The sequence below is a fragment of the Lepidochelys kempii genome, chromosome 9 (genome assembly GCF_965140285.1).
Source record: "Lepidochelys kempii isolate rLepKem1 chromosome 9, rLepKem1.hap1, whole genome shotgun sequence".
Taxonomy (NCBI): domain Eukaryota; kingdom Metazoa; phylum Chordata; order Testudines; family Cheloniidae; genus Lepidochelys; species Lepidochelys kempii.
In genome coordinates this window covers 23,225,255-23,369,433 of record NC_136388.1, presented here as the reverse complement: position 1 = coordinate 23,369,433, position 144,179 = coordinate 23,225,255, and the positions used below count along the sequence as shown (strand labels likewise).

The following is a 144,179-nucleotide window of genomic DNA, read 5'->3' as shown; positions in this document are numbered from 1 at the left end:
TACAATGGTTTCCCTTTTTAACTATTTGCTGCCTGTCAGAAACATTCAACAAATGAACAAGGATCAATTATTATTTCAGATTCACAAGAGCTTAGGCAGCTAAGATTGTCCTGAGACTCTGGGTTTCTACATAAGTTTCAACCACTCCCCATCTTTCTCATGCCAGAAGCCTACCACAGCATGTATCTGATATAATGGTTTCTGCCCCAGGGACAGGACAATTGGATCACTGCAAACCAATTCCAAAAAACCATTTGTCTCACCTGGGCAATACCTTTAAAGGGAATTTCCACAGACTGAATCCTGGCACTGATTACACAGTTGTTAACTATAAAGAAATCCAAGCCCATTATTAGCTCATCTATTTCAGTCACCCAGACTTATTGCTCAAGTTCCAAACGGCCAATCTTCAAACCCAGTTTTTGAATGGGTGCCCTTACCCCAATGAATGTCTCAATTTCAGTCCAATTAGGTGGTTCAGTTTGGATACCTAATTCCCTAGACTTTTTTAGCATGTCTGGTTTAATAACTTATATTTGAACCAGTCTCAATCACTGCTGTGCATTTTATAGATCCTATTACATGCTCAATAGCCAAGCTCCCATTGTTCTTCAGCTGCCCAGATCAATACAAAACGGTGGAGCTGCTCTTTGTGATTCTACCAAGTTTTGACCCTTCAGCTTTGTGCTCTCCATTTTCCCAAACTGGAAGACTGCCTTTCACAAGACACTTGTGGCAGTCTGTCTTGGCCTACCTTATATTTATAACAATCCTTTCTTCTGTGGCCAATTTTGTCACATTACTAGCATTTAACTAAACTGTTTCCTTTAATTTTTGCATTATTGCAGCTTTGCCTTCTTTTCCAAACTGAATTTATCAGTTTTTTTAATCATTCAATAATGTCATGGATGAAGTCAGAATCCCCTCTTTCATCAGACACAGAGCTCTACTTACAGGGCTCTTGGAGATCAGCTTAATTGCTTCCTCTTCTGGTGCACTGCTGCAAGGAAAGATTCAAGTTCTGTGGAAAATTCCATAGCCTCTTAGAGTGCCTTTTGCCTCCTTTTACTGATCTTGATCTGCAAGTTCAAGTCCAGCTTAGCATCTATAAATTGATCCCTCACCAACTTATCCTGGAAGGCCTCGTTGGTGTCTCGGTATGCCAGGAACACAAGCCTCCACAGGTCCTCTGCCAGTTGAGGTGGGGGTTCATATTTTCCTCTCCTAGCTCTCAGCTGTGCCCTGGCCAGCTCAGATTGATAGGTAGCTCCAAACTACATGTCAAAGGCTTGTACCAGGTCTGGATAACTTATTTTCTTTTCTGGGTGTGAGTTCTGCAGCAGCATCAGAGCTGCGCCACCGAAATTGGCTGCCCCTTTCTGTCTTTCTTCCTAGCCATTCGAATTACAATGTTGAATTGAGCCAAATAAGCCTCACAGGGAGTTTTCCCCTCAAAGATAGCAGGCTTTTGCATCATCTGAGCTGGGACAGCCTGACCTCTCCCCTCTGCGCCTCTATGGATTACAAACAGGGTAAAAAACTGTTGTAAATATCCAGTCTCACCCAAGTCCTCTAATTGGTCACTTCCACATCCAGACGGTTGCCTTCTACTGTGGTCTGTGATCCTTTAAGTTCCTTCTGGAGTTGAAATTTCAGCTCCTTAAGTCCTTGCAGCTCATCTTTCTTAGCAAGTTCCAAACTGGTCAAAGCCTGCTTGGTCTCCACTATTTCATGGAAAAACTTCTGTTTTGTGGCAGTCAGGTTGCTGGTTACCTCATCAAGCTATTTTACCATTCCAGCCTCACTGCATGGCAGTTGGTTTCCAGTTTGTCCAGGCACTTTGTCATTTCTGTTCCAAAAGGGATCTTATCTCAACCTACAAATCATCTCTGAGCTTTTTCTGGGAAATCTCCAGCTCTTGTTTTGGGTCCTGTGTTAATTCCTTTTGCAAAATCTCCAGCTCCAGTTTTAGGTCTCATTTTAATTCCTGCTGGCCATTTCTGATTTCTGCAAGTAATTCCATTATACATTCCTGTGACCCAGGGAGTCCCTCAGTGCTCACTAGTAGAGGGCACACCATACCACAACTTACATCAGACCTGACACACTTATTGCCCCAACACACTGTTGTCATAATCTGTATCTAAAAGGTGTCATGTCAGTTTTGAGGAAACTTGGGACTGGAAGGGCTTTTGGTGTCACTCTGCAAGGAGTAACTAGGTTGGTGGAATCCAGGGTGAGGCCCCTATGCTGTATATTGCTGGGGTCAGAGCTCCAGGTCAAACCTGCACAGCACAGACGCACCCAGGGTTAGTAGACAGGTGGTGCCAGAACCTGGGTGGACCCCCAAAGCATCACAGTTCCATCTTGGTTCAACAGGAATACCAGCTCACAATCCCTCTCCTGGATCCTACTGCTGACACCAGTGTTGCCCCTTTTTGATCTGAGTAGTTAGTTAAGTTCAGTGCTCTGGGGGTGTTCCAGCTGGAAATAAAAATTGATGGAGTCTGGTCTTTTCTTTAATGCAGTCTTATTTAAAATGATGTACTAGGTCCTGCTTCTCTGAACAGAAGAGAAACTAAGAACAAAAGAAGCAGTTTCTTAACTTATAGACTGAAGCCTCTTTACCCAACACCAAACCCAAAAGTGCTCTCTTTAGTGTTTCCAGGGTCACACACTGTGCTCAATGGCTACTGCTTGGCTTTCTTGCTTTTTGTCTCTGCTTCACTTTCTGTTCTGTGTCTGCTTTCAGTTTGTGTGTTCTGTTTTCTCTCTCACACACACACCCCTGGTCCCAATACACAGTGGAATCCCCAGCTCACAGAGTACTGCTAGCTTCTGGGCAGAATCTATTAGTCCTTGTTTACGGTGTGGCCCCTTAAGTGTCTCTTACAAATATCCTGAATGAAGGGTGTGTTCACACATCAGTTTGAATGACTTTTTGAATGACAACCCATAACCAGGTTTCACCCAGATCATAACAAATCACTTCCCTGATCTACTCTTGCCCCACCTCCCAAATATTCAGGCATGCAAAGATGCCGGGAGCCCTTCCAAAGCTGTGTTCCAGATCCTTGGGACTGGATGTTTGGTGTTCAGAGGAGCTCAGATGGGAAGAACATAAAGATGGCTGATCCTGAGGCTGCAAATCAGCTCCCAAGAAACAAATTGCTGCTCTAAATTATGCCAGCTGACATTATCCACCAGGGACCATTCCAGCAGCTGCAGAAGTACACTCCAGTCATGCCATCTTTTCCCTAGCAACAGCCCCTACACTGTGAAGCTAACTGTGCAGCCTAATTCCCACATACCAGTTAAGCTGGATCAAAGTTTGCTTTGCACCACAAAAGTTAATGGTATCACAAAAGCTGTCATTTTTTGAACAGTAGTTTAAATTCATCACTTCCAGAGACCTCCGTGACATCTTCCACTTCAGCACTGGGGCAGCTGGGCTGGAGCGTTAAGCCAGCGGGGCCCTGTAGCTCTCGGCTGCTGCAGGTGGCGAGCCCCCCATAACTCCCAGCCTCCAGCCCCAGAGCTCTGCAGCGGGGGGCCCCCTGCAGCTTCCAGCTGCCGCAGGCAGTGGGGAGACCCCACAGCTCCCAGCTGCCACAGGGGGCAACCTCAGTACTCTCAGCCTCCACGGGCACCTGTGGACCCCAGAGACACAGCAGCAATGGGTGCTGGACACCCCTCCCCCCCATTTTGTCACAATTATTTTTAGTCGAAGTCAGAAACTGGTCAAGGGCGTCCGTGAATTTTTCTTTATTGCCCATGACCTGCCCATGACTTTTACTAAAAATAATCGTGACAAAAACTTAGCCTTATTTACTGTTTCATTGGTACCAATATGTTCTGTTCCTAAATACTGATTTTTCTCTTACAAGATCTTTGCATTAGTATGTAGGGAATATTTAGAATCTGAGAGACAATCTTAGTAATGAAAAGTACATCACAAAATAATGGATCGAGATTTTAGAATCCCAGAGGACCCAAAAGCCTTATAGCAGCCTACAGAACTCACAGTACTTGTAGCATGCAACCAATCGCTAAACCCTACCACTGAAACACTGTGTTCTCCCCCTCTCACCAGATAATGACAGTTCAGAATCCTTTTCTATGGAAAGAAAACTTGTATGGATGAACACATATAATTTTAAAAAAACAACAAATAATTTTATTACCTTTACCATATATTCACTAATCAGTTCCAAGTAGCAAAGAAACATTGAAGTCAAAGGCAGTTGAGGACACAAACAGATACTACCAATTTAGGAACAGATCCTGGACCCACCCTTCATACATATACAATGGACTGATGAATAAAGAACCTATGGTCAAGGATTTCACAACCCTGGCTAGCTGAGTGTACACATATCCTGTTGTGCAAGTTGTTACCAAGTAGATTTATTTGTATTTAGCTACAGAAAACCAGTACTCTAGTGCAGTGCTTGCCAAGTCTCCCATTCTGAGACTCAATGATTTGTCAGTGTTTGCCTCTGATTGCCCAATGGCGTGAATCTTCACTGTCCACTTGTTACATTTTTAGATACCTTCATCCTTTCTCCCATGCTGCCCCACAGACTTGGAAGGTGCTCTTGGTAAATATCCTCAAAGCCACCTCATTATCCACCTTCAAATTCCTTAAAACTTTGGCATGATGCCTACATAAAACTTGACAACAGTTTGACTACTAGTGTGCAAGAGACTAGCCTGTCATGAGGACCAATATCATCTCATTGTTCCTGCTACTCCCACCATCTGTCTGTTTCCATCCGTAATGTCTTGTTTTACTTTGACCAGTGATACTCAGACCTCAGTGGTTCAGGAGCCAAATAGCAATCAACATTACCCAAAAAAGCCACAGTAGTATGAATTGTTTTATTTATTATATATGTATATTATTCTCTCAGTAAAATGAATGACCAAGTATTATTATTTTATCAACTACAATTGGTTAATAACATAGTAAAAGCACCGAGTGGTTAACAATTTAGATTGGTTAATAATTAAATCACACAGTGTTTTAATATCAGGTGCTACAAAGAGCCGCAGGAGACACATTAAAGAGCCACTGTCTGAGTATCACTGTTGTAGACTGGTTTCAGAGTAGTAGCCGTGTTAGTCTGTATCAGCAAAAATAATGAGGAGTCCTTGTGGCACCTTAGAGACTAACAAATTTATCTGAGCGTAAGCTTTTGTGGGTTAGAACCCACTTGATCAGATGCATGGAGTGAAAATACAGGAGCAGGTATAAATACATGAAAGGATGGGGGTTGCTTTACCAAGTGTGAGGTAGGTCTAATGAGATAAATCAATTAACAGCAGGATACCAAGGGAGGAAAAATAACTTTTGAAGTGGTAAGAGAGTGGCCCATTACAGACAGTGGACAAGAAAGTGTGAGTAACAGTAGGGAGAAATTAGTATTGGGGAAATTAAGTTTAGGTTTTGTAATGACCCAACCACTCCCAGTCTCTATTCAGGCCTAATCTGATGGTTTGCAAATTAATTCCAGTTCGCAGCTTCACGTTGGAGTCTGTTTTTGAAGTTTTTTTGTTGAAGAATTGCCACTTTTAGGTCTGTTACTGAGTGACCAGAGAGATTGAAGTGTTCTCCTACTGGTTTTTGAATGTTATGATTCCTGATGTCAAATTTGTGTCCATTTATTCTTTTGCATAGAGACTGTCCAGTTTGGCCAATGTACATCGCAGAAGGGCATTGCTGGCACATGATGGCATATATCACATTGGCAGATGTGCAGTTGAATGAGCCCTTGATGGGGTGGCTGATGTGGTTAAGTCCTATGATGGTGTCCCTTGAATAGATATGAGGACAGAGTTGGCAACGGGCTTTGTAGCAGGGTTTGGTTCCTGGATTGGTATTTTTGTTGTGTGGTGTGTGGTTGCTGGTGAGTATTTGCTTCAGGTTGGGGAGCTGTCCGTAAGTGAGGACTGGCCTGTCTCCCAAGGTCTGTGAGAGTGAGAGATTGTCCTTCAGGATAGGTTGTAGATCCTTGATGAAGTGCTGGAGAGATTTTAGTTGGGGGCTGAAGGTGACGGCTAGTGGCATTCTGTTACTTTCTTTGTTGGGCCTGTCTTGTAGTAGGTTACTTCTGGGTACCCTTCTGGCTCTGTCAATCTGTTTCTTAACTTCACCGGGTGGGTATTTCAGTTTTAAGAATGCTTGACAGAGATCCTGTAGGTGCTTGTCTCTGTCTGAAGGATCGAAGCAAATGTGATTGTATCTTAGAGCTTGGCTGTAGACAGTGGATCGTGTGATGTGGTCTGGATGAAAGCTGGAGGCATGTCGTTAAGTAGATCAGTCAGTAGGTTTCCAGTATAGGGTGGTGTTTATGTGACCATCGCTTATTAGCACTGTAGTGTGTAGGAAGTGGACCTCTTGTGTCGACTGGTCCAGGCTGAGGTTGATGGTTGGGTAGAAATCGTTGAAATCATGGTGGAGTTCCTCAAGGGCCTCCTTCCCATGGGTCCAGATGATGAAGATGTCATCAATGTAGCGCAAGTAGAGTAGGGGTGTAAGGGGACGAGAGCTGAGGAAGCGTTGTTCTAAGTTAGCCATAAAAATGTTGGCATACTGAGGGGCCATGTAGGTACCCATAGTAGTCCCATTGACTTGAACGTATAAATTGTCCCCAAATCTGAAATAGTTGTGGGTGAGGACAAAGTCACAAAGTTCAGCCACCAGGTTTGCCATGATGGTATCGGCGATGCTATTCCTGATGGCTTGTAGTCCATTTTTGTGTGGAATGTTGGTGTAGAGGGCTTCTACATTCATAGTGGCCAGGATGGTGTTTTCTGGAAGATCACCAAAGGATTGTAGTTTCCTCAGGAAGTCAGTGGTGTCTCGAAGATAGCTGGGAGTGCTGGTAGCCTAGGGCCTGAGGAGAGAATCTACACAGCCAGACAATCCTGCTGTCAGAGTGCCAATGCCTGAGACGACGGGGCGTCCGGATTCCCAGGTTTATGGATTTTAGGTAGCAGATAGAATACCCCTGGTCAGGGCTCCAGGGGTGTGTCAGTGTAAATTTGTTCCTGTTCCATCTGCTCAAGAAACTCCCTAAAGAAGCACAGGAACAAATCTATACTGACTTGTATTTAGACTGTAAGCCTTGGGGGCCAGAGACAGTCTTTTTGGTCTGTGTTTCAAAGGGCCTAACACTCAGGGATCCTGGTCTATGACTAAGGCTCCTAGGGCTAAAGTAAAACAAATAATGAATAATTTGAAAGTGGAAAGAAGGGAAATTGTTCCCATCTCCACTTCCTACACAAATTCTGTTCCTTGTCTCTAAATAGACTATTGCTTCCTAGCTACAGAATATATTTTTCCAAGTCTCTGCTATTTTTCATTGTCTTACAGTGCACTGTTTGCTTTGGCCCCTTGCCCCTGGACTTTTCTTTGGCCCATGGCACTGGGGACCCTGTATAATAGTGCTATGGGGATAGCACTCCATTTTGGGTGCTGGAAACCCCACATGCTGTAGCCCTAGACTTCCTATATTCCATAGGCCTGTGCTTCCACCCAAGAGGCCCAAGGCGGCCATATGGTTATTTAGTGCCCCTGCACCATAGTTTTCTCTGGAGCTGCTCTCTGAGGTAATCGTCCCTCAGGCCCCCCTACTTCATGGTTTTCCATCCCTATGCTCTGGTCCCCCTAATATGTTGGTGCTGAGTGTCTAAGTACTCATGCTGCAACCTACTTTATTGTGCTGCTGTGTCAGTCCTGTGCCTTGTCCTTGGGGCTCCCCTCCCCCCTGTCATGGTGCCCTGCCCGGTCCCCCCGTCCATAGGGGCTCCCCTCCTGCTGTCATGGTGCTGTCCGCCCCCGTAACCTGCTGCCCTTGAGGCTCCAGCCGAGCCAGAAGCTTCTGGACCTGGCCAGCAGCCCAAGCCCAGGCCTTGTGTTGAAAGCGGTTGCCAGGGCAGCAGCCCCACCACGACACCCTCCCACTCCGTTCCCCCACCCTATTGGGAGGCAGCCAAGGCCCGTGGCAGCCAATGGGACGTGAGCGGCTCCTCACATGAGCTTGCTGGGCGGCGAGGAGCCGACGGGCTCGCCGCCTGCGCTGGGGCTGCAGCTGCCGTGCCACGGCGAGTCGGGAGGGAGGCGGAGGAGCGGAGTCGCAGCCATGTTTGGCGCCGGCGGGCTGAGGGACCTCTTCGAGGAAGACCCCTTCTTCCGGTGAGTGGCCGGCGGGGCGAGGCACCTGGCGGGGGTCTGGGGAGGGCGGCGGCGGCAGCGGCAGCGACCGCGACCCCTGCGCGTGGACAGCTTCCACCCGCCCGAGGCTCGGGGGGGCTGCACCGGCCGGCCGGCCTGATGTGTGCGGCTCTCTCTGCCTTGCCTGGCTCATCCTCCGCCCGGAGCCGGCTCCTCAGCTTCGTCTCCTCGGTCTCCTGCCCGGCGTTTGCGCTTCAGCCCTTGCCGGGCAGGTAGGTAAGGTGGCTGTGAGCGTGATGCGCGCCGGGGAGACGTGGAGGGGAGGGGCCCGAATCGGAACCGGGATCTTCGGCCCCCTGAAATACTAGCCAGAAAAACTGTAGAAAGCAGAAAGATGGTGAAGGCGCCTGGCTGTGAGTGTCCTGCTCCGCTCCTTTCAGCTGGGGAGGAAACCTAACAGAGCCGCTTGGGGAAGACTTTGGGTCAGGGACTTAGGCTGCCGCTCTGCCCATTGCTCGCAGTGGCGGGAGTGGGCTGGCTTTTTTTATCCTCGTGTTCTCGAGATCTGCCGGTGGCGGGTGGTCAGGCCAGTACATGCGAACCGTATGAAGCATTGGCGTTCACAGTTGCATAACTGTCGTCCAGATGGCAGAGCGTGAGCTGTAGCTCACGAAAGCTTATGCTCAAATAAATTGGTTAGTCTCTAAGGTGCCACAAGTACTCCTTTTCTTATTGCGAATACAGACTAACGCGGCTGTTACTCTGAAACCTGTCTTTGTGGCTGTGTTTAATGGCTTTACCTTTGTGTGTGTTAGATATAGATAGATTTCTTGGTTTACAGTATGTTCCAGTAAGCACTGGGTTAATACATCTCTTATTTTAATCTCGAGGAGATGACAGGTAAGGAAACATGAAGTGATTTCCAGAACCATCATACTGGTGCTCTTCTTCTCGTCTCCCTGTTTCTCCCACTTTCCCCACTCGAGGCTACCCTACAAAGAATTCAATGTTGCGTGATGGGTATTATCACATCCTAGTTGGTGAACGGTCATATCAGAGGCAACTGCCAGTCATCATACTCTCACACTGTTGCACAATTCATTTGTATATTGTAGTCTTATCGGCTAAAATGCCCATATCTTATATTTTAAAAAAAGATTTAATCCATATTTTTATGATTTCTTAACTGCAGAAAATGTGGGTTGCCTGATGCTTCAGTTGATCCAATGCAGAGGTGGGCAAACTTTTTGGCCTGAGGGCCACATCGGGGCTCTGAAATTGTATGGAGAGCTGGGTAGGGAAAGCTGTGCCTCCCCAAACAGCCTGGCCACAGCCCCCTATCCTCCCACTTCCTGTCCCCTAACTGCCCCCCTCAGAATTCCCGACCCATCCAACCCTCCTACTCTTTGTCCCCTGACCGCCCCCTCCAGGACCCCCCTGCCCCTAACTGCCCCCCCCCAGGACCTCACTCCCTATCCAACCCCCCCTGTTACCTGTCCCCTGACTGCCCCCCCCGAACCTCCACCCCATCCAACTGCTCCCTGTCCCCTGACTGCCCTGCCCCCCTCCGAACTCCCAGCCCCTTATCCAACCCCACCATTCCTCACCCCCTTACCATGCCGCTCAGAGCAGCATGTTTGGCAGCCATGCTGCCACGTTGCCCGGCAGGAGCTCACAGCCACGTGCTGGCATGGTGAGCTGAGGCTGCAGGGAAGGGGGGACAGCAGGGAAGGGGCCGGGGGCTAGCCTCCCTGGCTGGGAGCTCAAGAGCCAGGCCGGTTGTGGCCTGTGGGCCGTAGTTTGCCCACCTCTGATCCAATGGGACTGTAAAGACAACATGCTACAAAAAGTGGTTTATGATTATACAACTTAAATATTATGCAGAGTCCTAATAGACTGTGCAGAGCACAGGTATTATGAAAAATCTACTAGATTTTTTTCTTATGTACTCTACCTAAAAAAACTTTTTAGTTAAGGAGCACAGTCTGAGAAGATTGTGCATCAATAAGAGCATAAGAATGGCCATACTGGGTCAGACCAGTGGTCCATCTAGCCCAGTAACCTGTCTTCTGACAGTGGCTGGTGCCAGATGCTTCAGAGGTAGTGAACAGAACTGGGCAATTTCATCAGGTGAACCCTCCCCTGTTCTAGCAGTGAGAGGTTAGGGACACTCAAAGCATTGGGTTGTATCCCTGATCATCTTGGCTAATACCCATTGATGGACCTATCCTCCATGAACTTATCTGATTCTTTTTTGAACCCATTTGTACTTTTAGCTTCCACAGCATCCTCTGGTAACGAGTTCCACAAGTTGACTGTGCGTTGCGTGAAGAAGTTCTCCTTTTGTTTATTTTAAACCTGCTCCCTATTAATTTAATTGGGTGAGCCTTGATTTGTGTATTAAGTGGAGGGGTAAATAACACTTCCTTATACGCTTTCTCCCCACCATTCATGATTTTTATAGATCTCTAGCATAGCTCCCTTTAGTTATTATCTCTTTTCCAAGATGAATAGTCCCAGTCTTTTTAATTTCGTCTCATATGGGAACTGTTCCATACCCCCAATCATTTTTGTTGCCCTTTTCTGTATTTTTTCCAATTCTGTTATATCTTTTTTGAAATGGGGTGACCCAGAACTGCACACAGTATTCAAGGTATATAAAATACCGTGCATTTTATATAGTGGCGTTATGATATTTTCTGTCTTACTCCCTTTCCTAATGGTTCCAAACTATCTGTTAACTTTTTTGGCTGCTTCTGAACATTGAGCAGAGGATTTCAGAGAACTATCCACAATGACTTTTAAATTTTGTCTGTATAGTTGGGAGTATGTCTTCCAATGTGCATTACTTTGCATTTATCAAGATTGAATTTCCTCTGCCTTTTTCTTGCCCAGTCACCTAGTTTTGTGAGATCCCTTTGTAATTCTTTGCTGTCTGCTTTGGACTCAACTAAAGCAAAAACACTTGCCAAAACAATCCAAATCACATCACTCCATGTAATTTCTCCCATTCCCTTCTTCCCCCACTCCTTTTATGTCTCTAATCTAGATTATAAATTCTAAACTCTATAGAATAGGTATGTATTCTTACAAGTCTAAAGCACACACCCATCAATGGTGCTGTAGAATAATATCTGAAAGAAGAACTTGGCCCTACATCATCACCAATTAGGAACAGAATATTCATTATTACATTTATTGACACTTGTAAGGATTCAGTTATCAATAAATATCTTTAGTAAAGCTGGTCAGGATGATTTTTTTTTTTTTTGGTCTGAAACTGACTGTTCACAAGAAATGGTTGACCTTGATCTAATTCTCAGTTTGTCTAAATTTTTTCTTCAAGAATTCTTCAGTGTCCATGTCCCATTTTGATATTTCTGAGATGAAAATGTCTGGGTTTTTTGTTCCAAACAAATTTTTATTTTGCAATTTAAACTAGTAAAATGGAAAGGATCAAAAATCAAAACATTTTGAAAATGTTAAAACATTTCAATTGTCCCAACTAAATTATTTATTTAAATCCCCCCCCCTCCCCCCCATTGTCAATTCACAAACATTTTTGAGATTGTTTTTTTATCTGGGTTCAGGGCAGGAAATTTTTTCAAAATCTCTAAAAATGTCCCAGGATGGGACCACCATTTTCCACCCCGCTCTAATAATGTCTTTATAACGTGATTCCATACTGGGAATTGCTGAGTGAAAGAAAAGGAAATACATAGAAACATAGACTATCAGGGTTGGAAGGGACCTCAGGAGGTCATCTAGTCCAACCGCCTGCTCAAAGCAGCACCAATACCTAATTTTTGCCCCATCCCTAAATGGCCCCCTCAGGGATTGAACTCACAACCCTGGGTTTAGCAGGCCAATGCTCAAACCACTGAGCTATCACTCACCGCATGAACTTTATGAATCAGAACAACTACTAGCCTCTATATACTCCCCCCACAACTCCCCCTTAAAAAGGCCTCCCATACAGAAAAAAATCCAAATATTGCTGCTACTTTTGAGGCTTCCAGTAGCAAGTTCATGCTGCCCCAGTACTTGTTAAGGTTACTCTTTGCCCTTGTGTGTGTTTTTTTTTTTTTTCTGTAAGATTTTTTTTTCCAGTTACACATGACACTACAGGCTATATTTTGAATGTCCATCATATCAGCTGTCTCAGTTTTCTGCTTCAATGCTTGCCTACTACATGGAAGTACCTTTACTTCAAAAGTAAGCAGTCAAGGCAGGAACCTTTAACATCTCTAGATTTCCCCATCATTAGGGCCCTAGGAAATTCATGTCCATTTTGGTCAATTTCACCGTCAAAGGATTTTAAAAATCGTAAATTTCATGGTTTCAGATATTTAAATCTGAACTGTCAGTGTGTTGTAATCATGAGGGTCCCGACCCAAAAGAATCATGCATGGTGGGGTCGCAAGGCTATTTTAGGGGGGTGGGTGCCACAATATTGTCACCCTTACTTCTGTACCGCTGCTGACTGCGGCATTGCCTTCACAGCTGGGCACCTTGCCAGCAGTTGTCACTCTCTGGCCACCCAGCTCTGAAAGCAGCAGCACAGAGGTAAGGGTGACATGGTATGGTATTGTCACCCTTCTGCGCTGCTGCTGGCAGCGGTGCAGAAGTAAGGTTAGCAATAGTATACCATGCCGCCCTCACTTCTCTGCTGCTGCTGCTGATGGCGCTGGCTTCAGAGCTGGGCTCCCAGCCAGCAGCTGATCTCGGCTGCCCAGCTCTGAAGCCAGCACCGCCACCGCCACCAGCACACAAGTGTGAGTGGGAGTAGAATACAACAGCCAGATTTCATGGGGGAGATCAGATTTCATGGTCTATGACATGTTTTTCATGGCCGTGAATTTGGTAGGGTCTTACCCATCATGCTAGAAAGGGTGTTTATTTTAGACATTGGGCAAGCCATGCTTTTGCTAAAAAATGAAGATGCCTATGCGAATTGGAACTTATACTATAGGTTGAATATGCAAGTATACTATAACCAAAGAGCCACTGGTGCTCACATATCGTGTACATAAAACAGGAGTTGGTTGGCTGAAGGGCTGACATACCAGGTTGAAACCAGTCAAAACAAGCATTATTTCTAAGAGGTAATATCTAAACTCAGAGAACACAGTTTAGCATTCTATTTATGTTTCTCCTGAGTTGCAGAGACAGGGTTGCACAATTTTAACATGAGGAGACAGCCAGTGTTACATTTGGCAAATGTATCTGCAGCAGGAGTTCAGAGAAACTAGAGTGGATTAGAGCAAAGAAGAAATAGAGCAACCACCATCCATTCTTCCAAAAAGACAAGAAGCTATAACCAGTGTAGCTATTTCTCTTCAGTACGTATCACTATGAAATTGCCTCATGGGTGATCTGTGCAAGATGAAATGACATAACAGTGCTAACAATACCTTGAGGGAAGTGTTTATTGCACAGAAGAGGTTCTTATGGGAAGGACTATTCAAGGACTAACATGGTTTACAACAATTTTGGCTGAGTACATAGTTCATTGGACAAAACTGGCTGTGAACAAAACCGAACCAAAACAAAATTAAACCCTGTACTGCATTAATAAATGCTGTTCAACATATTAATAAATGATCTGGAAAAAGGGGTGAACAGTAAGATGGCAAAGTTTGCAGACCATACTAAATTACTCAAGTTAGTTAATTCTGAAGTAGACCGGGAAGAGTTACAAAGGGATCTCACAAAACTGGGTGATTAGGCAAAAAAATGGCAGACGAAATTCAATCTTGATAAATGCAAAGTAACGCACATTGGAAAACATAATCCCAACTATACAGACAAATTAATGGGATTTAAATTAGCTATTACCACATAAGATGGATCTTGGAGTCATTTTGGATAGTTCTCTGAGAACATCTGGTCACATTGCTGCAGCAGTATTAAAAAAAAACAAAAACAAACAAAACCTAAGTTAGCAACCATTAGGAAAGGGATAGATAATAAGACAGAAAATATCACAATGCCACTATATAAATCCATGGCTTGCCACGCCTTGAATACTATGTGCAGTTCTGGTTGCTCCATCTGAAAAAAATAAATATAGAATTGGAAAAAGTACAGAGAAGGGCAACAAAAATGATGAGGGGCATGGCACAGCTTCCATATGAAGAGAGATTAAAAAGACTGGGACTATTCATCTTAAAAAAGAGATGACTAAATGGGGGATGCTAGCATAGAATATGCTACCATAAAATCATGAATGGTGTGGAGAAAGTGAATATAAGTGTTATTTACCCTTTCACATAACACATGAAACCAGGGTCAACCAATGAAATTAATAGGCAGCAGGTTTAAAACAAACCTAAGGAAGTGCTTCACAAAATGCACAGTCAGCTTGTGGAACTTGATGCCAGGGGATATTGTGAAGGCCAAAAGTGTAACCCGTTTCAAAAAAGAATTAGATTAGCCATTGATGGACCTGTCCTCCATGAACTTTTACCCAAGATGGTCAGGGATGCAACCCAATGCTCTGGGTGTCCTAAACTCTGGCTGCTAGAATCTGGGACTGGAAGACAGGGGATGGATCACTTGATAAATTGCCCTGTTCTGTTCACTCTCTCTGAAGCATTTGTCATTGTCCACTGACAGGATACTGGGCTAGATGGACCATTGATCTAGCCCACTATGGCCGTTCCTATGTTGCATATGCACACCTGAGAGCATGCTCTGGGCCTTATCTCAAGAAGAATATTCTTACCTGTGGAGTTAACTTTCTGTAGTCCTCAGGCTTTCATACATTTATACTTGATTGGTACCATTGACCTCTAGAAATGGTCATACGATACTGTGGCAACTAGATGTACACGGTTTTACAGGAACCACAAAATTTCCCCTAACAAGGATTCCCACATGAAAGCCACAATTGCTGGTAATTGTCCCATTTAGAAACTTTTCATTTATATATAAAAGGAATGGAAAGATGAAAAATATAAAGTCTAGTTTATCGTAGGTCACGTGTTTAAAGGATAGTGGAAACACCCCTGTACTTTCAACTGTCGGCATTCCTCCTTTTTTCTTAGTGTGGCTCCAGTGCTGCTCTAGTGGCTGGGGGATTGTTTGAAAGGGAAAAAAAACTTTACTGTGTGTGTGTATGAGAGAGAGAGAGAGAGAGAGATACTGACTGCTGGAACAGTTCTTGCAGAGCTGTTTTACATACAGCTACGGGGATCAGCTTACTTCTTCAGCCAATGACTAGATTCACTGCCAAATTAGTATAATAAAGGCTTCCACTGCCTAACAAGGAGAGATTTTTGACTGATGAATTGTAAATAGTGTCTTGGTTAAGAGTAATATAAATGTCTCTATCTCTAGAGAACTGGCCCTGGGAAGCACTAGCTGATCTTGATCAAAATGCTTCCAGGATCTAGCTGAATTTCCTTCTGAATAGCTTAGGCAAGTGCAGAAGCTAGATCTCTTCTGTTGTTTTTAACTTGTCAATGTGTTATATCACTCCAGCTGTTATCTTCAGTGTGACTTTCTGCTGCTTCTGACTTCTCATTCCAAATCAGAACTAATGTAATTTTATTTTACAATAGTGAATTAATTAAATAATTTAATTCCAAGTATGATCTTCCAGGGTGGATTTGATTTAAATCACTAGTCAGGAAGACTTGATTTAATCATGAATTTCTACATTAAAGTGCATTCTTGTTGGTTGTTATAACCTTAATACATATTCTTCACAACTCAGATAGATGTAGGTTTCATTTTTAGAAGGTACACACTACATTTTTAAAGTGATTTATTTTGGAAACTTTTCAGATTAATTTTACAGTTATATCAGAAAATGAATGATTGTTTGGTTATTTCATTTACTAACGGTAATTGAAGCAGATATTTATGAAGTCACTGGAAGGTGAACTATCTCTAGTTCAACAGGTTAATCATTTATATTTGGAGGATTTTCTTGCCATGCTGTATTAGGAGGAGAACGTCACCAGACAGATATTTAAATTGTTTTATATAACTAAAACAACAGCGTTATGTATTCTGGATTTTTTTCTTCAACAGCAAACATGTAATACTTTAACAAAACAACCATATGAATTTTTGAATTTAGTTAAACATTCAAGTTTTTTTTAAAACAGGTGTGTTTTTGTTAAAATTGTTTTTAACTAACTAAAGTAGTTAAATGAAATATTTTAAAAAAAGAATTAAATGGACTATGTCAGCCAGGTCAACATGAGAAACTTAAAATATTGGCTTCTGCAGCTAACTCAGTTGTCTTCACTTTAATTTTCCTGTTTGTTCATAATCTGGAAAAGAAAAACAAGCTTTCCTGCTTTTTCAGGTCCCAAACGATTTCTCAATTTGGAATGAATTAGTCCAAAGGAAGAAAATATTCTTTCTATGCCAGCTGAAGAAGCTACTACTGTTAAAAGTGAGATTATCACTTCAACAGTCTCTGAATCCAAGTGCTTAAGTGACTTCCACCAGTTCACTGGTGTGACTTTCTTTAAAACATCATCCGCAGACATATATTTCTTGAATGGTTCACCCTTAGCTCTGAAGTTTATTATAGTTGGCATTATAGAGGGATGATTGCTGGATGTCCATGTCATAGCCACCTGCTCTTCAGCAGTTAAGGTTTGACCCTGGTACCGAGTATTGAGGATATTTGCAAGAAAATGAGCTGGAGATAGTGCTTGTCCCATTTGTTTTTTTAATGTTTGTAGTTTAACTCTGTCATTGCATATTTCTCTTTTTAAGATCTTATTCAGTTCCCTCCAAATTTCAACAGTGTCAGCAATAAAACAGCTATTTCCCTGCATTTTGTTCAAGGCTACAGAAATAGGCTTCAGGGTACTCAGCATGTGTTCAACATTTCTCTTAAACCGAATGTTGAGAACTTTAGCTGTGACAGTGCCATCTATTTTGTTCACAAACAGTGATCAGATTAGGCCACTTCTTGATATAGTGCTCAAAACAGTCCACTACTGAGTTCCATCTCAAGTCTTGTGGGAGAGTTAGCTTGGTTCCTCCCACTTTTTTCAGAGCAGCTGCTGCAAAGCAGTTGTTACGGAAGTATTTTGCAATTTCAACAACATTAGCCTTTATTTCTGGAACACTGAAGTCTTTGGCTAGGAGGTGAATCAAATGAGCATTGCAACCGTATGTTATTAGCTTGGGACTCTTCTAAATAATTTTTTCTCATCCTTGATAAATTTGCAGCATTGTCTGTGACCAAGCTGCATACTAGACATTTGAATTTTTTTTCACAGTTTGTTATAGCTTTTACTGCTACTACTTGTAAGTATTCTGCTGTGTGTGCATTTCCTAATGTTTCTATAATGTTTCTGCAATTGTTTCTGTAAGAAAGACATTCCCTTCTTCTGTTGTCACACAAGTACATGCAACAGGATCATTGACATTGTTCCACCCATCAAGACTCAGGTTAACAATTTCCCCCTCTAGACTTTTTGCACACTGCTCAATTTCTCTTTCATACCCTTTATCCAGCAATTTGCCTGCGACATCTGCTCTGTTGTGTGGACTGTATCCTGGTCTTAATGACTGAACCATGTTCATGAAGTGTGGGTTCTCAATCGTACGGAAAGGAGAGTTTGTGCATAAACAAACCAGGCAATTTTTTCATCAATTACCTCTTTTTGTAATTTGCTGGTTCTCATCACAAGCTTATCTATGGTTGTTTCCGGATGATGGAGATTTTTTTTCTTTTTGCTGCAAGTGATATACTGTGGCTATGTGACATACATGATGAGACTGAAACACTATCATTGGCAGATAACTCTAAAACTATAGGTTTCAAAGTGGTAGCCTTGTTAGTCTGTATCAGCAAAAATAATGAGGAGTCCTTGTGTCACCTTAGAGACTAACAAATATATTTGGGTATAAGCTTTCATGGGCTAGAACCCACTTCAGCAGATGCATGCAGTGGAAGATACAGTAGCAGGTATAAATACATGAAAGGATGGGGGTTGCTTTACCAAGTGTGAGGTCAGTCTAATGAGATAAATCAATTAACAGCAGGATACTACTGGAGGAAAAATAACTTTTGAAGTGGTAATGAGAGTGGCCCATTACAGACAGTTGACAAAAAGGTGTGAGTAACAGTAGGGAGAAATTAGTATTGGGGAAATTAGGTTTAGGTTTTGTAATGACCCAACCACTCCCAAAAACTCGTTTTTTCTAAAACTGTAGAAAATGATGGTGATCTTGAAGGTGGATAGTCTTCAGAATCCTATATGTTGAGGATGGATTCTCCTAAACAAAATAAGTCAATGCAGTTGTTTAATTATTATTACCATACTGCTCATTTAGTAGTACTCATTCCATTCACTGACACTCAGTACTACTTTAAAGGTGAAATTGTAAAAGGAGGATCTGCCCATTTCAGCTATTTATTTTTTATCACAACTGCATCTAAAATGATAGTACCATAGAGTAACAGCTACATTTTTTGCTCAAACATGAGAATTCAAGAATAGTCCAGATAGAAGACAGGCAGTCCTTAAGAAAGAAGTATGAAATCAAAAAGTTTACCAACCTGAAGATCCTGCATGTTCAGACCTGTTCCTTTCATCATCTTCAATGCAGCTTCCTCCTGCGAAAGAACACTTCTCATGATGTTGTTTCATTCGGGCAACCAGGCCTTGCATTTCTTTGTTGTACTGTTTGCATTTTGTGCGCATGCCTGTCTTACCCACAGGTAGAGGAACTTCATTAAAATATTCCCAAACTGGATCTCTTTTACAGCCTGCTGCCATTATAGGTTTTCCCATCTAGTGAGCGAATGGTACGGTAGATCTCAAATCAATGAAGGCTACACTCAGAAATCTTATACTTATAAGAAGCACACGGGATCTTTATAGGGAAGAAGGCAGCACGCCGCATTTATTGAGAATACAACAGTTAGCATATGCTTTTCAAACTCTCCCTCCCCTCCCCCACCCGCCAGTTGATGTTCATAGTTACCAGTCCAGAGTCTGGATCAATTTAGTGGCCAAACAGATTGGTCGCAGAGGGGAGCAGGGCACTGTTGGTCGCGATCTGATGCTCCTGCAGTGTGGCAAGACGAACCCAAAGTCCCATGGCAAAGCACCCTGTTCTTATATTCCTTTTTCTCTGTTGAAGTCTATAGATTTTACTCATTGATTGCTGTTAACATTCCAAAACACCTCTGAGAGGGTCATTCTGTCCTGATTTCGATTTAATCAGTTATCTTAAGGGGTGCCAGCCTTCACCTCAGGGTGGTCAATTTGCTCTTCCTCAGTCATGGATACATGTTGATGGTTCTTTGGCGTCAACAAATCTCAGTAAGTGTCTTCGCTTCTCCTTTCTTGACCATCTGCTTAACAATGGCCTTCACACCTTATCTTTTCCTGATGCATGCATTCCTCATTCACACAAGCAGTCTTTTACAGAGACTTTGAGAATACAAACAGTAGTATTTTATATCGAGCAAAAAGGCATTGCAAATTAAACCTTGCTAAGTTTTAGTCGATAACCAAAACAATTTACATTGAGACCCAGGCCTTCAACGTTCCTCTAATCTACTTAACATAGACACAATACAGAATCCTGTCTCTTACTAACTAAACCTCAAAACAAAGAACTAAAGAGGGCCCAATTTGTAATGCATATGGGAAAACAGAATCTCATAGTCCCAGAGGGTCATTCCTTTCTGCTATTCAAATGGGGTGGCTATCAGGATGAAATCAAATTATACATTAATTCTTATAGTGCAATTCTAAAATCCTGCCCCTGCAGAAAGACCTCAAGACTTCTAGAATATGCTGGTCAAACAGTTTCACTTTTGTTTCTGCTGCCCGTCCCTCCCATCTCACATTTGTCTCCAGACGTCTTCTCCTTGTCCGGATCTATTCAACCCCAACAATCTACTATTCATTGAACTTTCTGAAATTTTGCACTTTTAGAGAGAAGTAAGGGATTGACTCTGTGTACACAAATTTGCAGAGGGACAATAGGGTTGAGGTCTGTTATTTCTCACATCTATCTATATCTATATCTTGTTATATATATTTATTTTAAAACATTTTTGCTGTTAACAAGAATGTTATCTCTGGAGACACAAATCCACAGTTTGAGAACTGCAAAGCTAAGCATCTCTGATGCTGAGTCCCATTGGGTAGATAGAAAGATTAACCTAAGTAATCTATACTGAAGTCCCTAGAACCCCCAAAAATTGGGTCCCTAATCCATGAACTATTGGAACTCATTTACAAAATTTTTCTTAAACATTACATGAATATATTATCTCATACTACAGAATTAGAAATTATAATCTATCACATGATCTCTCGTCATGGATCTTAATTAAAACTATCTTCAGACAGGTTTTTTCCCTCAAAAAGCATTTTATCAAAAAAATCTGATTTAAATAAAAAATCCGATTTTTTTTTAATTTAAAAAAGAAATCATTTATTTTATCCACCCTGTGATCTTCTAAAGTAATAAAAATATGGTTATTCGGTTGAATACACATCTCAGAATAAAAATGTGTGAGAAATAAAGAGTAGCAATAATATTTTTGTTACCATTTTCTGAGAACATTGTTATTTTCAACTGAGAACGAGGAGCACTTGAATTTAGGAACTTCAGCCTTTGTCCTGCAAATACGTTGCCTGCATGTGTAAGCATCTCAGTGAAGTTACTCACAAGAGTAAAGTTACTTGCTTGCATAAGTGTTTGCAGTATCTGCCTTTTCATTTTTAAAATGATTTATGTTTTGTCTTGCTGTAGTGATTATGAATTATACCTGATTAATAGTTCAGACTACTGGAGCCTCTTCCGTTCACAGAACATACACAGTTCAGGCAGTAACAAGGGCTATCTTTCCTATCAACTACACCAGTTCCTGAATTGGAGGGCCTGCCTGTAGAAGTGAGACAACAGTTCGGTTCTCAGACCCACCGAATCTTTAGCTTCTCTACTGCAACTGTCACAAGGATTTTGTGATATGAACATTTGTCTGAGAGGTGAACTGACACCAATACAAAATCACTTCACGTTATCCCCTTAGCCATCAGATTGAAGAAACTTTTGGTTACTATTGATATGGGTGGAGTATGAACTGGTGCCTCAGATGAGAAAGGTTCTATATCCCATTACTGATCCTCTCAAAGTCTTAATTTGACCTTTACTGAGAATTTATCTACCGATTAGATCATAATGCAAATGTAATTACTGCACAATAGTGGAACAAATTTGCCTTGCTATCAGAGTTGTCAGTGCTTCCATTATAAATTTAGTTATAGAAGCTTATAACTTTTTTTAACATGTGAATGACAGAAGCTTGGTGTGCAAGATGCTTGAAAAAGAATTTTTTTTTCTTGAGAAAGTCAGTCAGTTTTGTAGTACAGGGGTACAAAACATGCAGGAACCTCATGCGCTTAATGGGCGTCAACTCTCCTTGCCATCACTTCATCTTCTTTCTCCCCTCCCACCCCCCAAATACCCACACTCAGACTTGAGCAACAAATGAGTTATAAATATTAAAGAATCAGCATCTTCTTTCCATGATGGGTTGTTAAACTTAAATGGGCTTCTCCATCTCTTACTGTCTGATAATGCCACTGACCAGACTGTACCACTGCAAATCTTGTATGTCCTGCTAGGACCAACAATGGGCTGGAGTCAAATTTAAAAAACAAAACCCAAAGCTAACTCTTTATCCCTGTAATTATGCTTTGAGTTGTGATCTTCAGAGATGTAACAGTAGTCAACTGAACATGTTGTGTCCCCCAAAACAAAGAGTTGTTAGCTTTCCATTTCTGTCTTGTTGGTTATTAGCAAACCTGGAAGTTTTGTAAGATTGTACCAGCAATTCCTGTTTAGCCACATCCCAAAACAAGATCCTGTGCATAAGTTACTGGACTGGGAGTTGGGAGATCTCTGTTTTATTTGTGGGTCTGCAACTGACTCATTGTGTGGCCTTTGACAAAACACTTAACATCTCTGTGTCTGCTTCCTAGACTGTAAAATGTGGGCGTAGGTACTATCTCACCTTTGTAAAGCACTTTGAGATCCTTAAATGAAAAGTGCTTTAAGTGCTATGTATGAAATATTTCAAAGTTTCTTAGAATGCATTGCTGTTATATGCACATGCTCTTGCAGAAATATTGGAGGAATGATGTTTAGAGTAAAAATGTTCAACAGTTCCCACAAGTTAAGGACCTCAGGTTTTTTCATGTTTCTTTGACTTGCTTCGTTTTAAGGACAGAGGTAAAACCTTTATCAATTGCCAAATACGAGTAGTTTTGGTTTTTAAAAACAAGCCTTTTGTTGTACCACATGTAACTACTGCATTTTTCATAACATGTTTTCTCCTGAAAGTTATACCCACACGGGATGGAATGGAATGCAACTTGCTAGACAAACTGTACTTTTAATTAAAGTAAAACTAATATAAGTCCTGTATGTTCTTGGGCTTGGCATATTGAGCATATTTCATTTGGTGCTTAATAGGGAATGAGACCTGTCCTTTGTGTGGGAAGGAGAGGATGGATAAAGCCTTCAGATAGTTTTGCTATGTGTTAAATTATTTAAGAAATGGTGTATGCATTTTGTATTTTGGTATCTAAATGTATTTAAAGTCTGTGGAGTAGGAGGAGGCTTTATGGAAGTGTATGTATGCAATTATAAATTGTGGTGGCACTCCTATGCTTTATGGTTTTGAGAACAGGGTTGTACAGGTGATAACTTGCTTGTGCTTATATTTCTCACACTGTGAGTAAGGCATTTATCCTGTGAATAACTGCCAAGACACTTGCTGCCTCAGAGTTGCTTACCATGTTTGGACTGAAGCTAAAACTAGGAATCATGTGGGTAGGGTAGGGACTGCTTTTGACAGTGGAAAAACTACTTCTAGACATGGAATTGCTTGTCTACACGGAAATGGATGTAAAGTATATGCATAGCTTAAAGAGACACTGTTTGGTTAAAAATCATGTTTTTAATAAACAAATGTCTTCACCCAATATTACAAATGTAACTTTAGATTTTAATATAAATCTTACGTAGTCAGTTTTAAAAATGAACAAATAAACAAAAAACTCCCATGCACTGTGGGGCCTAGTGAGATATATAGCTATGGGGGAAGGAGAAAAGTCAAGGGTGGCAACATGGCTATAAGCTTGGGATGTAGGAACAACATACCCTCATATCTCAATGTCTGTACTTTGACCCGTCAACCTTTTACCCCCAAACAGGAATATTATAGATTATGTATTCATTATGCCATCCAATCCTAAACCAAACTTCACACCCCTTGGTAATCTGTATGTTATTCCCTGATAACAAGTAACTTATATGCTTCAACTCTGTACCATTCACTTTTTTTAAATATCATCTTAATAAAATTTTTAATGGAGAGCGGTAAGGAAAGAAATTAGCCTTCAGTGAGTATGAGGAGATGATTGGATGTCGGAGATGACATGCCTATGCGGCTAGGAGGGTGTTTTGGGACTAATTCACATAGAGGTAGTTAACACCATGGGATGGGTTAAGGTTTCCTAGAGCCAAAAAGAGGGACTGAAGACAGAAGCCGAATGGACACACATGAAAAGGATGAGGGGAAGGATTAAGACGTATCCCTTTAATTAAGCTAAAAGGAGAGGTGTAGCTACCTTGCTCAGTGTAGTAGAGGAAGTTAGAAACTGGAGTGGAGGGGATCTGGAGGAGGTTAAAAGGAAGAGTTCACTGTTCTTAAGGAATGTGGAGATATAGATTTGGAGCGTATGGGGAAAAACAAGATCAGATTTAGAGAGGTAAGTAAGGGGTGGTGGGAAGAGAGAGGAGAGAAAATTCTTTCCAAGATGGAGAGGGGGATAAAAGGGCATATTTGGAGGGAAAGAGAGAAAAGTAGGGGTGAGCAGAGAGCTTACAATAAGGGAGAATGAGCCAGGAATGGATTTAGTGAATGGTATGGGCCTCAAAGGAGGTGGGGGGAAAAAACAAATGTAGGAGGGATGGAAACAATCAAAGGAGAGGCAAAGAACTAAGCCTAATACGAAGATAGGAGTATTCAAGTTTTAGAAATCAGGCTTTTGGTTAACATATGGAGCAACTGGGAGACAAAAGTGAATTGGGGTGATGCTCTTAATACTGAGAGGGAATTCCAGATGTAGCAGGTGAAAGGAAGGGGAAGTGAGGCAACATATATAAAGTTAATAGTATTAAAGCCTGGCAGGCAGAAAAGTTATGAGGTTGGGTTGAAGAGAAGATGGATTTGAAGCATGTGAGACATAAGTAAAGGTGATGAGGAAGAAAATGAAATATGGAGAGTTGAGAGCCAGAGGGGCTGATGATGGGGAGGATGAGGCAAAAGAGCTATGGGGAATAGAAGACAGAAATACATGGGAAATGAACAGCAGGGTGGAGGGAATAAGTGGAAATCTCTGCCTCCCTAAGGTTTATTACAATGGAGCTGTCCATTGAAAACAGTTTTTGCTATCAAGGTGATGAGGTGTCTGGAGACCAATGTGTGTCGTGGCTTTAAGTGGAGTTCTGGCTATTGCTAGTCAGGCCTGGCCTACTTCATAATAATTTTACATAGTTTGGAATTGGACATGTTAACTTTCTAAAAGAATATTCATGAGTTTTCTTTGTTTCTTTCTCCTCCTCCCCAGGGAGCCTTTTGCTGCACAGCATCAATACATGCGTCAAATGCTGAGAAGCTTTTCTGATCCTTTTGGACGAGATCCATTTCTCAGTATTACGGAGGGTGACGAAAGAGCTCGAGATCAAAGAGGACACCGTGATTCTCAGGTTGCTTTGAGAGGAAATCAGAGAGTAAGTCTTTTCATAATCTCAGGATTTTTTCCTTTACCAGTAATTAATTATTTCAGGTATCTGGCATAACACTTCGATTTTAGACTCTAACCTGGTCTAATGGATGGGACACTAGTCTGGAAATAGGAGATCAAAGTTAAATTCCTGGCCTTACGGTTAGCCTATGTGATGTTGGTCTAGTTACTTAATCTCTCTGAGCTTCCATTTCCCTATCCCTAAAATGGGGATAATGATACTTGCCTTCCTGTAGTAAAATGCTTTATGATCTCTGAATGAAAAGCACTATAGAAGAGTTTTACTTAACAGCTACAAGTGAGTTTTTATGTTAGAACTGGTCATGAAGTAAACACTTGTGCGTGGCTAATATTTAAATAGCAGGAAATAAAATTTTTCAATGGAAGAGTTTTCCCTAAACTTCTCTTTATTTTTACATATGAATTTCCTTTATTTCATAATGTTAAAGGAAAGATTTTTTTAAAGTGGGTATCTAAGTTATGCCTTTAATTTATAAACTCATCTCTTGGGCCTACGTAATTATACACACAAATGTAGTCAAGAATTTATGCATTTAATTACTAGGATCAGTATGAGGGTGCATAAATGTTGTTCCAGTTGAAAATCTGCCCCTAAATGTGTATGGCAGATTAAATCAGCAAAGTTGGATGATTCATGGCTAGCCACTATCAATGTACTTTAGCTGTCTGAAGCTACTGGCCTCCAAAGCCTCCACAAGCTATCTGCTCTTTGAAGTGGAGAGGCTGCAGTCTGTGGAAGAAGACCTATAATGCTGTGGGCCCTAAGTTTTTGGTTTTCCATTTAATTTACTTACTTACCAACATCAAATGATGTTGGCCTCAGAATAGTTGTGGGTCTTGCTTTCTCCATAATTAATTCAGTTATGTCTGAGCCTAAGTATTGTAATGGCTTGTCATTAACTTTGAATTTCCACCTTCATGGGTGTAAAACGCACTTGAAACCTAGACATCTAAAACTGTTGAAATAGTGTTAAGCCTTATACAATTTCTTTACTTTGAATTGATGCTTCATATTCTACATTCAGCCTGATTCTTAAATGTCTTGCCTCCAGTTATATGGCTGTAACAATTAAGGAGGATCAGGTGAATGATATGAAATCTAATAATCCTTGAGGCTCTCTGCAAAAGAGAAGAAAATTGGCAACAGTCTGTCTTATATAAAGTACACTTTCAACTGATGGGTTGTGCAGTGACAATTATGGCAATGTTTCTGTTTCTAAATCTAATCTGATTTCTTGGTTTAGAAAGGATATATGTTTTTAAATAACATGACAAATATATTTTATGTTCAAAGCATTTGGACTTTGTTTTAAGTTAGATATGAACCACTGGCATTTAGTTCAAGGATAACACAACTACAGGGGGTTGTGGAACTTTGCCAGAATCAGTCACTGTAATTCAATCTTATATATTTGGAGCTTAATAAACATAGCTGGAGCACAAGCTGTCACCTGCAGGTCAAAAGGGTAACTGCCAGATTCTTTCCCCTATGCTTATAAACTGAAAGTTAGTTTAAACTATAGATAGAGTTGGGGTCTGATTCTGCTTCCATTAAAGTCCATGGGAGGAGTAGGCTCTCGGGCTTCAGTTCAGCAAATGCTTAAATATGGGCTTGACCTTATTTTAAAAAAACAACAAACAAAAACACAGTGGGATTTCTCACTGTCTAATCTCAACAAATCTGGGGCACAGAGGAACATGAGTTGTGGTTGGGAGGAGCTTAGTGTTTGGGGACACTGAAGTAGTTTGAAAGAGCACCAAGAAAAATGCATCTGCCTGGTCTTGGTGCCTAAAGTCACGCCAATATCCTTTTTAAAATAAAAAAAAAAAATCCTTGTGGTTGCCCTAAAACAGTGGCCAAGTTACACAGAAAACTTAGAGCTGGATACTGTGACCTGATGGTGGTTCCTTAGATGTTGTATAGAGACATATCAGTGTCTTTATTACAGATTTAAATTACACACTTTGAGAAGAATTAATTTATTTAAAAGCTTCAAAACTTTGTTGTCTGATTTCATGCTGGTAAATTATCCAGTCATTAATGAAAGTATAATTCCTACTGTATTTAAGTAAATTATAGTGCCTAAGCTTCATTTTAAAAAGGAATAAAATGTATGTTGCAACAATCTGGGAGCAATTGCGTTTGTTGTTTTATGATTTTAACTGTTCTTCCAGGTTTGTTTGAACACTGTTTTCTAAACAGATCACAAAGCTTGTTTAACTTTATTTGGTGGGGGTGAGGGTGGTGGAAGAATACAGTGCATTAACACCTGCAGTAATACTCTGATTTCTTAAGTTGTCTTCAGTGTGTCTGATTCGAGCTGTATCTTTTCATATTTATGAATTTTTAATTTCTTTTAATAAACAGTTGGATTTTGGTTACCATAGCTATTAAGTAGAACTGGTTGAGAAAAGTTCCAAAAAATTCAAAATTGCTATAGAAAAAACTCCAAAGTACTGAATTTCTTTTTCCATTTTCCAACCTGCTCTACTATTGAGCAAGCCACCTTCATGAATTGTCTTCAGATTTGGCTCTCTATATGTCCAGTCATAGTGCAATAAGAGCTTTTTTATGGATTTAAACTATTAGGCAAATATTAAATGGTTTTACGTTTTTATTATAAAATTAAGGATATTTAATATATAATTGACCATGATCAAAAACTAAATTATTGTTTCGATATGAAAGGAAGTCGTGACAGTTACTTGTGCATTTTTCCCCAAAACTAGCCGTCAGCCTTAGCTGCAATGTATATGGCTCCATACAGTGTATAATATTCTGCAATCAGATATTATATTCCATTTTGAACTTGCATTGTTAGAAAGTGTTATACCCTTATGAGCTATGCACATGTATTTAGGTGGCGCGCTGTGTGTGTGTGTGTGTGTGTGTAAATTTAACATCTCATCCTTATTTCCTGGAAATTTAAATTTGTTTTCCAGCATTTGAACTGTTCTCTCAGACAGGGATATTCAAGACCAACTAGTCAGTTTTACAGGAACTGTATCTGATGGTGTTCATAGCTGCATCTATTTATGCATCTGTATAAGAATATATTTATGCACTGTGGATTTATTAGTCTTCAGACTGTTCTGAATGTGACGATAGATATACTTAGAACTTCTTTGCAATGACCTTTGAAACTGCTGACATGGTAGAGTAGATTTGGTTTATCCTGAGGGATATGAATATTTTAGAGAATATGTATATATTTCATTTTTAAGTCTACATTAATCTCTTGCATTACATAAAATGAGAGCTTATGAGTAGATCAGATGCATCACTTACTTCAATTTTTCTGCCGTAAAATTTATGCCAGCCTTTTGTAATTTAGTTATGTAAATTTGTATGTCAAGCAGACACAGACTTGTTGGTTTTAATTAACCTCTCTGTAACTGCCTCTACTACATAAGCAGAATTAAGAGTGTGTGGGGAAGCAAGGGACATTTGAAGTACACCTTATGTTTTAATTACCTTTGGTATAAAGGTTGCTATGATACACAGATGTTTCTTCTATTATATTTGTGTAAATATGATTTATTCAGCATGGCTGCAGTCATCTTTTTTTATTTGGAAATAATTGTACTCCTGTGTCTACAGAAAACTGCTTCGTGTTATGTTGTTTTATCATATTATAAATCACTGAGGTCCACTTAAATGACATTTTAAAAAAAATTTTACCAAAAACCTATTTCAGTTGCTGTATGTGAAAGTGCACTGGATTTCTCTTAAGCATGATGCATAACAGGTACAATAACTAAAAGGAACTGGTACTTTTCTTCCAGGCAGTGAGCTGCTCCCTCATGCCCTTTGGCAGTTTTGGTAGCCAACTCAGAAACAACATAGAACAACTCTAACAAATGGAGACGTTTTCCACAATGATTGTGCCTCTGACACAATTATTGCAGGGTGGGTGGAGAGTACAGTACAGAAGAAAATGGAATACTGAGTGCTTTGACAGGAACATGCACACTAGCTTGTGGTGTGGTTGGAAGTCGGCATTCTGATATAAGACGTTCAAATGATACACAAGCTCCTTGCTGCTCTGCAATTAAATAGTTGACGAGGAAATGTTTCCATAGCTATACCATGTTCCTGCTGATATCAATGATACTGGTTCTCCAAAACAAAAGTAGACAGATGTAGTGTCATTAGCTTCTTCATTGATGGTGAAAGAAAATAACACTGTCAAGAACCTTCTAAGCAATAATATCTCCTGTATATGTGAGTGAATGTGAAAGTCATGGCCACCATTAGACTTTCTGGATGAAAGAAGAGAGTAGAGAACTTGTGGGACCCAAAAACATTGATAACATCTCCTTTGACAAGGAAAATCTATCTCTCACTCTAAAGTGTGCACTAGTCTGATCTGCCTGTTGCACTCTTAATGAAACAGTCATGATTTTCAAATCAAATTCAAAAATGGAATTTTGGTGACAATGTATTTACTATATGTATAAGTGTTTAAATTGGCTTTGGGAATGGACATCCTTAAATTAAACTTACTCAGCCAGCATAATTGTATGTTTTGAAGTATATTTTAGGGAGCAGTATAGTAACAACCTGTAATTTCTTCCCTGTCAGGACAGAGATAGATGCTAAACTTAACTTAACCTGAACAAGCCTATGTCACTGGATTTTCTTCAGACCCTTGACAATAATTACACCATTTGCAAAGGCTCACTTTTCTCCTTCAGGCCGTCCCTTTTGATATGGACATGTTTTCTCATAAGGAGAGTTTGTGCCGCACTGGGATTAGCTGCTCACTTTATAGTTTTGCATTTTAATTCTGAGTCATTTGTCAGTGATGTGCAAAGATTTCCTTCCCATCCCTTCTCCAGGATGACCATGAAAATCATTTTTCCATAGTGCTTTCCTGAAACGATATGTTGTGAATTATGCAATTAACTTTTAAACTGTGAAGAAATGCTTACTTATGCAGTACGTATGAAACAACTAAAGCCTCCAGTAGTTCATTAGGTTAACCCAATGTGGTGCCTGCTAGTCAGAAAGGAGTCACTCATATACCTCCTGCTTCTCTTAGGTCCGCTGTCTGCTTTATCCAAAGGAGATATAATGCATTTGATGTGTAAATATAGGTCTTGTGACTGAGAATTACAAAAATTGGAGTCTACTCAAAGGTCTGTCAAGCAAATGTTTCTTGATATGTCTGTTTCTGATCAGAACGCCATTCCACGCCTCTTTCTGCCTAATGAAGTTTAGCCACGGGTAACAAATATTGGTATGTCATTAAAGAAATGTGATCTAGATGAAATTACTATAGAGTGGAAACACAACTGGTTGAAAGACCATATCCAAAGAATTATCAATGGTTAGCTGTCATACTGGGAGGAAGTATCTAGTGGAACCCTGTAGGGGTCTTTCCTGATCCACTACTGTTTAATGCTTTCATTAATTACTTGGATTATGAAGAGAATGGTTATAAAATTTGCAGATGACACCAAGATGGAAGGGATTGCAAGCACTTTGGAGGACAGGATTAGAATTCAAAATGACATTGACAAATTCATGAATTGGTCTGAAAACAAGATGAAATTTAAAAACGACAAGTTCAAAGTATTACATTTTGGAAAGGGAAAAATCAAATGCACAACAACCAAATGGGGAATAACTGACTAGGTGGCAGTTGAAAAGGATCGAAGTGGATCATAAATTGAATGCGAGTTAACAAAGTGACACAGCTGTGAAAAAGGCTAATATCACTCTGGGGTGTACTAACAGGAGTGACATATGTAAGACATCGGAAATAATTGTCCTTCTCTACTGAGCACTGGTGAGGCCTAGTTGAAGTTCTGGGCACCACCCCCTCAGAAAGATATGGACAAACTGAGTCTGGAGGAGAGTGACAAAAATGATAAAAAGGTTTAGAAAACTTGACCGATGGAGAGAGGATAAAATACTGGGCATGTTTAGTCTTTAAGAGAGGACTGAAGGGGGATCTGATAAGTCTTCAGATCTATTAAAGGCTGTTATAAAGAGGACAGTGGTCAGTTTTTCTCCTTGTCTACTGTTAGAAATAATGGGTTTAATCTGCAGGAACGGAGATTTAGGTGAGATATTAGAAAAGTTTTCATAACTATAAGTGTAGTTAAGCTTTGGAACAGTCTCCACAACCTCCTCTGAAAATCCGCATAATTGCTGGAAATTTTTAAAAGCAGGTTGGACAAACACCTGCCAGGGATGGTCTAGGTTTATATGGTCCAGCTCCAGCACAGGGGGCTGAACTTGGTGGCTTCTTGAGGTTCCTTCTAGTCTTATATTTCTATGATTCTATAAGGAATTAAATATATTTCCTGCATATTTTAAATGAGATTATGAATTTATTGTAAATTTCAGTTTGAAAATTGATCTGGTTTTGAAACCTCCTCCTCCCCCACCTCTTTGTTTTCTCATTGCCCTCTGTTTTCCTTTTGAAAAATAACTCAGTGTTTCATAATACACATAGATGAGATGACAGTCCACTACAGCTTGTTTTGGTTATGGATCTTGGTAAGTAAACAGGTCTATTCAAGGATTGATTTCATGTACTGCTAGATATAAAACAAAATAACTTTTTTTTTCCACTAGAATTGTTCTTGAATTAGTTATATAGAGTCTCGTTTTCAAACTTGGTTGCCTTAGTTTGTAGTGAAGGAAATGTCTTGGCTCAAAAAAATTTTGTGGATGTCTAAAGCTATTACATTTAGTAAATTATCCTATTGTGGATTTCAGATTTTCCTATATTAAAGAGCTATGATAGTATTAAAAATATACTGTTTGTTTTGTTTTATTGAAAATGCCTCTAGAGTATCTCATTCTGCCTTTCACTCCTTCTATGGCAGGGGTGGGCAAACTTTTTGGCATGAGGGCTACATCTGGGAATAGAAATTGTATGGCGGGCCATGAGTGTTCACAAAATTGGGGTTGTGGTCCGGGAGGGACGAGGGCTCTGGTTGGGCATGTGGGCTCTGGGGTGCAGCTGGAAATGAGGAGTTCAGGGTGCGGGAGGGGGCAGGGGTGCAGGAAGGGGTGCAAGCTCCAGCTGGGGGTGTGGGCTCTGGGTGGGGGTGGAGATGAGAGGTTTGGGGTGCAGGAGGATGCTCCAGGATGGGATCAAGGGGTTTGGAGGGCAGGAGGGGGATCAGGGTTGGGGCATGGGGACTGGCTCAGGGATGCAGGCTCAGAGAGGCGCTTACCTCAAGCGGCTCCCAGAAGCAGTGGCATGTCCCTTCTCCACCTCCCATGCGAAGGCACGGTCAGGGGTTCTGCACACTGCCCCATCTGCAGGCACCGCTTCTGCTGCTCCTATTGGAGCACCAGAGGGAGCCATTGGAGGACATAGGAGCTAGAGGGAGCCATGATGCAGCTTCCGGGAGTCACATGGAGCAGCCCCCTACCCTGCTCCGCTGCTGGAGTGCCAGAGTGGGGCCATGCTGCAGCTTCTGGGAGCCGCATGATGTGGCCCCCAACCTTGCACCCTGGCTAGCGCACCGAAGCAGGGAAAGCCCCAGACCCCACTCCCCAACAGGTCTGGCCCACGGGCCGTAGTTTTCCCACACCTGCTCTATGGAGTTCATAGCGCTACCTAATGAGACATTTGCTGAACAACTGCTTACAATGTCTGAAGAATTTCACTGATTACATTTGGAGTCCACTCTAAATCCTCATTCATGTCCTTTCCTGGCTGACTGCTTTATGTTCATGAATGCAACCAGTGAGATTTGCAGATTAGAGATGCTCTGTCTACTTTGGGGTTCTAAGGGATGGAGAGGCATATTGCATTTCTAGTTTGTTTGATTCTCTGGATTGATTCACCAGAATTGACAGTCAGTCACCAAAGAGAGGTTTAAAGGTACAGAGACCCCAAACAATAGTTTTCCCCTGTAGCTAATAATTTCTCTCCTCCAACAGAATTCAGATTTCAAGGATCCTTTCTTTGCAATGGACAGAACTATATCAAACATGAGAAACAGTATGTTAGAACTGCAAAGAAATTTTGTAAGTACATTTCGAAAATTCAGTCTTAAAAGTATTATTTATATTGAACAATGTGACGTTGCACTCTATATGATTTTATGAAAATATGCTAATGAGTGTGAATATACTGTAACTGGAATATGCTTCATGCAAAAGGCCTCTTATACGGTATCATTACAAATCTTATAATCTACTGAGTGTGTTCATCCTATTTGTATAAATGTATCACTCTTGTATCTATCTGAAACTAGAAAGATGAAATATAACCCTGAGGTGCTATTGTAATTATGCAAAGTGTGGGCCATTAATGGTGGTTTGGAATCTTGATGGCTCCCATCAACCAGGACTATTGACTATGGATGGCTCTGTTTGCTTGCAGGCCTTCCTGTGAGTCAGGCTGGGAGGAATGAGGGCTTGGAGTCTTACAGTGACATATGATCATGTCACCTGAACTGGAATCCATCTTTAACCTGGTGCCCTTCCGTTTAGAAGGGTGGGTGGGAACCCGGTGAGGGACAAAGGATTCCCGCCTTATGCAAAACACATATAAGGGGGAGGAACAGAACAAAGGGGGTGCAATCATGAGAAGTCCCCTAGCTACCATCTGAGCTGAAACAAGGGCTGTACCGGGGAAAGGATTGTGCCCAGACTAGGAAGGCGTCCATTCTGTGAAAGAAACTTATTGAAACATCTCTGAGAGTGAGATTTAATCTGTATCCAGTTTTCTTACTGTATTAGGCATAGCCTTGTGTGTTTTGTTTTGTTTGGTAATTTACTTTGTTCTGTCATTACTTGGAACCACTTAAACCCTACTCTTTGTATTTAATAAAATCACTTTTTACTTCTTATTAATTAACCCAGAGTATGCATTAATCCCGGGGAGGCGGCAAACAGCTGTGCATCTCTCTCTATCAGTGTTATAGAGGGTGAACAATTTATGAATTTATCCTGTATAAGCTTTATACAGGGTAAAATGATTTATTTGGGGTTTGGACCCCACTGGGAGCTGGGCATCTGAGTGCTAGAGACAGGAACACTTCTTAAGCTGTTTTCAGTTAAGCCCACAGCTTTTAGGGGACGTGGTTCAGACCTGGGTCTGGGTTTGCAGCAGGCTAGCATGTCTGGCTCAAACCAGGTAGGGCACTGAAGTCCCAAGCTGACCAGGGAAACAGGCTCAGGGCTAGTCTCAGCACATCAGCTGGCAGTCCCAAGGGGTTTCCTATGATCCAACCCGTCACAAACAGAATAATAGTGTTTAAAACAGTTATTCGGGAAGTCCTATAAAAAGCCATATTATGATTCCCTATGGAGTGCAGAGAGAAAATGTGGGGGTTTTTTTGTTTGTTTGTTTTTTGCCCAGAAAGTATTTGTTTTAATTCTTTATACTATCAGTTGTACTCCAGTTATGTCTATGTACTGGAGTAGAATGTGGTCAAATGTGTTTAATTTATTAAAGTGCTCTGGTAAAACAGTTTTGGCATTATCAGTACTGAAGACAATAGAACACACAAACATTTTGATACCTTTATCCTCCCAAATACATTACATGACCTTTTTATTGTTTAAGTGCAGACTGCGTGCTTTGTTCTGTATATGACACGCACACAAAGTCAGTTCCTTCCCTTCTGAAGTACCAGTCCTGCAATAAACTCTACAAAAGCACATCCCATTGAAGTCAGTAGGGCTATATGTGGGCAGAGGGGTCCCTTTGTGTGGATAGTCTGCATGCTCAGGGCTTAAAGCAAGATTCACTGGCAAATACAGAGGATATTGCAAACTCAGGCTCTTTTCCCCCTATTTTTTCCTGATATAATTCCTCAAAAGTAATATTGAGATGGAGAAGGTGTCTAATGTGGGATACTGTTCTTTCTTCTTAAGTTATCTGTCAGTTTTAATATTTTTATTAATTTGAAGTATATCAATTTCAGGATCATCTCTCACTCAATCCAGATGCACACTCATTCAGTTCTTCTTCTGTGATGACCTATTCCAAGATAGGTGATGAACCACCAAAGGTTTTCCAAGCTTCAGCTCAGACTCGCACAGCTCCAGGAGGTGTAAGTATTCTTGAGACATGGCTGAAGAGTGTTGTTAAATTGTCAGACTGTATATTAATGCAGACTCAAGTTCAGTCTCCTTTAAAATGCTTACTGGGGTAAATCGTTTCCATAATTTAGAAAGATATACACTCTATTACACCATTGCTATATCTTAGAGTAGATACTGTTTGAAAATACTCTTTAAGGCATTATATCCTGTGCTATCCCCCCTACTAAAGCTACTTTTATACCCATTTTCTCAAAAGCTGAATAGGTGAGTGATACAGCTACCAGTTCTGAATTTGCTGCTTTTTGAGCCAGTGTATAATGTTATATTCCTTTTGCCTATTGGGATATATTTACACCTAAATATTTGCAATCGTAAGATACTAAAAAAGTCTGCATTTATACACAATTTTACCTCAAATCACTTTATGTACCCATAATAGTGCAAAATAGCTACTTCGAATTATCTGTTGAGCCTAAGTACTTGACTTTTAAATGCTTACATAATGCTTCAGATGAAGATGCCCTCTCATTACCTTCGTTGCAGCTGTTGTGCATCTAATTCTGCTAAGAAATTCAAATTTAAATTTGAACCCTCGAGCAATGTTCATGAAAGATTATATGCAAGCAGTATGAGTCTGTTGAAAATATCCCACAGCCAATCATGTCAGAGCTCAAGCCAGCACTTAGTTATCAGAAAGGCTCTAATAATATACCTATGAACACAGTGATAAGCAGTGGACAAGAGGTTTCAGACCAGTCAACGTGACAGCCTCGTAATTAGTTGCCCTTTCATGTAGAGAATACCAACACATACTTATCTGTTCTGTTGTCAAGGAGAATGTTTAAGACTCTCTGCAGGGGTTATATTTAGGCTGGGCTCTGACAGATTTTGAAACAATTAATAATAACCTGCATGCATATTCTCTCCTTTAAAAACATTGGGTGGTAATATTATCTTTCCTGTCTGCTAATAGTGGGATGAGTATTGTTTGCTCGATACTTTGTGTGAGCTATCAGTCTTTCAGCCAGTGCAACAAAAATAGATTCAGTAGGAAGCATCTGTTTTTTTCATAAACTTCATTTTAAAGCAAATTTGTTTTGAGTTTAAAATAAAACTCTGAAAACTAATTTGGATAATCTGCTTTTTCAATTGAAGTAGCAATTACAATATAATTTCCCTTCTTTGAGCAGATCAGAGAGACTAGAAAAGCACTTAAAGATTCTGAAAGTGGGCTGGAAAAAATGGCTGTTGGTCATCACATTCATGATCGTGCCCATGTAATTAAAAAATCAAAGAACAACAAAACTGGTGATCGAGAACTGAATCAAGAATTTATCAACTTGGATGAATGTAAGTCTTGCAGCACACACCTGATTTTTTAGGAAGTGCTGATTTGTTGATCTGGCCCCTTCAGTGGGTGTCAAGTTGGACACCTAAAACGTGAGGATCCCAAAATCATCAGTCACTTTTGAAAATACTTTTCGGGGGTGGGGGGCAGGGTGGCGGCGGTGGTGTTTGGTCATACTTGCGGGTAATCTGAGTGGTAATGTTTTATGGTTTTGAATGGACATTAATATATTAAATTATATAAAAATTCCAGTTACAAAACTTTGTGTTTTAATGCAATTGCTTTGGTTCGGGATGTAGCAATTGTAGCTAAATACTCTCTCCTATGTTTTTATCGAGTTTAAACAAAAATGTTTGTAACTGTTTGCAGCTGAGGCCCACATATTTGATGAGGAATGGCAGAAGGAGATTATGAAGTTTGGAACATCTGGAGCTAGATGCAATTTAGAAGCTCCAAAACACAGAAGTAACCGTCATATAAGCAGGGAAGATGCATCAAGGAGGTAGAAATGATTTCTGTAATGGCTCTAATTGTGCTGATACGCTCATTTTCTTCTAAGAAAAAGGAAAGACTATGCCCTATTTCATTAATAAGAACTTCCTGTTAGGAACCTTGAGAAGAAATAATATACTTACTCTCTGCTTCAGAGATTATGTAGCTGAAGTGTAATTCAGAGTAGTATTTTGATATAACTAAAATTTGAGGAAATACTAGGTGTGGCTTTCAGAAGTTTTGACTATTTAACCTATTTGATTATATTTTGACTTGTAAATTTTACAATTTTATTTTTTTAGATAAGTATGTTTTTATCTCAAACAATGAGAGAGAGAGAGAGAGAACTGATCACATGCAAATTGGGTTCACTGCATTAAGGTTGAATCCTTAACTCTTTACTCAGAGGTGGATTGGTCTATCCCCCTGAGGAAAAGAGCAGGAGAAGGAAGAAAATTGCTGTATTCCTCTCCTGGCAGTATCTCCTGTGGTGAGATGCACAGGTTCAGGAGGAGACAAGGCAATCCAACCCCAGAGACCAGGGAATCTGTTGGGAGGAGCATGCCCCATATCTATGGATGCAGGTGTCTGTCCTGCATAGATTGTTTTCCCCATGCTGCTCTTTTGGTCTTTTCTTATCAGCATAGCTCTAGTAGGAGGTATGCTGCCTTTGTCAGCTGCTTGGTATTGACCATGGAGGTTATGCAGCAAGAGTTAATGTTGGCTCAAACTAATTTCTGGAGTGAGTAGGGAATACTGTGGTAAGAAGCACTAGTCCTAGCTACACCTTTTCCCAAACCGTGCAGAGTGCTTTCCATGTGTCACTTCTGCATAGTCCTAGAAGGGAAACACTGCCAAACTGCAGAGGTTGCATTTGCCCCTCCTGCAGTATTCCATGGGCAAGTTGTGCTTATGTAAACTGAGACAAATCCAGCCCTTGATTACTGCTCAGTTTTTAATCAGGCACAGCTCCCATTCACTTCAGTGAGTTCTGCCTACATGCCATTTTGCAGCTGTCTCTTATCAAATACATAGGTACACAATAAACTCAACAAAAAGCCGAGGCTGCTAAAGTTTCTCATTCACTGAAACATGTTAGTAGTTTTACCAGCAGAGGATGTTTCTAAGTTGTAAAATAGCTAAAATACATATAATAAAGGCTTACCTAAAAATAACTAGATAATCCATTATGTGTTTTGTAAATGGTGAACAATATGATGCATTAGCCAGGTTTTTTTTCCAAGTATCATACAATGGTTTTGATTGTGTTGTGTTTTTTTGTTTCAGGGAGAAACCCCACCCAAAACCACTGATTGCAGGATCCAGAAAACCCGAAGTTTCTGTGGAGAACCTCAATGTGAAAGGATCGCACGTCCCAATCAAAACCAGCAAAAGATAAATGGCTTGTATAATGATTTGGATGGGTTTTTTGTTTTGGTGGTGGTTTTTTTTTTCAGAGAAGATAATGGTGCTGGATCGTTATGTATAAGACCAATCCCTGGTTTTTAAGTATTAGTGGGCCTTGCTCGTCTAGTCATTTGACCGCTGATTGTTCTTGAAGACACCATCTCTTTGGCTACTCTATCTGGGTCTGAGCAGTAAAAGAAAATATTTACCACTGAAAAGCACTTTATTGGGTTATCACTTTCCTGTATACTGTAAACTACAATATTTTGCCTTCCAAGGCTTTTTTCCTACAATTATGCTAATCTCTCAAACTTTTCAGCAGGCTTGGTGGTGAAACTACATCTATTACCCATGCAATACAGCTTACACAGAAACTCAATTCACTTTTTGTAAAATTATTTTTTGTGGCTGAAGCAATACCGGTGTGGTTTTGGTGAAATTAGATTTAAAATTACACTTTAAAATTATTAAATAGCATGTAATTTACATGCTATTGTATAATCGCCAGATTCATGGTGATTGCCCTGATTTCAGAATGTTAACGGAGTCTAAAAATAAGTAGTCAAGTAACTTGTTTTTAAGTAAAATTTAAGTTTATCGACATTCTTATTTATCACTTTTGGATAGTTGATTTTCTGTACATAGTTCATTAATTTCAATGGCTTTATATTGTATCTCCTAAGTGGTTCTACATCCTTTGTGTGTTTCCACTGAAGGTGTGACCCATTATTTCTCACCATTGCAGATTCTCCATACTAGGGCTAGAGTTAAGTAGCATGATGGGTTTTCTATTTTCTGTGGCAATATACTGCAGTTCCCTTGTATGGACAATAGATATGACTGTTGGCATTCTTAACCAGATTGGTTTGGGAATCAAATTTGGTTCAACAGACTGTAAAAGTATATGAACTAAATGCTGAATAATTACACCATTCCCTCCGTAAATGATAGTTTTAAAAACATATGTGCAGGAAATGCTACTTGTGGTCATTCATATTCTTCTATCAGCTAAGTTTGTGGCTGTGTTGTATCATTTTGTGTCCTGATTTTTAATTTAAAGGAATCCAGGATCTGGTAAAGGTAAAAATCGTTGAGCTCCCTTGAAAATTTTACTATTTCAAAGTTCTTCTCTTGTTTGTACGTTTTGTTTTCTTTTTTAAAAGTTTCCTTGGCTTAAAATTATTAGGCGAAAACAGACTGAATGATTTATTGGGAAAAGTAAACATTTTAATGTATATTATCTGTGTCAAAGTTCATGCACCATTTTGTTACTTGGAAGGAATTGTAGATGATATATAAATATAAGCCTGAACAATGAATCTATTAGTATTTTTAAATTACAGCGTTTGACTTCTCATGGCCAAGATGTACACTTTTTTAATCATATCAACCTCCGAGGTGTCTTTAAAATATGTTTACTCTTAAACCATATTGATTTTTTTTCCCCTGCAGATCCCTAAATTATTTAATATTATTATTCTTACACATAACATGCCCTGTTTAATTGTATTTTTGGAATGGAAGACTCCGTTTTCTTCTCTCTGCTTGCTTAATGCAATAAGTTTTCTTCAAGTATTATAGTAAAATCCAGTGTCTATGGTTTAATGTTACTAAGACCAATATGTAGTTCATACATCTTACAGTCAGATCAGACTTATTTACAGATAATAGTTCTTAATCTGAAAATGTACTGTCCTTATTACTAACCAGTGTACAAATTTGAGGCCTGATCCTGCTTTCATTGAAGGTAATGGGGATCTTGCCACTGATTTCATTTAGAGCAAGATTAGGCTCTTAATGTATGTTTGTTTTGTCACCTAGATTCTCTAATAACAAGCAATGTAACCGAATGCTTGTACATTAGAATTGTAATGTAATATTAAAATTAAATCAGAAGGAAATCTTCTGTTTAGGAGATTCTGTAACTTCATAAAAAAATTTCTACATCTGTTACAGCCCTATACTTGACCTTTTCGTTTTACATCTTTTATGTGTGTACTTGAAGAAGAAACATTAGACACATACATAAAGTACTTCATTCTTTATTAAATAAGCAGATACTTTGATTGTAAAGAAGCAGTGGAGGACTAATACACATGGCTGAATTTGATGTAATGTTAAATAATAATCTAAAAGTTAATGCAGGAAAAGTTGTTTCTAAAGGTATAAAAATATAATTCTTTGGTTAATAAAGAGTTGTTTATTCTTTAACCTTAGTACCACAATGTGCATTGTGTTTGGTTTGGGCTGTTATAAATACTTTTTCATACAGCAATATTCTGGAGGGAAGTAAATATGCTGGCTGTTAAAAGAAAAACATGCAGCTAAAAAAATGCAACAAGGAAAAGATAGGGAAACTATTCTTAATATCTCTGTGCAATGACTAGAATGGATTTCAGACAGATGATTCTTTCAGTCGGTAGAGTACTCCTCTTTAGTATCGCTGACAAATGCGTGTCACCACAGAAAAGATTCAGATTCAAGCTGTCTAGTGTTACACAGTTCTTTGCCTAAGTAAAGGTAAGTGAAACATCTTCTGTATTCAGCTTAGTTTCTCACCTGGCTGGGTTTTGTTTTGTATTTTTCTTTCTGGCTTCACCAGGTTGTCTGGTTTCTAACCATCTTTTTTTATCATATAGATGCTTATGCATTAGCACAGAGACCATTAACTCTTTTTGCAGCAACCACTGAACGGCTTTCAAATGGTTGTAACATTTGGGCATTACTGACCTGAACTTGAATTTGTAGCCTCTATGTGAAAGGCAGGCTCCGTATTCTCGTATCAACAATCCCCTTATCTATACAATTCCCGAACCACAATTGCATTAGTGCCAAATGTAGTACTCGGCAGAGGCCAGGGATTCCATAAACATGGACATTGAATTACTGCCTTATCCTAGCCATGCAGGAATAAAGACGAGATATGAGGAGTATAGTTTTATTTAGATTGCAACTTCATTAGTTCATTTGGGAAATATCTGGCAATGAACTATACAGTGCAGGGCATTGTTTCCTCAAGTTTCCACCTCTTGGGAGGGCTGCCACCAGCCCTCCTCCTTTCCAACCTTGTTCTTTCCTGTTGCTGGGACCCCTCGCTCATAGATCATGATTCAAACACTTTGTATTGGGCTCTATATGTTACTGCAGTTCAATTTTGCAACTTTCATGAGGACTCTAAAAAAGAAAATGAGCAGATACCTTTGTGTGTATTTAAAATATACCAGCAAAAGTGCCAACTCTTCCACAAATTTTCCTGAGGGTGATTCCCTGTACTATTTTTCATTTTTTAAATATTCTCGGGGTAGAGACACTGAATGTGTCAGAAACTCTAATTCAGTTAATGTTGTCATGTGCAGAGAGGTGCTAGAATAAAATTACATATTCCAACAAGTTCTCGTGCCATAGGTCTTGTTTTCACTCCGTGTGAAAGCTGTTTGAGGAGGTCATCTCAAAGTTTCAAAGCCTCAGAAGATAAATTGAAGTCCACACCAAAATCCAGTTTGCCCCACTAGCAAAGGAAGTAATGCCTCTGATCATGAACACCCTGCTGGGTGATGAGAATTTCCTGACTAGTGCTAGGATTGAAAGAACACTTTGCTCAAGTATGTGGTATAAATTAACGTTTCATTGTGTAAAAAGTCTTTTGTCCATGACACGAGAATCTTTTGCTCTTAAACGTGTTCCTGAAGTGACTAACCAAAGCAATATTTTAAAATGTACAAACCTAGAGATGGAGTGATGCTGCAGGAATAGAGAGGAGCAGTGAGGCAGGAGAAAACACGTTTATTAGCTGAACACTAGCATTCAGAACGAAACCCTCCAAAAGACAGAGACTCACTTTGGGTGAACTATTTAGCCATATCGAGAAACTCTTGTTGGATATTTAAAAAGAAAAATTCCCTGGTGAAGTAACAAATTTAAAGAGCAACATCTGTCTGTAGTTAGTTCAACGTATAAATCTGATACCTATCCCATTCTTTGCATACTTTTAAATAATTCTGTGCTCTAGAAGGTAGGATGGTTGAAGACTATTCCTTTGAGTAGGAGTCCACTTAGGTATAAAGTGCTCTACATGAGGTTATGGTTCTCATCAGATGAGGTTACACACCCCATCCTAAATCCATCCTTGACTAGTGAAATCTACCCTGGCAGAGTAAAATATGACACACCGGAAATAAGTTTCACTAGGGAAATAACCTGTTCTTCTACCTGCCTGATGAAAGATTTATGGTTGAAGCTGCAATGGTTGGGATATGTAGGAATTCATTTTCCCTGTGTAGTGATTCCAGAGCCTGTGACAACCCATGGTATTCTGTTATTAAAACTCAATACTTTAGTGCCTAATTTTCACAGTGGCCTCAGTCTGGTGTCTGAGCTTTGGTGCCCAACATTCAATTTACGTGTATATTTGCATATACCATTAACCTAGGTAGACATCTGTGAGACTTGTGCATCTAAATTTGAATTTTACATCACATTGAATTTTGAGTCCTCAGATGTATTCGTGCAACTGAATGCTCAGGCCCTGATTTAGCAAAGCACTTAAGCATTAGCCAAGAAGCTTATTATTGGAAGGCCAAATTACACCTGCCCTACTTATAAAAGCAATCCAGTTGGAGTCAGTAGAACTTCTTGCAGGATTAAGATGACACCAAATTAGATCACAAATTCTAAAGATGCAATATACCTGTTTGACTAGATGAAGGTCCATATTATTTGTATTACAGTAGCACTTAGAGGTATCAACTGAGATCGAAAACCACATTATGCTAAGCATTGCACAAACACATGAGACAGTCCCTGCCCTGATGAGTTGACAAATAGAAAGACAAAGAGTGGGAGGGGAAATTTGCAAGAGAAGTGAAGTGACTTGTACAGTGTCACACAGCTGCTCTGCAAATTTTTCTCAAAATGTATCAGCACACTTGGTAGATGAAGTTCTGTTTCCTTAACAGTAATATAAACAAACTTAGTCAAATTCTGCCAGTTCAGCTCCATTGATTTGTGGGAATACAAGAGTATAATTAAGGGCAGAATTTTATGGCTTATTTAATTTCCATCAAGGTATTTTTGCTTCCTAGCTGTACATTAATGTGCACCTGACAATTAAGCAGTAAGTGCTCCAGTAATTCCTCTACCCTCCTTCCCCCCGCCAAACATATGTTAAACTTCAAGGACAATAAATCATGGAATTGACATCTATGGTAGAACAGCTGACGAAGGCTTCAATCAAAAAGGAATTTCCCAGACATGGATGCTGCTTGCAAGCTTTGTGTTGTATGTGCCATGGCATATACATTTTGTACGTATCTAAAATTACCAATCAATTTAGGAATGCCAAACATAGAAGTACAGTACAGAGAGGTGAGGCTACACAAATGTATGAATTATTTGGCTAAAGGCCAGAGTTGGTTCTTTTAATAACTCTGACCTCCAAACATACTAAAGAATTAAAAGTTGAACTAAAATAACTGGAGAATATGTATTCCTATCCAAAGAACCAAACAGGAATTTTCTGCATTCCTTTGGAAAAAGACTGTTCAACTTGCTGAAGTTCAAGTTGTGAGTAGAGTTGCTGTTATTACTAGAATGATCTAAGGTTGTTTGGAACGAACTGCATATGAAATAGTGATCCATTTTAGCAGACTTCCATGATGGTTGTAACGCTGATGACTCCAAAAAAAAAAAAAAAAAAAAAAAGGGAAAGTGCAATATGATAACGTTTTGCATTGGTGAATAGCAGTGAATTAAGGGATGGTACTTATAGGATAGCTATTGTGACAATGTTTTAACCAATTTAGGTCACTAGATGTTCAAATTGCAGTCTTATTGCATCAAACATGTCTGTCTGCCCGCCCCAGCGCAACATACTGCATTAGAAATGTTTATACATCTCTCCTTGCCATCATTAAGCCCTGCTCTGAAGTACCAAATTAAAGTTTTAAATCTTCCACTTCGGCACATATTTATGATTTGTGTTCAGGGTGTGATAACAGCTTATAAGAGGTGGCAGAATAAAGCAGAAGGTAATGCATGTGTTGTGCTTATGCACCAATACATAGTACAATCAAAAACTGTATAGCCGTGACAGCACAAGCATTCTGAATGTTTCTGCTTCTTTGCTGCCAAGAGGCCCCCACAATCGTGTCCCCTGATAAAATAATTATTAGAATTTAGCACAGTCTAGCTTTTAATTTTCCTCTGCCCTCTTTGAAAATGGTTTAATAATTTACACTGGGGCTTGGAAAATCAATTTACCATTGGCAAGTGGGGAACTTTTCTTGGTGAAGGAGGTTGCATAAAAAATAAATTACTGGAGAATGTATTTTTCATTTAGAAAAAATCATTTCCTATATTGTGAAGACAGCTATATGAATGTCAACTAGTTCAGAGCTGTCTTCCTGCTGCTAGTGCTCTAGTGCCCCTGCTGCTCAGTGTAAGCAGTGACACATAAATATGGAGCAGTGAAACTGACAAATATGTCAGTTTTACTTCTCCACTGCAAGACAAAGTTCTCAGAACCTCTTGAATTCCAAGGAAGGAGATGGGGATGCCTCCCACATCTACATGCTCCTCTCCCAGCCTAAGGAGGAGGTCTCAACTGACATTGGGAAACAAATAATGGAAAACAGGAGTGAGGGTTACAGGGTCAGAATCAGGGATCCAGCAGAGGACACTGAGCAGAGAACCCTGGATGCACCCACTGCTCCTCGAAGGAGTCCGGGAAGCCAGTGGATGCAGCCCAGAGGAACTTTTCCCGGATACCTGATCTGAGGGAGGACCAGAAATAGGCCCCACAGTTGCAGAGCACCTCTCTATCCAACATCCTCCTCCTGTGTGGCAAGTTCTGAGCAGCTGCAGAGGCAGACCTTGGAGTTACTAAAATAAAAGGTAAGCACTGGTGACATCTTTCCCTCCATCCATCCACAATCCCTTGCCCTCCTCTCTCCCTGCACAACAGCCAGGAGTCCAGAGAAGATGGGGAGAGGGGAGGGGAGAAATAGAATAATGGAGACTGAAATAGAATAATGGTGTGTTGCCTGATGTCCGCCATCTTTAGTAAAAATATTCTTGTGATTAAAAGACAACTAGCTGGCTGGAGACCTGGGATCTGCCCCTGGACTTTGTGTGGAACTCTGAGCAAGGCAATTCACTTCTCTGTAGCTCATTTTCCTCAATTGTAAAATGGGGCTAATACAACACTGCCTAGTTAATGGATATTTGTAGAGATTTTTTTGGAGATCCTCAGATGGAAGCCACTTGACAAGTGCAAAATATTATTTATTATATTATTATTTATGTATTTTTGTTTCTATGCAAATTTTTGTTTCAGTTCAAGAATACAAACCACTACCTTTAAAATGTACATTATTAGGGTTCAGCTTTTGTCTCATTGAACCAAAGAAGGTGGCAAATATGGCAAGGCATGCAGCCATATTTCAAGCCATATTTCAAGGTGAAATCCTGGTCCCACCAAAGTCAATGGGGCCAGGATTTCATGCCAAGAATATTAATTTGAATGGATGGGAGGCAGTTAATATGAAATTCCACTTGTATTAAAAATGACATTGTTTAAGTTGGTCTCTGGGCTGTTTTTCTTTTGAAAACACCATTGTGTGGTATCACTTACTACTTTTAATATCTGCCTGTGATGTTTTTGAGAGACGTGTATCTCAGAGAAACTACAGCAAAATAATGTCTTTTTATAAAGAATGAAGCTAGTGTTTCTCAGAGTGATGGAGATCCTGAAAACTGAGGAGGCTAAACTCTGGTATTTATCCAGGAACCAAGTACCTGGCTGGAGAAAAATGCTGGCTTTGCTGTACTGTTCCACCTGTTTCCCCCAACCCTGATTTGAAAGGCTAACCTTTGAACAGTGCCAGATTTTTTTTCAGATATTCTGCTCATCCAGTCCAGCAAAGATATCTAGAACTTGAAAAATATATTACTGAGCTTCCACAATCTCATACAGAATTTCTTCTCTGCCTTCTTCCCCTAAAGAATTACCCTCAAAACAAACACACACACACACACACACACACCCTTTCATTTAAAAACGGTACTTCTACACTAACTTCCCGGTCCGAGTACCATACTAGCTTAACTAAAAGTTGCCTCAGAGCTTCTAGTTGCTACAGTACTCATGTTTATGGTGTCAGTGGGGCCTACGCCTCTTTTTAGCACAGATTTTTGGATTTGTGGTGTACTTTGCAGTGTTGCCAATAGTCCACAAAGATCTACTGTGAGTTTGTTGGTGACGCTGGGCACTACTCTAGGTAACTCGGGAGGGTGGAAGACCACGAGTGTTGATGAAGCCTTCTTGCTCTAGGCCCAGGCAAACTGAAGCCCCTCTGCTCCTTGAACTTTCTGTGACCCTGCACAACTATGAGGAAGCTAGTACACAGATAGGTTTGCACACGGCTCACTAGCCAAGGCCAGCTTCTGCCTGGGAAACGTATAGATAAGGCAGAAATGTTTAGCAAAAACTAGTAACAAATAGACCCAAATAAGGCAAGGCTCGGGCAATGCTACTGAGGAAAAACACAACTGGCTGCTTTAGCTGATTGGCTACGGTATTGTACGGGGCAACAGGTAATTGGTTGTATAAGCTTGTGTAGTGAAATAGGCAAAGGTATAAATTGTATACTGTAATCTGCATTCAGGGCTGCAGGATTTGAGACAGCTCAGTCTCCCTGCGCCCTATTTGAAGCTTCAAATAAATCTCTCTGCTTCTCTACCCCGTTGTGGTCATTGGCGCGACGCACACTGGGCAACGAACCCAACTGTTGCTTGCCTCGGGCACTCTGTGCCAGCAACAAGTTTATACCTGCAAACCATTTTCTTCAAATCCTACAGAGCTACTTACATGGAAAAAGTTTTACTTATTCACATCAAGGCTGAATCTATCTTGGACATTTAGGTAAATTAACAAGAAACAACAAAAAAAGGATTTTTGTGTTGATTATTTTCATATCAAAATAACTACATGATAGCTGTATATGAAATGTAAAACAGGAAGATGAAAGTGAGACAGTGAAAAAGCTGAAATGGAGGAGTTCACTAGCTTTAGTGCTGTCTTCTGGTGAGAATTTTTTCAAGTGGATAATCTTCTTAACCTGTCAAGATTAAATACCCTAAAAAAAGAAAAAAAAACAAAACACATGAGCCTTCAGTAGGGGTGACGGTAACTTAAAGGACTTACTGGTACACTGGTGGCTGGGCTCCTGGGCAAGGTGTGGGGTGGGGAGGCTCTGGGCTCCCAGAAAGGGCAGGGCCTAGGGCAGGGTTGGGGCCAGACACCCCCAGCCAGCCCTTCAGCACTGCCCGGCCTGCTCCACCAGGGCTCTGGCGGTGATTTAAAGGGCCCAGGGCTCCAGCCACTGCCAGGAGCCTCGGGCCCTTTTAAATCAGCAGGTCCTGGGGCAGCTGCCCCTTTTGCCCCCACCCCCATCAGTGGGCCATGCCGGTATGGTGTTTAAAGTGCAGCCATGGCAGCGCTTTAATGTCGGCTGTGTACTGGCCCATACTCGCAGCCACTTTCTTACCAGTACGCTGTACTGGCTTACTTTCACCTATGACGTTCAGATGGCAAATTTAAATTTTATCCCCCTCTTTTTCCAGGTATAGTCCATTTATTAGGCCATGTCTACACTACGTACTTACGTCGATTTAAGTTACGTCCATGATCATAAGCTGCTGTAATTACATTGCTTGTGCATGTTCACACAACGCTCTTTATAGCAGGAGAGCAGATCCACAGTTGGTGCTCTAGCATTGTCAGAGAGAGCAGTGCACTGTGGATAGCTATGCTACTGTGAAATTGCCACCGTCTCTTGCTATGATCACAGTGCATCCTGGGGGCAGACTTATCCCCGCGATGCAGTTTTCTCGGTCCCATGATTCCAAGGGCTTCCGACTGCATTTCGTGCCATTTTTCGACTGCACCTTTAAACTTTGCCCGCCATCTCTGCTCACCAGTCTTGTGTTAAGCGTTATGAACACAACATAGCGGATCCTGCAGTATTTCATGAGCTGCAAATCTGAACAGAAATCTGTGGTGTCTGCCCTGCTGGGTGCCATGGAAAGAAACAAAGAGCAGCTGTCCACAGTGGACCATTGCTATCGGGCTCAGAAAACAAACACCGAGTGGTGGGACTGGATTGTGGCACAGGAATGGGATAATGAGCAGCGGCTGCAGAACTTTCATATGCGCAAAGCCACCTTCCTGGAACTCTGTGTGGTGCTCACATTCTCCCTCCGGTGCAAAGTCTCCAAAATGAGAGCTGCCCTAATAGTGGAAAAGCGCGCGGTGATCAGTGTGTGGAAGCTGGCAACTCCAGATTGCTACCAGTCGGTCACAAAAAAGCCTGGAGTTGCGAAGTCACCATGGGGGTTGCAGTGATGCAAGTGTGCAGGCATAGGCTCCGACTCTGTGGGTGCTCCAGGGCTGGAACACCCATGGGGGAAAACTGGTGGGTGCTCTTCACCCACCGGCAGCGCTCCACCCCCGCAGCCCCAGCTCACCTCCACTCGGCCTCCTCCTCTGAGCATGCCAAGTCCCTGCTTCTCCCCCTCGCTCCCAGTGCTTGCTGCTGCAGAACAGCTGTTTCATGGTGGCAAGCCCAGGGAGGAGGGGGAACACAGCGCGCTCTGGGAGGAGGCGGGGCCGGAGGGAAAATTTGGGGAAGGAGTCCAACGGGGGCAGGGAGGGGGCGGAGTTAGGGTGGGGACTTTGGGGAAGGGGTTGGAATGAGGGTGGGGGAAGGGCAGCAGGGGGCAGTACAGGGGTGGAGTCCAGGTGCGGCCCGGGGCGAGTACCTACCGGCACGGCAAAAAGTTGGCACCTATGATCCTATCCTTAGTACATCAGGGTCTGGCGAGCAGATGTTTGGTATATTTTTCAAGTCTTCTATAACATTTATAGCACGGTTCATCCCAAATGATCTAGGAAGCAGTGCTACTGAAATGCACCCACCTGTGGGTGGAGAATAACATGCATTGCAGTATTGCAGGAGGGGTATTCAGTAAGGTACTCTCAGGTATACATGTTTCTTAATCAGTGCAATAGACCTTAACTATCTACAAAGAACTGACATAGCTTTAATTTTTAAGATTTTGTCAGAAAGACACACAAGCCCCATTCTCCTCTCTTTCACGCACATTTATAGTGCATGGTATGGTATGATATTTTCCTACTTTAGAAAGACAGTAAGTGGAGTTTGTTGCAATTTGAAATTATGATTCCAGGGTGTCTTAAGTCTTCATACCTGGCTTATACCTTTAAGCCATTCCCTCCTGTTCATTTTTGGGACTGCATTCTTCCTTTTACTGAGAACTGCTCTGCCGCCACTGAATAGTCTTTAATATTCCAGAAAAGTCCTATTGATCTAACTATTTTTTGTACCATTCCACTTATATCACAAAGGGGCCAAACATGATACGGTTTCTAGGGGGTACTGTAATATAAATAAAATAACAAGTATAAACACTGGTTTCAGAGTAGCAGCCGTGTTAGTCTGTATCCGCAAAAAGAAAAGGAGGACTTGTGGCACCTTAGAGACTAACAAATTTATTTGAGCATAAGCTTTCGTGAGCTACAGCTCACTTCATCGGGTACATTCAGTGGAAAAATGAATGCATCCGATGAAGTGAGCTGTAGCTCACGAAAGCTTATGCTCAAATAAATTTGTTAGTCTCTAAGGTGCCCCAAGTACTTCTTTTCTTTTTAAGTATAAACACTCCATCTCATTATTGCTATGCCTAGATTTTGGGTTAAGACATTGTTTGCTGGATTAATCTCGATATTGCAATCACTGTGTCTGGGGGTCGGAAAGGACACTCTATTAAAAATATATTTTATACAAAGCACTTCATATACTACACACCTACAGTACCATTGAAACACAGCCCTGGCTAGTCTGGAAAGTGCTGGTGGACAGCAAAGGGAATTTTCTCAATGTGGTCCACTCTGTCAACTCGCATGATATTTGGTGTAGTTCTTAAGCTCCAGCTCCTGGAATCAAGTGATTATATGAGAATCACAACTTTCATTTTTAAAAATTATAAGTTTCTAACCTTCATGGTTGAGGAAAAGGAAGCTTGAAAAATGTGATTCACGGGCACCCTAAGGCTCAAAAGCCAGAAGGAAAATACACAGAAACCAACCTTTATTATTATTTTATTAATACTACTAATAATTAATATATATTTTATTATTTAAAAAATTGTGATTTTTAAGGCAGTTTCATCAGCATCGAATCCTTGGGGTTGGCAAGCCTGACGACACCTTTCCTTATGCTGCCACTGGGCTCTTCCCCGCCTCCTGCCTCAGCTTCCCCAGCTGTAAAAGGACGCTAAGGATACTGGTCTCTTTGTAAAGCTCCGCGCACTCCACCGATGGTGCGTCCCAGGAGAGTGCGAGGCACGCATGAATTATTATGACGGCTCCCGCCACTGGGAAGCGCCACGTGAAGCGGAAGGGCCTGGCTCCCACCTACACAGCCCCTCATCGCCGAACCCCGCCGCCTCCCGCCCTGCAGGTGGCGCTGTCAGGAGCCTGCCAAGTGCATGGCCGGGCAGGTCCCCTCAGTGCCCCGGAAGTGTTCCCAAGCCGGGCCGGAAGCGTTCACTAGCCGGGCCGGAAGCGTGCGGGCAACAGGACCTTGGCGGTCAGAGCCGGAGAGGGAGCGGTGCGCCGCGCCTTGTCTGAATGCGCCATGCTGCAGCTGCTGAGAGCCGGGCTGGTGCTGGGGCCCTGGCGGCGTCAGGGCTCGGCGCTGCTGTGGCAGCAGGTACTGGGTTAGGCCAGCAGCCTCGCTTGTTTCCGCGGGGCCAAGCTGGCCAGGGGGCCGGAGCCCCTCTGGGTGGGAGAGCAGCTCCCGGCCCGGGGAGTGTCGGCAAAGGGCCAGCTTCTGCCCAGCCGCGCGGGGCTGTTGCCGTCGCGCCGGGGGCGAGGGCTGTCCGGGCTGCGGGTGGTAGGAGATACCACGATCCCTCTGCCCCTAGGTGTAAATACATCCATACTGCCCTACACAGACCGTCTGACTCAAGTCTGCGTTTTGAGATGCATCCACATTGCAAACCGACAGGGCTTGGGCCTGAATCACAGTGGAACTCTGACTCAACCTCCTCCGCCCCTTACAGTCCTAAGACTCTGGTCCTAAGTGCTCAGTGACTTCAGTTAGACTGATGTGTGTGGATGGAAGGGGGGGGGTTAGGGCTCAAACCTGAGTCAGAGCCAAGCTTTAGCGTGCAATGTAGACAAACCTTAAACTTGTGGGCCTCTTGGCAAGAGTGTGGGATTAATCTTTGCGTATTGACCAAATTACATGCTAATGACTCTTTCAAAGATTTCAGTGCACTTTCTAAGCATCCACTAAAGTGGACAAGCTAAAAATCTTACCTTAAAAGCCAGATTCCTTACCTGTATTCTTAACACCATGTTATCTTATTTAAAACCCATCATCTCTTATTCTAATGCACTTTTCACTGCTAATGCTTTTTTTTTCATTTCTTGTAGTTTCGCAGGCTTAAGTAGTTTAGTCAGTGATCCTTTGTGGCTCTCGAGCACTAGAACAATCCTGCAATGATTGGGTTGCAAACACCATAGGATAATGTTTAAATCCAAACAAAGAATAAAAGCTTTTGTTGGAATAAAAATGTACTTAATATATATTTAAGTCTTTGTTCACAAAACTTCAATTTATGTCTGAAGTGATCTGAAAGTGTCCCTGTAGACCTTACATACATCCTGGTGAGGCAGGTAAATATTATCTCAATTTTATAGACATAAGAGTATGACTTGACTGATTTAAAGGCCATGCAGACTCAGTGATGGAGCTGGAAACAGAATTAAAGAATTTTGGCTTCTGTACCTCAGCTCTGATCACCAGACAAAGCTTCCTAATATCTTGATAATTACATTCTACCAACTCAGTATTCCCCTAGTCTCACTTGGATACCGAATGTTGCGGCTTCTCTTCTACTATAATACAATGTTACTATGCAATGCTTAACCCCGCTCTGCTTTAGTTGAGGGCTCTAAATTGAGGAACAGGTCCCTTCTTCCTGCAGTTGTGGTTTGTATTCCTTAGGGCTCTGTAAGTGCTGTTAATTGTATTCCTAGTCCCCTCTTGTTACTGACCTGCCTCTGCACAGAGTTGCTCTATGCTTATTCACCTTTGCCCAGATTTGCCCTCCGTATAGGTTTTGCCTCTCACCTGCAGGTTACTGGCATGGGACTTCATCTGTACAGAGATTACATTTTTTATTTAGGCCTCTTACCATTATTGTAATAGCGATGTCAGTAATGGTGGGAGCACTACCATGGCCACATTGTCATTGACTAGAAATTAAGAGGAGACGAATGGGAAAAAAAAAACTAAATGGAGGATAATATCTTAGAGCGTGGAAGATCAGACTGAGGGAAGTAGTAGGTAGACATGGAGAACAGCGTGTGGAATGAAGGGATAGAAAAGAAGGGAGACAGGGTGAGTCTATAAGTGTCCAAGTCCTCAGTTTCACACACACAACACTTTTAGGGATGAACTCACCAATAATGGCTATCTTGTCTGCTCATTTTCAGATGTTCCTGATCTCTCCTGTCGCCTTGTGACCTACTGTCTTTCTGCTGCTCCCTTTAGGCATAAAGGAAGTTTGCTTTCATACATTGTCCAAAAACCCCTTAAATCCACACTATGGCCCTCCTCAAAACAGGAGAGCTAGGAGGTGGCTTGACTGAATTAATAGCTGGTAAATGCAGGGAAAAATAAGACTGCTACTTCACACAATGTCTTTGAATGTGTACAGTATCTTCCCTGATATCCCAGAAAGCAAGAGGGTGCAGGGAGCAAGTTTATCTGAAACCTCATTGCAGCATCTCTCTGCTTGCCCAAAGGATGGCAGGCTAAGTGCAGGGTTGATTGAGCTTTGGGTTGGAGGTGGGGGTTCTGGAATATGCTTAAGGATGTTTGGGGAGCTCAGATTAACTGATTTATTTCCTATCACAATGAAACAGAGGAAAGAATCACTTTAATGGTCACAAGTTACCTTCCTTGAGGCATAAAGAAAAGGAGTACTTGTGGCACCTTAGAGACTAACAAATTTATTTGAGCATAAGCTTTATTTCGTGCTCAAATAAATTTGTTAGTCTCTAAGGTGCCACAAGTACTCCTTTTCTTTTTGCGAATACAGACTAACACGGCTGCTACTCTGAAACCTTCCTTGAGACATGTTTATGGTGAGCCATTGTTGTTCTGACATGGACAAAACTGGCTGAACTGCCTTCTGCTCTTGTTTTTCAGTTTCTCTTGAACAGCTGCAGACAGTGTTCTTCAGGAACCATTCCCAATGAAAAGATCCGCAATATTGGAATCTCTGCTCACATTGACTCTGGGAAAACGACATTAACAGAACGAGTCCTTTTTTACACTGGGAGGATAGCACAGATGCATGAGGTTTGTCTCTGCAATACTGGTATGACACTCATTTTGGTGGTGAGGGGATTTTGAACGTTACATGCAATGATTCAGCTATCGAGTTGTCTAGAATTGTTGAACCACAAAGAGCACTGAATGGAATAAGAAGGTTGTGCTTAAAGGCTTAGTGACCCTGTTTGAAGTACAAGCCAAATGGGGAATCCTAGAGACAGCTTTCTCATGGTGCTCTCTGACTCCCCCCTAAAGTCACACACATTTGCTGTCACATACACTCCCCACCCCCCCCCCCAACAAAAAACCCCAAGAGACCCACCACCAACATAAATGGAGAACTTCTCCATACAGTCAAAGGTGAACGCTCACTGGCTCCAGATATGTTGGCTTATCAGATTCATAGTGAAATAGAAATTGTTTGCAATGGCTTTTTGACCACCAGGTCTTCTTCAGGAATGATATGCAAAGGAAAGAGCAAAGCTAGTTAGGATTGTAGACTTGTGCCACTAACTCAGCTGAATTTTGTTGCCTGTGTGAAAGATGCTTAGTCTGTGTTTATTCAGGCAAAATTCTCATTCAAGCCAGTGGGAGATTTTCTTTAAGTAAATGCTTTACTTTTTGTGCTTAGGTAAAAGGTAAAGATGGAGTCGGGGCTGTCATGGATTCTATGGAGCTGGAACGACAGCGTGGTATCACAATTCAGTCTGCAGCAACATATACCTTGTGGAAGGACACCAACATCAACATCATAGATACACCAGGTAACGTGAACTCTGAGAACTTTGCAAGTGCTATCCTAACCAAAATATCTTGTGTCCAAAGAAGACATCGATTCTCCCCCACCACTGTGTTACCAATCTGATAACAGTAATGTAGCTGTTTATCTGAGCTGATCACACAAAGTGTTGCACTGCCCAATCCAACCACCCGTTCTCCCCTGCCTGCCCCCCACCGCCCCATCCAACCCCCCCCATCTTACTGACTGCACTCATTCAACCCCCCGTTCCCCGCCCTCTGACTGCCCCGACCCCTATCCACTCCCCTGCCCTCTATCCAACCCCCCCGCTCACCGCCCCCTTACTGCGCTGTGTGGAGCACCGGTGGTTGGCAGCGCTACAGCTGCACCGCCCAGCCGGAGCCAGCCATGCTCAGCACAGCTCAGCCACCGGGTCAGGCTGCGCTCTGCAGCTGCACTGCCCCAGGAGCTCGCCACCCAGAGTATTGTGCTGGCAGTGCGGCAAGGTGAGGCTGTGGGGGAGGGGGAACAGCAGGGGAGGGGCCCGGGGTTAGCCTCTCGGGCCAGGAGCTCAGGGGCCGGGTAGGAGGGTCCCACGGGCCAGAGTTTACCCACCTCTGTGCTAGGTGCTGTACACAGAACAAAAAGACAACCTCTGCCCCAACAGCTTACTATCTTAAGTGTTGGGCGAGAGTCAGCAGATACAGAGGGAGATGGGGAGCACAAGAAAACAGTGAGACACTATTAGTCATCACGATCAGCAGTGGTATCAGTGGTTTTCTGTTTTCATTATTGATATACAGTAGTCTGCTTCAAATCAGTTTTCCTTTCTGGCTTTTTTGCACTAGTATAATGATGTTGTGTTTTGAGTTGTAGTCACTGTACGGGGGTTTCTCTGTGATTAAAATCAAAATGCTGTCCAGTGGAATTCCTTTAAAAACAATTTCTCAGAAACACTTATTTTTTTTCAAAATCTAATTCTTGGACAGAATTTGACTTGACAGTGTCCCTTTCAGCAGAGCTAAAGATTTATTCATGTGGATACAGAAGAGAAAACAACCCAATAGAGCGTAATTCCTTGCTGCAACTTAAACCATCACAGAAAATTGTTTTTCTCATTCAGGGCATGTGGACTTCACAATTGAAGTGGAACGAGCATTAAGAGTTCTTGATGGAGCTATCCTGGTGCTCTGTGCTGTTGGAGGAGTCCAGTGCCAAACAATGACCGTGAATAGGCAAATGAAGCGTTACAATGTCCCATGTTTAACATTCATCAATAAACTGGACAGAATGGGCTCAAATCCAACCAGAGCTCTGCAACAATTGAGGTAACTAATGTGCTTAGCTTGTTTGCAGTGCAGTTCCAAACTGTTCATGTGATGATTCTTGATGTTCTGAGTAGATGTTAATGAGCTTAGCTTGTATGGTCTGAGATAACAATTCAGAGAATAATGCGTAGCTTCAGGTTACATCAGATGGTAGCAAGGTAACGGAAACAACTCTTCTTTAACGTCGCCATAAGGTGGTACCAAAATAACGCTCCCATTCATAAAACAGCTGTCAATGTCAGCTTAGGTTATGAAACTTCCATTTCCCAAAAAGAAGTCCGTTTCATGGCTAGTGAGTTAGGTCTGTGGCTCATTTGGACTCATTATGATAATGGAGATGTTTCTGGAGTTACGTATAAAGGTTTAATAATAAGATAGGAGTGCTGCAGTGCGTTGTTCCAGTATCCCAGGGAGGAGGAGTAGGGACCTAAATGTGGGGCAGGCGGTTGACTTTAGCCTTGTATCTCATGCAGGTACTACCTTCTTTTCCCCCATCCTCTTCCATGCTCCAAGTCTGTACATAGATTCATTCGTAGTAGAAGAACAAGCTGGCTCCAAAGTACTAACACACATGAGGGAGAAGTAACTTCCTGGATTAAAATTACTATTGAAAACAACTAACATGGGTGAAAGCAAACTTTGATCTGCTAGTGTTTCGATTTCACTAGGGCTCTGATGCTATGACATGAGCCAGTGAGGCTTTTCTCTTGAGTGAAGGAACGCTAGGTTATTGGTCCCGGGGACACTATTGAAGAACCCAGGTAAGACAGATGAGTTAAAATGCTGCCTTGTCTTGTACTGAGAACTGATTTGTATTTTTAAACTTTTCAGATCTAAGTTAAATCACAATGCAGCCTTTATGCAGATTCCCATTGGCCTGGAAGGAAACTTCAGGGGGCTTATTGATCTTCTTGAGCAAAGGGCCATATACTTTGATGGTGACTTTGGGTAAGTGGTTGAAGGCATTTCTTATTTGTTGAGGCTACTCCCTGTTTGGTGAATGCTGAAACTGAGTAGACAATTGTTCCTGTTCCCCACCCCCACCCCCCCAAAAAAAAGTAAAAAAAAATTATTTCTTGGTAGTGAGAGAGGTAGTTAGTGGCTTGCCTGGGAGGTACATGTTTGGTTGCTCAGCTTTGGTAGCTGCATCCCTTTGATGGCCACCTGAATGTGGTTGAGAAGGTAAAACAGCACTGTTCACTAAGAATATAGGGAATGCAATTTGATTGAGGAGCCCAAATCTTTGCAGTCTCTGTGGTTGTGGGCAAGGTGGGAAGACAACACAGCATTATATCACGTATCTGGCAGAAATCAGGAGCAAGATTTTTATTCTTGTGGCCATTGGTTAAGCTTGTTCGGTGAAATCCTGTCCCTGTTCAACACAGCAGCAAGACTCCGATTTACTTCAGTGCACCCGGATTTCACCCATTCTCTCTCATGAGGGTGGGGTAGATGGGCAAGGATCCCATTCTTCACTTCATATTGGCTGTGAATAAAAAGCATCCATCCATGACGTAATGGGGGATGAGGCCCCTAACTTTGTATCTTTATTTAAAACCTGTTGAGATGCCAGTAGGGCCAGTTTAGGGTGCAGTGGTAGCTGCCGGAAACTTGGTGCAGCATAAATCAAAGCGATCTGACATTACAGCTGTCTAGAAGACAACAATTCTGTTTTGTGGGAAGTTTTGAAAATAATTTTTGTACCCCATTGGAAACAAAACAAGACCTTTCAAATGTTTTCACAAAAAAAAAGTTGGTTGAAATGTCAGTTTTCAGACTAAAACCGTACCTTTTTGATTTGGGAAGAAAAGTGTGTGTCTGTGTGTGTCCGTGTGATTCAGAATAGAGCTTTTCATCCCAGACCACTCTGAATCAGGCAGAGCAATGGCTTGAACCACATCCCAGGCAAGTGCCCTAACCACCAGGCTGGAGAGCATGGCAGTCTCTCTCTCTCAACCTTCCCAGTCAAAACCAATATGTCTCTGCAAAATGTTTTGGCTTTGACAAAACAGGATATTTTGACAAAATTTCATGTAGTTGAAAATGTTTGGATTAGTTCTAGTGGCCAGGCTGGTTGCATCCAACCTAAAGAGTAGGAGATCTCCTGCTCTGAAACGAAGTCCAATAGTACCTGTTTGGCATGTGAGTCTTGGGATAAACTAAAGGTAAGGTGGAATTGAGGCTGATTGTTCTGCTGCACTGCAAAGCCCCAGCATGAGCTGTTGAAGTTCCTCTCTGCTGTGGTGTTGGAGATGCAACATTGGTAGACCTCAGGAAGTTTATTATTTGCCTACATGCCGAGACTGTTGAACTGACTCAGAATTTCATGGCCACTGTGGTGCCACATGATTGAAAGCTCCACTCACATGGCTGTTCACAAAACTTACCGCGTTTTCTTTGCCTTTGTAGCGAGACCATTAGATATGATGAAATCCCAGCTGAATTTAGAGCAGAGGCTACAGAAAAACGCCAGGAACTGATTGAATGTGTTGCTAACTCAGATGAACAACTTGGGGAGCTGTTTCTGGAAGAGAAGATCCCTACAGTTACTGATTTAAAGGTAAATGATAATTCTTGTGGAACATGTATTATTTATTAGCGGTGAGATTTTTTTCAAAGCCTCCTTAAGGGATTCAGGTGCCTAAATACCATTACAGTTGTTCTTTATATCACCCAAAGTGTGCCAAGTGCCACATATTGCAGGGCCACCGTTACCTTGTAAGTGTGCCTTTACCTAGAGGCACAGCCTCCCTTGGGAGAGAGGCACCTTCGCTCCCTATACCAGCTCAGATGGCTAACAAGGCTGCCAGATGTGTTGGTGGGTTTTGTAATGTGGACAGGGAACTGGACTGACACCGCCAAAAGGCCATGAGGTCTGGAATGGATTTGAACTTTTATGTGCCCTTCATAACTCTGATAGTCTGTATAAGTATGTCCACACTTCACACTAAATCCAGGTCTGTGGGACTCAGGCTTGTGGAGTCAGTGTTTCCAAGCCAATGCTTGAGTGTCCACACTGCATGGTAAACCTGGATTTCCAGTTGCTGGACCCAGATGTCTCAGCTGTGCTAACATGGCCATACTGCACTACACAGAGCTTGTGACTCAGGTCTTCTGATGTGACCTGCTTCCACACTGCATAATGACAGGGCTTGGACCTGAGTTACAGCAGGACTCCCGTTCTGACCCACCTTCTAGCTGGTTCCTAGGTCCTGAGTACTTCCTGACCTGCATCAAACTGATTTGTGTGTGGACAGAAGGGAGGTCTGGGCTCAAACGTGAGTCAGACCCTAGGTGTGGTGTTCCGTGAAAACATATTCTTTATGCCCTTCTGAATCCTTGAGCCATCTATTTAGTCACCCAGGTTCTTTAAGCATTAGTCTATCACTGTTACAGATGGCCATTCTGATATTGAGGCACAGAGATTGTGACTTGCTCAAAGTCACACAGCTATCCAGTAGCAGTCCTGAGGGAATTCTGCACCAAAAGATTCTGTGCCCAATATTTTAAAATTCTGCATATTTTAATTGTCAAAATAAGACAAACACAATAACAATATAATCACACCATTTTCAATTATTTGCTGACAAGTATTTTGAAATAAATTACCAAAATAATTGAAAATGGTATGATTATATTGTTGTTGTGTTTGTCTTATTTTGACAATTAAAATATGCAGAACTTTGCAGAATTTTAAATTCTTTAATTTTTTGGTGCAGAATTCCCTCAAGAATACCAGGGTTCCAGGTTTGAATGTATTTTCAGTATTCCAGGAAAGTGGCCAAAGCTGTGCCTGGATGGGATAAGTGGGCACTGTTTCACTGAATTGAACTCACTTAGGCTAGACTGAATTTGACTCAGACTTGATCATGGAAATCATAACTTTAAAACATAGCTTTAGATTTAAAAATGCCTTTGTCAGCATCTCTTTGACTCCCTTGGTATCAGAGTAATTTGGGATTGCCATTTTGTAATGCTTTCCTGTTCTATTCATGTTCTTATACTGCACTCATCACCATAGGAAGCAGCCCCCTATACCTGCTATTACTGGTGTATTACAGAGGCACAATAGTCACTCAAAGTTGGATGCATTGAGGGTTCCATTGTAAACTTTACTTGGATACTCTGGGCCCCTAACTTTTGAATTGAGTAAGTGATTTGTTCCTTTTATGTACGTAATGCGTATTAGGATTGAAAGAATATTGATTTTTGGCTCCATGGAACTTTATTGATGAATCTTGTTGTCCAGCAAGTGCTCTGGCTTCAGGAGCACTCAGAAAGTTTGTACCTCAAGATGCTATTAAAGCATGTGCCATGAAGGCAAAAGGCCTGATTTTTCGGAGGTGCTAAGTAGCTGTTGCTCCCACTGACTTCAGTGGGAATTCTGGGTGCTCTGTACATTTGAAAATCCGGTCCACTGTGCTTTATTTGATGAGATGTAAAGGAAGAAAAACTAACTGGCCCGCTCATAAAGCACCCCCTCTGCTGAGTGACTAAGACAGTCCTTAATAGTGGCCTTAGAGAACTGCAAAGCTCTTCCAGTCAGAGGAGGGAGTGTTGCAGTAGTCTGTGCGCTCTCTTCCTGTTGTGATTTGCTGTAAGAGATTCTAAGAGTTTGTTGTTGATAGTACCCAGTGGGATGTCTGGGAAGGCAGTCTGTTACAAAAGTAAATTTTGTCTATTCAGAGTGGCCTTGCTCTTATCACCTTTCCTGAAAGCAAATTAATTACAGTTATTTAATATTTTTTCAGTGACAGGCAGCCAAGTTCTTGTTTAACATATTTTTTCTTGGAAAACATGTTAGCTATCAATCCTGAAGGTCACAGTGTTAGTGGATGATCATTAAGGATCAAGTGCTTAAATAAATATCTGGTTCTCTGGCACCAAACATTATTTACAAGAAATGTTGTCTGATGTGCCCCAGCTCCTTAATGGAATGAAAATAATCTTCACAAAAAAAGAAATAAAATTACTTCTGTATCTCTAAAAAATTATTGCTGATGAGAATTGTATGGAGCCATACATTTCCCGTGTTTTATTAGGCTGCCAAAGTAGAAATAATAGGCATTAACATAACTAAATAGATTTCCAAAACACACACACTCGATGACTAGTTAAGCAGAAAAGATGACAATGGAATCTTGTATTTTTGTGCATAATTTTGTTAGATCTTCAAATATTTTTTTTAAAAAAGCATCCAGCAAGATTTTTTTCCAATTCAAGAACTGTTAAGTTTTTTTTCCAGTGTCCTCTTTATGAACCATCTTGCTATTTCAAAATATTCTTTCAATCAGGAGAGCTTAAAAATAAACTGCAAGGTGGATGGCTAAGAGTTTGTGCTAATGGAAAAGGCAAGTAAAATTATTAAACGTAGGGGCCAACAATCCTTTTTTGCAAGTAGTTTGAGTTTTAGCATATTTTATAAAAGTCCTGATTACATGGAAGTGCCATGTGTGTCTGTAATGCCTCATGCTTTGGCCTGACCTCAGGGCAAATTGACTCCAGCCCTTCATTTAAGAGAGCTTGAACCTCAAGCCTAAACTTCAGGTCTAAATTTTCAGAACTGACTCTTGATTTTGGGATGCCTTAATATGAGTACTCACTAATTTATTTAAATTGGGCAATCAAATCACTGGAGCCCAAAATGGCCTTCAGTGGTGGTGTGTAGGCTATAATTTGCTTTGGGGAAGGGGCGGGGCTTTAGGTAAGGGGTGGGGTTGATCCTGGGTTGCCCTTAAATTCAAAAAGTGATCTTGGGCGTAAAAAGGTTGGAGACCACTGTGCTACATACATCATTAATGCTATAACAATGCTTCCGGTCCAACCCTGTCCCTTTATGAATGATTATCATTTTTTGTTCTTGTTAACCGTTTGCTTGGCACCTTGCAAGGGATAAGTAAAGACACAATCCCTGCCCAGCAAAGCTGCCAATCTGAACTGCTACAGTGTTAAAGGCGACTACCTTTGGTTCTATGTATAATATTGGAATTGCTACAAAATATAAGTAATTCATAAATGTTTTTCTAGCTTGCAATCAGAAGAGCAACATTGAAAAAGTCCTTTACGCCTGTACTTGTGGGAAGTGCTTTGAAGAACAAAGGAGTACAACCCCTTCTGGATGCTGTTTTAGACTATCTCCCAAATCCATCTGAAGTCCAGAACTATGCTATTCTCAACCAGGAGTGAGTGCCAGAGGGAAGAGGGTGGGGAGGACAGATGTATTTTTATAAATATAAAGTGCTTATAGAATCAGGATTTCAAGCAGTTTCAAAACAAAGCCGGAAATTTTAACAAAATGCATGAATAATACAATTCATCAGTCATTTTAAAGAAAAACATTTATAGTAGTGTGGTGTAGTAGCCTTGCATGATCATTAAAAGATGACAGATCCCTCCATCAATGGGGCATTCTTTTCACTTGTAGTATAACATTGTTTTACTTCCTCTTAAATATTAAAACTGACAAATATTTAGTGATCTGGTCAGGTCTTATTTGTAAGGATAAATTTATATTGACATCTTAGGTTGTATCTAAACTAGGAAATAGGTCATATTTAAAAATGTCAGGGCATGTTTTAAAAAGTATTTGCTATTTCTTACTATAGTTATGACCTCATAGTTTAAAAACAAACAAAAAACAAAAACCCAGCCAAATCTTCAATGCTAGCATATATCCTTTTGTGTATAAATGGTGGTTTGAGTAATCTGTATATATGTGCATATTTTCAGACATCTCTTCATGTAGAAATAAATCTTAGAAGGATGATCAGGTTTCTCTTGCTGTATTTGAGTTGCTCAGATAATGCAGTGATAAGTACAATGTAAAACCTTTATACCTAGAAATTATACTAGTAAATGTTGTTTACCACCACCACACCCGAGCACCACACCCGAGCACCAGTATTTTTCATCTGACTCCTCCCCCTTTCCCTGTCATGACCTTCCTTCTGTGTTAGAAAGGTTAGATAAAGTTTCTTATGTGACCCATCAGTGTTACTTCTGAGCTTGTGAGAGCAGTTGCTACTGAGGGTTCTCTCTGCCCTTCTAGCATCCAGGTTGGAATGTTTTCTTTATAATACTTCCATTCCACAACTGTAAGACCAAACCCAGAGGCTCTGAGGTTAGAGCCCCTGAATTGAATAGTAGCATATGGTACAACAGCCAAGCTAACCCATTCTTGTACCCTTATTGGTACTGACAAGCTGAGTTTTTGACCAGCCAGCTGTAGTTGAGATAGTCATGCATTTTCCCTCTCTGTTCGGTTCTCATGAATACTCCCTATGTTGACATTTATAAGTATGCGTCTCTGCTGCATGTGCAGGAAGAGCATGACGTGGAGGGCGCACTTGGCCGCAAAGTCCATGTGGACTGTAAAAAAACACTGCAAAAAAAACACCCGCAGCAGTGAGTCTTAGAGCTCAGGTCTTGTACTCGTGCTATGGTACTAAAAACAGCCGTAAAGATGTTCCTGCTTGAGCTGGAGTTCAGGCTCGGAAATCCACAACCCACCTACCCCCATCCTATCAGACCCGAATGGGAGCATCTACATGGCTATTTCTAGCACCATAGTGCAAGCCTGGTCTGTAGACTCAGGCTCTGAGACTCTCTGCCACATTTGCTTTTGTTTTTTTCCAGTGTAAAGAGAAATGTTCTGCACTGTCTTTCTTACTAGGCCCTGGTCTACTGTAGAAAATTAGGTCAGTTTAACTACATCGGTCAGAGTGTGAAAAATTCACTTTCCTGAGTGGCGTAGTGAAGCTGACATAAGTCCCCATGTAGACTGCATGAGGTTAATGGAAGAATTCTTCCATCAACCTAGCTACGGCCTCTCAGGGAGGTGGATTACCTATGCCGACAGGAGAGTCCCTCCCATTGGTGTAGGAATTGTCTACACTAAAGCGCTACTGTGGCGCAGCTGTAGCATTTTAAATGAGGAAAGACCGTAGGTCTCCTTTCAGAGTAGAATTACACTTCAGTAATATTAACCAGTCTTCAAAATACCTGGAAGAGGCAGTAGTGTTATGAGGAGACTAGAACTTGGGAGGTTAAGCCAGTTTTGCCCAAGATCACAAAGGGAGTCACTGTTAGTTTGGATTTGTACTTGAGACTTTCTGGCTCCCAATACTGTGCCTGATGCACACCTCTCTCTAATGATACTTGCTTTTGGGATCAGGTGAAATCCTGGTCCCTTTGAAGTCAACAGGGGTTTTGCCATTGACTTTAAGGGGGCCAGGATTTCACTCTAGGATTTCTGTCCCTAGTGCTTTAAAAGTGCCATCTTCCATGTAGAATGAATTATATCTAATAAAGCATTGTGCTAGCCACTTCTTCCAGTGGAATTTTAGTGAGATGATGTGAATGCTGGTGATAAATATGTCAGTGCTATGGACCTCCACTTCTTCAGTGATGGCTGTAGTTTGTCTGAAGTTGTCTCCAGAGGGCCTGTCTCCAGAGGTGCACAGATTCTACTGGGAGGTGCTGAGCAGCACTTTGCAATTCCCAAACAAATTCAGTGGGAGTGTAGGGCACTCCAGCACCTAGCAGGATTGAGCACACATTCAGGAGAAGTTGCCATGTATTGTCTCATCACCTTAACCCCCCCCCCCTTTTTTTTTTTTAAGGGATTCTGAGGATAAAACCAAACTGCTGCTGAACTCCGTCAGAGATGACTCTGAGCCCTTTGTAGGTCTGGCTTTCAAACTGGAGGTGGGTTATTAATGTTTCTTTTTCATTTGAGAGGAATTTCTAGTTCAGCAAGAACAATTGAGGCACAGGGCATTTCCTGGGAGAACTGATGGATTAAGTAAGATTTATCTGCACTGGGCCATTAATGGCAGCTTGTCATTAATCCCCAGGAAATGTCCTAGGCAGGGATGGTTATTGGTTTTGTAAATGAAACATACTAGAGTTTTGTTTAAAAGTTTTCTGGTAAATATGTCTATTTGTCCATATGACACATTTGTTACGTGGCTGAGCTAAGGATTTCTAGCAGATGGATGGCTGGTACATTAGCCAGTTGACTTCAATTGTTTGAGTTTTTCATTTATCTTTTTCATGCTGCCAACATCTGATCCCAGCTGACTGACTTAGAGTGTTGAATACAGCTTCTGTTAATCACCTTAAAGACATACTGTACCCACATTCATTATTTGTGACCTGGGTAGAGAACAGAGCAAACAAAACCAAAGGGATCTGCCATAATGTATATAGCTCAAATCTCTCAAAAGGGGCCGAGGGATAAGAATTCTTCCATTCTGTACAAGGTAGATCTTTAATGCTGTTAATATTAGCACCCTGCGTAAGGCACCACATGTACTCTGGTTGGCTAGCAAAAGAATTTGACTCTAACATTCAGTATGCACTGAATTCTGGGGAAAGACTTTTAAACCAGGTTTTCATTTCATGAGCATAGCTTTGATCTCAAGATGAATTGCCAGGGAAAAGCATTAACAAATGGATGTAAGATGGGGTGAGATGGTGCAGGTATAATTAATCTTGCCTCAGAATTGGGGTGGTTTATGGACTAGATGACCTCTTGAGGTCCTCAGCCTTAAATTTGTGTGATTCTAATTGAGGGTGAAAACATGGATGGCCTCTAATATGTACTACTGTATCTTACCAGAACTGGTAGATCTTATGAGATAGAAGGCAAAAAATAAGAGACATGATCAGGAGGTAGGAATAAAGTGGCAATGAAGCTGATACACTAGGAGGAGAATAGCCAGGACATTGGTTGTTTCTTAGGACAGGCCAAGGAGGTGGTGATGGCCTCTCATTTTGTCCAGTTAGAAAATTTTTACTGTCTGGAAAAAGGGATAGTGGTGTATTGGTAAATGGCAGGTCCTGGTACATGGTGATGACCATGAATAGGATGCTGACAATAGCCCACGTGGTGATGCTGCTGCCCATTGAGTTAAGTTTTTCCACAGAAAAATGCACAAAACAATTGTTGTTTGTTCCAGATAGCTCTCGCTTCTCATTGCTTCTCATCTTAAGATGATTCTGGTTTATTGCAGTAACAATTTTGTAGCTTCAACAGAAGGCTTGAAAACCCCTAATCAGTTCTTTTAGTCCAGACAAACTCATTTAGCCCATTTCTTTGACTCCATTCTGTGCTGTCTTTCAACCTCCATTTTTATCCTTCCCCCTTTCTTCCATTTTGGCTCAGCAAGACTTCTTATCTTAACAATATCTTTGTTGTAACATATTTGTGGGGTCAGCAGCTATCCTGGCTCCCAAAGCCCCATGGAGCTGCTGAGCTCTGGTCTCAGTGCTCCTTTGATGTCTGTGCCTGTTGCCACAGACTGACAAGTAAATCTTTTAAATGGAGATCTTACTATCAGAGATCTAGTTAATAATGACTGTTAGACAATACATTTCTTTATTTTAATAACTTTTTTTCATCCTGCTGTGTCTGAATGCATCTATACATGGGTGAATTTGGAAATTTTAAAACGATTGCATTCCTGATACACATCATGTTTTTTCAAAAGGATTTGATTTTTCCACTTTTTCTGGGTTGAAAGGTGTTACCTTCCTTCTCTGTGGTTGGAACGGAACTGTAGCTGAAAAGTTTTGCGTTCCTTTGATTTATCACCGATATTTTCAGAGGGAAATGTTATGTTCCTGTGAAAAGCTGGAAAAGGGGGTGGGTTTGTGTATGTGTGAGAGGGAAAATAAGGCTTAAAATGAAAACGTGGTTGCATCTTTAATTAGAGTAGTGACAGAGACCTCTGGCATATGAGACATTACCATCTGGATTGTTGCTAGGATGCTGTGGCATACGTTTTAGCGAGCAAGCTTTTGGAATGGTGAGTTGGGGAGGTAGGAAACTCCTCAGGAGATGCCAAATTCTACCCCAGAGTTGAGAGAAGGTTTGACTGTTTTAGAAATTTAGATGAAATTCTTTTTGATGTATAATTTCAAACTAATAAACCCAAATTAATGGTCCTTTAGCAACAGCCAGAGTAGAGTGCATGTAGAGTAGCAGTGCTGTTGACTCTCATGGTGGTTCTAACCTTTATCTCCATTTTTTAATGCCATTTGCAGGCTGGCCGTTTTGGGCAGCTAACGTACATTCGAGTTTATCAGGGGATGTTGAGGAAAAGTGAATACATTTACAACACCAGGACAGGGAAAAAGGTGCGAGTGCAGAGACTGGTTCGCATGCATGCAGACTTGATGGAGGTAAGTGTAGGAACTAGAACTAGAGGAAAATGTTTGGATGCTGTTATCTGTCCTTCAAGCTTTTTTGAAAAGTTGAGGTGCTTGTTCAGCATCTCAAAATAAAGCAACACAGGGCAAAATTCTGCTCTCGCTTGGCCCAGGTTACCCTATTTCCTTTAGTAGAGTTCTAAAGGTAGAACTGGAAATTTAAAATCTACTCCATTGTATTTTTTTTCCCCATTGAGTTGGACGATTCTCCACATATGTCTGTTCTCCACCCCTGATGCCTTACAACATGGCTCTTCGCCTTCTGGCTGAAGTAGGCTAGATGTCACTTTCTCCTTTTCAGCTTCCTTACTCATGTCTGTTTTTCAAAGGCTATTTCCTCTCTCTCCCAATGAAATAGCGCTGTTGTGAGGTTTTTAATATAATTCTCAAACTAAAATTTACCTCCCAAAATGCTACAAAAACTACCCCAATCCAGAAAACATGCAGCTGTGGAAAGCAGTAGGTTTGCTTCTAGAGTTCTCGCAACTGTGATACTATGGGCAAGTCAAGATTGCATGAAAGTTAGCAAGCGACATGCTTAGCACCCTTTCTCTTGGGCTAGCTAGTATTGAAACTGAGACCCCTTTATGAATTTGCACTGAAGATCTTCGTGTCAAGTTTGTATCCAGCTGTTTACAGCACATTTTTATCAAAGCTGGAATGTTAAAATAGTTAGACTCTTAAGCCCCTTTTGCAATTTCCAACCCAGTCCTTTTTATCGTAGTTCTTTCCACTTGAAACCAGATGTAGCTGTGTGTGTATATATATCAGATATTCTTTGCCATTTCTTTTCAATACCATGTACATAGCTAACCTGATTTTCTCCTCTTAGGATGTAGATGAAGTTTATGCAGGAGACATATGTGCATTGTTTGGAATTGATTGTGCTAGTGGGGATACATTCACTGATAAAACCAGTACTGACATTTCCATGGTAAGTATAACTCTTTTCATGGACCTGATCCATCACACCTTGGGACTTTATTGGGTTTTTAAGCCACTTTTTCTTAATTTAAATGCTCTGTTTATTCAGACAAAGGATATCTAACTGAAAATAACTTTTAGAAACATTTCTGATGCCAGTTTAGATTCCTTAAAAATGATACAAACGTAAATTGTGGTGTGTATATATGTAGGCATGTATACAAGATATTATACACACATAATACCAAATGTCAGCTCTCAGGAGTAACAGTTAGGTATAATAGGTAAAATGTTGTGTGTGTGTGTCAATGTACATATAAAATTTGGAGTTAAAAACATGGAAGCCAAACCATTTAACTAACTAGGAGACCCACAGTCCAGAAAAAAGGTAATTTCACATTCAAGCAACAGTATTAGAAATATTTTTCTTATAATTACTATATATATTAGAGTACAGTTTTGTCATGGTCTTGAGAGGAACTAATGGAATTTAGTAAGAAAATGGGGAAGGAGTTATAGTGCTTTGAAAATATCTGATAAGGCAAAGTGCTTTAAAGAGAGAGCTTTGAAACTAATGCAGATATGTTGGTGGTTTGTCATGTACAATATATAAAATCATTTATGATCATCATCACTCCCATAACCGCATTGGTCGTTGAGGCACTATCACTGATGAGCAATCAACCATTAAATCATTAGCTTCAGATTTTAAAATCTTTTTGATATACATACAAGAATTGTAACTAGTCAGTTTTCTTTACTGTGTTTGAAATGATGTTAGGTCAGAAGGATTCTTGGTTCTAATACATATCCACTTGTGGCAATGTTTTTCCAGTTTTATAATTCAATTAAAAAAAAATCCTCCCCATCACCCGAAACATAAACCTGTACAAATGTCACTCACTTATACTTGCAAAAAATATTTGAATACATTGTATATATGAAAGTGTCATGCTTACCTCATCCCACTGTCCTTCAGCAGTTATTGCATAAGGTTTGAGCTTGGCAAATGGGCAAGTTCTTATGCCTTTCCTTCCACCTTAGTACTCTTCTTTCCTTCCTTAGGAGGGTTGGTGGTGATCAGGGTAGTATTCTAGTATAGATTTAGATCGCTTCCATGCACACCCTTCATTCCCAATGCCGTAAAGCTTGAGCCCAAACTACACACAATAGAGAGTGGGTCAAGGACAGAGTGACAGCCTTAAATCTGAATTTTCCTAGCTTTGTAATTGTAAGAACATAACATTATTTTAATTTAACTTTTACCTAGGGATATGAATACCTGTTTAAAAAGTTAAACGTTTAAATGATTAAAATTATATTGTTTAACCGCTTCACTGATTAAAGGGAGAGGGGCTAGGGCTGCTGTAGCTGGGGCTGCTCCGGCCAGCGCAGCTAGGACGGGGCTGGAGGTTAACGGTTAGGGTTGGTTAACCAGGAAGACTAATGCTTACCAGTTAACCATTTAGTATTTTGTATCCCTACTTTTACCATGTTAGATGTAAATCTGAACAAAACCATGTTATAAAAATAGTCACTTTTGTTCGGAACGCATAGTCCCTGAGACCAAAACTTCAGTTTTCTGCTATAATTGCATTGCCAGCTGTACTGAAACTTGTTTATTTGGTAACTGTTCCTTTTTAACTACTACAGGAATCGATTCATGTCCCTGAACCTGTCATTTCAGTAGCCATGAAGCCTTCCAACAAGGTAAGAGCCTGTCAATCAAATTTAAAGCCAATAATATAAAACTTTCTGTCTGAGTTCCCCTCCCCTATCATTCTACTTTTGTCATTTTGCAGTTTATTGAGGGAAACACTCTGGATTTGTCTATGCTGTGAAAATGAGTGGTGTCTTAAAACATGTTATCTGATGCATTTATCAACATTTATTTGCAACTCAAATTGTTTAACATATGAATTAAATGTTAGCTGGCCCTGATTAACTGTAGGGATTTATCTACATTAAGAAAAGGCTGTCCTGTCCGCTAAATCAAGGTAAAAGGTGATAACCTGCACGTTCATGAAGAAAAAGATTGGGGTTAGCTAACGCTGCCCCAGTCATGACCTCTTTTCCTACTCTAGAGGTGTTCCTGCTTTGTGGTATGGCACATGCAGGCACACTTGCAAGAGTTTGGAGAATGAACCTGATTGTAAGTTTATGGATCTGTTTGGGATGGCAAATCCATAGACCTCTTATTGGGAGGAAACAGTGCTAGCTAGTTAAGATGAACTTTTCAGACCTTTCTATCATTTGCTGTTTATAGAATGTTGAATAAAGTGGTTAATTTATTTTGCATGTGTGTAATTTTTTTTTTTTAGAATGACCTAGATAAATTTTCAAAAGGCCTGAACCGGTTTACAAGAGAAGATCCTACCTTTAGAGTCCACTTTGACAATGAGAGCAAAGAGACCATTGTTTCTGGAATGGGAGAGCTGCACTTGGAAATCTATGCTCAGGTGATTATAAAAACTGAATCTGAGACGCATGCAGTTGAGTCTTGGCTGGGGAAAGTATTGCTCTTTATGTTCTGCCCTAGAATATTGTGTAGTGTTGCTGTGCACTTTTAAAAACATCTGCAGCAATCTTTCTTGTAGGTGGGCTAAGTAATCACAAAATAGAGGCCCTGATTCTGCAGTTGTGAATCACTATGCTTGTGTGGTGCTAACAGGAAGAGTTTGGGTGGAAAGCTGTTTTGAGATTTCAAAGATTTCCCACTGCACATTGGGATGAAACACATCTTTTGACATGTGTTGCCAAAAAAAAAAGTCAGCAGCCAGTAGCCTAGTAGTTGGGGCAGTCACCTGGGATGACTTGGGCATAAGTCTAAATTCATGGCGTGAATTAGGCAGAGCAGGGATTTGAACCAAGGTCTTTTTCACATTCTGGGTGACAGTTCCAATCACACCCATCCTGGATTTGAGAAACCTTGATGAAAGTATCGTCAAAACTGACCTTTTCCTGTGAAAACATCCATTTTGATGAATTGGCATTTTCCAATGAAAAAACGTTTCATTGAAAAATTCCTGACCAGCTGTACTACCAGTGCTCTGCAAAAGTGCACGATTCCACTTGTTTAGATCCAGTGGAGGGTGGGGGCCACAGTTCATAAAGGATTTTTGGATCTCCAGAATGAAAAGCACTAAAATATTAATGTAAATAATTATTGGCTGCTTAAGCTCAGCATTTAATAAATGTCTAGATATAGATATTTGTACATTTCTTAGTAATCTTTTATTGGCGTTAATAGTTTTAGTTGAAGGCTTTCTATCATCTTAAAAATCAGACTTTGGTCTGAAATTTTTTACCTGTTAGTACAAACACCACCTAAGATTCCTATAATTAAAATTTCAGAAGAGCACTTTCTTCCCTATTTCCTCATTTTGTACATTTGACAGCCTTTTGTTTACAGTGAATGTCACCATAGTCAGTTTCCCCTGTTTAGCAACAGAAAGAAGAAAAAGCTCTAAGAGTTATCAAAGGAAAATGGGTTGTAAAACTAATTGGCAGGAACATCTGGAGTCTGTATGGGGTTATTCCCTTAAAACTAGTTTTGACTTGAAAAAAAAGTATGGTATTTCAAGATGATAGTGTCCCTTTAACAATTTTATATAACAATAAATGGAGCTGGCATTTTAAAGAATATAAAAAATCTTGTACAGCTTAAATCTGAATAAGAATGTTGCTGTTACCTGTATTGCGGAACACTTGTAGTTCAGAAATTACTGTTCCTAAACCAGGATTATATCAGAATGACAGTGACACGCAGTTTGTTTTTTCAGACTACTTTAATGACTGTGATCAAAGACATTGTCACTGACACGAACAGTCCTGAATTTTTTCTGCTTTCTCTGCAGCGAATGGAAAAAGAATATGCTTGTCTTTGTACCATGGGAAAGCCTAAAGTTGCCTTTAGAGAGAGCATAACAGCACCTGTACTGTAAGTATTTTCTCTATCCAGCATAATACACCAAATTAGCCAAGCACTGAGACATTTTATTATACCTTCATCACAACATTTACACTACAGAGAAGAAATACATAACACTTATTTTGATTTAGTTGGGCATGAAGTAAATACACATGGTAGGAATAGAGGGTTTCACTGAGTGAGTGAGGCTATTGTTCATCTCTTAGTCTATCTATACAGCTGCCTGCTTATATGACTTCTCCGTCACCATAGCTTCTGAGCATCTATTATTGCCATCTAGATATGCTTCTAGTCCTGCTCTGCATGTTTTGGCTGACAGCTGTTCTTTATTACTTTAACTCCATGCTGTGGATGCCAAAGAACTTGCATTTGCCAAGGAATAATTTCCTGTGAATAAAAAAATACATAACATACTGGAGAAGACTTGAAATTTTCTTAGAACAATACTGAACTAGAATACCAATTGCTGTTTAAGAAACAAAAACAAGTGCAGGACTGCAAAAGAAACAAAAACTGTGCTTTGTACTGCAGTTAGTTGGCTAATTCTTTTCAGGACCTTCCCTCCCCACAGATGACTGAAGTATGGTATGTACACGCGATGCAAATATTAATGGAGATGCAGTGGGTGTCTGAACAGTAATATTTGTAATGAGAGGGGAATCTCTTGTTATCTGTGTATGATTTAATACTGAATTGCAGTATCTAAAGCTTTGAGTCTAAAACTTTTTCCCTAAATCAAATGCAAATTATTTTCTTTGTAAAAAAAAGATTTACCTGGGACAGAGTACTGTGTAGTAAGATGGTGCCAGGTGTAAGATGGTGCCATTTTGGGAACCTAAGGTGCTGCTGCCAGTGCCATGCCCAGTGTGGAGGGTAGCTCCATGGCCTGATCCAAAAGCTCTTTGTGGACCTTGCCCTTATGCTGGTTGGGTACACTGCTTTCATTCCTCCTAGCCTCTCCCTCATGTCTCTGGTCATCTTGTTCTGTGCCCAAATTGCTCCAACACATGAGCATTTTGGTCCTTGTGAGGGTGTTAAAGCAGATTAGGATGTTTTTGGCTCCTTCAAACATGGCCAGAAAGGGGAAGGGGTCCACCCTAGCAATAATTTGCCCTTGATGGAGAGATCTGAGAGCAGCTGCTCAAAGAACCTCCTCCACCTCACAGGAAAGGCCCAGGAATTTCACCCTTTTCTCTTTAGTTTTTGTAGTCAATTAGAATTATAACCAAAGAATTTAAGATCCCTGAAGCCCTGACATAAGCGGAGACCCTTGGTCTGCTACCTGCATACAAATCGAGGCAGAGTACTCTGGAGAATACAGAGTGGAAAGAGTGGTCTAGCCCTGTCATGCAGCCAATCTACTGGTCCAACCACCAGGGCAAAGGGGGAACACGTCACTGTTAGTCTGTCTAATGTGGAGGGTTCTAGAAAGACAATTCATAGGTAGTAATGTTATTTTCCCTTTTGCTTGATGATAAAACTTTTACCTGTGACACAAAATCATGAAGTAGGACGGTGTAGTCAAATTCCAAGTAATCATCGTTTCTTTTCTAGAACCACGTAAAGACAAGACAATAAGGACTGAGATTTTAAGTTACCTTTTCATTAATAAAACAGTCATTTAGCTGTACTTGGCAGCAATAAAATGCCCCAAAATATTACAAAAGAGTAATGAATAAAACAGATGAAACATAGTTTTGCTCTATGCTGTACTTCATTTAACAACAGAATAACATCTGAAAGGCAGAACACAAAGTTTAACGCCACACTGATTGCTCAAACAGCTCTGTTTATAAAGTCAGGCATGACTAATGTTCTCTTTCAGGGGAAATATTGGGTTTATTTTCCAAAACAACTTAACTTTTTTAGTGTTGACTCATTTTCCATTTACTTATGTTGCTATAGAGACTCTTTCCTTTGGTTGTGTTTAGATTTTTTTGACTGTGAATAATTTAGGGTTTGGAAGAAGAAGCAAAGTTGAGCAATTGGTCATTTAAGAAAATCCAAAGTGACATGGAAATGGTAAGCAGCAGAAGCTAGTACATATTTTAGGGAAAGCAAATCTTGCTATAAAAATACCTGATTTGGGAAACTAGCAGTTGCAATCAGTTGGATTAGTCCTCCAACCCACAGATATTGCTGTTCATAATGTAATCTTGGATGGGAGAACACTATGCTGGATGGAATCCCATAGAAGTTCTGTTTCTGTTGATACTAAACATTTTTACCATACATCTTGTTTCAAGCGTAACAAATGTTTGCATGTGCCATGGTCCAGTCAACTGGGGCCGTTAATCACTATGTCCATAATATATGAATATTTCAAGGCCAGATCTAATCTGAAAGGTGTTAGAATTCAGAGAAATTGTATCCTCTTGCATAAATGTTGGGTATAGGTGTTTGAACTTCACCATGCAGAGATATGAAAAAATTGTTCCCTTAGTTGAAGAGGTTAGAGGAAGCATGGGGGTGTAGCCTCCCAACTCCAGGGATCTGTGCGAAAGGGAACTCCCTCACGGCTGCTCCTGTGGCCTGTCATCAGCCTCTAAGACCCTACAGCACATGCATTTCTGCAGGTTTCCAAGGAAGAGGGAAATGATACTTCGGTGTTGGCATTCCACACACTCAATAAGGATCTCTTCTGCTTGCAAGAAGAGACAGTAGGGCTCCGGTCTCTTTATTACTCCTTCTGTACAGATGCATTTTTACACCTAATAGTGGTGAATAGAGTGGGACTTTTCAAAAGCCAATCTTTAAAAAAGGGAAGAAGGAAGATCCTGGGAACTACAGGCCAGTCAGCCTCACCTCAGTCCCTGGAAAAATCATGGAGCAGGTCCTCAAAGAATCAATCCTGAAGCACTTGCATGAGAGGAAAGTGATCAGGAACAGCCAGCATGGATTCACCAAGGGAAGGTCATGCCTGACTAATCTAATCGCCTTTTATGATGAGATTACTGGTTCTGTGGATGAAGGGAAAGCAGTGGATGTATTGTTTCTTGACTTTAGCAAAGCTTTTGACACGGTCTCCCATAGTATTCTTGTCACCAAGTTAAGGAAGTATGGGCTGGATGAATGCACTATAAGGTGGGTAGAAAGCTGGCTAGATTGTCGGGCTCAACGGGTAGTGATCAATGGCTCCATGTCTAGTTGGCAGCCGGTATCAAGTGGAGTGCCCCAAGGGTCGGTCCTGGGGCCGGTTTTATTCAATATCTTCATAAATGATCTGGAGGATGGTGTGGATTGCACTCTCAGCAAATTTGCGGATGATACTAAACTGGGAGGAGTGGTAGATACGCTGGAGGGGAGGGATAGGATACAGAAGGACCTAGACCAATTGGAAGATTGGGCCAAAAGGAATCTGATGAGGTTCAATAAGGATAAGTGCAGGGTCCTGCACTTAGGACAGAAGAACCCAATGCACAGCTACAGACTAGGGACCGAATGGCTAGGCAGCAGTTCTGCGGAAAAGGACCTAGGGGTGACAGTGGACGAGAAGCTGGATATGAGTCAGCAGTGTGCCCTTGTTGCCAAGAAGGCCAATGGCATTTTGGGATGTATAAGTAGGGGCATAGCGAGCAGATCGAGGGACGTGATCGTTCCCCTCTATTCGACATTGGTGAGGCCTCATCTGGAGTACTGTGTCCAGTTTTGGGCCCCACACTTCAAGAAGGATGTGGATAAATTGGAGAGAGTCCAGCGAAGGGCAACAAAAATGATTAGGGGACTGGAACACATGACTTATGAGGAGAGGCTGAGGGAGCTGGGATTGTTTAGCCTGCAGAAGAGAAGAATGAGGGGGGATTTGATAGCTGCTTTCAACTACCTGAAAGGGGGTTCCAAAGAGGATGGCTCTAGACTGTTCTCAATGGTAGCAGATGACAGAACGAGGAGTAATGGTCTCAAGTTGCAGTGGGGGAGGGTTAGATTGGATATTAGGAAAAACTTTTTCACTATGAGGGTGGTGAAACACTGGAATGCATTACCTAGGGAGGTGGTAGAATCTCCTTCCTTAGAGGTTTTTAAGGTCAGGCTTGACAAAGCCCTGGCTGGGATGATTTAACTGGGAATTGGTCCTACTTTGAGCAGGGGGTTGGACTAGATGACCTTCTGGGGTCCCTTCCAACCCTGATATTCTATGATTCTATGAAAAGCGCCTAAATGCGTTAGGAGCACAAATCCCACTGATTTCAAGATCTCAAGTCTGTAAGGTGTGCTAACAAGGAAAATAACTTGTAAATGAAATTATGTTAATAGGGTAAGATATGCCAGGCACTGCAGGAAGTCTCACCATGGTAACATGTTATAAGAGATGGGTGTGGACAGCAGAATACACAAAAACAGACTAAGGTCTAAGGATAAAGTGAAACCTGATAATTTGCCAGTAATTTCTTATCTCTGTATGAAGGGAACACAGCACAGATCTGAAATTTAATCTAATTTAAGTGTTATATAGTGTCTGCTTTTCCCTGTTCTAAAACTTATCTGTTGCAGACAGTTGTTAAAATCCACACATAATCCACTCCTGCTCCAAGTCAGCCATCAGAGGGAGAAAAACTAATTAACAAATTCTGTTCCCAGAATGATACAAACATCACTGAAGTGATGATGCTCAGGTGATTAGTCTTTATCCCCATTCTGTGACAGTTTTTCATTCCCAAAGTGAGTTTGTGACTGCATTCCTTTTGCACATACAACCTCAGCTGAGTTAATTGGACATATTGAATATCCAAGGCTGGGCTTTGAAAATGTAGTCTAAACAACTAAGGGACCATTGTACAACAGCGTGATCCTAAATGATATGCCAGTTGTGGTTATTCTGAATGTCAGGTCCTATTCTGCATTTCAGTGTCCAGGATTAATGTGTTTGAATTTTAAGTTGTCTCGCAGTAATTGCAAAAAAGAATCCATATTTCTTCTCAGCAAGCAGACAATAGAAGCAGGGAGTCAACAGATTTCCACTTGCCTAAATACCATCTATGGTTTTCCTAAGGAAACGTATACTCAGACAAATTGAGTGAAGTCTCTTTCTGGTAAGAAATCCCCAGGGTCTTTTGGCTGTGGCAGATGGATTACTTTTGACTAACTTGAAAAGCTATAATTTGTTTTGGCAGCCACAGGTCATGTACTTCTAAATGGCTTATGGCACATCAAGATCAATTCAGTAAGGAGAGACTTTCAATGGGCAATCAGAGTAATAAGGATAAAACATGAAATAACATCTACATGTTTTGGCCCTTCCCTTAGGGACCATCACCTTGCTTTTCCTGCATTTTATTTTCTTGTCAAACTTAATCAGTGATCACTATACCATATAATCCTGTGAACATTAACTAGCTAATAATGTACTGCTTTAACGAGCTGGATGGCTGCTTCTGCAGCAGAAGTAATTATAATATGAATCATATTAATAATGGCCCTCTTTCAATTATATAGTTTTAAAAGAGAAGAATTCAGAAAGCATTTCCCAACTATATAACTCTTTCAAGGTATGGGCTGCTTGAGTATTCTTTTAAGACGCATGTGCTTTAGTGAAATGAAATGTACAGAAATTAATAAAAGCAAATATAGCAAGAGCAAGGTTAAAAATAATATTTGGTGATATTAAATTAAGAATTAAACTGAGACTTGATCCCTTCTTTGAATATCCTTTTAGGTAAATTAACAATGGTTGAAGACTTGAGTGTTACAAACCAGTACAAACATAGATGGATTTTGATCTTATTGGAATTGAGATGAAGCCCATTGCTATTTGTCCAAACTCAAATAGTATAGAGATGTCAAACACTATTACTGTGACTGACTGTGATACTGTAGTGTAGACTGAAAGATAAAGGAGAGTATTTTGATATTGTGCAGATGTAAGACAACTGTAAATTGGACCTACAGAGAATATAAATGAAGGGAAGGAAAGAAAAGTAATAGAAACCCCAATCAAATGAAGTGACTAGACCAGAGATAAAATGTCAAAAGACTTATAACTAATAAACTTGCAATAGTGTAAGTACCAAGAAACTGTATGAGAAATGGAGCAAAATTAAATTAATGAAGAGAAGATCTAGGAGAATATTCCAGTCATCGAGCAGGTGCATTGTTTTGCTAGAGCAGAAAAAATATTTACTGGTTAAAAGTGCAACAGACCAAGAAATTCATAGGAATGGTTTAAAATAGAAATCTTTTTAATTACTTTTGCTTTGACTCAATCCTAGAGGTATGCTTTTCATATGAGGGGTATGGATCATAGGTGTAGGTTGGCCTGTGCCATAAAGCAGTTCAATTTTCTGCCTGGAGCATGTCCTTTGACATACTAGCTATTTGGGGGGATTAGGAGTGGGCAGGTTTGCTTCTTTATTGATGCACTCTTTGATAGTGATATCTAATTGCATCCATTGTATGAGTACTCCAGTAACAGGGTCGAAAAAACATGCGATCACATGCATATGCATGAATTCAAAAATTGGGACACTGAATATTAAATTCCAGAAACACCTTGGTACTAATGCCATGATGATTGTGGCATACCTAGAGAGAGCAAGCTGTCCTGTTATGTTCAGTGTCCTGAATTTTTTTTAGGTATTGATATGTAAATGCATATCAACTTTGAGGTGCAAAGGATAGAGAAAATAAGGAATAGGTCAGTCAGTATGTACATATAAGACTGCTATCTTATACCCTAATCAGGGTAGGAAATTGTCTACACAATTTTGTGAATGGTGAGCAAAGAACCCATTTAAAATCTTGATATTGTCCAAATCTATCAGATTCACAGAATCTGTTCCACTGTAGACCTTAAATCTGAATGTATATGTTTCTACTTATCCTCCAGCAATCTATAGTTTTAACAATGGAGTATCCTTACATAGCAGCTTCTCTGAATTTATTCCTAATTATCATCATCATCCCAGTGCATTGATAGGTGCATTACTTACCACCTGCCTGACATCTCTGATATGAACCAAATTGTACAATGTGTTTTCAGTTGAGTTCTGCCATATTATATAACCACAGGCCACCCGGGCTAGATGGCTGATGGGCTCCATTTCTGGTGACATGTTGCCATAATTGTCTGAGAACCAAAGCAAATAATCTGTATTAAATGTGTGAAAATCTGACAATTTGAAACTCATTCAATCTCACCCTAGTGGATAGGATACTGGACTAGGAGGCAGGAGACCTGGGTTCTATTCTTTGCTCTACTGCACATCTGCTGTGTGACCTTGAGCAAGGTCTGTTTCTCCTTCTACCCTTTTCTATTTAGATGGTAAACTGTTCAGAACAGGGATTATCTATTCCAGTGTTTAAGTACAGAGCTTTGCACAATGATGGCCTGGTCTCAGTTGGGGCCTCTAGCAGCTACTGTAATGGTTAACAACAGTAATGAGCCATACGTTTTTAAAGCAAAGCAACTAGCCTAATAAGTATTCAGGGAAAGAGGAATTTAAAAAAAAAAATGAGTCAATCTCAGCACATGCAAAACAAATGAATGCTTGCTGCTGCTATGCTTGACACTAGAGTTTGAATGAAGGAAGTGAACGTTTCTGCCAAAATCCTTCCCCCACCCCATCTTCATACCTGGAATATTTTGTGCAACCAACGGTTCTTGAAGGCTCTTGATTCTGTTGTAAAATTTGTTATCTGCTTCATTTGTGTTCTTCCCAAGTTCTCCTTCCACTGTAAAATGCACTTGTGGTGCAGTACGTTGGTTGCCCAGAAGATAAAGAATTTCAGCAGTGCAGTTAATGGTGTTGTCCTGTTACAGAAATAGTTATATGGATTTAATCCATTTTAATAAAGTAAAATAGACAGTTAATATGTAGAAAACTCCACAATGCATCTATTTTATTGTTTTATGTATTAGCTATTTTTTCTGCAAGTCTGATGTGTGTGTGAGGCTGTGCAGACATTAAGATTAAAGCAGGGTCAAAATCATAATTACCCTTAAAATATATTCACAAACTTTCTGTGTAGTTTATATAGAACATGTCAAAGCTATATATTTAGTGATGGTGCTTTCCCTTTTATATCAATTTGACACAGTATTTTGCTTGTTATTTAGCTAGAGAAATCTATTCAAATGAGGTCTGCAATTTGAAGATGTTATCTAACTCACAGTGGCTGACACTAAGGCATCCTTGTTTTTAATATGCTAATTGCCTTTCTCAACCAATTGCCATACCATGGTATTGTACAGCAAAAAGTGACTTTTCAGGGCTTTCATGGTGCAAAAACTGGCTGTTTCGTATTTTGGTTAAATCCAGTCCTATGGCCTCATTAGCAATGAAGGGAGCTCTGAAATTTGTGTATGGTGCTCCAATTTTACAACCAGATCACTTTCAAATGATTATTTACTGGTACTGTCTAGAAGCCCCAACAGAGAGCAGCGCTCCATTAATCTACGTGCTGTCTACATGTATAAATTAAAAGATGATTCTTGCCCTAAAGAATCCACAATTCAAGTATATAAAGCAGAACTCACCTTGAGGAGGAGATCTTCTATTGAAAATTTAAGGTGGTATTTGTGCCCAACATCAGGAATGTCCTAAAGTGAGGAAATATTTTTTTAAAAGTTAAACTGTTCTGTCTTTAATCCTCCTTATTTCTGTACCTGATGGAGATTGTTCAGGTTATTCCTGTGAAGTATGACAATGCACAGTACCACTCTGTACAGTACATATTTAACGCTTATCTTTTGTGTACATGTGACCAGACTTAAAGCTAAGTCATTTAATACACAGCACCATCGTTCCTGATGTCACATCTGGTTAGTTATCCATGGTCCAGCTTAGTTAAAGTCCTATTGGGTTAAATACATCCAGTTCAGAGGTCCTATCTGTCACATAAAACCCATTCTCACTGCTCTTAAGCACTACAGTATTATAAATAATTGCCTTGTGAGGACCACGTGCATTGGGTGACTTTCACCCTCCAGGAATTAAGAACTGTATATAGTCTTAAAGTATTTGAGCTGTAAAATGAAAACACTACAGAATATCATACTTATCCTCAAGTCTAAGCTGTTTGTGTTCTGGAACATGGTACAGTCTCAATCAAGGACAGCTCTGTGCTGAGAGAGTCCCAGCTGTTCTGATCGTAACCATGACACTATCTTTCCAGCGAAGCATGCTTAAATGAGGTTCTTGGTGGAAAGATGGTAACTGATTCCTTGGCCAATACAGAGAGAGCCTAAAATCCCATCAGTACAGTAGCAGAAGTGTTGGGGGCATAGTTACTACACAGCAGTCCTTTCCCTCTCCTCAACTGTGTTAAACATGTTTCATACTAGCATTATAGGTGGAATAAAACCATGTACCTGAACTGTGCTACCTCCTTGGGCACTAGCAAGGCTGCTGCACAGGTTGGAACATAGTTCATTCTTACCTACACTGCAAGACTAAACCCTGTTTTAATCACATTGTAACCAGGTATCTCAGCACAATAAATGGTATAGTACAGGAAGTGTTGAACTGGAGAACAATCTTTGCAAGAAGTTATCACCACCAGGTTATTTATGCTTTCTCTGCTGCTTTGATCTGATATAAAAGGACATTGTCTGGGGAGAGGGCAGTGCAGATGTAAAAATAGCTTTATCTCCATACTTCAGAACTACAAAAAAGAAAATGGGCACAAGCTAATTCTTATTCTTCAGACTGTGCCAGTAGTGGGGGCAAGGCCACTTAAGACATCTTTGAGCAACTGGTGTGTGGGACATTTGAGCAGATCTGTCCCAACTATTATCTGTAAGAACAATGAAGAAAAAGCTCAAAGCTGTGACAAACAGGTTTATTAATACTTAGCATTTATATTGTGGTCCATTTTTCAAAATGCACAAACAGTGACTAATCCTCACTACACGCTTGTGGAGAATTGTTTCAGTGTTAGTCAAGTCACTTGTCCAAGGCAACATCGTTATCAAGAGTCAGGATTGGAATTTGGGAGCTCCTGGCTTCCTGATGTGCTCAATCCAGTAGACAATTCAGCCTACTTATCAAATAGATGTTTGTGCAGCATAAAGCAGCAGTTTTGGTTATTGATATGTAAATTAATCTGTAACTCAAGTTACTAAAGGCACAGTCTCAAAGGTGACTTTCATCCATGCATAGTAGTCTCCTAAAGAGCAGAGTTGAATTGAAAATGAGAGAGAGTAAGGCAAATTAAGGGTTAATGCAATTCAATCTGGAAAGAATCCACGGTTCTGTTACTTGTGGAGCCAGACCTGGAATAACTACAGGTATCAACAATGATCCTTTCTGGATTGAGGAGAGCTACAGAATTTCTGTATGGCAGGAAGAAACTCTTGAACAATGACTTAATCATTTGTCAGTGCTTTATGGTGACAGGTAGAATGGATAGGGGAGCTGATCTCAGTGGAGAACTTGAAACCAAGTCTCCTAAATTCTTAGGCCCTCTTCATTGTTGTGACCCAAACAGGACAATAGCTTGGCTTATTTTCAGTACTGACAATGCCAAGCATTGAAAAATCCTGAGCCAAGCCTTACTGAAATCCATGAGATCTTAAATTATAAATTTGGCATTCTTTTTATTTGTCTTGTGGTGGTAGTAATGGCTTATGTTTCCAGGCTTTTCTTTGCAACCATGAGGGCTATGTTATTTTTTTTTAATGAAAGCTGAGAACTGTGTGACTCCAGGAACTGAGGCTTTAGGCAAAACACCAAATACAGCAAAAAGAAAAGGAGTATTTGTGGCACCTTAGAGACTAACCAATTTATTTGAGCATGAGCTTTCGTGAGCTACAGCTCACTGCATCGGATGCATACTGTGGAAACTGCAGAAGACATTATATACACAGAGACCATGAACCAATACCTCCTCCCACCCCACTCTCCTGCTGGTAATAGCTTATCTAAAGTGATCACTCTCCTTACAATGTGTATGATAATCAAGTTGGGCCATTTCCAGCAATACTCAGGATAAAAGCAGGAGCCAGGGTAACAGTAGTTTTACCTGTGTAGACACTTTTTTTTTTTTAAGCCATAGCAGAGAACCATAACTTAGCCTAAATCCTCCTGGGTTAAAACTTGGTCTTATGTGGGATCAATATTTTAACATTAGAAGATTAAGTCTATGTGATTTAAAGATATATTTTAATGTCCTGACAGACAAGAAAGACTAAAGGAGACTATAATATGGCTATTTGGTAGCATAGTTGCTGCCGGCTGGTAAATGCTCAGTTACAGCACTTCTGCAAAGGAACATCTCTGGTAGGAGCGTGACGCTGCTACGGGACTCCGCCGGGGTGGGAAACAGGCCTCTCCCTGCCCAGGCTCTGTATCGGCACTAAATCAGCACTGAGCAGAGGAGTGGGGAGTGGCTCTGGAGCAATTCCTTACACCACAGGCGGCACGGAAACTAGGCTAGCTCCGCCCTACATGCCCTAAATGCGCTGGGCTGTATCCAGCTTTCCAGACCCGGACTAATTCGGTCTAGTTCATGTGCCAGGGAGTTTCTAGCCAGCCCCTCCTCACACACTCACCTCCCTGCTGGCTTTGGTCACCTTCTGCACCATAAAAATCTTAGTGGGGCTGCCGTGCTGGTAGTTGATGTAGTTGACGGCTACGGCGGCCGCTCTGGTCGCCGGGTAGTGGGTCGGGGGGATCTCCATGGAGCAGGGCGCTTGACTCGCTAGCACAAGCGGGAAGGCTGAGGCCGGCGCAGAGGTTGCGAGTGTACGATCCCTTCAGCTGCCGCTCCCGCGAAAGCCGGAAGCGGCCGCTGCAGCCTCCGCGCTGAGGGGCCCGGCTGCTGCGTGTGCAGCACTGGGCACTGCGGGTCAGGCGCCTTGTTTCGGGGCAACGGGAGCAGCTGTGTTCTACTTTCGCTTTTGCGGAGGAGGAGTGAGGAGCCGCAGCAGCTGGGGCAGGCTGATGCGGGAGGCTGGAAGGGGTGTGTGTGTGAGACGCTATACATCACAATCCTTCTTCGCAAATACTGCCCCTAAAGTGAACCCTGACAGCGTGGGCTTCTAGTAGTGGGACTAGGCACGTCTGTGATCAGCCCTGTGTCAGCTTCCCCTGGAGTGCCTGTTTCATAAATCCAGTCTCTGCTGTTACAGGCTTTCTTGTTAATACATTTTATTAGGCAAATTCACTTTTGGAGCTTATTCTGCCACTAGAAGCCCCACCAGTGCATCCTTGTTAGCATGAGGGACTGCCTGGATCATCCATGCTTAAACAGCTAGTGCTTTATGAAAAATTCGAATTTCTGTTTCACAGAAATGTCTATATTTTTCTTCATTCTCTGTTATAAGTGTCATTTGCATGACAACTGTCTAACCAGTTAATCCTGTCAAGGTTTTCTTTACCTATCTGAACATCTCAGACATTTATTGACAACCCAGTTTTTGCATCCAAAAAAACTAATGTCACAGTTGAGGATTATGACTTCAAGTGGAGATTAGACAGCGAAAGAAAATGAATTTGGGGCCGCAAAAGGGTTCTGATTTTCATGCTAATATCCCATATGGGTGTCTGTCAGCTATGTTTTGTTTTTAATATAGACTATTTTGGAGCATTTGGACTGCAGTGACCTATAAAGTAGAATCCTGTCTGTTTTTACTCTCATGTGGGTCCTTGAATATTTTTGGCTATTGTTTCAATGATTAATAGAAATGTGTAGCCATTTTGATTATGCATAACTAAATAGGATAAGGCAAAATATCAGTAAAGGGACATATTCCTTTGGAATTCTGACTAGAGCATAGCTTCTATGATAGATAACACAGTGCTTTGTCTTTTTAGGTTTGACTATACTCACAAGAGACAGTCTGGTGGGGCAGGCCAGTATGGTAAAGTAATAGGGTGTCTACAGCCTCTGGATCCAGAGAACTACACGCAGTTGGAGTTTGAAGACAGAACTATTGGAACAAACATCCCAAAGCAGTTTATACCTGCTGTTGAAAAGGTGACGAATATTTTCTAATATTTTGTATTTATGACATAACAATTGCACAATTCTTACCTTCCTCCTGTTGTCATCCCTGAGGAGACCAATCTTGCCCCATTGGAGGGAATGAGAGTTTTACTGTTGATTCAAGTTCAGGCAGGATCAAAGCCTAAAAGTGATTTTGCTGTGTTTTGCCCAATTCCTAAGATTTCCAGTTTTCTATGTAATTGAGAAGGTCTTGTTACTTATATTACTAAAGACAATGTAAACAGATCAGTTTCCTCATCTTTGGCATGTGAGATTCAATGTAAGACAAGAAACAAACAAAAAAGAACAAGTTGTTTTTCAAATGTTTTAATAAAACAATCCTACTTCCATTGAGACTGGTTTTTGAACAACCCCTTTCCTGAATGTATCTGCTTTTGGCTATGTCTAACCAGCAGCAAATTCTGAAAAAATGTAGTGTGTGTGATATATCTGAGATCTTTTTGTGCAGGAAACTCCAGCTAAGTTAAATTTCCTGAATAATTTCCCAAATTTCTCCACTGTGTATGTCTGTTTTTATGTGGCTGTATAGTTTAGTACATATAACTTTTAATATTAGCATGTTAATGGCAATGTCTCCATCATAGCACTGCTGTACCATTTTATGTTGCTGTATTTCTGAATCTCTTGTTGATTATGCAAAGAGATCATTCTTGGACACTTCTGTTTTGCACCCCTAACTTCAGTCGCACAACAAAAGAAGGATTTTGGCCAACCACTGCCAAGAAAAAAAAAAAAAAGGATGCTATCAAAAATGAAGGTGACATCTTTACTGATAGTGTGCCTCGTCAAGCCATTCTCTTTCTATTCAGGATGATACTTCAGATACCACAATCGTGGGAAATCTTATAAAAACATAAATAGATTATTTTAAAAAAATAAAACTTGCCCTGAATTCCTCACCTGTTCCGTCTTCCAACGTGAGAGCAAACCAAAGTCTAAGAAAATGCCAGTAAAGAGCTTTCAAACTCTTCTGAGGGAGAAACATTCTTTCCTTTACTGTATTATGTTTTTGGGTCTTGTTTTTTCTTCTTGTCAAGTAATAGGACTGGAATTAGTTTAGGATTATACTTGCTGTGAAGCTTTCTTTCTCTTAGCAAAAGACTTGATGCTTAGTCTCTGGAGGGAGTTTACTGTTCCTTACACACTACCATTAACATTATCCTTTTTTAAAGCTATATTTTGGGGTGAAAATTGCTAACTTTGAGACACTTCTCCACAGGGATTCTATGAAGCATGTGAAAAGGGTCCTCTGATAGGTCACAAGATTTCTGGAGTCCGGTTTGTCCTAGAAGATGGTGCACATCACATGGTGGATTCTAATGAATTCTCTTTCATCCGAGCAGGAGAAGGGGCCCTCAAACAAGGTATCTTTGAAGATGTGCTGTTTTACATGTTCATAATTGAATCTTTGTTCAAACCAAATTAAGCTATTGATTTCATTTTTATGCTCCTTGCTTGCTTCCCTACTCATACACCTTTCCTATTCAGAGGCAGTCAGCCAAATGTAACCTGTGTTGAATAATGGATGTGTAAGATTTGTAGAAATTCCAAACAGTTATCTGAGGAATGTGACCTCACTCCTGAAGCTGTAGGAAAGAGACAATGGACCCTTTTTTCATAGATCTTTGTGGGAACCACCCCTTCCGTAATCATAGACACCTGTAAGAGTAAGACAGGGGGTGGGGAGGGAGTACTACACGGCCCTGCTCTGCCCCCAGCCCCTCTCCAGCCCCAGCTGCAGTTGTGATCCCCCCAGTTCCGCTGCTGGCCCTCTGCCACAGCCCCACTCCTGGCCTGTGGCTGCGGCTTGGCCCCTGGCCCTGGCTGCAGCTCCAGGTTGTGGCTCAGCTCCTGGCCCTAGCTGCGGCATCATCCCCTGGCTCCGGCTCTGGCTCCACTCCCAGGCCCCAGCTATGACTCTGCTCCTGGCCTGGGGGGCGGGGCGCGGACACATTCCATTACTGATAAGGGGAGGGCGTGAGAGGAAAAGTTTGGGCACCACTGGACAAGATTATCATAATGACCCCTTCTGGCCTTAAAATCTATGATATAAAGAGTGCAAGTCCTCACTGAGGGAGGTTGGAATTCAAGACATTCTTCTCCAGTAATGTAAGAAATACACTTAACATTAATCATATAAGCCCTTGACATTGCTGTGCGCCAGAATATTATGAATATCAAGTCATCACAGCCAGGATTCTCCACTAGTTCCTATGATGGTCCATGCACAAGTATAACTTATAGCTAAGTGTTACCTTTCAAAACTGCCATGGAAATCTTCAAGCCCAGGTGCAATATCTGTTTTCTCACCCTTTACTGTCATGATGATTATAATGGGAAATGGACACACTTGCCTGTCACTTTTGGCCTTATCCAAAGCACTTTGAAAAACTTGCATTGATTTCAATGGGCTTTGGATCAGGTCCGGTGGGCTAGTGGTTGAATATAATTTTGCATGCCTGAGTTAGATCATTTTTGAAGACTGTGTAATATGTATGGATGAGGGAAACATAAGGATGTGACTATTCTACTTCATCTTCCTTTTTATCCAGCTATGGAAAATGCAACTCTGTGTATACTTGAGCCCATTATGTCTGTGGAAATTGTAGCACCAAATGAATTCCAAGGAGCTGTGATTGCGGGAGTTAATCGTCGTCATGGAGTGATCACAGGACAAGATGGAGTAGATGGCTATTTCACTCTGTATGCTGATGTATGTGCTGTTCAATGTGCCTAAACCTGTTTCCCCTTTCAATGACAGACCTAAAGCTGATTTACAAGAAACTTTATTTTAATATTTAGGCAATTATGTTATGAACAGAAGCAATTTCTCGTTTCCTCTCCTGCATTATTATTAAGTCTATGGCTGCTTTTTCTGAGCTCCAAATTTGCCCATATTAGTCTGATAAGTAAACCACATCCGAGGGATAAGTGTGACCTGGTGGAAGAAGTTAAATGTCATTGTATAGCAACATGTAGAACTGTACTATTAAACCTATTGTAAGTCTCCGCTATTTTAGCAAAGCAGTTTCATGCAGTGGATAAAGCATTAGACTGGGACTTGGGAGACCTGAGTTCTGTTACCTGCCCTGCCATTATATGATCTTGGGTAACTCTCTATGCCCAGCAGTCCCATCTTAAAAACAAGGATATTGATACTTCCCCTGCTTTGTGCATTGAGAGGTATAGATGAAAAGCTCTTCACTGAAAGGGACACGCTCTACTTTTTAAAACTAATAATTAAGTTTTCTAGTAGAGCACACTTTAAATAATATGTCCAGACGTCTTTTTTTATTATTTTGTTTGTTTTTAAAAGGATTTTTCCTCTCCTCTGTTGTTTACAAAGGTCTTTTCAGCCAGGAGAAGGGTCTGACCAACTAACTATACAGTGGAAGCAATGAAACCAAATTATACACAAAGTCCTGGAAGAAGCACAGAGTAAACTACCTAAAAAGTAGAAGAAATATTTCTTCCTCTAACTTCTTCCAGTTATAGTAACCTGTAGTGTTGTTACAAGTAACAATTGCAGATTTACAGACAAATGAGATTTTTTTCAAGCTGATTAGTGTCCCTTTTTTTCATTTAATTGTCTTGCTAGTTCAGGTTAAATTTATTTCTGAACAGTTGTAGGAGGTTAAAATACCTCAGCACAACTCCTTATCTCTGGCTGCCTGGTCATTCATTTTCATCCCTTACCCCCCAAAAAACATTTTTTAACCACCGTGGCAGTACTTTATCTCCATCTATAGCTTTGCCTACCTAAGGAAAAATAATCCATTGCTGACAGTGAGTGTCAGTAACATGTGCAGCCAAATCACTGCTGAACATGGTTTAAATGCAACTACAGCCAAGGACGAACCTTCTCAGTGCTATTACAGAAACTGTGGTTAAAACCTGCAGCCCAGAGATATTTCCAACTGGGACCTCTTGTGTGGTACTACAGCGTACTGAGGTTGTGCCATTAAGCTAGCTGAGATGTCCTTAAACTGAGAAAGTCCTTGTTTTCCTGCTGAGCATAATGAAAATAAATGCTTTGAAATAAACACCATTTATAAAACCATATAAGAAAATCAATACTAAACGCAAAGCATAATTTTTAAAGTGTTACCAACTGGCTTTTTTGATGTCATAGTAAAGATTAGGAGAATGGAGCCTTTAATTCAAAATTACATTGAAAAATTTCTTGCTTGCACAAGAATAACATGTATAATACAATTTCAATTGGATTTCAGGTGCCACTGAATAATATGTTTGGATACGCCACAGAACTGAGATCCTTCACAGAGGTAAGTCAGCAAATAAACTCTGCATACTTTTTATTGAAGAATATTGGATTTGCAGAAATAAGCATCTGAAGTTGTGTTTATCAGTGGGTCACAATGGTGACAGCAACAGTAGAAAAGAGAATCCAAATAGGGAGTAGAGTCATAATATAAACATGTGCATCGCTAATGTAGTTTATTCAAGAGTACTCAATTTTATTAATTTCTACAGCAGTCAGAAGCTGTACAGATGTTAGACACTTTAGGACAAAAATGGGTCAAAGATGCCTGCGATAAATTATTAATTTAATATTAGACACAACAATTGTGAGTGAGAATAATAATTGGTAGAGAGGGGATGGAGAAAAGGAAGATGTGGGTTATGGCAAAGTGATCTACAGTTGAGCACACGCACATTTTGATAGTATAGTTGGGTTTTTCAATTACTATTAGGGCAACAAAGAAGAAGGACTTTTGGGGTAGGGGGAGGGATAGCCCAGTGGTTTGAGCATTGGCCTGCTAAACCCAGGGTTGTGAGTTCAATCCCTGAGGAGGGATAGCCCAGTGGTTTGAGCATTGGCCTGCTAAACCCAGGGTTGTGAGTTCAATCCCTGAGGGAGCCATTTAGGGATCTGGGGCAGAAATAGGGGATTAGTCCTGCTTTGAGGAAGGGGTTGGACTAGATGACCTCCTGAGGTCCCTTCCAACCCTGATATTTATGACTCTTAAGTAGTTTGAATTAAGACCGGTAGAGGCATAGAAGAATAGAATGGGGGGAGTTTCATTCATGGAAAAAGGTACAGAGATGGAAGCAAATTGCACTGCCTCCCATCGGGCTAGAAGGGGAATGGCTTAGCCATACAAACAGCCAGTCCCCTAGGGTGTCCAGTTCACTGTGAAGGTCCAAAAAGAGTTACACATCATGTACACTGTGGCATATCATGGCAATATCTAACTTGACACCATTCTGGAGAAGGGCTCCAGATTCAACTGAAGCCAGGTCTTCTAAAAGGGGAGACCTCCCCAGAGTAACCAAATTTAGAAAGGCCTGTGCCCATTGGTCTGTCTGGGTTGATGGTAGTTTCCACAGAAAACAATACAACCTGCTGGCAATTGTATGCCAGTAATTAATAGTACCAGTAACTCTTAGAAGCAATGTCTGTTGAGAAGTTTAGAAAGGACGTGAAAGACTAGATCCTTGTATAATGCATTTGTACTTAAAATAGTTATCATCCAAGGCTGCTATGTTCTTGCCAGAGTTTCATTGCATGTAAACTTCCTGTAAGCATTACGTTCTTTTAACAATAATAATTAATGATTTTAGAAACTTTAAATGTTTACAAATTGGCTGATATTCAAACTGCAGATTCGTGGAGTTCTAGGGGATGGAAATTTCTCTCTTCTAAGCAAAAAATGTTGGTATTGTTGGATGGTTGAAATAAAGGGCCAGATCTTCAGCTGATGTAACAACAACAACAGTTATTTTGAAGTCAGTGGAGCTATGTAATTTATACCACCCGAGACTCTGGCCCATAGTTTTCAGCTGATTAGAATATACAGTAAATGTACAGGTATTGTCTCCTTTGAGGAAGAGAGTCAGGTAGGGGTACCATAGAGTACTGAAGGAATCAAAGCAACATATTTCATACATTCTGAATGAGAAGCCTAATCTTTCTAGGGTACTTTTTTCTTTTAGAAAGGAATGGAGAGTACTTGGAACAAACAGTTAATGGAACAGTATTGGCAGGACTGAAATTTGGAGAATTCTGCCATTTTTTCTCCCAATTAAGTTCTGATGGCCCTGGTTCAAGAAAGCATCCCTATTCCATTGAGGTCCATGGGATTTATGCATGTGTATAAGTCCATCCTTATTCTGGAAGTGCTTAAGCATGGTCCAAAAAAATGTTTTTTTTTTAAATAGAGCTAATAGAGTATTGCTCCCAATTCCACTCTATGCCCATGATGCAGGGTATCAAGAAGGGGGAATATGGGGAAAGGGCGGGGAGACAGTTGTCAAGGCAGGGCAAGTGAGAATTGAGGAGAATAATACTGCCACTTTTGAACCCCAGAGCACTAGTATTTTGTGCAGAAACCTACATTGTCTACGTAGCTGGAGTCATTGCCCCCAGCAGGTGTTGCTGTATAAATGCATGTTTGGTGGGAGACAGGAAGATACGTTAAACAGGAGGTCACCTCCATATTTAAAATGTGTTTATAGATGGGTGGGCTTTTAGTTATGTCTTCTACAAAAGACAAATAATAAATATTGATACACTGAAAATGAAAATCTAAATTTTGATACCTCCTAAATACTTGCTATGTCATTGCAGGCTAATGATTTTCACATGCTTTGGGAAAAAAATGTCTTCCCTAATCTTAAGTGATAATATAAGGCATGAATTTAACACTCTTCTTAGTGTCTGTCAGAATGGAAAAGCTTGGGCATAGAAGCTACTTTCCAAGTCCAATACGTGTTGCCCATTTTGAATTTCTGTGCAGGTAATGGAGATCTTTGAAAGCAGCACTTCAGCAAGCAAGATCTCCATCTTTAACAATATGAATTTTTAAGACTGTATGTTGACTTAATTACTAGAGTACTCTTCCCAAGTGAGATTTTCTGTACATAAATCACTCACAAATAGCAGCTCAACATTCTGTTGCATGCAGGTACTTCTACCTGTGAGGTGCTGAGTGGGTCATTATTAACACCAGCATCAGTCTTTTCCAAAAAAAGAGGAAGCAAAATTATAACCCAGTGATGGTCAGTTGGTTGTTATAAAACTATTTGTCTCGGCTGCTTTCCAAGACAAATATACTGTATGTGAAATAAATCTGGACTTACATTACAGAACGCTTCATTGCGTGGCTCTTCATGCTTTACTGGCAGTTATTACTGTATATTGCTTTGCAGAACATTGTGCAATCTAACTGTCAAGTATGTGTGTGTTTACAGTGTCCCTAACTTTGATTTTTTTCCCTCCCTTCAGGGAAAGGGTGAATATACAATGGAATACAGTAGATACCAGCCATGTTTACCTAGTATTCAAGAAGACCTAATTCACAAATACCTAGAAGCAACAGGACAACTTCCCGTGAAAAAGGGCAAGGCCAAGAGCTGACTTGCCTCCTCCTGAGTGTTAATTAGCAGCTTTTCACAATCTTCCGACAAACTCTTTCTCCTGCAAAGCTCTGTAACCTCAGTGACTCAACACCTCCAGGGTGAATAGATGAATTCAGACTGTATCAGGACCTAATCTTTATTAAAAGCTCCTTCCTTTATGATACATTCAGAAGTTACCTGGCGATCACGGCTGAAATGGTCACATACAAATTCCATTCATTAGCAAAAAAAATCTGTTTAATTATAATAATAATTTGTCTTTGAATTTTTTGTTTTAAAGCACTTGTATTAAAATGGTGATATGGTAATTATTTTATTTTGTTACTTGGGAAAATACAATACTATGACTATTGTGCCTCAATTTTGAATCTTCTAGGATCCCAATTCAGAAGACTAAATTTACACAGCTTGATGGGCATCAGGTGGAAGAATTCTTATCCAATAGAATGAAAATGTGTCCTTAAAGGATGTTCCCAAACAGATCCCTTTGCTTCTATAAGTCACTCATTAGCAATAAGAAAAGGAGTACTTGTGGCACCTTAGAGACTAACCAATTTATTTGAGCATGAGCTTTTGTGAGCTACAGCTCACTTCATCGGATGCATACCGTGGAAACTGCAGTAGACATTATATACACACAGAGACCATGAAACAATACCCCCTCCCACCCCATTGTCCTGCTGGTAATAGCTTATCTAAAGTGATCATCAAGTTGGGCCATTTCCAGCACAAATCCAGGTTTTCTCACCCTCTGCCCCCCCCACCCCCCCCCACACAAACTCACTCTCCTGCTGGTAATAGCCCATCCAAAGTGACCACTCTCTTCACAATGTGTATGATAATCAAGGTGGGTCATTTCCAGCACAAATCCAGGTTCTCTCACTCCCTCACCCCCCTCCAAAAACCACACACACAAACTCACTCTCCAGCTGGTAATAGCTTATCAAAAGTGACCACTCTCCCTACAATGTGCATGATAATCAAGGTGGGCCATTTCCAGCACAAATCCAAAAACTTGTGGCACCTTAGAGACTAACAAATTTATTTAAGCATAAGCTTTCGTGAGCTACAGCTTACTTCATCATAGCTCGCGAAAGCTTATGCTCTAATAAATTTGTTAGTCTCTAAGGTGCCACAAGTACTCCTTTTCTTTTTGCGGATACAGACTTAACACGGCTGCTACTCTGAAACGTTTGATTTTCACATGCACATTTGTTCATCCCTGACCACTGCAACCCCTGCTATGCTTACAACATTCTCTGCAGATTTCAAGTTAACAGGCCATGGGGTGGGGATGGGGTGTGAAGCTCAAAAGCAAGAAAGCGTTTTGGGACAATGTTCCTGGCACCTTGTTCTGGTTATCCAGACACAGAATGGAACTGTAGTGACGTGCTTTGCATTCGCATTCACAAAAAGATAGCGAAGATGGTTATTTTTAAATAACTATTGTAAACAAATACAATTTCAAGGATTTGCCAGGTGCACATAGACACAAAACAGATGCATCTAGCTCCATGCACACTAAACCTCATAGAATCAAATCCTGCTTGCCCGGCTCATGTATGTAGCTATTCTCAGCTGGAGTACTCTTGTGAATAAGATCAACTGGATTTGGCCTTTAAAAGTGCCCCACACGTTGCTTATTCCTTTGTAATCCAGTAAAATAAATGTTCTAGCAGGATCTTCCTTTGCCACAAACAGATAAACCCCCTCATAAAAGTAATAAGGATATATTTGAGAAAGTAAAAACTGGGTAATTGTCACTTATTTTCCATATATTTGTGGCCCTCATTTTGTCCTCTTATCAGAGGATCCCTTTTTTTTTTTTTAACAAATAGCTTACATAGACCCAGATTTATCAATGTAAAGGTCATAAGAGTTTCCTGAATTTAGGTCAAAAATCTCTCTACAGGAATACAGGGTGATATGGTTATTGAAGGGACTGACAAAAGCTGGTTGCTCAATACAAGTGGCTTTAGAATAACGCTCAGATAGAATTTAGGCCCTAATTCTGATCTCGCACTAGTGTTAATTGGAGAAACTCCATGTTTGTCAGTGGAATTACACCAATATAAACCTACGTGAGTGAATAAGACTCAGACCCTATAGATTTCTTGGTGGTTTGGTGGGGGAAGGATGGTGTCTTGCACAGGTTTTGTTGGATCTGTAACATGGTAACACATCCTGTATAAGGAGTTTCAGTAACAGTCCAGACCGCTCCATTGTCTTCTCTTTGGGTAGTAACCATTAGTTTGTTCAAGAATTTTGAGGGGTCACTTCTATCTTTGTATCTGTCACCAATCTCAATTTTCATGGAAAAAGAGGCAGTGCTCCTACTTTCAGTAAATGAATAGTCCATTGCATCAGGTGGGTGAATTTCAGCTGTTCATGGGTTTGTGAGGCAGCTGTCCTCTCAGGGAGCAAGAACAGAAAGGACCAAAACATTCTAACAAAGTGGCAAAGCTTTGAAAATAAATACTTTGTTGAATCTGGGCTTACTGGTTGAAATACTGTTATTTAAGTTGCCCCCCCCTCCATACAGACTGAGCTTGATGACTCTGATTAAAACATTTGACTGGGAGAATTTAGCCGAGAATTTAGACCATAGTAGTTCACCTATTGCAAGGAATTCCTTTAACTTATTATAAGTAAAAATGCTGTTTTCCTTGGTATTAAGACAATCCCAGATAGATTGGCATAGATTTAAGAGTGGGAGGTAAGGGGACACCCCAATTGCCCTAAACCTAGAACATGTGGCTTAGGGCAAGGAATTTTGAGTGAAAAACTATGAATGTTCTTACAAAAGGACTTTAATATGTTTGGGATGGGGCAAAAAGGCAGCAGTAGAAAAGACAGTCTGAGAGTACTAGCTGGGTAACTTGAAAACAGCTGTTTGCTGGAGACCTGCTGTGGGGATACATCTGTGCAAAGCTTTTTCTGTTTTGTCCATCTTTGTTCAAGGTAATAACAGGAACTCTGTGCATATTGTAAACAAAAATAGACTAGGAATGACCATCCTGGGTCTTTGGCCTCATTTTTCTTCTGAAAAATTTGTACTTCTCCAAGCAAATTGTTCCAGGCTGTCTGCACGCTGAGGAAGATGACACTACATCAGTTTTTGCTCTGTCCATATTTTTACAGTTGCCTTCCTAACCATGAGGGCTAGAAACTTTTTTTTTTTTAAATGAAAGCTTAGATAATGGAGCACAATTTTGTGTCAAGGAGTAGCTTGTGCACTAAAAATGTTGTGGTCACAGAACAGTGGAATACACCAGGTTCTTCTTCTTGGCTTATGTTTATTTTAGTTTGTGATAGAGAATGTTTTTCTCTGCCTTGCCTGTTGCTCTTTCCAGAAGTGCTGCCTAGGCTGGTCTGCAGCCTGTAATGGCCATGGATTTGGAACCAATGCCCACAATGGAGATTGCTTGGAGTTGCTGAGGATGAGGAATGAATCAGCAGTGTCATGCAAAAATAAAACACAACTTCCTCCAAATGTAATGGTATTTATTTTACTGTAGATATAAGTTAAAAGCTAACATCATATTTCTGTTCAAAAATTTAAAAAAATTAGTAGACAAATATTTTTCTTATGGAGATGGAAAATTAACACTTTTCTCAAGACTTTCATCCAAATATATTAACTTTGTTCACATTCTGAGTTACAACTAACTTAGTGAAATAAAATCAGGGGTGTGTGTGTATATATATTTATTTTATAAGAACATTTTTAGGTAGATAGATATAATGTGTGATTTCTTTCATTTAAAAAATTCTACAGAGATTTATTTTTGGTGAAGGTTGACTAGTTAAAAGGCTTCGAATTCATTGCAATACAGTTTGTGTAGAAGAGTTATCACAATACTGATTGGAACTATTAATGCAATATTTTTTTCCATTTCAAATCTTTATATAAAAGCCAACATTAATCTTTTTAAATATTTGCTGCTTTCTCATTGAAAATTCCATTAGTAGACCCAGATTCTGTTCCAGACCCTTCTCCAGATTCTGACCATTGATTCTCTGACGAGCAGAAGTACTTCACTTTCAGGGGATGACCAGGAGTCCAAATGACACGGAGGTGGCATGAAATCATTTCCTGGAGAGCAGACAAAACCAAGGTTATCTCTACATTGTCTTTTTTGTTGATGAAAAGAGATTTCAGACAATATGTGTTTTTGTACCTGTGTTGGAATTTCATGTAGTACAACCGAGTAGTCAAAGTCAATCGAATCATCTTTGGTTATCTGGATGCACACAAAAGACAACGAAGAGGGTCAACCAAAATGAGACTAATGTTCAGAAGCAATTCTTCCCGGTTCCATTAGTACGGCCAGTTAGATATTTAATACATGCTGTAGCTTTCTGATTCATTGTGTGGGCTTTTTCATTGTGTGGGCATTGTGTGGGCTATGGATGGACTCTCCTTCATCTCAAGCTCTGAACTAAGGAACACACCCAACAGGATCTGTGTGTTTTCCCATCACTTCCTGTGCCCCCTCCTAGACCAGCATATAACACACACCTAAGCAAAAGCATAACCCTCCTTGAGACTTTCAGCCTTGCCCTTTCTTCCTCTCATATAGTAGGGGATATCCTACTGTCCTCTCCCTTGAGCCCCAGACTCGTCACCTTCCCAAAGCAGTGGGGCTGCACCATCCCTGAGATCTATCCAGCTCAAAGATCCATTGTTCTTGAGTTATCTCTAGGAAGGTTTTTCTTTACTAGCAAATTAGGTCATGATGAAATATGACATTGAGAGTTGTGGTAAAAACATGATGTAAAACGTAGCTCTTTGTTTACCCATGAATAGTTGACATGATGCTAAACATGACTTGTCATAAGAACATAATGGCCATACTAGGTCAGAGCAATAGTCCATCTAGCCCAGAATCCTGTCCTCTGACAGTGGCCAATGCCTGGTGCTTCAGAGGGAATGAACAGAACAGGCAAACATCGAGTGATCCATCCCGTTACCCACTCGCAGCTTCTGGCAGTCAGAGGCTTGGGACACCCAGAGTGAGGGGTTGCATCCCTGACCATCTTGGCTAATAGCTGTTGATGGACCTATCATCCATGAACTTATTTACTTCTCTTTTGAACACCATTATAGTTTTGGCCTTCACTACATCCACTGGCAATGAGTTCCACAGGTTGACTGTGTTGTGTAAATAAATACTTCCTTTGGTTTGTTTTAAACCTGCTGCCTATTAATTTCATTGGGTGACCCCTGGTTCATGTGTTTATGTGAAGGAGTAAATAACACTTCCTTATTCACTTTAGCTAAGCCAATCATGATTTTATAGACCTGTCATATCCCCCTTAATTGTCTCTTTTCCAAGTTGACTAGATCCAGTATTTTTAATCTCTTGTCATACGGAAGCTGTTCCATACACTTAATAATTTTTGTTGCCCTTCTCTGTATCTTTTCCAATTCTAATATATCTCTTTTAAGATGGGGCAACCATAATTGTATGCAGTATTCAAGGCATACCATGGATTTATATAATGGAATTATGATATTTTCTGTTTCATTATCTATCCTTTTCCTAATGGTTCCAAACATTCTGTTAGCCTTTTTGACTGCTGCTGCTCGTTCAGCTGATGTTTTCAGAGGACTATCCACAACTCCAAGATCTATTTCTTGAGTGGCAAAAGCTAATTTAGATCCCATCTTGTGAGATCCTCTTGTAACTCTTCACAGTCTGCTCTGGACTTAACTATCATGAGTAATTTTGTATGTTCTGCAAATTTTGCCAGCTCACTGTTTACCCCTTTTTCCACATCAGTTATGAATATATTGAACAGCACTGGCCCAGTACAGATCCCTGGGGGACAGTACTATTTACCTCTCCCCATTCTGAAAACTGAACATTTATTCCTGCCCTTTGTTTCCTGTCTTTTAATCAGTTAACAGTCCATGAGAGGACCTTTCCTCTTATCCCATGACTGCTTACCTTGCTTAAGAGCCTTTAGTGAGGGACCTTGTCAAAGGCTTTGTGAAAGTCCAAGTACACTGTATTCACTGGGTCACTCTTGTCCACATGTTTATTGACCCTCTCAAAGACTCCAAATAGATTGGTGAGGCATGATTTCCCTTTACAAAAGCTGTGTTGACTTCTCCCCAATAAATGTGTCTGATAATTCTGTTCTTTACTATAGTATCAACCAATTTGCCTGGTACTGGAGTTAGGCTTGCTGTTCTGTAATTGCCAGGATTGCCTCTGGAGCTGCAGGCACCAAGTACCACCTGTTGAAATGGCTAACTATGGCCATAGATGCTGAAGGGTATGTCTCCACTGGAGAGTTAACTTGGGGTTTGCTGCTAACTCCCCTCCATCCACACACAAAACCCTCTCACCCAAGTGTGGTGGTGTGTTTTCAGCCTGAGCTAGCTGTCCCTGCTGGGGCTGTCGGTTAAAGCTCAGATGCTGCTTTCACTTGAGCTGGTAACTCACTTTGAAATGATGACATCAGCTAAATCACTCCAATGCTGATGGTCCTCCAGTGCGCTCCCACAATTTCTCCCATGTAACCAGAAGGAATGACAGTTTCTCCCACAATTCACTGGGAAAGAACCACGGCAGCTCATCTTACTTCAGCACAAAGAACCATGGCATGTGCCCCAAGAACTCCTAGTGATATACATGGCGGAGTGCAGCACCACTGAGGACACAGTAACTTGGATATGGCTTTGCAGTTTGGCTGATCACACCTGGGCTAGGTGAACCCAAGATGCTCAGAGCTGGATGCTGCTCATCTGAATTAACTTGGCAATAAAGACTTACTCCAGGTTCAAGAATTCTACCTCATCAACCACTGGAGGGTGCCACTGAAAAAGGGATCTTTCATCTTCCCATAGTTAGGGAAGCCTTCCCATAGCCTTTTCTTCTGAAAATCTGACCCTAAACACCCAGGACCAAAAACTAAACACATTGTGCATATTGATCATAGAAATTAGAGATGGAAAAAACCTATTAGATCACAGATTCCATACCCTCCAGATACAAGATATAGTCCCCTGAGAGAGGGCAGGTCAAATATTCAACTGGCATTATACTTAAGCTTAGCTAAAAGGCCAAAAGACAACTGGAATGAGTTAGTATAAAGTCAGCATATTACAGTAACACGGGGTCAAATCCTCACTCTCATGTTTAGTCTTACGGAAATCAATGGAGGTATTTGCATAAGTAAGGCAAGCAGGATTTGGCTCACACTTTGTACTAACATTTTTTGCATAAATTCTTGGACAAAATAAGTCATTTTTGATTGAAATACTTTCACTTCGGATACTGAGAACTTGTATGAATCTGATATTTGATAGTGTTTAGGAGCTGCTGATTGTTGGTTTATTATGTATTGCTTATTGTGAGATGATGTGTTAACCTTGTAATGCAGATTTAATTTCAGCTTCACTTACCCATTGCTTCACATTCTTGACTTGTGCCATGAAATAGCCTAAGTTCTCTGTTGACTTTTCCCACATTAGGTAGCTGCTGCCAGCAACTGCCAAAGCCCACGCTGGCTCCAAGGCTGGTTCAATATTTCCATAGCTATCTGAGAGGGGAAGTAAAAGACAGTGATGTAAAAATAATTCTGCTTTTACATCAGACACACCGGAAACCACTTTTGCACTGACATTGGATTATTCCCAGGAAGTAACTGTTTCCCCGAAGTCTGTTTTGCAATATTGAATGGAGAGGGTAATGAACTGATAATAAGCTTCTTCTAATTATAGAAATACAAAAGCATGGGCTGACCCTGGTGGAGTTGAGTTTAGCAAGCAACATTATCCACTGGGTCCCCACAGTGTAGAGTGAAATGGGAAACCCAGTCTCCATGATGACAGAGTTAGGATGAGCCTATCCAGAGTGGGTAAATAACTGAGGCACGTCATCACTCTATTTCCAGTATACAAATATTCTACTAGTCAGTCCCCTATGTGCCTCCTCTCAGTTGAGGGAACACCAGTGGCCTCAGAGACACTTGTTAATACTCTATGACTTCCCTAAAAGCAGCGAAAGAGTGGGTCTTTCATTGCAGAATTTTGCACAGAATTATGTCGTCGAATCGGACAGATATCTCTAGTCCATCATGTTGTCTTCATCCTGCAAAGCCCCAGCAAATTTTTTCAGAAATCTTCTGGAATGTTGGCCCCTTTTTAAAATCTCTTTGTTTTAAAGCTGCTATTGTTAAAATAAATATCTTTAAAAGAAGTTTGTGCATATTTGCTTGATTTTTGTAGTGGTTACAAAAACTGTTTAGCACAAAAATTTAAAATAATGACTGAAAGGGAATGTACCGGGAATATCATTTCCAATGAGTGGTTTGGTTTGTTGCCTCATTTTTTTGTAAAAGCTGTAGTCATCTTCTCGGGTTTGCTTCTGATCTTTGGTATATGTGCAGTTTATATTAACGGCAGGTCGAGGTTTCCTCTTCAGGTAGAACACTGTAGCAAGGCAAGTCCCAACGTTTTGCTAAAAACATAAATATCAAAGCTATTATCTTTCACTCCATGTCTTTATGTGCATGCATCATGTTTTCAAAACAAAACAAAAAAACTCCATTGTGTTAATCTCTGAGGCAAAGCATATACGGTCGGCATGTTATGTGAAACTATATAGGATTTGTATAGGGTTAGGAGGATTGGGGCAAAACACCTATGATTGATCAGTTATTGCTTTTGCATCTCTTGAAGTAAACTGTGTTCAGAAAAAATACAATCAGACCTGTCCTGAGCAACAGACAGAAATTAGTTGCTTAATAGAGCTGGTCTTCTAGTACAGGGGAGCAGAGCTGTCCACGGTACCCTTGGGGATACTTTGGGATCGTCTCTCTCAGAACAGGAGATTAACTGATAAGAGAGGTCTTTTGGACAGGTTTTTCCTGTATCATAAACATGGCCTTTATTCAGAGAAGAGCCAGGGATTCATTTTAAAAATCATTCTGTATGGTGTAGATCTGCCTGTAATGGAATCCCAGATGCATATGGTGAAATCAGTAATGAGAAGTCCCCAGTGGAGTGCAAGTGCAGTGAGGGTTATAATTTCAACAAATTCATCAAGTACGTATTCAGATTTTGGAGCGTGGACACCACAGGAGATACATTTGGATAATGAGGGCCATACTGTGCCATTGATTTTGACATCAATAGGAAGTTTGACTTAAAAGTTTGATGGGACAATATAGCTCCAGGTCAGGATTATCCTCCTCAGGCATTGAGGCAAATAAACCCTATGAAGGGTCCACTCACAAAAGCATTGAAATGAGCTGTATTTTTAGGGGTAAGTATTGTACTTTGTGTAGGAAGGACCATCTTACATTACAAACTTACGCTGCTTTTGTAGTCTTCTGTAGTGAACTGCAGGTAGTACTTATGTCCAATTCCTGGGATAGTCTAGAAGTGAGAGAAACAAGATCTTTATAAAAGGGGAAGTTCAGATTGTATTTTAGCACAGATTGTTCTGGTTGCGAAGGTAGGTCATCATTAAAATATTTACTGGTTATTGCTAAATACTGTATTCAGGTGATAGCACGGAAACCCATGCTGTGGCTTACCCTTGTATCCCTAGGGAACTACAATACGTTATTATGGACAAGACAGCGATGCATTATTAGAGGCGGTGTCTGGGGTCACTTTTGCCTTGCTTTGGCTGTCCAATCTGAAATTAAAGATCGCATGGTACTACTTGAAATGATGAGGGGATAACCTGAGTGCCCTAATGACTATTTCTGCTCTTATTAAAACCAGTTTTATAATGTCCATGCTACGAATAAGCACACAGGACCTGATCCAGCTCCCAGTAATGGAAATAGAAAGATTCACATTGACTTCAATAGCAGCAGCAGCTGATCCATAAATGGCTGTTTTATTTGCTTACACAATAACTACTATGCTAAACTCTTTAAGAGATTTAGATATAAAGCATTACAGAGAAAGGCACCGTCTACATTACTAACACCAATGCCCAGACACTGCTCATAAGACCAGAGGTGAGCTGGAGCCGGTTCGCACCAGTTTGCTAGGACCGGTTGTTAAATTTAGAAGCCCTTTTAGAACCGGTTGTTCCGCAAGGGTCAACCGGTTCTAAAAGGGCTTCTAAATTTAACCAGCCAAAAGTGGCGCCTTAGGCACCAACTCCACGGGTGCTCCAGCCCTGGAGCACCCAAGGGGAAAATTTAGTGGGTGCAGAGCACCACTGGCAGCTCCCCGCCCGGCCCCAGCTCACCTCACCTCCACTCCGCCTCCTCTCCTGAACGCGCCGCCCCGCTCTGCTTCTCTGCCCCCCACCAGGCTTACCGCGAATCAGCTGTTCGCGCGGGCAGCCAGGGCGGGCTGAGAAGCAAGCCGTGGCTTCCCACTCAGGCCCAGGGAGGCGGAGGTGAGCTGGGAAGGGGGGGACACGAGGAGGGCCGTCCGCGCCGCAGCAGGTAACCGGGGGAGTGGGGGAGGGGGGCGGAGCAGGGGAACCGCTCCCCGCCCCAGCTCACCTCCGCCACCCTCAGCCTGAGCAGGAAGCTGCAGCTTGCTTCTCAGTCCGCCCTGGCTTCCCGCTGAACAGCTGATTCGCGGGAAGCCAGGGGAGGGGGCGGAGAAGCAGAGTGGGGCGGTGGGTTCAGGGGAGGAGACGGAGGTGAGCTGGGGCCGAGTGCGGGGCTGGGGCTGCCGGTGGGTGCTCTGCACCCACCAAATTTTCCCCGTGGAGTCGGCGCCTAAGGCGCCACTTTTGATGTGATCAGTGGGGGGAGTGGCCGCTCCCTCTGCTCCCCCCCAAGCTATGCTCCCCCGCCCCTAGGAGCCAGAGGGACCTGCTGGATGCTTCCTGGGAGCTGCCCCAGGTAAGCACTGCTGGGACTCCCCCTGGCAGGTGCCTCTGGCTCTTAGGGGTGGGGTGGGTACCCACTACGGTGGCCCATGAGACCCTCCTGCCTGGTTCTGGGGGCAGACGGGGAGGGGGGTGGATGGGGCAGGGGCTGTGGGGGGGGCTCAAGGAACACGGGGGGGGTTGGATGGGGCAGGAGTCCCGGGGGGCGGAGGTGGGCAACAACCCCCTTGTGGGGTGAGGTGGGAACCCGTTGTTAAGATTTTGGCAGCTCATCACTGCATAAGACCCATTTTTATTTAAACATGGAGCTTGAACTAGCTTGGCTTTACCACCAGTTGAAAGGGGTGTAATTTGGTGCATATATTTTTAGAAAGATGTTTGATTCTCCCTCCGTGCTTCAGAAATTCAGTTATGCCCCATTTCTACTTGAAGCAAAACTGTGCCAACTGAGCCAGCTTTAAAAATCAGCATAGTGTGAAACTAAATTCTGCTGTTCTTTCTCCATTCAATTTGTTCAACCTATCAAAACCAAAACTTAATAGTAGCACCACTTCTACTATGAAAATAGGTTCTATTTTAGTCCCAGCTATGAGCAATGGAAACCAGATGCAGTCAGGGGAGCACAAATATGTATATGCATTTGTTACAGAACAATACAAATTGCTACTAAGGATCCTATCCGGCCCAAAGACATCTATGCAGCTTCAAGTCTACAAAGGCCCTGGCAGTCTGCAAATGTTTCTGCTAACCTACAGTCATTGACTCTGCTGCTTATTCTGAAGGGCCATGGAAACCAATTTCAACTTTGTGTCTGCCTTTGTCTGTTCTATTCCCAGGCCACAGTCATACATGGTCGCTGCATTCCCAATGACCTAGAAACCAGGTGAGTTCTTCCTCGGCTGACTTTCAGATGGATCTCTGTCAGGAAGAAGTGATGATTAGGGCCCACTGGACAGAAGATTCTTCCCTTCTCATTATACTGAATGCCAAATTAGTGTGAGTCCACTCTGAATTATAATCAATTATTACTGAGGATGCTGTGATCACAGAGTAGCAAAGTAGAGTGTGCAAAGACTACTTCCGTCACTTTATCAGAAATAATGTTCTCTAAAAATGTAACCCAGACTTCCATTTGATTATGGTTTTTCATGTGATAGATAAGTAAAAAGGACATGTTTGACAAAGAGAAAAGCAGAAACCTTCCAAAACAACTGTTAGATATGGACATCAGGCTGATTCACATTGAAAGTGTATACAGCCTAAGAGCTGTCTTTGCAGCAGTCCTGCGAAGACTGTGTATGTACTTAACTTTATGCACCCACCAGTAGTCTCTTTGACATCAATCGGGTTCTGCTCATGATGCATAAGATTAAGCACATGTATAAGTCTTTGCAGGATCTGGGCCTTAGAAAGGTGATGAAGAAAGATGCAAGTATGTCCATGAATCATTCTGCCTGGCTGTGTGTAGTCTCCAAAATTAATTCAGAGTGTGTATCATGTAGCTTATATATTTTACTGAAAAGTTAGAAAAAACAAAACATTGGTCTGAAGATGGTATGGGAGTACAATACTGGGCACAGCATTCCATCCCAAAATTTGGAGCTTAGATTAAGGAATGTTCTAAAGCCAGGGTAGTACAGATTAAGATTCTGTTCTGAAGAGGCTGATAGTCTAGATTCAAAAGAATGAAACTCACATCTTCAGATCAGTGCTGGAAAGACTAGGTGGAGTTTTTAAACATAGGCTACAGGGGTTCCCTTAATGACATAAAGTTTAGATGTCTGTCATGTTGCACACTGATTTACAAGTGAAGACTGAAGCTGTCATCCCTGAAGATGCTAGCAGGTAAGAGACTCTCACATCTCATCAGAAGTTTCAGTTCCTAAAAGCTATGACTGAAACAAAAAAGATTCAATTCTTGCTGAGCGGAAATAACCGATGGTACCACAGTTACCACACAGGTTCAGGAGACTTTTGAAAACTGGAAAATTTGAGCACAGAGGAGCTGGAATAATTTGTAAAGTGGGGGTGCTGAAAGCCAATGAACCAAACTGTGAACCCTGTATATGATGGAAATCACTTCAAGCCAGGGGGCGCTACAGCGCCCCTATTTCCATCACCTATGTCTGAGCGTACACATTTGAAATTGTGGCATTTTCAGATCTGCAAATCTTGTCACCGTTGTTTAACATTGCAGTCCTTCATGATGATGATTGCTGACTGAAATGGTTCAGTAAGATTCCTCAGTGGATCTTTACAGAAACACTTCAACTAACAAGCTCTAATTCTGATGTGGTCTGCTTAACCACAGAATATCCTGGGACAAAGTGCACTCAAGTTGCACAGAAACAAATATTTTAGGGTCAGATTCTGAAAAACGCTATCATGAATAGTCCCATTGTACCACTCAAAGTAGTAAGTACTAAGCCTGGTAATAAGTATTTGCAGGATCTGCTCCTTCCTTTGCTAGTTAATCACTTATCCTCCCACCAACTTTTGTCTTTTTCATTTTTTGCAAGCAGGGAGTTTGAATGGTTTGGGAGCTAGTGAACATATACAGGTAAAGGGTGTTTACAAATTAGTTATCTGTTGAAGTCTTGCTTATAAATTAATATTTTGCATCAGTTAAATGGCTGGCATGTTTGCACATTTTTCTTTGATAAAATCAATTATAAGACAATCAAACCAAATGAATCTATTTGGATGTTGTCATACAGATTTTCCCTTAAGGGGTTGTCTATATTGCAGTGCCTAATTATTTTATTTGAGAGTGCTAGTTGTTTACCAAATGTGTGTGTTTAAATGTAAAGGTAAATTACTGTATGATAGCAAAAATTACTACAATTTGTTAATCTTATATTTGTTTTGCATGTGATCCTCCCCAAGTGAACAGTGAAAAGAATTCTGGCTTTTTGTACAGTGTTAGAGGTTAGAACCTTGAGCAGGTGTGCACATATTTTACTTATCCAAACTTGGCTCTCCTTACACACACACACTTTTTTTTCTCCAGGCAGCTATTACTATCAAATGTTTGTAAAAGTTTACTAGGAGAGCAAAGCTGTGGGTCTGGCATCTGCACTATGTATATACATGTGGTTATATATTTCAGATAAGAGGCGACAGTGGATTAGCCACTTACACAACTTTAAAATAGCTTGTTTGGCCTCAGAGGGCAGGGAGACTGAATGTTGACCCTCATAATCTGCTTTTCTTTTCTTTTTCCCTTCCACTTTGAGCCCTAGCTAACAATGTGTTGTCCTTTTGATCTACTCAACCATCAAGTCAAAATGACAAAGGCTATTAAATGAACAGGCATTCTTAGTATAGTAACAAAGTAGCTGCCTGGAGTTTTATGAGCGACTTACGAAGGTGTTATAAGTGTTTGTGGCATAGAAACCAAGACCCAGTATTGGGAGGGATTGAGCACCCTGTGGGAGGCACTCAGCACTAAGGAGAGATGGGCCCTATGTCAGCTTGCAATTTAGCCTTAAAGGGACACAGGGAATTATTTCCATATATTGCCATAGCAGAAAAAATATTTTAGGGTCCTGTGTTAACACAGTTAACATGAAATAATTACCACCAAGGGGATTATAATACTTTTAAAATAGAAGAAATAGGGGTTTGAGACTGCCATTGACAGTGAGTGGGGGGGACTTCTGAACCCTTGGGGAGCCTCGTTAAAGTCACTGCAGCCTTGCACAGATGCAGCAGTCTGCCTGCATGCTTTGAGGCTTAAAATACTTGCAGTAGCCACTATGTAGCTAATCCAAAACTTCCCTATCAGAAATGTCCTAAGTCATATAATAAATGCTGTGTTTTTCCTTCCACGATGCTTATCCTTAATGGTGGCCTCATCCCTTTCTGTCTCTTGAGAAACATTTTCATTGTATTATTATTACTGAGATAACTTTAAGTATGACAAACAAATTCCATGACAAAAACTGCAGTAGTTTCATTTTACTTGTTTAAAATAAATATTAATGAAAGAAATAAAATCTATCATAATTTTGTATATATCTGTTATCATGTAAATATAGAATTATATGCTTCTTTGAAATGGATGTAATCTCTTTATTTGTAACTATGCCATCTGGTACATGGGTTTTTAGAAAATTTTCAAGGGTGAGCTGCAAAGCTAAAGTACAAACTGACTTAAGTAAAGAAAGATGTGTTGAAAGATTTCCCTATCAACACAATGGGGGCAGCATCTGGCACAGAAATAAGTTTTTATTTAACTAGCCTTTTTAAAATTCTTCCTTTCCTGCCTTCTATGAAAAGATTTTCACTGTCTTCACTTTCACTCTCACTTCAAGGTTAGCAGATGATATCCCAGAATGCATTATTACATGACCCCAAGTCCATGGGTCTAAATGAGACCTCCAGGATATAGGACATCAAACAATGTATGCTGGGTTATTGTCAGCCAACCAGGAAGTCTCTGGAGGATTTCAGAAGAGGAAAGAAAATAATTTAACGGTTTATGTTGACATTTCTCTGCTGAATGTCTGGGCTGACGGATACCTAGCTTATTGTTGGGATAAACTTCATCCAACTTCCATGATAGATTTTCAGTTCTCAGTATACTAGAATAGCTGCTTTAGAAAGGTTCTAGACAGGATTGCCAAGTATCATGCACCTTGTGTGACAGACATACATCTACCAGCCCTGTCATTATCCCTGCAAACTAACTGAGATGTCAAGTGTCCTGCTGGGCTGTGTGGGGATAGCCAGCAACTGTTACTCCTGGCTCTGTCACGCTGCTCCCATGGCTGACTCCCCGCTGGGAAGGAGCAGCCAGCAATAATGGCAGCAGCAACTATGGGAACAGAAGGTGAAAGGGGCATAATACTGGCCCCAGGTTTCCCCCAATCTTTGCACTGACTTCAGTGGGTTCTGGATCAGGCCCAGACTTAATTAAAACAAAGTATCAGTCATACACAATGATCATCATTCTTATAATTGTAAGAAAATTAAAAAATACTTGTTCTTCTCGGGCCAGGAAATGTATGTTTCTTTGTAGCCCCTAAAGAGTTAACTTTTCTTCCGTTGTCTTTCATTTAAAGATTTCTAACATAGGCAATTATACTGTTCAGCATCCTGATACATTTCTGGAGAGACAGCTCAACCCTTAGAACTTAGAACGCTCTAATAATGCATGTTTCAGAGTAACAGCCGTGTTAGTCTGTATTCGCAAAAAGAAAAGGAGTACTTGTGGCACCTTAGAGACTAACCAATTTATTTGAGCATGAGCTTTCATGACACTGGAATCTGAGCAAGTGCTACAGCTTGGTCAAAAGATTAGGAAGTTTTACCTTTGTTGTCAGTTTCTCTTTTCCCATTCAAATACAACTTTTTAAAATTATGGGGCGGGGCTGGAATCTAATCATAGGTTTTATAAAACTTTTTTTCTACTATATTTTGGACATAAACTACTTAAGTGTTTGTTTAAGCCAGGAGCACAAAATGAAATAGAGATAAGATTTCAAGGTTTTTAAGTAGGAAATCAATTAATTCATAACATACACTTAGTGTATCCATATCAAATTCTGTTACAAATATTGCTATCAAAAGAAGCAGGGAGGTCATTTAACTAAGTGTATTAGAATGTATTAGCCCTGTTTACATGTCTCCTTATTAATTTGCTTTTCTCTGGACAGGTGGGCTAGAGAGATTCTCTGTAAAATCCACTCAAAGCTGCTTCTGCGTGTCAGTGTTTTTGGGTATTGCTTCAGTGTTGTACGTGATATGGTGGATTGTGAGGGCAGAATTTTAAACCTGAAGTGATTCAGGCTGTGGCCAGCCTCTAGGAAGGAAAAGATGACCCACCGAGGGGAATGAAACATACCTGTGTTTGCAAAGCACTGGTTTCTCTCAACATAGTGGCCTCAGACCAAACTTTGTCAATTTCAAAACCTTGCTTTTGACAGAGTCCCAGAGCTGGAACCTTTAACCTGTCTGCATGCTCTCTTAGGCCTGTCTGTTTTATGATTGGCAACTAAGAAACAGCATCAAGAGGTAAAAATGTAAGGCACATAGGACGGTTAGTGTTTTGAGCTATATGGTAGCTTGAGGATTGTCCCAGCCTATTTACAAAGTCTTGAAAGCTGCCAAGAACCAGCACCAATTTAATTTCAGATGATCTAAAATCCTACCACATACCCACCCCTTGACTTTAGATTTCTTTCAAGGCACAAACGTGTTACACTGAAGAGTCACTCTGCTCGCCTTCCACTAGCTTTAAGCATAGGACTTTCGTTGTGTGCAAAATGTCATTTTATGTATGTTCCAGAAGAGGCTGACACCAAGGTAATATCTATGTAACATAAATGAAGAAATAAGAGCTAAGGCTGGAAGCACTGACCTAGATTTCTTGGTTAGCCCATAACACGCTAGAATGTAAAAGCACGCCCAGGGGCTATGCCCATTTCTATCAGACACCATTGATTTCAGTACGATCAATGGCCATAGGGCAATAGGTGTTCTCCTTTGTTGCACCTTTTATTCTCTTACAGGACACTGAAATTGTTCATTTAATCCAAAATGTAATCTAAACTCTACAAGTTTAAGGAAGTAGATGATTTCTTTCTTGCAGTCATAGCAAAAGATACTATAATCACATATACACTGTAAACCCTTTCTGCCAGTGCAGTTACTCATTTGGCAGCCTTAGTATTCTATGTTTGCAAGATGAAGATTGAACACAAGAGGCCATTGTACTTTCCAGCAGAAAATTCTTTGGAAACATGGAGTTTGGAAGCAGTTTAGGTTTTTTTTTTTTGTTAAAAATTAAGCGTTAGCATAAAAATTAGCATGAGGTTTGCTAAATCTGAAGAGAATTCACAGTTGCCGTGACAAATAGACTATTTCACTAGGGACCAGGGCATTTCAAGAGCTGTTTTAATGTTAATGAAGTGTGTAGTAGACTGCCTGCCTTTGTTTTTATGGGCTGGTTTGGTCGCAGAGAGTTGATGAATAGTTTAACTCTGTATGCACTGGCTGCTGAAGTGCTTCTAGACATATTCAGGGGCTAGCACTGACCATTTGGGAAACGGCTGCTATTCTAGCAGCTTGCTCAGGAGCCCGTGGCCAGGAGTGTAATTCGTAATTTATTAGAAAATTTGCTGCTTGGAAGTACCAGTGGGCACATTGAGGGGGGTTTATTGGTCCCTCTCACAACCCTTCTTTCACCTTTCCTTTGGAAGTGGTTCCTCCAGCCCTCCTGTCTCCCTTTGCTTGTCTCCTTTACACCATCCAGCCCCTGACACACAAGAATACTAAATCCAAGTCCTTCTCCATCGTCTCCCTATGAAAACCGCTGAGGTGTCAGGGTCTGAAATGTGTGCATTGTGCTATTTGCAAGTGGGCTCAGTGTATTACTCTTTGCTGTGTGCATTATCCCAGTACCACACACTCGGTGCAATGCCTTTTTCTCTGTGCATTATCCAGGGAACAAGTGGGCTACTGGCATGGCCTTTTGCTCTGTGTGTTACCCTGAGCACCAGCAAACTCTGTGTAATACCCTTTGCTCGGTGTGTTACCAGGGAACAAGTGGGCTCCAGAGTTGGGCATTGCCCTTTGCTCTGTGCGTTGCCCAGGCACCAGCAGGCTCCAGGCACTGCCCTTTGCTCGGTGTGGTATGCGGGCTCGGTGCAGTACCCAGGCACTCCCTGGGTCAGGGCTCTGCCTTTTGCTCAGTGCAGTACCCGGGCTCCGGCATTGCCCTTTGCTCGGTGCGGCACCCGAGCACCAGCGGGCTCGGGGCATTGCCCTTTGCTCGGTGCGGCACCCGGGCACCAGCGGGCTCGGGGCATTGCCCCTTGCTCGGTGCGGCACCCGGGCACCAGCGGGCTCGGGGCATTGCCCCTTGCTCGGTGCGGCACCCGGGCACCAGCGGGCTCGGGGCATTGCCCCTTGCTCGGTGCGGCACCCGGGCACCAGCGGGCTCGGGGCATTGCCCCTTGCTCGGTGCGGCACCCGGGCACCAGCGGGCTCGGGGCATTGCCCCTTGCTCGGTGCGGCACCCGGGCACCAGCGGGCTCTGGCATTGCCCTTTGCTCGGAGCGGCACCCGGGCACCAGCGGGCTCGGGGCATTGCCCTTTGCTCGGAGCGGCACCCGGGCACCAGCGGGCTCGGGGCATTGCCCTTTGCTCGGTGCGGCACCCGGGCACCAGCGGGCTCCAGCATTGCCCCTTGCTCGGTGCAGCACCCGGGCACCAGTGGGCTCTGGCATTGCCCTTTGTTCTGTGCGGTACCCAGGCACCAGCGGGCTCGGGGCATTGCCCTTTGCTCTGTGCGGCACCCGGGCACCAGCGGGCTCGGGGCATTGCCCTTTGCTCCGGGCGGTACCTGGATACTCCCCGGCTCGGGGCTCTGCCCTTTGTTCTGTGCAGTACCCAGGCACCAGCGGGCTCGGGGCATTGCCCTTTGCTCTGTGCGGCACCCGGGCACCAGCGGGCTCGGGGCATTGCCCTTTGCTCCGGGCGGTACCTGGATACTCCCCGGCTCGGGGCTCTGCCCTTTGTTCTGTGCAGTACCCAGGCACCAGCGGGCTCCAGCATTGCCCTTTGCTCGGTGCGGCACCCGGGCACCAGCGGGCTCGGGGCATTGCCCTTTGCTCCGGGCGGTACCTGGATACTCCCCGGCTCGGGGCTCTGCCCTTTGTTCTGTGCAGTACCCAGGCACCAGCGGGCTCCAGCATTGCCCTTTGCTCGGTGCGGCACCCGGGCACCAGCGGGCTCGGGGCATTGCCCTTTGCTCCGGGCGGTACCTGGATACTCCCCGGCTCGGGGCTCTGCCCTTTGTTCTGTGCAGTACCCAGGCACCAGCGGGCTCCAGCATTGCCCTTTGCTCGGTGCGGTACCCAGGGAACAAGAGGGCTCGGGGCATTGCCCTTTGCTCCGGGCGGTACCTGGATACTCCCCGGCTCGGGGCTCTGCCCTTTGTTCTGTGCAGTACCCAGGCACCAGCGGGCTCCAGCATTGCCCTTTGCTCGGTGCGGTACCCAGGGAACAAGAGGGCTCGGGGCTCTGCCCTGTGCTCGGTGCGGTACCCGGGCACTCCCCAGCTCGGGGCTCTGCCCTGTGCTCGGTGCGGTACCCGGGCACTTCCCAGCTCGGGGCTCTGCCCTGTGCTCGGTGCGGTACCCGGGCACTTCCCAGCTCGGGGCTCTGCCCTGTGCTCGGTGCGGTACCCGGGCACTCCCCAGCTCGGGGCTCTGCCCTGTGCTCGGTGCGGTACCCGAACGCTGCGCTTTGCTCGGTGCGGTACCCGACGCTCCCCGGCTCGGCGCGCCGCGCTGCCGGCCGTCCCTTACCTTGAGCGTGGCTTTCCGGACCTGTCCCAGCGCCCGCAGCGCGCTGGGCGACCCCAGGCGGTAGTTGAGATAGTGCAGCGCCACCCGGGCCGCCTGCCCGGCCAGGCGGTTGGAGACTTGCAGCTCTCCGTCTGCCCGGGGCGGCGAGGGGCCCTCACCCCACGCCAGAGGCAGCAGGAGCAGGAGCAGAAGGGGGCCGAGCCGGGCTGCGCTTCGCCGCTGCATGCTCAGCGATGCCGGCTGCTCGAGGTGCTGCGCGTCCAGAAGCTGCTCCGCACTGAGCCCGCAAGCGCCAGTACAAATAGTGAGGGTAGGGCCGGCTCCCCGCCCCTCCTGCCCCGGCTGTCAGTGCCGGGAAGTGCTCGAGCACCACCAAGGAGGCTCCGTCCAGTCTCCGGTGGCGACTTCTTGCCTTCCCCTTTTCCCGCCCCCGGCCTCCCTCCCTTTCCTTCCCTCCTGCCCGAGCTCCTTCCTTGAGTCCTCCCGCCTGTCCCTCTCTCCTTGCCCCCAGAACCTTTCTCCTTCCCCCCTTCACCTTAACCCCTTCCCCTGTTTCTTGCCTCTTCTCTGTCTCTCCTCCAACCCTCCCTCCTTTTCTCTCCTCCCTGCCTTCTGCCTCTCATTCTTCCCCCTTTCCTTCCTCTGCTCAGCCTTCACCCCCAGAGCGCCCAGCCTGCTTGGGAGGGAGGCAGATCTCAACTCGCCCAGTTTGCACTCCCAAAGGCTTTCAGGTGCTGGGAGGTAAGAGAGCAGCTCATGGAAGCCAGCCCTGGTGCTCTGTAGAGTTCCCACAGCCTTTCCTCTTCTATTCTCACTCTCTGGCTAGTCTCTTTCTCCCTCACAATTGTCTCATATCTTTTGATGAGCCACAGACACCTTGGTAGGTTAAAGAGACAAGTGGGTGAGGTAATATCTTTTATTGCACCAACTTCTCCAAGAAGAGATATCGCCTCACCCACCTTGTCTCTCTAATATCCTGTGACTGACCGGGCTACAACTACCCTGCATCCAATTTTGTTAGGTTAACGTTTTCATTCCTTCCGACCAAAGTGTCTTACACACAGTGTTTGAGATCCCCAGGAGTCTGGCTGAGTGTAAATCTAGACCTGTCAAAGCTTGTGATGAGTATGAATGAGGAATCTGCACAGTCCTGGATTTAAACAGAGGAGGAATTACACATGCCAAGGGGAAAGCAAATCCACGGCACGCTTCCCTGAGTCTGGGAGCAGTCTTGTTCCCAAGGAAATAGGAGTTGCCACAGACCATTAGTCAAACAACACAGGAAACATGGAACACTAAAAGCCTTGCAGGCTCAGTTGTGGCAACACACAGCTGTACGGCACCAGATAAAACCAGACAAAAATGAACCACAGTGTAATAAAAGAGGCATTGGACAATCATGGACTATGGTTTATAAATAAGGAATTCAAAAGTCTTGTGTGACAATGGGGAAAAAAGTAAACCCCATGTTTATGAACACTTTTTGGTCTGATTTCCCGAGGGGCAGAGCATCTACTGGCGTTCAAAGTTCTGAGCATTTAGCTCCATTGAAAATCAGGTCAATACCCTGGCACCAGCAGGCTTCCAATGTTGGTTACTAGAGAAGGCAAGGGTTTGGAGGGAAGATTCCCTCTCTTAAAGTTACTATTACTATTTGTACAGCTGTAGTGCATAGGAGCCCCAATCAGGGATGAGACTCTCATTGTGCCAGGCACTGTACAGACATATAACAGAAAGATGGGGCTTGTCCAGCTCTGAAGAAATTATAATCAGAGTATAAAATAGGAGACAACAGGTGGCTTTAACAAACCGGTGGGGAGAGCACAGGGCCGGCTCTAGGTTTTTTGCCGCCCCAAGCAAAAAATGTGTCGCCCCCCCAAGCTCCGAGAATGCAACTGCCCAAGCAAAAAAAAAAAAAAGGGGGGGGGGTAGCCGGAATGCCACCCCTGGAATTGTGCCACCCCAGGTACGTGCTTGCTTTGCTGGTGCCTAGAGCTGGTCCCGGGAGAGCACCAGGTAAGGAGACAAGTCTAGTCAGCATGAGAAGTGGCAGTCATTAACACCCAATGCCTAACGCTTGTTGAGTTTTTTGTAAGCATCACAGCAAAGTCTTTAGGAGGTATTAGCAAGAGAACAATGAGGTGGTTTTGCAGATGTTTATGAGTAGGTCCTCCTGTGCGTAAGAGGCGGCTTGGAAGAAATACCGTGGAATATAGAAATCCTTCAATATGAGAACGTGACTCAAAAGTGCAAATGCTGTTGGAGAGGTGATCAATTGCCTTGCTCAAAACTAAAGTTAATGTCAAAGACCACAGTAGATATAAATAATCACAAGATAGCAAATAGACCAAAAAAACCAACATCAGGTGAGCGTTAGATCTGCATCTTCCAAAGCTAAATAAAAATGGCTCTGATCCTGTGGAAAGTCACTTAGACGGCTTGTGGCAAGTATGTCCCACTCACACACAACTGAAGCACGCAAACATGAAATACTCATATACAGCGGAGGACTTTTCAGCATTTTATTTTTATTTTGCAACGGTAAATCTATATATTCTTTGAAGCCTTCCTAATCCCATTTCTTGCATCTCTTCTTAAACCTCCTCTTCTCACCGCTGTGTCCCCCCCACAAGTACATCTCCTGAAAACATTTTGTTACAAACTCGAAAATTTTTCAAGAAAATAGCACTTTCCCCCCCAAACCAAACTGGCATGTTCCTGGGGGGAAATTTTATAAGCAAAGATGGCTTTTACAATCCAAACCTGCAAAAATGTGCACTTTTGGGATGTTTTTGGTGAAAGAACAGTCATTTTATCAAAATCGTGCTAAAGTGAGATATGTGTATGTGAAATGAAAAGGAGTACTTGTGGCACCTTAGAGACTAACAAATTTATTTGAGCTTATGCAAAATTTTTTTTTTTAGTTTTATTTTTGCGAATACAGACTAACAAGGCTGCTTCTCTGAAACCTGTGTATGTGAAATGATACTGTGCAAAATGGAAGTATTTTCCATGTGGAATTCAGACAAATAAAACCCACTGATATTGCATTGTTCCATCCCTTTCTCACTCTGCCTTCCCTTCTGATCCCCAGTGTGTCCCCTCTTCCAATTGCAGCCCTTCCTCTGAAAATCCTGGTCTACTCCACACCCAAACAATGAGCTATTCTGCTCTTTTCTCACTTTGCCTCACTTTCCTAGCTTTTCCACCTTTACCCATTCTGACACCCCCCTCAAAGGCCCATCTGTCCCTGGGAATTTCCCCACCCTAGCCAGAACTTGTGCATTTATCAGGAAAAGTTAATTTGACACCAATTATTAACTCTGCTGTGAGACTTCAGTAAATTCATCCATCAGTGGTAAAGGATAATTATGTGGCTTGTATGTATTTCCAGTTATCATGATATTACTATTCTTTTTAATTATGTGCAGAATCCTTTTAAGAGAGTAATGAGGAAGGGCAACTTGCTTCGCCTACCCAATAGTAACCCAATTAGCCCATCTGAGCAGGTACCATACATTTAAGCCTTTTCCAACAGATGAGGGGACAGTCACTGCAAGTGAGTGAATTGTAGCTTATGAAAATGCCTGTTTTAAGTGAAGATACTCCACCATTTTATTTCTATTACTTTTGGTAAAGCAAAGCTTCATTCTAGAAGCTATAGATTACAGCAGTATTTTGCCTTTAGGCTTCAAAGTTACCATGTTCCATTAAGAATATCTTTGAATTTTATGCATGTTTGTTTATTAACTCATGCAGTGGACTAAGTCCTTTGCATCTGTTACAAGGGTCAAACCTCTCAGCTAACCCTGGAGTTACCTAAATAAACTGGATGGAAAGTTTATACTTCTGGAGGTGTCAGTAGAGACTGGATATTTGACTAAAGTTCCTCTGTTTCACACCCTAATCACTTATTTAAATTTGAGTCCAAATTGGCATCATAATTTTTCAGGGAACAATGGAGTCTTCCATGTATGTTTTTATTCTAAAATGCTCCCTTTTAAATGTTTTTGATGTTTGGCTCACATTCCCTTTGATTTCCTCTAGCTAAACAGCCCCACTCCCACAAACTCCAACCTTCTATCTCACATGCATACTCTGATAACATCTTGATATAGGCCACTTTAAAAATTAAATACAAAAAGTGATTCCCCTTATCTGGCATAAGTGATCTGAGCTATGTCAGGTGTTTCCTGATGCTACCTTCTTGCCTCACCTGCTCCACTCTGCACAGACACCCTTGGAGGCAGGATGGGCTGCAGCAGCTAAGGAGATGGGCTCTGCAAAGCCAAGCAGGTGAAGGAAGTCAAGGCCAATAAGGGCATTAGGGGTTGAGGAAGGTTTTGGACAGGAAGGGAGGTTGAGCAGGGATGGTCTGGTGGGAAGAGGATTTTGTGTAAGGGAGACCCTAAAGTGGTAGGGAATCAGGGCTTTGCAGAGACCCTTGGGTCCCAGTCCAGGATAGTGGTGCATCAAGGGTTCCCTGTAGTGCAGCTACCCAGTACACCAGAGGCTCTAAATCACCAACACTGGGAAGCCTTACAACCACTGATGCCACTAGGCTCACCTCCACCCGAGCATCCTGTTCGACCCTTGAGCACTATACGCTACTGTGCTCTTCCCCAGCCCCTGCTCTCTTTACCATCATCATTGTCAGAATTAAGGCTACTTACCTGATCCCAAGTATGGCGGAGAAGGTATGTACATTGTGAGTAATGGATGGTTATGGGTGAGTATGACAAGGATAGAGAACCTATATTGTGAAGTGGGAAGAAGGAGGACTTGCAGGGCTGATTTCCTAGATTTTTAGAGATTACAAAGGTAACATTTGCACTTGAGCAACCTTGATTCTAAATTAACAAAGTGTTTTGATTTGGGGAATACAAAGCTTGAATGCTGAGCTCATTCACTGGTCTGGGTCTGGGTTAGGGAAGGCCTCTTTCGTACATCGAAGCAAAGGCATTTGCTCCTTCCACAAGACTGAGACAAATATACTCACTTAAAATCTGGTTGCCAATGAGTAGTCCTTGAGAACTGAGGGAGCATTCTGTAGCTAGCAGCAGGTTCTGAAAGTACCTATATTCTGCTCATTTGGTGGAGATAACAAGGAAATCTGTTTAATGTCTAATGACAGATAGCAAGAAAAAGATTAGTTGTCTAAATAAAAAAATTCCCTCTACATATTTATACAAGATGATCAGAGGGTGGAATATGCAATTTTGTATCTTTTTAGAGTACATGTTTACCTCAGTTCACACAACTCTGACCAAATGTAGAGGTAACATAAATGGTGATGTAAGTTACATGCTAATAAATGGGAGTAAGTGTGTGTTATGTAACAAGGTAGAGAACCTTCCAGGGCACTGAAACAAGGATAATTTATAAGTCAAGGGTGTGTTGAAAAACAAGACACAAGGATGATGTGAGAAAATCTAAGATAAAGGTGAGGGCTCATAGCCTGTTTTGTTTTCACCCTTCTATTGACCACTTTCCTTCTACAACCTGTAAATTCCACACATTTATCCTCTATTTACCATTGTACAACTTACACCACAATTTTGTATCATCTCTGACTCTATCCCCTTAGGGTTTCTTATAATTGAAATGGAAGCAGGAATTGAAATGGACTTATTGAACTGTTCGTGTACAAAGCAATCTGAGATTTTCTTTTTCTTACAGCTGTTTCTCATGCATCAAATATTTGTTTAGCAACCAGTTATTTTAAGTTATGTCATATTTGAAGAATATTGGCTATAACCTATATAAAGCTTTTACAACAGACCACATGGGCTCATAATCACTAATAGATACCTTTGCAACGGAATGGAATGAATTTGGACAAAATTGTGTTTATTTTCTTTTACAACTTTTCCAGTTCAGCTCTGACTTTGGTATTCACGGTAGTTTACAAAACAAGTTCTTTATGGCCCCATTGTGTGTTTTCAAGTAAATAATGCGTGGCATTTTGTTTTATCCATCAATAACTATGGCCTGCTTATTTTTCTTTTCAACGATTATTCATAGAGAGAGTTTTAAAAAAAATTTATAGTCTCCAAAATTTGTTGTTGGATAAATCAAGTTCTGAAGAGTTGATCTTTTTAATTATTCAAGGCTGAACTTGCTTCGGGTAAGTTCAGATTTTACTGATGACCTAGTTAGTCATGCAGTGTTTGTACACAGAGAAGGGGAGAAATTCCTTCCTGACCTCTGTCATGGTCAGATTAGGCCCTTAAGCATGAGATTTGATTGTACACTTGCAATAGCTTTTATAGCTATAAATGTTAGTGCTCAGAAAACTATCCAATTCATTATTAAATCCAACCATGAACACTTCATTTCGCTTTGACAGTTATATAATGACAGTCTGCACCTAATCCAGTTGGTTTTAATGCCCAGTGAGTAGGGCAGAACGGCACTAGCTCAGGCTTCTGAAGGAAGAAAGTGGTGGTGAGTTTGATAGCATGGTAAAATGTATTCTAGTGAACTGAAAATTTGTGTAGCTGAGCATAACACTTGGGTATATATTATGAAGATGCTTTTGAATCTGCTTGGGTTACAAGGAGGCAGAAAAACGTCCAGTATTTTGCATTCAGACCTATTCATTCCACTCACAGGGTGATCTATGCAACAAAACAAAGCAATGCAATAAGCCAATGCAATGCAATGCAATAGAGGTTCCCTTTTTTATTATTCAGAGCTCTATCTGATTTGAGATCCAGCTACTTCTCCTTAAAGGGCTTTGGGAACAAAGAAAACAGATATCTGTTAGAATCCAGCAGTACCAGTGTCTGCACAGGAAAATGCAAGGTCCACCCTTTGTTACCAACCATTTTGGCAGAAAGAACATGTTTCTGGCATGTGAGACAATACACTACCTTCCTGATTTTGAAGCATAAAGCAAAAATATTTTTGAATCTGTTCACAAAATAACACTGTGTAATATGATCTTAAGTGCATTTCCTGCTTCAAGAAATCTGGGAATATATTTGCAAATAGACTTCCAGTAAATGCCCTCTTGGTCGCTGTAAATAATATGTTATGGAATGGTCAAGGTCAGGCAATGAGCAGGAACAGGATTTTGAAATTCTCTTTGTAAGTTCAGGGAGCTCATAATGCTGTGTGGATGATACTTCTGCATTAGCCAAGATACCATGTGTGTATAAATTATATGTAATGTAAACTTGGATGTAAGTTCATGTAAACTGTCAGTATCTTCTATGGCAATAAAAACTTTTTTGGTCTGAAGAAAAAACTCAACTACAGTACTGTGTCTCAATGATCTTTTGTAGCAGTGAATTTCATAGGTTGAATATATATTGCAAAAATAATTATTTAACTTTTTATTGGCTCTAAATTTACTGCCCTTTAATATAATTGTGCTTCCCCTTGTTCTTGTCTTAATGGACAGGCTAAGAGAGATGGCCCAGATTGCCAGCACTGAACCTTCTCAGGTTCTGCTGCGTGTTAGTGGTGAGTGGACCAAAATTAGACACAGTCATTCATATGAAGATATACAATTGATTGATATCTCATTATAATATTTTCTGTATTTTATATCCCTTTTAAAATTATTCCAGCTTTCCGTGAAATTGAAAATGTCATGATTAGGCTTCAGAGAAGTCTTTTAACCGCTGCTGCACATTGGGAAAACTTCTCCATTGAATTATCCATGAGGACTTCTGATCTTTTTTCCTCAGAGGATCCTGCTAGTTCAGAGGCACTACAGTTCAGAGGCAGTATCAATAAGAAATCTAACTATATTTGTCAGTGTGCATAACTTTTAATCTGCCCTTGTGCTGTCCAGTCTACTTTAGTTTTGATGAATAAAAACAGTGGTCCTGAGCCTGCAAACACTGAAGCCCATGAGTAACTGTGTGAACTCAATGAGACTACTAACATGCAAAAAGTTATTCACACAGGATCAGAGTTTTAGTGGAGTCAGCTGATTTAACAAACTCAGTGTTTCCTTTCATCCTCCAAAAAGTTAATAAATATATTAAACAGCGATCACAATATAAGCCCTTTTAGTGTCAGTTCTAGTTATGCTATATGTATGTAATTTGGGGTCAGTTTCCCTGTTTGTTTAATAATGAGACCATATCCTAGTGGTGGAGTTCAGAATGAAATTGTTTGTCTACCCTTGGATAGCATATGTACTGTTTCAAGATTACTAATTCAGTACATGCACTAATCTGGAGTTTTAAAAGATTCTTTTTTGTGGGGGCGTACGTCGTATCAGTGCCACATTTACAGGTAACTGCCTTAGGAAATGGTCACAAACTTAAGAACCACCATCTTTACAACTCTCATTAGTTTCTTAATACTTGTAGAATATCAGGTGTACACACTGACAGAAGACATGGTAAGATGCGAGCATCTCTTGTTTCCTGTAGAAGAAAGGAGAGCTTCACTGTGTGCTGGTCTGAAATACTCAGAGTGGATACAGTCATGGTATATCTTTGGCTTGTAGGTGGAAGGTTAAATTTGTAAAAGTGAGATGAGCTCGTACCAGAGATCTCTAAAACATAAGGCACTAATAGGAGAATGTCTAAGTTTACAATGTAAAGGCTAATGTAGTGCCCATCTTTAAAAAAGGGAAGAAGGAGGATCCAGGGAACTACAGGCCAGTCATCCTCACCTCAGTCCCTGGAAAAATCATGGAGCAGGTCCTCAAGGAATCAATTCTGAAGCACTCAGAGGAGAGGAAAGTGATCAGGAACAGTCAGCATGGATTCACCAAGGGCAAGTCATGCCTGATCAATCTAATTGCCTTCTATGACAAAATAACTGGCTCTGTGGATGAGGGGAAAGCAGTGGACGTGTTGTTCCAAGACTTTAGCAAAGCTTTTGACACGGTTTCCCACAATATTCTTGCCAGCAAGTTAAAGAAGTATGGGCTGGATGAATGGACGATAAAGTGGATAGAAAGCTGGCTAGATTATCAGGCTCAATGGGTAGTGATCAATGGCTCGATGTCTAGTTGGCAGCTGGAATCCCGTGGAGTGCCCCCAGGGTTGGTCCTGGGGCTGGTTTTGTTCAGTATCTTCATTAATGATCTGGAGGATGGTGTGGATTGCACCCTCAGCAAGTGTGCAGATGACACTAACCTGGGAGGAGTAGTAGATATGCTGGAAGGTAGGGATAGGATACAGAGGGACCTAGACAAATTGGAGGATTGGGCCAAAAGAAATCTGATGCGGTTCAACAAGGACAAGGGCAGAGTCCTGCACTTAGAACAGAAGAATCCCATGCACTGCTATAGACTAGGGACCGAGTGGCTAGGCAGCAGTTCTGCAGAAAAGGACCTAGGGGTTACAGTGGATGAAAAGCTGGATATGAGTCAACAGTGTGCCCTTGTTGCCAAGAAGGCTAACAGCATTTTGGGCGCATAAATAGGAGCATTGCCAGCAGATCGAGGGACGTGATCATTCCCCTCTATTTGGCATTGGTGAGGCCTCATCTGGAGTACTGTGTCCAGTTTTGGGCCCCACACTACAAGAAGGATGTGGAAAAATTGGAAAGAGTCCAGTGGAGGGCAACAAAAATGATTAGGGGACTGGATCACATGATTTATGAGGAGAGGCTGAGGGAACTGGGATTGTTTAGGCTGCGGAAGAGAAGAATGAGGGGGGATTTGATAGCTGCTTTCAACTACCTGAAAGGGGGTTCCAAAGAGGATGGATCTAGACTGTTCTCAGTGGTAGCAGATGACAGAACAAGGAGTAATGGTCTCAAGTTGCAGTGGGGGAGGTTTAGGTTGGATATTAGGAAAAACTTTTTCACTAGGCAGGTGATGAAACACTGGAATGCGTTACCTAGGGAGGTGGTGGAATCTCCTTCCTTAGAAGTTTTTAAGGTCAGGCTTGACAAAGCCCTGGCTGGGATGATTTAGTTGGGGATTGGTCCTGCTTTGAGCAGGGGGTTGGACTAGATGACCTCCTGAGGTCCCTTCCAACCCTGATATTCTATGATTCTATGAATGCAAAGAGAAATAAGCTAGAGCAATGTCTGAAGAGTGTACTTTCTTAAGAGGCCAAAGACATGCTAATATTATTCCACTTGGGATCATCTCTAATTCATGATTACCTTATGAAAATCATTGAGGACAGTACAATTCCACATCTCAGATTAGGAATTTAAACCCTTTTCAGAAAGAAGCAAGTTGCATGAAACAGATGATAGTTCCTAAAATGATACTATGCCACTGGTGAAAATTAAAATATTAAATTATCTGCAACTGAGATATGAAATTCCATATGTTATACAAAGGAAGAGCATATTGTTGCTAACAGTTGTTCTTCCTAGCACTACAAGCAGCATAGAATATCTCACTAACCAGTTCTCAGGTAATTTTGTTGTTGGTCATGTAACAGCTGTGTATTTGGAAAATGTGAGGACCTTTAGTTTTCTTCCAGGTGGTTTGGATACACTTCAGGGAAATCTCAATTTATAGACCAGCTTACGCAAACAAATTTCTTGAATGCCTGAATAAGACATAAATCACCACTGAGTCAAATACACCAAAATTAAATACGAAACACCCAGCTAGTTCTGAGGAAGTGAGAAAACAATCCACTGACTTGCAATGAGGAAAAGTCTGTCCTTATAAAAGTAGCATTGTTGAGATTTACAAGGATGGAACAGCCTTCTGCCATTCTTCCAAGCTCTAGGCTCTGCCTTTGGTTGTTGCACAAACAAATAAGACTCTTTCACTCAGAGGACCTTAATATGAGATCAAATTGGCTGCTGCGATCCCAGCATTTTGACTTGGATTTTTTTACATTTAAGGGACTGTAATGTTCACAAAAAGTGCCAGAATGGCAGCTCTGAAGTTCCGTTTACCATAGAACATGTATAGTAAGCAGTGCTACTTCCCTACTCCACCATTATTCGTCACCCCACAGCTCCTCTGATTTGGCCAAATTGTGCAACAGGAAGAGGCGAACATATGCAGTTCTTAAATGTGAAAGTGCTGCTGATGAGTAAAAACTGAACCCAGCAGCAGATGACTGGAAACAAACAGGAAGACTAGACTAGTAAGAAATATTCCACCCTCAGAAGTGTTGAGAATTTGTGACGGTGCTGGCATTAACAGAGAGAGAATTATTCCTAATAATTAAGGCTAAGTTTTTTGTCACAGATATTTTTTAGTAAAAGTCACGGACAGATCACAGGCAATAATGAAAATTCATGGAAGCCCATGACCTGCCCCTGACTAAAAATATCCATGACAAAATAGGGAGCCTGGACATCTGCTGGTGGGCTGGAGCTCCAGGGTCTCACACCACTGGTGGCTGTGAGCTGTGGGGGTGCCCCCCTACTGCCTGCAGTGGCTGGGAGCTGCAGGGGTCTGCTGCCACCCATGCCAGAAGCTGCAGGGCGGGTACCCCACAGCTCTTTGCCTCCACAAGCGGCAGGGGACCCTGCAGCTCCCAGCTGGTGCTAGCTGAAGTCATGGAGGTCTTTGGAAGTCACAGAGTCTGTGATTTCCGTGACCTCCGTGATTAAATCGCAGCCTAACTAATAATATCATCAGAACCAGAAGTATTAGATTTTCAATACAATGAGTCATGATAAGGGAAATACCAATCTGTAGCCTATGTATTGTAAATCTGTAGCCTATGTATTGTAAATATAGGCTAATTTGTATTTTCCAGCAGCAAATCTGAACATTTTTGCCATGTGCAGTAATTAATATAATGTGTGATATGCACTGTCTAAAACATGAGAGAATGAAACTACTGTTTGCATTCTTTTAACATTTGCTCTTTATATTAAAAACTTCTCATAGAAATGGATCAGATAAAAATGGGAATTGTTTAATGACATATAGACACCATGCTTTAGTTCTTGTCTGGAGCTCGACTGTGTATCAAACATGTAAGTTAAGCATAAACTCCAATTTGTTCATACGTTTCTAATTTTTCAGATTTGTGTGTGTCTCTGTGTACTGACCTCTCATTTTACTTGCCAGAGGGTTGCTAGGTTTGGGCATTTTACTGTCAGGAAGGATGATGTTAAATCAATGTAAATTTTTTTCTCTGGCAATGATCAGCGTGTTGCTACGGATCGGTAGTTGTTTGTGCCAACCTTCAACAAAAATCACAGAACTCCCATTACTGCTGCATAAATGGAAGCATCACTGTAAATCTTGTTGACAGTTGCTTCTACATTTTCGTTGGCAGCCCTGGGCCCCAGCCAGACAACATTGTGCACAATCTGTGCACTGCAGCCAGTGCACATTGGTTGTCGCCAGGTTCCTCCTGCAATTAGTAGAACACATTATTTTTAACCTGGCAAGCAGCCCTTCCAAACATTTGTTGGTGCTATCACCAACAAAATGCAGCTAATTCATTAGTTAAGTTCCTTTCAACAGAGGATACAGTGTGGTCTGACAAATTGTTCTGCTGTTTCACTAAATAAAACTGAAATGTGAAGGATTTGGGGTTGATACCCTCGAGAGTCTTTAAGGAAATGCAACTACAGCAGGAACCAGATTAATATTTTATAGTTCAGAGATGCAAATTTGACATTTTAAATTGGCAGATCTTTGTTTCTCATGCTGACACTAATACATTAACAATGAAAGCCTGTGTCTTAATGTGAGCTCAGAAACATTTCTGATCAGAGGGTTTTCTGATCAATCTTTATATGTGGTCCATGGAATGACGCTGTGTGTGAACATGTTTTACAAACTCTCCCAATAGCAAAAGCCATTTTCCATTTCTTTTTTGGCTCTTCTGCTCTCATGTTTACATCACTCAATGGCAACGAGCTTCAGCTGTATACAAACTTCTCTTTTGCTTTTAAAAGTTCAACAGAATCAGAATGTCTTACAATGAACTGAAGTTTTTCAGGAAATGTTTCTTCTTTCCACCTGCCCCCAAATCACATCAGTGTCACCCCTTCTCATGTTGACAGGTTTCAGAGGGGTAGCCGTGTTAGTCTGTATCAGCAAAAACAATGAGGAGTCCTTATGGCACCTTAGAGACTAACAAATTTATTTGGGCATAAGCTTTCGTGGGTGGCAGAGTTTTCATGGTGTTTATTACTACAGTGAAATCTACCTCGCGGAAAAATCTTGGCATATAAGTATTCACATACCAAATAGGCTTGGGCCTGATCAGTACTTGGATGAGAGACCACCAGAGAAGTTGTTTCAAGAAGTGTTACTGGGCATTTTCCTGAGTATGGAGGCAACCTCCCTGCATGTGACAGGGCTCATTATGCTTACTGAGAGGTGGTTTTTGAGGTAAAATGTATATTTGAGGTCTGGATTGTTTGCAGTTGTTATTTTTTAGTAAGCAAGATCTACAAGATGGTAGTTAGACCTGTACTTCGTATGGCTCTGAATGCTGGGCACATGAGGAAAAGACAGGCGCAGATCTTGAATACAGTGAAAATGTTAAAATAGATGCTTGGAGTTACAAGGATGGACCATATTCAGAATGAACAAATTAGGGGAAGTATGAAAATGGTACCAATTACAGAAAAGATGTGAAAAGAAGATCAAAAGAATATGTAGAAAACAGTGTGTTACTCTCTACTTCTAAGGTTAAGAGAAGAGTTAGAAGACCCAAAGATAGCTGGATGGATGTCATACAAAAAAATCTGATTAACTTCTGACTTTCCAAGGAACTGCTTCAAGACAGACTGAAATGGAGAAGAGGGACTCAAAAGAGCCAAGCCCATACAGATAGGACTAAGACTAGAAGAAGAAGACTCTTGGTAGTGGCATTATCCCTACATCCTGCCCAAAGTTCAGTATGGGGCATTCCAGTTTTCCATTACCTTCTTGGTATATTGTGCTTATTATATAGTGTTGCTATGTATGGAGGTAGCTGCTTCACCATAGTGAATGAAATGATCAATGGGTATATCAGTTCAAGAGCCTGGTCCTACTCCAACTAAAGTTAATGGCAAGACTCGCATTGCCTTAAGTGAGTTTAGGTGTTGGATCATATTAAAGAAGTTCTGTATTAAAATCACAAATGAGTTTGATTCCCAATAGTTTAAATTCCAGAGTATTACTAATTAAGAGGTCTCTTGATTTTTGGTACTGTTTCTCTCCCTCTGTGTGTGAAACTTGCAAGCTGCTAATTGCGTTAGTACATTCTAAGACAGAGTCTGTTCTCAAAGCAATTCTTTGTAATAACAACTATTCGCACAGAGAGAGACTCAAAGCAATACTCTGTAACAACAGAAACAGCACCCAGAGACTCCCCGCCCTTTTGTTGTATTCATCTTGCTTTGTTAACAATTGTGATTAAAATAGAGATAGAGGATGGATGTGGATGGATGCTTGGTGTGGATAATAACTGAATGATCAGGGAGGTGCCAGCCTAAGAATCCAGTGTCCATTGGCTGAAGAAGGCGTCAAGTGGAAATAACCAGAGGACCCCCTGGAGGGCAGACTGGAATCCACCCAACAGCCTCAAGAATGGGAGAACCAAAGAACAAGATAACATCTGGCAGCACGGAGCCGTCAGGAATGTGCTATCTGCTGATTGATTCAGCAACAGCATGATGAAGCAATTCCCATAGACTGGCATAGGAAGAAATTCCTATAAAAATGGACTCTAAAAAGTGACAACTTTTGGGGTCTGATTCTGCAAACCAACTTCCAGGAGCATCCGATGAGCATCTGACAAGGCCCTGCTCCCTCCTCATGTCCAGGCCACCTGGCCAGTGGTTTGGCATGAGCAACTCTAAGGCTGGTAACAATGATAACAACCTTGCAGAACCTGTGTGTGTGTGTATGAATAAATATGAGATTGAAGGGAATGTTATAGCTATAACTAACTGCTTACTATGATTCTTTCTGTATTCACAATAAATGTGGTAGTTTGCCTTTTTCCCTTTAATAAGATCCTGCTGGTTTTTATTTTATTGGTATAACATAGGATCTGGCCTCAATATGTAATATCTTTAGGGATGAAAGGTGCTATGTCAATATAATTCATATTGACAACAGTGTAATATATGTTGTATTAATTGCAGTGAATGTTGTACTTAAAATTTCATTTATAACTCCATGGTTTCACGCCATCAAAACTTTCTGGAGGGCTTTTCTTTGTGTTTGAAGTTTTCCATGCTTGATTGTGGCCCAAAGGTGAAACAAATCTCCATGAAGATTTAAGGAAAATTCATTTAGCCATTTTCAATTTATGTGAGACTGAAAAAAATGGCACTCTTTCTAGTATAAGAAGTTATTGCCATATTGCCAGTTTTTGATACAGTTAGCTCAAACTAAAGCTGAATTCTGAAACTTAGCATGTAAATAGTCTTCAATGAGATGTACTTCCAAGGCCAAATGTGAAGAACAGCAGTTAGAGAATGAGTTCCCGATAATAGAAAGTCCTAAGAGCCTTCAGTTTCCTCTTGAGTCCTCCTGCTCCCACCCACACACATGTCCCTTGCAAAACCTATATCCCCCTCCCAATATCTCTAATCATCCCCACTCACTAATCTACCAGCTCCATACTCTGTGAGTCTATGCAGTAAGATAAGATTTTCAAAATAAAAAAAAACGACAGTATTTTCTGGCAACATTTTTAGGGCCGTGAAATGTTCTGACAACAGACTAAAGTAAATTTTTTTTATTAAGTGCATGCAGATGTCACTACTCCCAGCTTCTGCCTTGACAGAGACATTTCCTACAGCAGAGGATTTTCCCCAGTAATTTAGTGTTCTGATTGAGTTTATCATGGAACACTGATTAGGTGTTGTTATTACTCATTTTGTGAATAGCAGTATCACTGACGGTATCTACACTAATTTGATTTTTCTCTTCATGTTTTTTGGAGAGTGAGATTAAATATTAGAAAGTCTTTTTCCTCTTAAAAATAATAAATAAGTTGAAACTGTAACTGTTCTAAGTGTTGTGCTATTCTAGCAAGAGCAAATTCGTGTGGAATTGTTTTCAAAAGTACTTTGGCAAGAGCTAAGGCACAATTTTAAGTGAGAAAAAGAAATTCAACACAATCTCATGTTCACGTGCGTTCTGCATTGACATATTTTTGAAGAATTTAATTAAAAAGTTAAACATGGTTCCTAACTTTTTTAAACTTTACCAAATGAGGCAACCAGAGAGGAGGAGGAGGAAATTAAAATGGCTGAATACTAGTTGTGCCCTTTTTCCACATAAAGCTTGAGCCTGTGTAAGTTGCAGGTGCAGTATGGCACATATCATACAAATGCAAGATAAAAAGTGATGATGGGCAAGAAAGAGAGAGCAATGGAGTGAATCCTGCGTTTATGGGAGCAAACTACTTTTTTGCCTAGGAGTAGAGTAAGGCCAAAGAAGAAAATATCTAGCTTTGAAGGAGGAGGTGGATTGTTTTTAAACCAATGTCTCCTCATCCAGCTATTTCCCACCCACAGCTAACCATTCTGCACCCTGGGTACATGCCAGGAATGGAACAGGCAAGCAGGAGGTTTGAGAACTACTACTGCTTACTGCAGAAGACAACAGTTTTAACCTGACATCACTTACGCATAGCTTTCAATCCCACTCGAGGTGGACTCAACAACTTTGTTGTGCCCTGTTGCAACTTTCAGCTGAAGCGCATCCTTGGTTTTTTTGTCTTTTGTTTTAAAAAAAACCCTAATTCTGCAACTTTGTTGTTGTATGCACAAGGGTCTGCCCATGCAAAGCCAGTTGTAGACTGGGGACAAATTCATAGATTCCAGGCCAGAATGGATCATTGTGATCATCTAGTCTGACCGCCTGTATAACACAGCTCATAGAACTTCCCCAACATATTCTTAGAGTAGATCTTTTAGAAAAACATCCAATCTTGATTTAAAAATTGTCAGTGATGGAGAATCCATCACGAACCTTGGTAAATTGTTCCAGTGGTTCATTGCTTTCATCGTTAAGAATTTATGCCTTAACTTCCAGTCATTGGATTGTGTTATACCTTTCTCTGTTAGACTGAAGAGCCCATTATTAAATCAAGTCACTCCTTAACCTTCTCTTTGTAGAACTAAATAGACTGATCTTCTTAAATCGTACCAGTGCCAAATATAGAGGTAAAATAACCTCTTTACTCCTACTCAGATTCCCCTGCTTAGGGGGAATGCCAGGATTGCACTAGGTCTTTTGGCCACAGTGTCACATTGGGATCTCATGTTCAGCTGATTCTCCACCACACACCCCCACATCTTTTTCAGTCACTGCTCCCCAGGATTGAGTCTCCCATCCTGTCAATATGACCTATCTCCTTTGCTCCCAGATGTATACATTTACCAGTGCCGGCTCCAGGCACCAGCTTTCTAAGCAGGTGCTTGGGGCGGCATTCAGAATGGGGCAGCAGTCCATCTCCTGCGGCCGCAATTTGGCGGCAGCTCAGCCGCTCTTCCCGCCACGGCGGCTTTTGGGCTCTTCGGGGCTCGGCGGCAATTCAGCAGCTACTACTTGGGGTGGCAAAATTGGAAGAGCTGCCCCTGACATTTACATTTAGCTGTACTAAAATTCATACTGCTTGCTTATCCTCAGTTTATCAAGTCATACTGATCATGCTGAATCAATGAATCAATTTATTATTTACCACTTGCCCAATTTTTGTGTCATCTGCAGACTGTGTCAGTGGTGAGTTTCTGTTTTCTTCCAGGTCATTTGATAAAAATGTTAAATAGTGTAGGGCCGAGAACTAATCCCTGAAGGACCCCACTGGAACCATGCCCACTTGATGATGATTCCCCACTTATGATTACATTTTGAGACCTATCAGTTAGCCAATTTTTAATCCATTTAATGTATTCTATGTTAATTTTATACATTCTAGTTTTTTAATCAAAATGTCATGAGATACCAAGTCAAAGTATGTTATGTCATCACTATTACCTCTATCAGCCATATTTGTAGTCTTATCAAAAAGGATATCAAGTTAATTTGATAGGCTCTATTTCCATAAACCCATGTTGATTTGCATTAATTTACATTACCCTCCTTAAATTCTTTATTAATCGAGTCACATATCAGCAGCTCCATTATCTTGCCCAGGATCAAAGTCAGATTGATGGGCCTATAATTACTTGGGTCATCCCATTTACCCCTTTTAAAAATTGGCAAAACATTAGCTTTCTTTCAGTCTTCTGAAACTTCCGCAGTGCTTTAAGACTTATTGAAACTCAACATTCATTGTCCAGTGCATTCCTAAGCAAGCTCTTTTAAAATTCTTGGATGCAAGTTATCTGGATCTGCTGATTTAAAAATGTTTAACTTTAGTAGCTGTTCTTTGACATCCTCATGAAATACTAGTGGAATGGAATGGTGGTATTACCACCATATGATGAAACTATATAATCTGTCCGCCCACCCCATTACAGAACAGAAATTTTTATTGAACACTTCTGCCTTTTCTGCATTATTATTGATAATTCTACCTTTTCTATCTAGTAATGGACCAGTACCATAGTCAGGATTCTTTTAATTGCCAATATATTTTTAAAACTCCTCTTTTTTATTGTTAACTTGCTGGCCATGGATTTCTCTTAGTGTTCCTTTGCTTCCCTTATCATTTTTCTATAATTCTGAACTTCTGATTTATATTCATTTATGTCAACTTCCCCTTTCTTCTATTTGTTATATATATTTTTGTTTGTTTTTTATAGCTGCCTTCACTTCCCTGCTAATCCAGGTAGTTTATTTTCTAACCAGTACAGCCTTCTTCCTTGATTGTGGGATTATGTTTTTTTAGGTATCTAGTAAGATGTTCTTAAATTATCCCAATTGTCATTAATATTTTTTTATTACATTCTTCCTCCAAGCTAAGCTGATGGGCTCATAATTGTTTTCACCTTTGTGCAATTGGCCCTATTAAAGCATCAAGTATATGTATGTGTGTACACATACACAGTAAAATATATATATATATATATATATATTTTTTTTTACTGGTCTGGACTTTATTCTGCTTGCATATTATAAATGTGATCAAGTCACTATCATTTGTACCTAAGCCATCACTGATTTTTAGTTCTGTGATCAGTTTCTCTTTAACTGCTAAAACAAGGTTTAATAGAGAATTCCCCTGAGTTGGCTGCAGCACTTTTTGAGTTAGGAAAGTGTCATCTATGTTTAGAAATTCCAAGGATGTTTTAATACTGGCAACATGAGACCTTCAGCATATGTCACTCAAATTGAAGTCCCCATACAGTGATCATACAGCTTTTTTTCCTACACATTATAGATAGGTGTGTAAGGAGCTGGTCATCTTGTTCCGTAGTGCGATTTGGTGATCGCTAGCAGACACCAACTAATACCCCCATCTTGTGCTTTATCTGTTAGGACATTAATCCATAAGCATTCAAGATTGTTTTCTTCTGAGTTATCAGTGACTGGGAAACAGGTAATGCCACTCCCTCTCCCCGTTTGCTCACTTGATCCTTCCTAAATAGATGATAACCAATTATTTTAACATTCCAATCATAGGAATCATCCTACCAGGTTTCAGTAGTGCCAACTAAATCAAATTTTATGCTCATAACTGAGCAATCCCAGTTCATCTTGTTTGTTACCCAGGCTCCTAGCACTGGTGGATAGACAATTCAAGAATCTCTTCTCTTCATGTCCTTTGGTTCCTTGATTAATTTTATTCTCAACTTCTCGATTTTATGCTGAGTGCTCATATCATTCTGCTTTTTCCCCCCTCCCTTTTTTCTATTAGTTTAATGCCCTCCTGACTACTCTAGCCAGCCTGTCCCCATGGAGATTGGCTTCCCTTCTGCTGAGGTGGAGGCCATCCAAACTATACAGCCCTCTCTCCCCACAGAAGATGGACCAATGTTTCACAAAAATGAAACCCTTTGCCCTTTAGTTTACCTCGTCACTTCCAGAATTTTCTGCCTTCTGTCTTCCTTTGCTCATAGGACAGGAAGTATCTCAGAGAAGAACTCTTGAACTTTCTTCTTCAGCACACTTCTGAGTTCCCTGAAGTCATCTGTTATCTGTGAGATATCTTGTGAATCATCACCAGTGGATCCTTGCCTGTTAACTTCAGAAGCCTGTCCAGTCTTAGAGTGATGTCATGTGTCTTTGCTCTGGGAAGGCAGCACACTGTCCTGTTGTCTGCCTGTCCCTTAAAGAATGTTCTTTTGATTCTTCTGAGTATTGAATCTCCAACACAGATCATCTGTCTTTCTTGGATGGTGAGAGAACTCTTTGAAGGCAAGCTTGATTTACTTACAGTTGGACCAAGCTGCCATTCACATGTGTGTCCCTTGCATCTCTCCATTTCCTTGGACCTACTGGATCTTGAGAGGTATCTTTCATAGTTTCCATGTTGAGGTTCTGGTTTTGCTTTGAAACTTCTAGCTATGTGGAATTCTTCTTGCTTTTCTTCTGGCTGGTGGCCACAGCCTGCCTGTCCTTATCTGTCTCCAGCTGTGTAGAATACCACCATGACCTCTTGTATCTGGTGGTTATGAACTGCCAGGCCTCCTTCCTCTCCTTATTCCTCAGGTACTGGTGTTTCCTGAATCTGGCTTTCTAGGAACTCCTCAGCTTCTCCGATTCTCAGTAGCATCTCCACTTGTCCCTCCAGTGCAAGAATCTTTTCCTCCAGTACAGCCACCAATTTGCACTCAGTGCACAGGGAATCCCTTCTGACATTAGGCAGGAAGGAGAACATGGTACAACCATTGCAAGTCACCACCAGTGCTGGCATCTTGATATCACATGTAATGCTGAACATGGAAGGAAAATCACTCACACTCCCTGTCTGAACTCCCTCTGAAACTCTCCTGTTGGCTGCCTCTTGTTTGTGGCTCTCAAGTTTGCCCAGCAAGTGACTTTTTAAACTAAGTCTTGCCTGCTTTGCTCTACTCAACTCTGTCCCCTCACCACTCAGAGGCCTCAAATAGCCTCACAAGTCCAAGGGTTAGAGTCTCACAGGCTTTAGCAAGGCACTAATCGAAGTTCCCAAGGTTAGAGCCTTGTGGCCTTTAGCAGGGTACTGTGCTTACTCAGGGGCCCACGGCTCAGCTACTCAGCCCATACACGGAGAACAAACAATCAACAACTAACCCATAGATGGATCAAACACATCCCTCATCAAGTCCTGCTACCTTCAAGCACAGAATCTGCAGTGACTCCCTCCTGTCAGCTGCCTCTCAAATTGGACTAGCAATTCTCTGATCTGTGACTGTTTAAATTAATCTGCTTTGGGAATAAAATAAATTAATTAATCTGCTTTGGGTTTTAGGAATAAAATAAAATAGAGGGGCAAGTTCCACACAGAAAGAAATGGAAATGCCACTATTTTATTTGTATGACTGCTCTTCCTAGCCAGGTATCATTTACTGACTTTCAAGAGCTGTATTGACAAATACAAATATTTTTAAGTGAGCTATTTTCCATGTGCACCCCTGCTTATATAAAATACACCATATCTCACAGGACTAGATAGATTTTGCCTGAGATTACATGCTCACATATTTTATTTATATATGTTTTAATAAACTGTATTTGTTTGTGCTAACCACCTGGATTCTAAGAAGCAACTTCACATTTTTGTGAGCACAGGGCTGCAGCTTACGGTAGGAAAAGCAAAGCTGATTTTGCTCATGCCTGAAACAGTGCGTGTTAGGAATGAGGCAAATGCCATAAATCAAAATGAGAGACTTGAAACAGTTTTGACACTAATCAATAGTTTAGGACTATGGAGGCAGACTATTATTGATCCAAGAAAGAGATGGCTGGATGCTCATCAAAGAGCCCTGAGGACTTTCTCCTCACTAAGCATTTCCTCACAGGAATTATCTAACAGTTCATGACAGGCACTGGTGGAAAAATCATTTTCTTAATACAAACAATGTAGAAAAGAGAAAATAAAATAAGACCTCATGAAATGAGATATATGGAAATGAAATAAATTAAAGAACAGTAAAAAGCAAACGAGTGAGAAAGGGACAGAAATCTGTTTGTTAGTTAGTAAAACATGATGTGGAAGCGGATTAACACATTAATTGATTATGGTCGAGGCTGATTGTTTGTCATGGGAAAAGTCATGGCTTTGTCTTGGCAAAAGTTATATAAAACATAATTTTAGTTAATAACAAATGGTTTAATTTCTAATCCTGCTATTCATGGCACACAGGTGAACTGCCACCACCACCAAGAGCCCCATTAACTTCAGTGGTGTCCTTCTTCTTAGTGTATGCACAATGTACCTCAGATGGCACGTGACCAGGATTCATCACCGAATTTGGTCCACCACTGGTTGGATCATTAGCTTCTCCAGCCCAGTCCAGGTACTGGCGGGGAGTGCGCTATGAATCCAGATCTATGCCCCCCACTGGGGTCCTTACTGGACACATCTGTGCTCCTGCATGCTGTCAGTTTCAGGATCATTTATATTTCATGAAAATGTGTTAAGTAGCTATTAACAATTCAAAAGCAGAAAAAGGGCCTCATCCAAAGCCCATTGAAGTCAATGGGAGTCTTTCCTTTGACTTTAGAGTGGACTTTGAGTTGGGTCTAAAGTTAGCACAACCAAACAAACACCAAAAAAAAAAAAAAGAAAGAAACCAGTTGGAATCAGGCCCATTAGTAGACCTAAGAAAAACAGGAAGAAGAGGGTTCATATGGTGAGTAATACTTTGGACATGGCAGTTTTGGAAAAAAACGTTAAACCAAGTGCTGAAAACTGGTAGCCTATTCTCCAAACCAGAGGTTTGATTATGTGCCATAGTGTTAATGGTTTGCTGAAGTTCAGATATGTGCAAGGCAGCAAGATTACAAACAACAGATCTCCCAGACTCTCCTTCAAACTTATATATAAGACAAGAGCCGTTCAACCTTGAAATGTCCTGGAGAACAAATTATATTTCTTTCAGTAGCTGAGTCTTGGATTTAATCCCTCCCCCCACAAAATCAACAAACCTTAAAATGAGTTAGCTGTTTCATTCTAATGAAAAATCTAAAATTGGTAAACCATGAGCTACGTGTACTTAGAAAAGTATGAAAATGGGTGATCACATGGTATTGTGACATTTAGATTTATTTTTGTCTTTGAAAACAAAAATCGGATCACATGTTTTAATAAGGTTTAAGATCCTGATGTGACACATTTTTAATTTATAACAAGCAGCTTTCACTGAATCTGTGCAGCTGCATTTCCGTTGCACCTGACTGGATGTTGTAATGAGGCTCTGGAATATCACTGTATCTGGGGTCATAAGTTTACTTTTAGCTTTCTCCTGCTGTTCCCTTTTCTTCTCACCTCCCTCAGCCTCAAGTGAATGCTGCTGAAACTTTATGTTAGGACAAAGTATTATTTCTGTGTTTAGGGCATAGAGAAAAAACAGAATTGCATTGAACTATTGCTTGCACTGTAGAAATATTATTTTGCTAAGGTATCTGTGCCTTGTATTGTCTGCAAATGTAATAGAATACTTTGTTATATTTATGTCAAAACACCCTTGCTACAACTATGCAATCAACTTGTACACTATTCTACTAAGAAAAGAAACAAACCTTGATCAATAAGTTTATTATTATTTGAAAGCTTTCTAGCTATATATAGTAGTCTGAAAAGACTATATAGATATAGGAAAGGTTAGTAAATAGAAAAACTATGGAGGAGGAAAATCAAGAAAATATTAAAAGTGCTGTGAAACCCAGACTCCTAGAATGCAATCCTGGCTCCAGTGAAGTAAATGGCAAAACTCCTATTAACTTCAGCATAGCAAGGATTTCACATCAGTGTGACTACTCCACACCCTCTCAGAGCCTTTCAGCTGAAGTCTGAATCAGGATCTAGATCTTAAATACATCCTGTCTTTATAGAGTCAAGCCAAAATCCCCAATCCAGCATCCTTAAATTGTACAAAGACACATGGAACACGCTACGAAATACTTGGAGTCATGTCTTCTTATTTGGGGCCCAATCCTGCAAGATGCCAAACAACGTTAACTCCCATGGGATTCAGTGATAGTTTAGGATGCTCAGAACCTTGCAGGACTGGGCTTTTGAATGGGATGTGCCAAAATTCAGGCCTTCTGGATTCTTTTCCTTTCCTATATATCTAATAACTTCTGCAGGCCTTCAATGGAATTCATCCAGCTTCTTCCTCAACCTTCCTGTTAAGAATCTATACAGAGTAAATGGGGGAAATTAATCTCATAGCCAATTGCACAGTAGCATCATACTGGAAAGGAACTGAACAGCCAGATATCTGCACTTGGCTAACATAATTCTGAATTATAACAGTAACATTTTTTTCTGATTTTCCTCCTGATTCTATTGCTGGATTGGACCTTCATTTATTAACATATTGTATTGTGTATTGAAAGCCAACTATATAAAACTTTTCAATAGTTTTGCAAAACATTAGGAAAAAAATTGTACTGCTGCTATGGTTTGTTCTCCTAGCAAAGTTAAGGGGAAGGTTGAGTCCATGATGCTACTGCTGACTTCTTAAGCAGTTCCAGTTTCCATGCTTAATGTGTTGGATCATATTAAAGAAGTTCTGTATTAAAATCACAAATGAATTTGATTCCCCACAGTTTAAATTCCAGGGTATTACTAATGAAGAGGTCTCTTGGTTTTTGGTACTGTTTCTCTCCCTCTATGTGTGAAACTTGCAAGCTGCTAATTGCGTTAGTACATTCTAAGACAGAGTCTATTCTCAAAGCAATTCACACAGAGAGAGACTCAAAGCAATACTCTGTCACAACAGAAACAGCACCCAGAGACTCCCGGCCCTTTTGTTGTATTAACAATTGTGATTAAAATAGAGATAGAGGATGTATGTGGATGGATGCTTGGTGTGGATAATAACTGAATGATCAGGGGAGGTGCCAGTCTAAGAATCCAGTGTCCATTGGCTGACGAGAGCGTCAAGTGAAAATAACCAGAGAACCCCCAGAGGGCAGACTGGAATCCACCCAACAGCCTCAAGAATGGGAGAACCAAAGAACAAGATAACATCTAGCAGCGCGGAGCTGTCAGGCGTGTGCTATCTGCTGATTGATTCAGCAGCAGCATGATGAAGCAATTCCCATAGACTGCCATAGGAAGAAAGTCCTATAAAAATGGACTCTAAAAAGTGGGAACTTTGGGGTCTGATTCTGCAAACCAACTTCCAGGAGCATCAGATGTGCATCTGACAAGGCCCTGCTCCCTCCTCATGTCCAGGCCACCTGGCCAGTGGCTTGGCATGAGCAACTCTAAGGCTGGTAACTATGATGACAACCTTGCAGAACCTGTGTGTGTGTGTTTGTATGAATGAATGTGTGAATAAATATGAGATTGAATGGAATGTTATAGCTATAACTAACTGCTTACTATGATTCTGTCTGTATTCACAATAAATGTGGTATTTTGCCTTTTCCCCTTTAATAAGATCCTGCTGGTTTTTAATTTATTTGACTAAACAAATGCACTGTTATGGGTCTAATTACATGAAAAAAATACTGGACTTTAAAAATTGATACTTTCTCTGTTTCACTTAATTGGATTGTAGCTTCTCTTGAGTTTGGAAACAAGAGCTGATTATGAAGTCAGCAGCTAGTTGAGTCTTAAGTAATTTCATAGGCATTGCTGAGAGAAGGAACCACAATGGAAGTACAAGAATTAACTTCTCAATTTCTTCCCCCTCCCCCTCCCAGTCCCTGAATTGTTGTATGGTTTTAACAGTGATAGTCTCCTGAATTGTATGGTTTTAACAGTGATAGTCTCCTGAATGTTGGGAGCTAGAGATTAATGACTTTCACCATCGGAAAGCTGGGGATTCCAGGCTGTGTAAATCAGGTTAGAACTGAAGAAGAAGATGTGGAGGGGCAAAGGCAAGATGGTAATCAGAATGATCTTACTTAAGGCCAGGTATCCCATTATTCAGTAGGTCTAAATCTGAATGCTATATCCTTGCAAAGTTGTGATTTCTGACCCTGGTATTTCAAGATAGTGGAAATTAAAATGGCCTCTGAAGTCTGGAGATATGGGTTCCATTACCTTTGTGCCACTGACTACATGTGACCTTAGGCAAGTTAATTTGCCTCTCTGTGCCTTCATTTCCCCAGATGTAAAGTAGATATAAAGATGCTTATCCTTCTTGGAAAAGCACTTTGAGATAGATGGTTGCAAAGTACCATAAAAGTGCTAAGTATTATTATTATTTTGCTACCCCTCAGACAAGCAGTGCAATTTTGGCACTAATCCAAGATTTAACATAAAGTATTGGAGCAAGCCTTGGACTTTGGACCTGTGTAATATTTAATCCACTACTGAGTGTTCTTGGAGATGTTGCTAAGGTTTTGAGTATTCTTTAGGAGATTGCCAAGATCCAGTGGGTTGATGAGGGTCCTATGTTGGGAAACAGGGGAAAGAATGTAGTTTGGCATTAGGGAGTAGTAACAACATATACTGTATGCAACAGGCTAACTTTTTAAATATGTTAGTAGTATTTCTCCTCCTCTTTGAATCCACCTTGGAAAATCTCAGTGTTCTTTTCACTTTTGATTTGGTTTAGCAAGGCTATTGCACTTTCAGTGTCCCAGAAGCTGCACTTCTTTGGCCCATATTTGATCCTTAGTTTGGCAGCATAAGGTAAAAAAGCTTATGAATGAAAAGCAGCTCCCACTGTTTTGTTTGTATGCTTGGGACTACATCTGGGAAGATGAGAATTGTATGACTCTCTTATTATAATTTCTTTTGTTCGAGATCCAGGGAAAAAAGATCTTCGTTTGCTCCTTAAATCCACAATGTAGATGACTGCTCTGCCAGGCTGTGTGCTAGTAACAGATTTTCCCTGCCTGTATTTGGGAATGTGCTATGCATAGAAGGTCCATTTTTTAATACCATCCCCCTCCTCTGGAGATTTAGTAGCCATGATTTGAAGACTGGAGTCTTCCTGTTTAGCCGTCTTTGCTATCCACAAGGTTCTCAAATTATTAATCCTGACTTGTTTTTTTTAAGTGTTTCAATTTTGCATGAGCTCTGGATTTGGTTTTGCTGTCAAATTTTGCACAGCTGTAGTCAAGACCTGTTTGCAAGGTCAGTTGCAGTCTTTAGGATAGTTGTGCCAACTAACATCATGCTCAGGCATTCGCTCATTGCTGATCTAGAGAAAATCACATACCCGATTTGATTTTTATAGAAGGTATCCCCTTCCTGTGAATGTATATCAAGGCAAATATAGGCGAGTGATGCAGAATATAAAACTTGTTCAGGAAGAACATTTCATGCTATACCAATATTTTGACAGCTTGCTTGAAAAACCTGTGCTCATGTAAAGCATAGACAGTGGGAGAGAAATTGTGACAAGTATATACGGTGTGGGAAAGTTCCCTCTGTTCCACTTTCTGAATCACCAACAGTTTTTCAACCTGGGTGTTCCTTGGAGAGTCCCCAGTCCAAACTCTGACCACATGAGTCACTACTTATGTCCCAGCCCCAGGAGGTATGGCTGCAGCCCAAAACCCTGTGCAATTTTGGGGGTTTTTTTACTGTCATTATTTAGCATGTTTATTTTTCTATTTATTTCCTTGAAGGATAATTACTGTACACATCCTTGGGTCATGCACATCCTGCTGGAGTTGTGAAAGGATTGTAATAAACTGCAGTATTTCCTCCCCCCTCCCTGACCTTGAAGGAACGCATGTACGGCAGGTTATTGGGCTACACTTTAGAATCAGTGGGTGAAATTCTGTGGCCTGTCTTACGTCGGTCAGAATAGATTGTCATAATAGATTCATAGATATTAAAGCCAGAAGAAACCATCATTCTAAAAATCATAACACTTCATTTTTTTGTCAGTGAATTTAGCAGTTAAGGATCAACTTTCCCACTTACGGTATAGATGCAGTAACAATAGGAATTACGTGTAGAATGGTGCAGAAAATGTCACTCAACAATTGTTTTCTGTACCAAAACAGCTCAAATCGTCTCTTCTATCTTCTTCATGGAGTTATTTTATCATTTTCACTTATGGTCATTAAATGCTTCTGCCAGTAAAAAAAACCCCAAACCTTTTTAAACAAACTTGGGCTTAGTCAGAATCTTAATTTTTGGTTATGTATTAGACCGTAAGGTCCCTAGAGCAGCACCCTTTATTTTACACACTTTCAGTAAGGTACCAGTCATGTTTCCACATAGTATAAGTAGTAGTAATGAGCAGTGCACTGGGAAAACTTTGGGCACCTGGGTGTTTGTGGAAAATATCCACAAGTACACGAAGTCGTACGTTTGCTGAAAAAGAGTGCTGTTGTGTTTAGTCTTCGTAGCATTTTTTTTTATACAAGGCATTTACAGCACTGGAAGCATATAAAATAGTTTTTGGTTTTGCTTGCGGGACAGACTGGTCAGTAAAACAACAGTAGAACAGTGCTACAAGAACTAAACATCATGGTGCCACAAATCTATGTAACAGCGTGTAAGGTCACAGGGCCCTGCAGTTGTTTCTGTTGATGCATCCAGTCAAACTGGATGCCATTACAGTAGCTCCAGCTCGGAAGCAGAAATGAGGCCAGGAGAGTTAGGGGCAAGACCAGAAGGGTCCTGCAAGGACAATTCCTAGAAACAGACAAGTGCAGGAGACAGCTTATGCTGGGGTGTATGTTTTATTTTGCTGTTATTTAAGGCAAACCAGAGGAAGTAGTTAAGTTTGGGACAGATCCAGTGTATGTGTACTGTGTTAGGAGTACTATCTGCTTACAACCAAATTTGCAGAAGCATTCTCAAAGGGTCACCTCATTATCGAGTGGTTTTAGTATTCCATTGTAGATTTCGCAAAACCTAATGAGTGACATCCACTTCATCTGCATAAAGCTTGAGTAACTGGGCTCTAGAAAGTGAAATGTATGATAACCAAGTCTGGAACTAGTGCAGCCCCCCTCCCTCAGGCCACTACTCCGGTCGTAGCTTATGGGATGCGGTAAAGGTAACAGCCCCTCTTTCTTCCTTGCATTGGGTAGTTTGATCCCAAGGCCTTTCCCTGGACTGGTCCATTCCCATTGGAGCCCCATCTCTAAAGGTGATCATATATTTGGTTTTACTGGGACAGGCCAGGTTTTTCAGTAGGTGTCCCTGTGCTCTAGGACCTTATTTCAGGACACCTGAGCTGTCCGAGTTTTTCATTTCATCAAGCAAAATGTTTTCTTTTTCATAACTACAAAATGTTGGTACAAGGATACTACTGTATTGATGAGAATTTGCTGATTTCACTGTTTGCCAGGAACAGTGGAATGAGGATTCAATGTGATGGACCATGTTTGAAATAAAGAGAAGTGTTGAATGAGTGTACGCCTAAGCCCCAGGGGGATCCTCAGACTGGGCGTTCTCCAGCCAATCTCACCTGTGGGCTCAATCCAGTAGATGTTCTCACAGCATGCACAAAAGGATGATGGTGGTGCCCTCTTTATACCCATTAGCCCAGTGGTTAGTGCACGCTCCTGGGATATGGCTTTTGTGATTCTCTTTCTTAGGCATAAAGGAAAGGAGTACTTGTGGCACCTTAGAGACTAACCAATTTATTTGAGCATGAGCTTTCGTGAGCTACAGCTCACTTCATCGGATGCATTCAGTGGAAAATACAGTGAGGAGATTTATATACACACAGAACATGAAAAAATGGGTGTTATCATACACGCTATAAGGAGAGTGATCACTTAAGGTGAGCTATACCAGCAGGAGAGCGGGGGGGGGGGAGGAATCTTTTGTAGTGATAATCAAGGTGAGCCATTTCCATCAGTTAACAAGAATGTCTGAGGAACTGGGGGGCGGGGGGAATAAACATGGGGAAATAGTTTTACTTTGTGTAATGACTCTTCGAGACTGGGAGTGAATCCGATGAGGTGAGCTGTAGCTCACGAAAGCTCATGCTCAAATAAATTGGTCAGTCTCTAAGGTGCCACAAGTACTCCTTTTCTTTTTGCGAATACAGACTAACACGGCTGCTACTCTGAAACCTGGGAGTGAATGAGTCATTACACAAAGTAAAATTATTTCCCCATGTTTATTCCCCCCTATCCCCCCACTGTTCCTCAGACGTTCTTGTTAACTGCTAGAAATGGCCCACCTTGATTATCAATACAAAAGGTTCCCCTCCCACCCCCCCCCCCACCCCCACTCTCCTGCTGGTAATAGCTCACCTTACCTGATCACTCTTCTTACAAGCAGTAGTGGATTTAGAGTTAGTGGGGCCTCATGGGCAGCTTCATTTTTGCCCCCCCACCAAGAAAAAGAACATTCTCTCTTATCTCCCCCGTTTTTCATTCTTTTTTCTTCATCCTTCTCCTATATTATAAGTAATGGGAAGTAAATGAAAATAAAGTGAGGTATCTTGATAGGGGCAGGGGTTTGGGGTGCAGGACAGGGTGCGGCTGTGGGGGTCTGGGAGGGAGTTTGGGTGTGGGGTGCAGGCTCTGGGCTGGAGCAGGGTGTCGGGGTGCGGGAGGGGGGCAGTGCTTACCTCGGGTGGCGAGGCTCCCGAAGCGACCAGCATGCACACCCCTCTGGCAGCGGCTCCTAGGCGGGGGAAACAGTGGGGCTCCACACTCGGCTGCCTGCAGGCACTGCCCCCGCAACTCCCATTGGTTGCAGTTCCCACAGAGTTGGCACTTCCGGGAGCGGCGAGGAGGGAGGGAGGCAGAGCGGGCAGGGAGCTGCCTTAGCCCTGCTCCTGGCACATCTTTGCATGCCCCTTGGCAGGAGGGGGACAGCGGGTCTCCGTGTGCTGCCTTGGGTGGGGGGAGAGTACAGAGCCACCTCCCCGCCCCGCCAGAGACTTGCCAGCAGCTGGCTGCTTCTGGGAGCAGCATGGGACCATTGGCCACAGCATGCAGGCAACCTGCCTGCCTGAGCCCTGCTGCACCGCCGGCTGAGACTCGGGGGCAGGTTGTCAAATGAGATTTGTCCTGCATTTTGGGGGCCCCCCTGTCGTTGGGGGCTTCATGGCCACTGCACGGTTTGTTTCATAGTAAATCTGCTCCTGAAACCAAGCGATGCATCTGATGAAGTGAGCTGTAGCTCACGAAAGCTTATGCTCAAATAAATTGGTTAGTCTCTAAGGTGCCACAAGTACTCCTTTTCTTTTTGCGAATACAGACTAACACGGCTGTTACTCTGAAACCGATCATATGTTGAATATCTACATTGTCTTTGGTGAGTGGTGTCTAATTTTAGCAGATACCGCCACTCCCCTCACCCCATCTGACCCCTGAATGTAAGTCTTTCATAGGCAATGTGAAGAATGTCATTGATTGATTGAACATACAGACTCATATTTTCAATATAGAAAAGTGTGAATGAAAAGCAGCTGATGTGGTCAGGCATTAAATTATACAGGATCCACATCCATAAACTTCTCTAACTCAGGCCTTCCCCCGCCCCCGCCCCGGTTTGCTACAAGAGGGCTGAAATCTCTAGGTCTCATACAAATAATAATAATAACAACATAATGTAGTCATTTTTATAGAAACTGCAGCAGGGTAACATGATGTACATCTAGTCTTAGCACAGTGTTAATGCTGGCTTTAATACACAGCTCTCATGAAAGCAGCACTTTATTACTCAATATTAATTACCTTCTTTGTGCACGTCAGTAGTGTTACTTTCATAATATCAGGAAATACTAGTCTCTCATCGCTGTTTGTTCAAAGTTTGTTATTAACTTTTCCTTTTCAGTAGAAAAACCTGGATATACATCTGTTTTTTTTCTAATGCTGTAAGTAATACTTACAAATTTATTTGTACTTCTAAACCACAAGGTGATTAACATGAAGGTGTAAAAATGCAAAGCACTGTAATCTCTAAGGAATGAAATTTTGAAATCAGCTGCTGAGCAGGATGTTTTTAAGGGACAGAATATATTTTGTGACTTATTCTACTATTGTACCAATAAAATAAAAA

The 144,179-nt window shown here is 41.4% G+C and overlaps 4 protein-coding genes across 10 annotated transcripts; 2 read left to right on the top strand and 2 right to left on the bottom strand.

Annotated features, from left to right (window-relative positions):
- The first annotated feature begins 8,055 nt into the window (after window positions 1-8,055).
- MLF1 (myeloid leukemia factor 1) lies at window positions 8,056-40,502 on the top strand. 2 transcript variants are annotated; one of them, XM_073359562.1, is made up of 7 exons: window positions 8,056-8,200; window positions 24,820-24,982; window positions 32,930-33,016; window positions 34,924-35,052; window positions 36,235-36,394; window positions 36,762-36,894; window positions 38,172-40,502. In XM_073359562.1, exons 1-7 carry the CDS (start codon window positions 8,148-8,150, stop codon window positions 38,281-38,283), a joined length of 837 nt encoding a protein of 278 aa, XP_073215663.1. In that variant the 5' UTR covers window positions 8,056-8,147; the 3' UTR covers window positions 38,284-40,502. The 2 variants fall into 2 exon arrangements, with proteins under 2 accessions (XP_073215663.1, XP_073215662.1); XM_073359561.2 differs by lacking the exon at window positions 8,056-8,200 and adding an exon at window positions 8,311-8,451.
- A 10,413-nt stretch (window positions 40,503-50,915) lies between these two features.
- Window positions 50,916-92,515, top strand: GFM1 (G elongation factor mitochondrial 1). 3 transcript variants are annotated; one of them, XM_073359551.1, is made up of 18 exons: window positions 50,916-51,082; window positions 53,594-53,746; window positions 54,351-54,483; window positions 55,582-55,786; window positions 56,618-56,734; window positions 58,196-58,346; window positions 61,814-61,968; window positions 64,408-64,492; window positions 66,836-66,973; window positions 67,833-67,934; window positions 69,578-69,634; window positions 70,246-70,383; window positions 71,782-71,864; window positions 84,608-84,770; window positions 86,020-86,164; window positions 87,353-87,513; window positions 89,033-89,086; window positions 92,050-92,515. In XM_073359551.1, the coding sequence occupies exons 1-18, from the start codon at window positions 51,008-51,010 to the stop codon at window positions 92,179-92,181; spliced, it is 2,247 nt and encodes a 748-aa protein (XP_073215652.1). In that variant the 5' UTR covers window positions 50,916-51,007; the 3' UTR covers window positions 92,182-92,515. The 3 variants fall into 3 exon arrangements, with proteins under 3 accessions (XP_073215652.1, XP_073215653.1, XP_073215654.1); XM_073359553.2 differs by lacking the exon at window positions 50,916-51,082 and adding an exon at window positions 51,881-53,042; XM_073359552.1 differs by lacking the exons at window positions 89,033-89,086; window positions 92,050-92,515 and adding an exon at window positions 88,147-88,251.
- LXN (latexin) lies at window positions 68,927-83,686 on the bottom strand. 4 transcript variants are annotated; one of them, XM_073359559.2, is made up of 6 exons: window positions 83,344-83,682; window positions 80,329-80,391; window positions 79,425-79,602; window positions 78,782-78,918; window positions 73,343-73,405; window positions 68,927-69,084 (listed from the first exon to the last, which is right to left on the bottom strand). In XM_073359559.2, exons 1-6 carry the CDS (start codon window positions 83,470-83,472, stop codon window positions 68,986-68,988), a joined length of 669 nt encoding a protein of 222 aa, XP_073215660.1. In that variant the 5' UTR covers window positions 83,473-83,682; the 3' UTR covers window positions 68,927-68,985. The 4 variants fall into 4 exon arrangements, with proteins under 4 accessions (XP_073215660.1, XP_073215659.1, XP_073215658.1 ...); XM_073359558.2 differs by lacking the exon at window positions 68,927-69,084 and adding an exon at window positions 71,900-72,242 and having other exon boundaries at window positions 83,344-83,680; XM_073359557.2 differs by lacking the exon at window positions 68,927-69,084 and adding an exon at window positions 72,295-72,839 and having other exon boundaries at window positions 83,344-83,686.
- Window positions 92,516-95,673: 3,158 nt separating the features above from the next.
- On the bottom strand, window positions 95,674-112,710 carry RARRES1 (retinoic acid receptor responder 1). The gene is made up of 6 exons (XM_073359554.1): window positions 112,324-112,710; window positions 101,515-101,577; window positions 100,483-100,657; window positions 99,601-99,737; window positions 96,365-96,427; window positions 95,674-96,279 (listed from the first exon to the last, which is right to left on the bottom strand). Exons 1-6 carry the CDS (start codon window positions 112,546-112,548, stop codon window positions 96,115-96,117), a joined length of 828 nt encoding a protein of 275 aa, XP_073215655.1. The 5' UTR covers window positions 112,549-112,710; the 3' UTR covers window positions 95,674-96,114.
- Between the last annotated feature and the right edge of the window lie 31,469 nt (window positions 112,711-144,179).

What these genes read in the sequence shown, in the direction of transcription:
- MLF1 (XM_073359561.2), top strand. Translation starts at nt 8,339, where the DNA reads ATGTGTGCGGCTCTCTCTGCCTTGCCTGGCTCATCCTCCGCCCGGAGC. An exon ending in ATTTATCAACTTGGATGAAT is followed by an intron (nt 36,395 to 36,761) that starts GTAAGTCTTGCA and finishes AACTGTTTGCAG; the next exon opens with CTGAGGCCCACATATTTGAT. An exon ending in AGGGAAGATGCATCAAGGAG is followed by an intron (nt 36,895 to 38,171) that starts GTAGAAATGATT and finishes TTTTTGTTTCAG; the next exon opens with GGAGAAACCCCACCCAAAAC.
- GFM1 (XM_073359551.1), top strand. Translation starts at nt 51,008, where the DNA reads ATGCTGCAGCTGCTGAGAGCCGGGCTGGTGCTGGGGCCCTGGCGGCGT. An exon ending in CCAGTACTGACATTTCCATG is followed by an intron (nt 67,935 to 69,577) that starts GTAAGTATAACT and finishes TAACTACTACAG; the next exon opens with GAATCGATTCATGTCCCTGA. An exon ending in AGCATAACAGCACCTGTACT is followed by an intron (nt 71,865 to 84,607) that starts GTAAGTATTTTC and finishes TTGTCTTTTTAG; the next exon opens with GTTTGACTATACTCACAAGA.
- LXN (XM_073359557.2), bottom strand. Translation starts at nt 83,472, where the DNA reads ATGGAGATCCCCCCGACCCACTACCCGGCGACCAGAGCGGCCGCCGTA. An exon ending in TAGAAGATCTCCTCCTCAAG is followed by an intron (nt 79,603 to 80,328) that starts GTGAGTTCTGCT and finishes TTTCTGTAACAG; the next exon opens with GACAACACCATTAACTGCAC. An exon ending in TTCATGATTTTGTGTCACAG is followed by an intron (nt 72,840 to 73,342) that starts GTAAAAGTTTTA and finishes ATTTGGGCACAG; the next exon opens with AACAAGATGACCAGAGACAT.
- RARRES1 (XM_073359554.1), bottom strand. Translation starts at nt 112,548, where the DNA reads ATGCAGCGGCGAAGCGCAGCCCGGCTCGGCCCCCTTCTGCTCCTGCTC. An exon ending in TCCGGAAAGCCACGCTCAAG is followed by an intron (nt 101,578 to 112,323) that starts GTAAGGGACGGC and finishes TCTCACTTCTAG; the next exon opens with ACTATCCCAGGAATTGGACA. An exon ending in TACATGAAATTCCAACACAG is followed by an intron (nt 96,280 to 96,364) that starts GTACAAAAACAC and finishes TCTGCTCTCCAG; the next exon opens with GAAATGATTTCATGCCACCT.